The 121,896-nt window shown below is 42.9% G+C and overlaps 11 protein-coding genes and 1 long non-coding RNA gene across 17 annotated transcripts in view; 4 read left to right on the top strand and 8 right to left on the bottom strand.

Moving 5' to 3' along the window:
• Positions 1-1,530: 1,530 nt before the first annotated feature.
• On the bottom strand, positions 1,531-19,984 carry draxin (dorsal inhibitory axon guidance protein). The gene is made up of 7 exons (XM_035380917.1): positions 19,806-19,984; positions 8,219-8,730; positions 7,618-7,865; positions 4,328-4,454; positions 3,734-3,826; positions 2,636-2,725; positions 1,531-2,347 (listed from the first exon to the last, which is right to left on the bottom strand). Exons 2-7 carry the CDS (start codon positions 8,709-8,711, stop codon positions 2,235-2,237), a joined length of 1,164 nt encoding a protein of 387 aa, XP_035236808.1. The 5' UTR covers positions 8,712-8,730; positions 19,806-19,984; the 3' UTR covers positions 1,531-2,234.
• Positions 19,985-27,726: 7,742 nt separating this feature from the next.
• On the bottom strand, positions 27,727-47,780 carry pank4 (pantothenate kinase 4 (inactive)). 3 transcript variants are annotated; one of them, XM_035382562.1, is made up of 20 exons: positions 47,627-47,780; positions 46,074-46,156; positions 43,863-44,071; positions 43,262-43,445; positions 43,048-43,140; positions 41,638-41,791; positions 40,660-40,841; positions 39,290-39,371; positions 39,079-39,179; positions 37,934-37,939; positions 36,537-36,692; positions 35,787-35,899; positions 35,477-35,564; positions 34,654-34,805; positions 34,266-34,321; positions 33,591-33,640; positions 31,596-31,700; positions 30,962-31,062; positions 30,710-30,778; positions 27,727-30,273 (listed from the first exon to the last, which is right to left on the bottom strand). In XM_035382562.1, the coding sequence occupies exons 1-20, from the start codon at positions 47,736-47,738 to the stop codon at positions 30,042-30,044; spliced, it is 2,328 nt and encodes a 775-aa protein (XP_035238453.1). In that variant the 5' UTR covers positions 47,739-47,780; the 3' UTR covers positions 27,727-30,041. The 3 variants fall into 3 exon arrangements, with proteins under 3 accessions (XP_035238453.1, XP_035238455.1, XP_035238454.1); XM_035382564.1 differs by having other exon boundaries at positions 47,644-47,730; XM_035382563.1 differs by lacking the exon at positions 37,934-37,939.
• Positions 47,781-48,638: 858 nt separating this feature from the next.
• Positions 48,639-54,935, bottom strand: LOC118207342 (transcription factor HES-5-like). 2 transcript variants are annotated; one of them, XM_035380820.1, is made up of 3 exons: positions 54,842-54,935; positions 54,223-54,699; positions 48,639-49,465 (listed from the first exon to the last, which is right to left on the bottom strand). In XM_035380820.1, exons 1-2 carry the CDS (start codon positions 54,902-54,904, stop codon positions 54,268-54,270), a joined length of 495 nt encoding a protein of 164 aa, XP_035236711.1. In that variant the 5' UTR covers positions 54,905-54,935; the 3' UTR covers positions 48,639-49,465; positions 54,223-54,267. The 2 variants fall into 2 exon arrangements, with proteins under 2 accessions (XP_035236711.1, XP_035236710.1); XM_035380819.1 differs by lacking the exon at positions 48,639-49,465 and having other exon boundaries at positions 53,454-54,699.
• Positions 49,472-50,151, bottom strand: LOC118207343 (transcription factor HES-5-like). The gene is made up of 2 exons (XM_035380821.1): positions 50,075-50,151; positions 49,472-49,942 (listed from the first exon to the last, which is right to left on the bottom strand). The coding sequence occupies exons 1-2, from the start codon at positions 50,135-50,137 to the stop codon at positions 49,511-49,513; spliced, it is 495 nt and encodes a 164-aa protein (XP_035236712.1). The 5' UTR covers positions 50,138-50,151; the 3' UTR covers positions 49,472-49,510.
• A 3,353-nt stretch (positions 54,936-58,288) lies between the features above and the next one.
• On the bottom strand, positions 58,289-59,732 carry LOC118207344 (transcription factor HES-5-like). The gene is made up of 2 exons (XM_035380822.1): positions 59,659-59,732; positions 58,289-59,534 (listed from the first exon to the last, which is right to left on the bottom strand). Exons 1-2 carry the CDS (start codon positions 59,719-59,721, stop codon positions 59,103-59,105), a joined length of 495 nt encoding a protein of 164 aa, XP_035236713.1. The 5' UTR covers positions 59,722-59,732; the 3' UTR covers positions 58,289-59,102.
• A 538-nt stretch (positions 59,733-60,270) lies between these two features.
• LOC118207345 lies at positions 60,271-61,074 on the bottom strand. The gene is made up of 2 exons (XR_004761359.1): positions 60,849-61,074; positions 60,271-60,755 (listed from the first exon to the last, which is right to left on the bottom strand). It is a non-coding gene; the product is annotated as an uncharacterized LOC118207345 (long non-coding RNA).
• Positions 61,075-66,059: 4,985 nt separating this feature from the next.
• Positions 66,060-67,643, top strand: LOC118207544 (transcription factor HES-5-like). Its single transcript, XM_035381217.1, has 2 exons — positions 66,060-66,135; positions 66,263-67,643. Exons 1-2 carry the CDS (start codon positions 66,073-66,075, stop codon positions 66,692-66,694), a joined length of 495 nt encoding a protein of 164 aa, XP_035237108.1. The 5' UTR covers positions 66,060-66,072; the 3' UTR covers positions 66,695-67,643.
• A 2,961-nt stretch (positions 67,644-70,604) lies between these two features.
• Positions 70,605-72,045, top strand: LOC118207583 (transcription factor HES-5-like). Its single transcript, XM_035381322.1, has 2 exons — positions 70,605-70,682; positions 70,810-72,045. The coding sequence occupies exons 1-2, from the start codon at positions 70,620-70,622 to the stop codon at positions 71,245-71,247; spliced, it is 501 nt and encodes a 166-aa protein (XP_035237213.1). The 5' UTR covers positions 70,605-70,619; the 3' UTR covers positions 71,248-72,045.
• A 3,009-nt stretch (positions 72,046-75,054) lies between these two features.
• On the top strand, positions 75,055-76,186 carry LOC118207542 (transcription factor HES-5-like). Its single transcript, XM_035381215.1, has 2 exons — positions 75,055-75,139; positions 75,267-76,186. The coding sequence occupies exons 1-2, from the start codon at positions 75,077-75,079 to the stop codon at positions 75,696-75,698; spliced, it is 495 nt and encodes a 164-aa protein (XP_035237106.1). The 5' UTR covers positions 75,055-75,076; the 3' UTR covers positions 75,699-76,186.
• Positions 76,187-80,150: 3,964 nt separating this feature from the next.
• On the top strand, positions 80,151-81,277 carry LOC118208526 (transcription factor HES-5-like). Its single transcript, XM_035383287.1, has 2 exons — positions 80,151-80,250; positions 80,370-81,277. The coding sequence occupies exons 1-2, from the start codon at positions 80,185-80,187 to the stop codon at positions 80,778-80,780; spliced, it is 477 nt and encodes a 158-aa protein (XP_035239178.1). The 5' UTR covers positions 80,151-80,184; the 3' UTR covers positions 80,781-81,277.
• A 3,102-nt stretch (positions 81,278-84,379) lies between these two features.
• Positions 84,380-85,627, bottom strand: LOC118208466 (transcription factor HES-5-like). The gene is made up of 2 exons (XM_035383183.1): positions 85,528-85,627; positions 84,380-85,408 (listed from the first exon to the last, which is right to left on the bottom strand). Exons 1-2 carry the CDS (start codon positions 85,591-85,593, stop codon positions 84,998-85,000), a joined length of 477 nt encoding a protein of 158 aa, XP_035239074.1. The 5' UTR covers positions 85,594-85,627; the 3' UTR covers positions 84,380-84,997.
• A 7,386-nt stretch (positions 85,628-93,013) lies between these two features.
• The window catches only part of iffo2a (intermediate filament family orphan 2a), a 40,917-nt gene continuing 12,034 nt past the window's right edge, over positions 93,014-121,896 (bottom strand). Inside the window, exons 2-9 of one of the 3 annotated variants that reach the window (XM_035382555.1) lie at positions 106,853-106,913; positions 105,192-105,287; positions 102,808-102,978; positions 101,294-101,439; positions 99,862-100,051; positions 99,499-99,597; positions 99,069-99,205; positions 93,014-98,786 (exon numbers count right to left, since the gene is read on the bottom strand). In XM_035382555.1, coding sequence (XP_035238446.1) covers positions 98,681-98,786; positions 99,069-99,205; positions 99,499-99,597; positions 99,862-100,051; positions 101,294-101,439; positions 102,808-102,978; positions 105,192-105,287; positions 106,853-106,913 — 1,006 coding nt within the window. In that variant the 3' untranslated portion in view covers positions 93,014-98,680. The remainder of the gene's footprint in view (positions 98,787-99,068; positions 99,206-99,498; positions 99,598-99,861; positions 100,052-101,293; positions 101,440-102,807; positions 102,979-105,191; positions 105,288-106,852; positions 106,914-121,896) is intronic. The other 2 variants (XM_035382556.1, XM_035382557.1) reach the window with 2 other exon arrangements.

Genomic DNA, 121,896 nt, shown 5'->3' with positions numbered 1-121,896 from the left:
TTACATGGAAACAAAAGGACATATTTGCAATATGGTGACTTCAGTTGCCTGAAATTGCACGAATTGCACTTTCTTATGTCGGGGACATTTTGAATAGATCGATAAAGACACCGACGGCCTTTTCCCAAGCGAACGTTTGACAGGCAGAGCGTGTGATGGGAGGGGTGAAGCGTTCAAGCTTACAGAGGGCCCCGCAGACAAGTCAAACATCCTCACTTCCAAAGCTAATGATGCTGAAAACACTGGCAAATTGATTCCGCGCGCTGAATCGATGCCTCCCTGTCCTGCTGATGCTGCGTGAGCCACGGAGCGTGTACACACGTCTGCTGACACGCTGACACTGACACCCGCGTTCGACCGGAGGCCCGGCTCACACCTCAATCCCCTCCTGGAAGAGATCCAGCTCGGCGCTGGGAAAACACATCAAACACCAGCAGACATTGTGGCTCTGGAATCTTGACATTCGCTGGCTTGGAAGATGTCCTTATTAATCAAGTACCCCACATAATTAATTAAGTGCATTAACTTAGACCCTTCAAACTACAGCATATTAGTGCTTTTAAATGAAGGAGAGTGGCTTATTGCAACTACCCATGAGGGAATTGTGCTGTGGTTATTTCGGACTAGAACTCCCATAGACCAGCAGTTTGAGAAGGGAGGATTTATTTAGCAAGGTAAACTGGGCCATGGTTAGATTGTAGGCAGAGTGAAATTTTCCCAGGACACTTGGGAACCAAAAGCTCTTAGCTACAAGTGTCATGGGTTTTTTTTTTTAAAGGGCACAGTAAATCAAGACCATGGCCATGTCTGAAACAGCCTCTTAACTACTGTGTCCTCAAAAATATGTACTGTCTAGTAAACATACTGCCTACTGTTTAGTGCATATTTTAGCACACAATCAGCAGTATGCAAAAGTATGAAAAAAGTATCTTCCATACTATTTTCAAAGTATTTTCTAATGTCTTGCAGTAAAAAAGGCTGCACTTCTTCCTCTCTGGTTTATGGGACCTCCTAGAAAGTATAGTTTACTTCATGAAAAGTGTGCTCCCAAATAAAACCCCAGAAATAAGTGCATAATCCAGGGATTTTAATTAAACATTTAGAGAAAATTTTGCCTACTTTGCAACTTTTTCATTCAGTACACTCAACTTACATACTCAGGCAAGTAGGTAAGTGTGCTGAGTCAGACAAGGACTTGGTTTAATGGCTTAATGGCTTGAAAGACAGCCTCATCTGCATCAGTGTCTAAGTCTACTGCCCCCTATTGGCCAACCAACAGTTTCAACAGCAGCCTGCTTTTCACGATCTTTGCACTCACCAGCACCACATAGGTTCAGCAGTGCCCCAACAGGGACCTAGAACCTGCAACCTTTCAGTTACAACAAATGTTGCCTAAGTGTTATGCCACACAGCTGCATTTAGGAATAGCATTTTGTGAGAAGATGTACTTCCTTTTGCGTGACCAGCACTTTAATGCTTTAGTGCTTCTCCGCGAAAAGGAAACATCAAATAAATGTCTTGAGCCAAGAAGAGTGTTGAGCTGGGTTTAATGATGAAATCAAAGCTGAAAACAAAGCATTCCTCTTTTTTTCTGGCAGATGAAATGTTTGCAGTGAGGACTCTGAGGCTCAGACTCTGCAGGAGGACCGATGATCACAGTATGATCACAGTGACTAAGATGTCACCTCAAACAGCTGTCATGCGCACAGATGACAGTACACTGACAGAGATGGGAGCCCGCGGAGGGATTCCATTAGGCTCTGCGTCCGCATGTTCACATGACACGTTTTTTACATTTCGTTTCTTTCCCCTTTCAGTCCTGTTAGGCCTTTAAAGTCCCGTTTTTGCATTGCACAAATAAAACATACACAATAAAGCAACATCTTTTTTCCCTTTTTACATAAAATGATTTAAAACCTGTATGCAGCACTGGTATTTTAAATATCAACACATTATTAAAATGTAAAAAAAGAGAAACAAAAACAAATATGAAATAGATCCTTGTTAAGGTATTTATGTACACACGTCAGGTTTTGCTGCCAGGTCACAAAGGAAAAAAAAAAATGAACACAAAGATATCCATGGCATTCGTCTTGACGCGATATTATTCCCAAAACACGAAGGGAAGGTCAGTGGATACAGACAGCAGTCCGGGGGGGGGGCGGGTGGGGTTGGGGTTTAACTGGGCTGAACCTCTCAGCGCCGGGTTTTGGGAGGGGGTACGCCGCACACCCTCAGATGGTGATGAACGCGCCCTGCTCGCTGTTGGCAGACTCGGGCTCCACGCAGCGCCCCTTCCGGCGGGTCACCCGCCGGTTCCGGTGAAATTTGGCGTAGCAGCGGAACCCTGGGACGAGCGAGAGCACCGTCAGGCCTCCGAATTAATCATTAATAAATATCATTCCATAAACATTATTATATCACCACTGTTTCTCCTGCTTTACTTGAAAAAATATGCATGAGCGCAGAAGAAAAGACAGCACATTTGGGGAAGCATAGCGTATATTATTGGAGGTACATGGTACATTTATGGAGGTATTTATGGAGGTACATTTGCGGAAGCATAGGGTACATTTTAGGGTACGCTATCTCGGGGCACACTTTAAGACTGGCAGACTCTAAGGCTAGCCCTCACCTTCTTCGCACATGCAGTCGTCGTAGCACTTGTTATTGAGCCCGCGATTGTGCGGCTTGCACTCGTGTTGCCTCAAGTCGCAGCAGGACCCTGGAGGGGGGGGGAGGGGGAGGGGAACACAGCTCAGCTCGACAAAACGGTTTGAGCGCTCTTCATAAGTCCCTCCCCCGCCACCAGCTGCAGTGAGCATTCCGCCTGCGCATCAGGCAGGAGAGCGCTACACATTGGGGTGGGCTGAGGTGGGCTTCCCCATTCGCTGAGAGGCGATTCGAGATTGTGAAATAGCGCTTTATAAATGAATCATTTTAGTATTATTATCCAATACTGGCATTAATCACTCCATATCCCAGCAGACACAACTCCTATAACTACGGCAAGATCAAATATATTATCTGTTAATTGTGCAGATGCATTTGACCAAAGCAGCTTACAGAATCATAATAGCAAACGATGGTGAGGGCTGGGGACTCAGCCAAGTACAGAAAGGAATGAACATGCATAAATGTTCGGGTGCCAGAATCCAGTCCCCGAGGGTCGCAGTATCTGCTGGTCTTCAGCGTGTCACACTAATTAGGTAGTCACTGATTGGCTGGAAAATCCACACTCTTTTTCTCACTTATTAATTGGCTGCTGATTGAAAGGGAAACCACAGAAACCTCCAGACAATGTGGCCCTCCAGGACATGACTTTGACACCCCTACTCCAGCACAATATTACAACAAAACGGAGGGGCCTTAACCCTCCTGTTATGTTGCGGGTCAAATTGACCCTTTTTAAAGTTTGAAAATCTAGGAAAAATACTTAAAATTATTTTTTCAGTATGAAACTTCTTCTACTGGCCTTAATTAGTGTAATCAACATTTTAAATGAAAATGGTTCATTTCATTTATTTGCAAACCCCCCCTGTATGGGGATTGACCCGGGAACATTTTTGCTGTACCTAAAAAATGAACAGAACAGGAGGGTTAAATATAAATTCTGGTAGGAGTATAATTTGAACATTGCACTGTCTGAGAGAGGTGGCTATGCTGCCCTTGCCCATGCTTTGCGCTTTCTGTGGAGCTCAGGAAAGAGCAAGGGACGGGGACGTGGACCAACCAGGGAGGCAGTCCAGATGGTGGTCACATGGCTCCAGCGTCTCCGCCCCCACAGTCACGTTCCCGCTGCTCATGTTCTTACTGCGCCGTTTGTCTGTAGCACACGCACACACGTGAACACACACACAAACGCACGAGCGCACACACACACAAAGACACACACACATGCGTGCGCATGCACACACATACATACACACACACACACACAAACACACTATCTCAGTCCCATAACAAATTATACCAGTGATGCAGACATTAACTGCCTGAGTCATGTTGTTATCAGTGGGAATGCTGTCACTGCTCTGCCAGGCGTACGGGCCCTGCATCTTTAACTATGTTACTTAATCAGTTAAGTCACATGGAAAATATATTCAAGGAACCCTGCTGCAGTGATACCCAGTTTACATTTTAAGCAGACAGTTAAAGCTCTTTCCTAAAAAGGCGTACTGGCAGTTCTCCGTCTGGTTTTCAACCTGAATGCTCTTACAAACCAGTTCCCTCGCTGCTAGCTTCTGTTAGCTAGACCACCCTGCCACCCCGTCTGGCTGTGTGTTGGGAGACAGACAGCGCTCACAGCCTGAAATGGAAGGCTCACCTTTCTTGCGGGAAGACGGCCAGGTGTCCGCTGGTTTCATGTCCTCGTAGTCGGTCCAGTCGAAGAGCGTCATGTCCAGCGTGGGCATCACCTCTCCCTGCGCCTTCCCCCGCCCGTGATGCGGACGCTGAAACCACAAGCACACGCCGCAAAACAATTGACTCACCAACAGCGTCGCCCATTACTCAACCGGAGGCCACCAGAGGTGGCAGACCACCACCCCACTGCTGCCATCTGGTGGTGAATCCCCATACCACCTGGGATGCGGATGTTCAGGGGCTGCAACTACTGTGGCAAGTCCCCATTCCTGTTCAGAACCATCTGGGGGTTCATTCAATTGAGTATTGTTACTTTGACGGAACAAAATGAGAGAGGGAGGGAGAAGGATATTTCTGAGTGCTGGGTAGGGTTCTAAGTAGCACCATAAAAGCATTCCAAAAGATTCTTCTGTCCAAAAACAAACACTTTGGTCCCATAAAAATACAGGTTCCATGTCAGGCCATATTCAAAATTGTAAATATTATTATTTATTTACTATATTCCATATTGATATATATTCTATCTAATTTATTATTTAGATTTGAAGGAATATTTAAGAATATAAATATTGACATTGTGGTAAAATATTGATAGGTAGTGAGCTCTACACTCTCTCCACAAGAAAATCGTTAGCTCAGGATGCAGAATGCACAGCCGCACCTGGAAATGGGCGCCTCCCCCACACAGCGCTACTGGAACAATGCAGAGATAGCGGAGCCCGCTAATTAGCCCACCAGCTGGACCGTTTATAGCCAGCCTCTGCAGCCGGGCATCTGTTCGCATGTCTGAGTCAAAGGTGCCGCTGTTCCCGGGCGAGGAGCGCGTCCCGTTAATTTGTAAATCAGACCTGTGAGTGTGACTGTCGCACGTGGGGGGGGGGGGGGGAGGGAGGGGGAGGGGAGGGGGGGGACAGAAGCTGATAATTAAATAGTCTTCCAATTAAAGATGTTGTAAACAAGCAGGAGGCAAGTCGCTGGTGGAAAGCACGCCAGAAGGTTACGTCAACTGTTTGAAAAGTGACAGTTTAACAAAAAGGCAGTCAAGGACCGCGCCTGGCTACTTCCGATCTGAATTTCGCCTAAAATGGAAATCCACAATCCCACAAGGGGCACAAGACCGCATTCAAAGCCATCCATAAACAGCCGTCGTACTCTACTTGTCTCGGGGTAATACAAGCATTGTAACAATGTCAATAGATAATAAATCCAGCCATTATAGTTGACCCAAAGGGAGTCATAAATGAGCCTGGAAGCATAGACCATCTCCTCCCAGAGTGACTTTCTCAATGTTTGTAAGGACACTTCTTCCACAGCAGCGAGTGCATGCAATTTGCAGTTAGCATGGCTATAAAAGCAGACTGTTGAAGAACAGTCCTGTTAGCATTGTATTGCTATGTAAGCAGCAGCACTGAAGAGCAGTGGCAGCTGTAGCATCAACCTCATCCACACAAAGACTCGGGCAGGCGAGGAGAAGTCAATCCGCAGGACTCCACCAAGGGAGAACCCACCAAGCCTCATATAAGGCATCTTCAGTACTGCAACTGGGGAATTCAATAATTCATCTTGGATTTACTTCAAGAGTATTATACTGTGCTGAAATGGGTTTAAATGGATGTTAGCAGTACAGTATGACAATGTAATTTTGTTTAATGGCTCTAGGTTGGCATAAGTTAACTCACATTCAGTGATCTACTGATACTGCCTTTATACTCACTGGTCAGGGAATGTTGTTATTGAAGATGGCACTGTTGCTAACATAACTCAGGGCCATTATGGTCGCTTTCCTTGTTAAGTCACTCTTGAAGAGAAAGTCTGCCAAATTAAGGCAATATAATGGGCACAGTCAATGGGGTTCCAGCACTAATTTAATGTTCAACACATTTTAAATTGTTTCAGCTACCCTTGGTTTCTCTGACCCCCTCCATCATTTTAGAGTTACTTCTGTTAGTTTTTACTGTTCTTTTTCTTTTTGTTGTTGTAGGGACTATCTTGGTGAATCTCAGGAGAAAGGAAAGTTGAACATGTTGCTGCCACAGTTTTTACAATGTTATTACCTCTTTCTATCAACTTTAAATGAATCAATTTTGTCTTAGCATGCTATTACCCAAACAAGTGAACTCAAACAAAATACATTTCCAGCCCAATGTATTTGTGTGGTGTGACTTTCCTGCACCCGGATACACAAAGCTCATCTTATTCTGCTAGGTGTCATACAGGTGTGCAAACACATGTATTAACCAGCGTGTGTGTGTGTGTGTGTGACTTACACAGAGGCCATATAGGAAAAGCTGTGAAAAATCAGGCATCGCCAGCTGAGCACGCACTTAGGAACAGGAGCTCAGAGGAATATGTGTGAAGCCCGGCCAGTCAGCACAATCAGGTGCGTGCGGGTTTGACTTGATGAAACACTCTGTCTGTTTCACACACACACTTCCACACACACAGACACACACGCACACATGCACACATGCACACACACACACACACACACAGACATACACAGACATGTTCACACTCAAACAAACACACATCTGGGCACACACACATGCACATACACATCATAATGCAAAAATAAACACATGCATATACACATATGCACACATGTGAGGGCTGACAGACATGAACACACACATGCGCAAACGTGCATTAATACAAGCATACTCACAAATGCATACACACACTGACGCACAAACACACACGCACACACAAACATCTACACACACGCGCATACACTGACATAGAAACAAACGCACACACACTCACACACACACGCACGCAGGCCCTCCTCCCCAACAATGCCTCCACAGAAAGAAGGAGCATTTTGCGCAGTGGGGGGTGAGAGCAGAGAGAAAGTAGAGCTGGTCCACAGAGAAGGGGAGGGAGGAAGGAGAGAGAATAGACGACAGGAGGCAGTCACACAGGAAGCCTCAGAAATGCAGGGGGATGAGAGCCGGTCTGTTGCCTGGGATATCCTCAGCAGCACAGCACAATTCAGGTCAGTTTAGGTCAGTAAACACAAAAGACCTCAGGGATAAAACACTCAAGCACAATCAGACATGCGTCAGGACTGTTCACAGTGGGCCGGGTAAGGCTCAGAGATAAAACAGTTAATATCTATTGTACCAGGTGGCTTGGGTTTGGCATCGTAGGCTGTTCTAAATCTGTGGTAGATGGTGGTAAGGGGTTCGGGTCCACTGTCCAGATGCACACTCACACGATCAGTGCAGGAGCCCTGGGGAGTCTATGGGTTACCTGGGGTTTGGTGGAAGCCGAGGGAAGTGCCGGAGGATCCTTGCTTGTCACCGTGGTTACCGTTGATATGCTGGTGCTGACGATGGCAACAGTGGGCGTGGGCGTGGGTGTGACCGTGGGCGTGGCTGTGGCTGTGGCTGTGGAAACAGCTGGGGCTGTTTCTTCTAAAGGGGGCTTGCTGGAGGGATGGTCCTCAATTAGCTCCACCTCCTTCAGGAAGGAGTCCAGCTCCGGCTGCAGGAGCCGCCCTGCGGGAAAGAGAGGAAGAGAAAAAAGAGAAAAGGAGAAAGGAAACAAGAGAGCAGCGTAGAGACATTGGAAGAGAGAGACAGGAGAGAGAGAGGAAAAAATTGAGCGAAAGAGGAATAAAGAGAGATGTGATAGAGTAAGAGAGCATGAGAGAAAGGGAGATGAGAAAGAGGAAGGAAAAGATAATGGAGACAGGGAAAGAGAGAAATAGAGAGGGGGCTCATGAAGAGAGAGAGAGAGAGAGAGAGAGAGAGAAAGAGAGAAGAATATATTGATAAACAGGTACTGTATAATGAAAGAGAAGAAGTCTCAGAGCCACTGCTTTGGCAGCCTGGAGAAGCAGAGCCCTCACCTTTAACATGCCGAGCCTTGTCCCTGCGGCCGCCATGCTTCCTGTGTTCTGATTGGTGCCCGTGTCGCCTGCCCTTCGGAGAGACCTCACTCCCGGGGGCGTGGTTGTCCTGCTCGTGGAACGGAACCCCGAACCCCAGGAAGCCGCCGTCCCTCCCGACCGCCGCTCCCCCGCCTCTCCTCTCCCCCGGCCCCATCTCCAGCCTCACCGGGCTCAGGCCCTCCAGACCTATCCCATCATCCTCGGAGTGCCCCACTGGCTGCAGGGGTCTCCGGGACGGCACCCCGGCTCCGGCTTTATCCTTGCGGCCGCCGTGCCTCTTGTGGTGTGGGCCCCGCTGCGCCCACGGCTCCGCCCCCTGCAGGGCATTGGCCACGTCTGACGAATGGCGCAACACGCTGTTTCGAGACCCGGACTCAGCGCTGTGCGAAACCGACGCCAGCGTGATGAGGAGGAGGAGCGCTGGGCACAGGCACCAGGAGAAAGCTGACATTTTTTAAGTGCAGTGCCACCTGCAGGAGAGGAGGGGACAGGTGTCAGTTTGGCTGTTCTCTGTGTAGAACTGTTCTGTGGGTAGACTAGACCAGGACGCTTCCAGACGGAGGTGTCAGAATGATGCACAAAAAGTAGACCCTTCTTCACACAGTAGTAGCAAGATCTGAGGCAGACCTGACACTACACTCACATTTTTATGCCTTCTTTAGTTCCAAAAGGTCACTGCCACACACCGAGAGAAATTCTCTAATAAAATGTTTCAGAAAAAATGAAAAACACAGAGGACACGACCTTGGTGTCCTCAGTGGCGGTTATGCCCATGCCCAAGGCCTCCCTCTCCATGGGTGATTTTAAGTTGTGCATTCCCTTCAAAAAGTCCAAAATCTGACACCCTCCTTCCGCTGCCCCAGCCGCCTAAGACAGCACTGTCTGACACCAAAAGGCCCATGCAGCCCATCATGACACATCTTTTTACATTTTGCTCTGCCGAGTCTACAGAGCGGTGTAAAAGCTGGTAATGTACCTTAGTTAAATAAATATATAACTGTAATACCTAATAAGAGAGTAACGGCTCTTGAAAGCCCTCAGATTCTCATTAGAGGGGATTGCCTGCTTTTAAAGGCCCTGCACATTCAGCCAGAGAGCACTCAGACTGGCAGAGCAACACTGTCCTGCCACCCACCATCACTCTGTCATTATTGAATTTTAATTGAGTAAAAACAAAAACCTTCTGGTCTATAGCCTCCCAACCTTACTGTAAATGACCAGTATCATTCTGACTGCCCCTGCAGTCTGTGGGTGGAGTTTTGAGTGGTTCAGGCAATGTGAAAAAGGTGTTTTTTTGTCACAAAAACATCCGTTCAAACATTCATATGGCCCACTAGCTATATGAATCCATGGTCTAAATGAGCACCTTTGGGTCACTCTGGGTTTGGGCACCCATTAAACAGCCATAAATATTTATATATGTTAGTTATATATGATATTAATGTAACCTTCACTGCAATACCTCTGATTATTATAATCATAATGAAGGAACATTCCACTGTAGAGGAAAAGAGCAACTTTGAGAACACTGGCTTGAGGACACGCCCTCTTTTGTTACATTCTACACAAGCTGTTGAGCACAGTAGGGGTGCACTGCCGCCTATCACAGTCATTACTCACAGTGCACAGCACACTGGAACAATACTGCCCTTCCACTGCAAATACATCATCCTGACCTGGTTTTGTGTGTGCACGTGTGTGTGTGTGTGTATGTTTGTGTTCTGGTATATATGTATATGCATATTCTGGTATATAAAGGGATAAATGCCTTGAATATATACCAGTGTTATCATGACGCCGTATAAGGACCCTGCCAGCCTGTCAGTGTTCACAAAATGTGTTTTCTGACCTGTGCAAACCCATCACTGCTTTAAAAGAAAAATAAAATAAGTACAGACATAAGGTATTGACCTGACTCTGTGTATGGGTGTGTGTGTGTGTGTGTGTGTGTGTGGGTGGGCAGAAAGAGGGAGGGTAAGGATGTGCAGGTCAATAAATTAATAACCTGACCACTTCCAGACCTCTAGCACACAGCCCTGGGAGAGGTAAATGCAGGGCCATGATTACTGCCTTTATCAGGAGGGTTATTAAAGTGTCCGTTTGCACCAGACCAGGAGTAAAGGGCCATAAAGCACGGCTAAGTAAAAGGAAATCGGTCCGGCTCTCTCAAGCCGCAGAGCCGTTCCGTTTCGCCGGGTCTCAATTATTCATCGGGGCGAGAGAGGGACTGATCTGAGAGGAGGATTCTGAGGAGCCCGGCGCAGCGAGGCCCAGCTGCCGGGGAGCGTGCTCTGATGGGCCGCCCTTCCTCCCGCTGCACGCACGGGGTCGGCAGCAGGGCTCGTTTTGGGGTCACGTGACCCTCTTAAGACGGCCCGACAGCCAAAAGCCTAAACCGCACGGCCGTTTCCACGGACGAGACCACCGTCACACGACGAACTGAGCGAGGACTGCGCAAATGAGCCGCACTTTTTCTCCTGACAGGGGAAAAAGAGACTGACCTACGAGGAGGGGAAATGGAAAATGTCTCCAAATGGGTTGCTGAAGTGCGCAGTCTCACTCTCTCACAATGCTAAGAGACAAGCTTTATTTTGATCTGGAGCTGGAACGACACCCTCTTTGTGATGTTTTATTTGAGCTGGCGCCGCTCGCGCTGGCGAAGTGGTTAGGTCCTGTTCCCGCGCGCGGACGGCCCCTCTTTCATGCCGCGGGAGGTCCTTTGAAGAGCTGGGGGATGACGGCGGTAATGAAGCAGGCTGTGTAGCCGCAGTATCCGCCTCTGATAAGACACCCCCCCGCTGGGCCCCGTGCGATACTCCGCCTCGCGCGCCAAAGGAACTCCGCAGCGGGGGAGCCGGGGACCCGGAAAGGCGGCATCTGGCGCAGGTGCCGCTCGGAGGGGGCGGCTCGCGGACGGGAAGGACGCGCGGCCCGGAGAGGGCCGAGGGGGAGGCGAACGCTTCAGAAGCCGCCCGACCCAGCATGTGGCCCCGGACCCCTTTGAACAGAGGAGAGCGGGGAACAGGGCCACAGGCGGACACCTGCCTAACGAGAACTAAACGAACCAGCCCTCGTCTTAATTAACACAAGCCAGGCGCGTGGATGGCATACGCGATGATGGCAGCCTTGTGATGGAGAAGTCTAATGCTGGAGCGTACAAAGTAACCAAGCTCTTTTCCACAGCTCAGTGACCCAGTTGAGCAGCAGTCTATCAGCCTGTGTGCACTGAATTCTGAAGGTATAGAAACTCTAGGAGGAACTGGGAGGCATCGCCTCCTAGCACCACATGGGAACCACTCAGGCAGCACAGGTAGCTATCGTGTGAGCTGACCATGGCAGTGCGGCCACACAGCTGTCTCCAGTGTCACATGATCAAGGCAGAAAACACAAAGCAGTCAAACAGCAACAAAAAAGAAAAAAAAGAATCAGAGGTTCTAGCATGGTGCTACTGTTTATTTGATTCATTGGAGTGTGCGGGAACCCCTCTGAGGCGGGGAGGGGAAGAGAGGAAAGGAGGAGGGGGTGAGAAATAATGGAATTTTTCACAAGAGCGAGCAGGGGATGTGAACTCTGAGCAGAGAGGATCTCCTGTGACAGGGACCCAGGGGCCATTGTCTTGGGCAGCCAGTGAAGAGCAGCACCGATCAATGATCAGCCAGCGGAGGGCTCAGGATCTCTGAGGACAGGGTGTGGGGGGTGGGGGGTGCGGGGTGGGGGAGCGCAGGGTGTGAATGGGGTCTGAGGGGTGGTGGTGCTGACGGTGTGCATTGGGGCTCTGAGCTGGGCTGGGGGAGGCCGTTGGGTATTGTGCACGATAATGATTTTGCCGTTCCACCTGCTGGGCGTGGAGCACAGCTCCCAGGAACCATCTGGTCCCTCTGTCACTAATAGCAACCAGAGCCATAGCTCCAGGCGCAACGTACACACACCCTGGCCAGAACGAGAAACCAAGGGGCCAAAGCATTAAAAAAACCTCAACAAAGAAACCACAACGACTCTCCACACCTTCACCGACACTTTGTCCCACAGAAAGATTTATTACAGCTGCAGGTTAGCCATGCCTAACAAATACACTGAGCTGGGCTGACCGTATGTTGGCCAACCACAGCAGTCAGGGAAGAGAGGGTGCAAGTAGATGTGCTCACTCCGTGTATACCACAGCCTGTAAGTGCACTCTACAATGTTTTGTCCCACATAGGTGCCTCAGTGATTTCTGCATATATCATTCATGATTAATGGTAGCCTGAGATGTTTTTCCTCTTGTTGGTCATAAGGTTACTATATCAAATAAAATGATGAACATATAATGAGCATCATGTATAGGTTTAGATCACACTTATTGAATATAAATAAAAAAGACCTCTGCCTTCTTAGGGACAAACATTTTTGTATTCAGATGTTCTTCATGACTGGATAAGAGGATCTGCTAAGTGATTTTAATGTCTGCATGTCCTCTTTAAATTGGGATAAAGAACACGAATCAGGATTTTCTCCTCCATATGAAAACGGTCAACAAACCGTTTGCCAAGAGACCTCATTTGTTTGCTTGCTGACAAGCACGTTGCAGATGGATGAACAGATTACCAGAAAAAGGTCAACTATAAAGATTTTTTTTTGGATCAATTGAACTTGAGCAGCAGGATGAAACCCAATTGGTTGAAATTCAAAATGCTACTCTGGGTCACATTTCATACCCCAGCATTCTATTAGACTCTGTATACTCTATTTTGAAAATACAGTCTTCCAAAGATATAAGATTGGATCTTTTTCCTTTCTTGAATTTTTCTTACAGATTTTTTTATCTCTACATGTGATTTGATTCACATCAGAACAGCACCTATAGCAGCAGTTACGTGAAAAACAAAGTTATAGCTTTGGCACTGAACTGCTAGTACATGGCTCACTTTACACATCCATTCTCATAAAGCTATAGGTAATAGAACACACAAGTTTCTTTTTTCATTAATATGATTCAGCCAGTCATTTACCACACCTATTTCAGGTACGTCACAGAGTTAAAGAATTTTTTAATTATCCATGTTTGACAAGAAATAAGAAAATTAGTTTACAGACATTTAGCAGATACTCTTTATATAGTGGGACCTTACATACCTTTTGCATTTTTACATGAATTTTAGTAATTCTGGTTATAAACCTTGCTCAGGGGTACAGCAGCAATGTCCTATCAGGAAATCTGAAGCTGTAACCTCTAGGTGACAAGCCCAGTTCTCAAACCATTATACCACACGGGTGCCCCAGGCTATTGCTATTTCCTGTCAACTAGCGGCTAACAGGAAACAGAAGGCCCAACTCCCAGGGTCCAGGCTGACATGATGCAATGGGGTTTCAGTGAGAGAAGAGCAGAGGGAGATTTCACACTCTATGGATGCGACACGCAGGAGGGGGGGCGAACGTGACTAATCCACAGAGCCTGCTTTGCTCCTTTTCGTTTTTTTTAGTTTTTTTTTTTTTTTTTTTTAGAAAGCAGACAGGGGGTAAGATGGAACTTCAAAAACATGCTCACACAAAAGATCAGATGGAAAATCCAGCTTGACTACAGCAGGGATCCACTGAAACATGAGACGCCCTCCGCAGATGAAAGTGAGACACACGTCTTAGAGCATAAAGAATGAATAAAGTACTTGCATGCTCGTCTTGCGCATGAAGAGGCGGATTAAGACATCACATTTTGTCCAGTGTTTCATGATATGGATTAGGAAGCATTCGTATTCTCAGCCGCAAATCCATCACAAAATAATGTGTGGTATACAAGGGATTAACATGTTATCTGCCATATAAAAGCACAAATACGCAAAAATGCAAATGAAATAATGCTTACGGACATCATCAGATGAAGGATATTGTCTGTGTCAAAGTAGCGAGAACTAATTTCCCATTCCATCTTATAAGATCAAGGGGCTTTTTCATGAGCTCGTCAAAACATGCATGTAAACCAACTATTAAAATGGATGATGCAGGCAATTCCAGATTATTTTTTAATTTAATAAAGGATCAAGGACTGTGCTGAAATCTCGGCTGAGATTCACAGCATACTTCAAAAGTAAATAATAAATCTGGTCAATTTCAGGTCAGACTTTTCTCTATTTTCACGAAAATCCATTCAAATGAATGTCCTGGAATTGGTTTGGCACACAAGGTGCAGCAAACATGTCACAGTCTGATTTTAATGTATAGGAACTCCCTGCGTTTGTAAAAAGTAATGGATGGGGAATTAGAATAAAAGCACATGCAAATACCAAATGTCTTTTCATTTTACTGTCAAGAACGTCCTGGAACCAGACTGTTATTTTGCCCTATCAATTTGACTTTTGTTTATAACCACACTTTCAGATGAAAAACGAAATGGTTTAAGCAATGGGTAAATTGTCTTATCGCAGTCATTAGAAGGAGAAAAAATCAGAGTTCTCAAGGAGTATCATCGTTGCAGTGAAACACACACACACACACACACAACACAGTGAAGCACGGAAGCACCAGAGCTGCATCACTGCAGCTCAACATGACCACCAGCTCTGGTCCTGTGGAATATCTATGTAAGACGACCTCACGGTGCAGACATTAAACATATCAGTGCACCAAAGATAGTTCAGTTAAGCGGTGAAAGGGCCTTTGTAACTTCATGAAAGTGGCAAAGGGAATTACCCAAGGGGGGGTTCGTCTATGAAATCCGTTCCCGGTGCTAATGGCTGTGATTACTGTGGCAACAAATAGCAATCTACAGGGCTCGACAGTGCTCCCATTTTAGGACCATTTGCTTCTGAAAATTGATGTGTGCAAACTGGAAAAAAATTATTTATACGCATATCCACTAATTGCGATCCATTATTGTGCTCTAAAATAGAAAATGTTTCAACTTAGGAGCACATGTGCAAAAAATCCTCTGTGGGTTTGCTGATTGGTGAACTCCTAAGGCAGTAGTCATGTAGCAGTAACTCCTCATGATTGGGTCAGCATGACAGCAAATCCCTGTATCCAGGGGCACCACCAGTGATTTTGGGCCCCATGAAAAGATCTCACATTGGGCCCCTCCACCAATGAATGAAGTCATACATGATCACAAGCTCCCCCCAGCATTGGGCCCCTAGAATTATTACCACCTTTCTCCCCACTTACGATGGTACTGCCTGTATCCTGCACTAACTCTGGTAACCAGAGTTACCACTTGCAACTTCTCTTTCAGAGTCTCTTTCAAGAGTCTGGTTCAAGGAGGCCACAAAGAATTAATGGGCCAAAACACTTTAATAATTGTATTTGTTTTTCTTGTGAAAAGTTGCATATTGACAATAGTCCTTTTGTAATTGCAGATCGTCTCAGATGTTCAAAATCTCAGACATTCAACTATATTTAATTGCCTGTAGTTTGCAAGCACTACAAACAGTGCTTTATTCAGGATAAAAGTAAAAATGCTCATATCTGACAGTCTTTAAAGGCCGTTATTAGGGAACCACCATTTTCTGTGCAAATGCCCACACTCACTGGTCTCTTTATTAGGTACACCTATCTAGTAATGAGTAGGACCCTCTTTTGCTTCCAGAGCACCATGAATTCTTGATGGCATGGATTAAACAAGGTGCTGGAAACATTCCTTAGGGATTTGGGCCCACGCTGACTCGATACCATGGAATTCCTGCAGATTTTTCAGCCATACATTCATCCTGCGAACCTCCCGTTCCACCTCATCCCAAAGGTTCTCTTTTGGATTGAGATCTGGGGACTGTACAGTTCTTGGAACTAGCTTCAGGTGATGTGTGCCTTAGTGACATGGCACACAATCCTGCTGGAAGTATCCATTTGAAAAAAGGTGGACTGTGGCCATAAAGGGATGTACGTGGTCGGCAACGATGCTTAGGTATGACGTGGCATTCAGATGATGCTCAGCTGGTATTAAGGGGCCTAATGTGTGCCAAAGAAACATTGCCCACGCCATCACACCACCATCATCAGCCTGAACCATTTAAACAAGGTAGGATGGATCCATGGACTAATGCCAAATTCTGATTTCTGCGTGTCACCACAGAAAACAAGATTTGTCAGCCCAGCAACGTTTTTCCAATCTTCAATCGTCCAGTTTCGATGATCACATGCCGACTGCACTGTTGCGTCCTCTTACTGTTCTTAGCTGATATGAGTGGAGCCCTGCATTCTCTTCTGCTATTGTAACCTGTCCACTTCAAGGTTCGACGTTGTGTATTTAGAGATGCCCTTCTGCACACACTGTTGTAAACAGCTCATATTCGAGCATTTGTGGCCGTTCTGTTAGCTTGAACAAGACTCTCCATTCTACTGTGACCTCTTTCATTAACAAGGTTTTCCACAGAACAGCTGCTCACTGTGCGTTTTTTATTTATTTATTTATTTTTTTACCACACCATTCTCTGTAAACTCTAGAGATGTAGTGCATGAAAACACCCAGAAGGGCAGCTGTTTCTTCCATGCTGACACACCATGTCTGGCACCAACAATCATACACCGTCAAATTCACTTAGAAGCAAACATTTGCCCATTACAAAAAAAAATAAAAAATCTTCCCCATGTCTCCACACTTTATATATTGAGTTGCAGCCACATGAATCGTAGTTTGGAGGAGCAGGCAATTTGCGTTAACGAGCAGGTGTACCTAATAAAGTTCCCGGTGAGTGTAATTCAAAATGTGGCTCCGGTAGTAAGCTGCCACTTTTTTGGTCATGGATTTTCTTTTACTGCAAGACATTCACAATGTGGATGTCGATAACGCGCCTGTTTGTGACAGGTCAAACGAGCTGTGAGAGAGAGGTAATAAAACGAATGGCTGGTTTTCATTTCGCTACGTGAAGAAAAATCTGTGGCCATGGCTCTCGCTGTTTGGCTGGCACAGGAGAGGGATAATGCGAGGTGCAGTAGCCCCAGGCGGCTTGTAGGAGCAAGGTGCAACACTGGGGATAATGACACAAACAAGATAAATGGCAAGTGTGCCGCGTCATTCAAAAACTGTAGAGTAGTTCTGCTGTGCTTCGTATGCACGTTGCTGGGCTGGATTAACGCTATCATGTGAGTTTAATGGCACGGTTTACATCCCTGCAACCTTGCCCTCAAACAAAGCATGCCTTGATGTTGATCTCTGACAGAGAGGGGACGGTACTAAACGATGTTAATGCAGGTTGTTCAGTGGTTTAAAATTACATTGGCGGGCTACTGCTGATTTTTTGTTGTAGTGTTTTAGCCTACTTGGAAATTAACATCCTGGTGATGATTTTAAAATCGCACTTTAGTTTTTCGTTTCTGTTCGAAAAGCGCGGAATGACTCATTTTTACTTTACATCACATCGCCTAGGGACGTCCTTCCCTTAGCGCTGGTTCGTGGACATTTCTCCAGGGATTGCGGCTCGTGTGCCCTGCTCGCATTTGTTTAATATTCAATTAAGATCCCATTGGTAATGACTACCACACACATTAATGGCTGCTTTATATTCGCTTTTAATTGCACGACGTCGTGCGGAGCATCCCCACAAACTAGTTATTGCGCGCGCGCGTTATATACAGTAGAATGGCAAAAGGCATTTAAAAGAAAGCTGCAAAATTTAAACGTCTGTATAATTTATTGTGAAAAAATGGTCACATTTGCCTTGATCTTTTTGTTATTTAATTTATGCATATTTCATAATCGTAATTATACTTTTTAAAATCAAGAGGCTTGTGACCGAAAAAGAGCTATATAAATGTTTTCAGTGTTCTAAGACAATTTACATACGTGAAGGTTTAATGATGTGCAGATAAAGCTGGAACCCGACTATGCAAGAAATTCGTTGCTTCTCTTACAGATCGTAATGATCCAGAATTTAACAAAATACATTTTACATGTAGGGTAGGCCTTCTTATGTAGCCTACAGTATTTATCTCATTTCTGTGATGAAAAACAATGCAGTTGTTGTTTTGAAAAGTGGACCATATAAATATTGACAGCTGTGCATGGTTTACACTGTTGGGCATATACAGATTTGGGAAAAATATCAAATTCATGACTGACAAAGGGATCTTAGAATGACCAGCAGCTGCTAATAGCGTAAATTATTGTCTTATTCAGAGAAAATAAATTAAACCTTTTATTCATTTATAAAGTGTTGCGCCTTGCTAGAAATATGTCCCACATGAATAAGAGAAACGAATCACTATTTGTCCTATATTGTCAGGCACTGCATCATTGTCGACATTGAAGGCTTAAATATACTGTCAAGGCAACCCGGTCTAGTGAATATATGGCTAGACTACTACAGGTTCCCGTTAATATAGCGGACGACCGTATAAAAAAGTATAAAAAGAGTCCAGTGTGTTGCATAGGCTAAGCGGTTTGTAGGGTCGGTGGCATTATCTAGCATATGTCGTAACAGGCAGAATTCACCACCGAGACGTTCATGCCATTGTCCATTTAAAAAGTATCTAAATGCTTCAGTTTATTCTGCCAATCACTAAACGTACCATATTTGTACACACTAATTGTAAGGAGAGGTAAGTTTCGTGAAACCTGGGGCCACTGTCAAACGTGCACATTTTTAAATGGGAAAGTATGCTCTTGCTCAGTCCTGATGCATGATCGAACCGGGGTTTTGTTTTCGAGGAAACACTAACTTATTTCAGTCACTTATTTAAGGTAATGACAGAAGTAGGCTAATTTTGTGTTTTAAAAAGCCGGTCTGAGTTGGTCTTCTACACGGGAGTAACCTATCGGTATCGCAAACTGACAACACGCCCGATGATTTACGTGGAAGGTAAATAGGGAAAATACAAAATCACGTAATGTGTGCATGGACTTAAATATACACTCAAACAGATAAACTATTTTTAAAGATGAGCAACAACGCTTGGTATATCTTAAAGTTAAACATATTTAAAATAAATGAATCCTGGAATCCACGGTTTTTACAGTTATTGGTCAGCTTGGGCTGGCATGGATGATAAAATAAGATGGGACATACGCTCCCATACGCTTCGTCTGTAGTACACCATCAGCATCATTTTATGCTAACAGTTAGGTACTGCCATCCGTGAACAGTAGTTTAATTATAGTCGAAACTGACCAGCTTCGATGCCTATTAAGATAGTCAAAGCGCTTCACAGTGGTCATTTCGAAATTTGCATTCACATAAATCTTGATTGCCACCAGCAAAATGTATCTGCTAAGGTTTAAACTAACCTATGGGATTTCTCGTGTTCACAGTACCAAAAAGAACATCTGATAATGAGTAGACATGCATGCTACAACGGTGCTGCTTCAGATAACGTAATTACCTTGTTAATCCGTATTGCATCGCTTCTTGATTGTAACCACTGTGTGTTTGCGCGTGTGTGTGTTTTCAAGTATCTAGAAATAGTAAGTGTGCACCTTTGCTAAAGAAACATGATACAACAGTCAACGTAAGGATGAAAAACTACTTGAACACTAAAGGGTTTCTATAATGATAGTCGATGGCCATCGTGCAGCAGCTATAGTCAATGATAGCGACTGAATAATCACAACGACAGGCAGTTAAAATAGCGACTGTTTCCTTACCCTTGTTCTTTAATCCGTTATCGCCGGTGTTAATTGTCAGGTGGGACTGGGTTTGTTTAAATGCCAGATCCAGAGTTTGACAGAGCGGAGAGAGTCGTGATGATGCGAGTGAATGTGAGCGCTCGGAGTGTTAACTGGTTTATTAAAGGGGCCAATCTCCGCGCGAGCTACAGCGATGCGCGTGTTTGATGGGGACTGATGTCAGCGTGAGTCCCCGTGGAGCCGGAGGAGGGGGGGTGGGGGTTGCGTGGTGGTGGGGGTGGTTGTGGAACTGCTTGGGACAGCGAACAAAAGAAACCAGTTGTACACACGCGTGGACAAAGAGGACTATTACTGGGCAGTAATTCAGGCGACAGATACATTAATGAAGACTGTCATCTATGTTTTGTAAAATAAAAAAATAATTAGCAAAACGTGGAATTATGACACATACACCATTCCTAAACAACATAATTATATAGACTATGTTTAATTAAAATGTAATTGGTGACTGTGGCCTTCCATGCGAATGAGCCCCAAATTCCTGCTTTACGTGGCACAAATTGAATCACATTTTCAAATGTATATGACTTGTAGCCTACCTCTAAGGGAAATAGCTTAATGAAACGAGTATGACGACACACGAGTACATTTCTCTTTTACCAAACACAAGAAGGTGTATATCTTCCGCGTAGGTTGCACTCTCTCCAGTTCTGTCCAGAGTCAGATTTGACGATACAAGACCGCAATATAGCCCTAAACTAATCTATGAAGTGGATTCGAGGCAAAAGGTGCACAGGGAAGCACATTTGAATTTCGGTGGTAAAGTAGGAATATATTACATTACAAAGTTCGTAGGCCTATTATGTGTGCATTCAGTATATGAACATGGTCCAACTAATTGCAGATATCGTCAGCACAAAATGACGGTTAAAACTGAATGTGAGATCTTGGTAGCCTAAGTAATAGCCCATTGCTGCGGACACCTTTGGTAATTGGACGAAATGATATTGGGAAAACGGTGAAATATTGGGAAAACGGTGAAAATATTAACCATTAACCATTAATATTAATATTAACTTATGTAACATTAGACACGGTTTCACGATAAGAAGAAAGAACAATCGGAGAATCAAACACTGCAGTAGAAATTTGTTGTAGCCTAGTCTGACCTGAAGTACGAAGCGGCCTGGCCCTACTACTGCCGCACGTTCCCACTCCTCTTTCTCCGCATGCACAAATGACAAGTAATGCTATTTCCATAACTTTGCTTGACTTAGTACTTCCAACCCCTCCACTGCCTCAGTTGCGAGGATGTGGAGCGACCAACTCCACCCTTTCGTCTCCAGGGGAGCCAGCGCGAGCAGCCGCTGTGCGCGAGGTAATAAATCAACCCGTCTGTAGTGCAAGTACAGGCGGGGAGCGCGCGCCGCTCCGCTCCTTAATTGCATTTACCGATTTTACTGTCCTTACTGCTCAGAACAAAAGGAATTACAATCCTTTGTTCAGATTTTGGCTGTATTCCTAAATGCATTGTAAGACAGCATCCGAAACAACGAAATAAAAGGACGTTCACATGCAACACACGCTACCCGTCTCGCATTTTCTCCACAAATAAAAGAAAAAAAATGTTAGAGGCAGTGTCAGAAAGGGATGAGAGAAAATTCTCTCCATATTTTTTTAAACTTTCATTCTCTATTTCTGCAGAATGAATGCCTGTGGGTTGAGATATAAGACCAGCCAGAACCCTGACTTATTTCACATTAAGGAGCGAATTAAACCGATCACCTCATATTTAGAAATGTATAAGAGGTATTGTTCCACGTGGCACATGATTGCAAAAAGTAACCATTGCCTCCAGCCTGGGTCAGGGAAATTAGTGTTTGATGAACTAGAATTAACTTGGTTTTGATTTTAATGCTCACAGGTTGACATTTTCAAAACATGACTCTCAATATACTTTATAATTTATGTTGTGTTATTTGACCTTGAAATAGTAGGAACAAGCAGTAATGCAGAATAGTGCGAGAATCTAAATGTGTGACTAAGCAAATTATACTGAACGTATTCTGAACGCAAGCCCCTTTCATTACGATTCTTCTGAGGAAATTAGCCGTTTTATTTAGTCTTCCATGTAGTTCTCAGCCATAGGCACACTGATTACTCCCCTCTCTGTGACACAGTGGTTCCCTGACTTATCCTCTGTGAACTGGAACCCAGTAAAGGCACACTGAGCACTCTCACTTCTAAAGAGGGGAGAATTTTTGTCTGTCAGGAGGACTGAACAGAGGACCATCGCAGCTACCAAGGGTTCGAATTACGGGTGGGTGGGGGGGGGGGGATTGGGGGGGTCTGATCTAATTAAGAATTGGACCCCCCCCTCCCAAAAGAGGTAAAAACAACAGGTTGGGGGTGTCAAAGCATTTATACATCTTTCTTACCTGTAATGTAAATATTGCAATATATTTCCCATCAGTGGCATCACTAGGGTTGGTGTAACCAGCAAGTGAGGTTAAAAAAAAAACACAAAATTCACAGTCAGGATACTAGGCTAGCTGCTCTTGAGCTAGATTTCCACTGGAATGATCTATATAAAGTCATTGCTGAACAATGCCAAGTCATTGTCCCCCCCCCCCCCCCCCCCGCATCCAGCTCACTCCAAAAAACAGGTGAGGCAACTGTATGATCAGCCTGTTTACTTGACCAACTAAGTGCTGAGCAGCAGTGAAATCAAACTTGGTGACTGTCCAGCACCAGGGTGTGAGACCCCTATACTCTCACTGCTGCTGATGGGAGATTGAGGCATTTGGATAGATCTATCCTGTGCAACTTAAATCAATTGGACTCAATAGCCGCGTTTCCACCAAAATTACCCGGAACTTTCAGTCCCAGGAACTACTTTACCAGGAACTAAAAGGTTCCTTCAGCCAATGGTTGTCTGCGTTTCCACCGGGGTCTAAAGTACCGCGAAGATTAGGCAATTAGCCCACTGACGTTGTCGTCGGTCCATCTGTCATATGATTTCTTCTGTAACCCCATACTACCACCGAAGTAGCCTACATTATTTTCTAATAACCGGGACAGCCCGGAGGGGTTTATTCCACTTATATACAATGGGTTACCAACAATGACTATATATGGTTACTTTTGTATTTATTGATTTTCATATATCCTCTCAAACACATTCATTAACAGCAGAAAACATGCACACGTTGTAAACAATTTGCTGTTTTATTACTTTCTCGTCGTCAATTCCATATAGGCTAATCGCAAAATGACAAGAATAGAACGAAAACTCGGACTTGCGTGAAAATGTAAATTAGTAGTGGTACAGCCACCGTTTGCTTTCCTTCGAAGTTACTGCTAGCCGAACAGCGAAGTGTGCCCTCCAGATGCGAACCATGCACCATAAATTAGTCCATAGTCTTCCTGGTATTTTCGTGGAATTGAAAAATGGCAGTAAAATTGAGTAAAATTACGGCAGTCTGAAAAAGCTAAAGGGAAGATTACTAGAATTAACCTGTTATTTTACCCGGATAAAAAGTGCGGAAGGTGATTTCCAGTTTGCTTGTACTGTATCACCAATGTTAATTATGCAGAACTGCCGCATACCTCACATAACTGTATCAAACGTTTTGAGTCAATTACAACGGGCTAACAAAGAAAATCCGGAAGAAAATATTCAGCAACCGAATTAATCCGTTTGAATGTTTTGGTAGCCTACGTAATATGCTGTCCCAGCACGAATGCTTAGCATTTTATAAAACGAATACTAAAGCAAGAAAAGAACAGAAGAGCACACGTTATAATTCCAAGACGTTGACAGGCTATAACCAAAAGTAGGCTACTGCGCCGCATAACATACATGTTTGATTTGAAGTTATTATGAAAATAAATTGGTTTGCCGCTGCATATTTTCAAACATGGCGGGTAATGGCGGAAAATAAATACAACACAAATGCTACGAGTACTCGACCAATCAGAAATGTTCAGCGCTGCAAGCTCCACCCAAAAGGTTCCTGTACTTTCGGAAAGTACTACCCCCCGAGCAGGAACGTTTTGGGGGGTAAAACAAAGCCCCCAGAACTAAATTTAGACCCTAGTTCCTGCGGTGGAAACGCACTGAGTTCCTCAAAAGGTTCCTAGTTCCGGGGTATAGTTCCTGCGGTGGAAACGCGGCTAATGTAAGAGGATAACAGATAATGTTGCAAACAAACCCTTCAGCCCATCTAGGTTTTCCATTTAGCTATAAACCAGTAGTACTGCTGGTTTTCATTCTTCCCCTCTAATCAGGACCGATTTAAACCAGGGACACCAGGTGAATGGAATCTGTTATCATTGGCATTCATCAATCAGTTAACTATAGCCGCGTTTCCACCGCAGGAACTATACCCCGGAACTAGGAACCTTTTGAGGAACTCAGTGCGTTTCCACCGCAGGAACTAGGGTCTAAATTTAGTTCTGGGGGCTTTGTTTTACCCCCCAAAACGTTCCTGCTCGGGGGGTAGTACTTTCCGAAAGTACAGGAACCTTTTGGGTGGAGCTTGCAGCGCTGAACATTTCTGATTGGTCGAGTATTCGTAGCATTTGTGTTGTATTTATTTTCCGCCATTACCCGCCATGTTTGAAAATATGCAGCGGCAAACCAATTTATTTTCATAATAACTTCAAATCAAACTTGTATGTTATGCGGCGCAGTAGCCTACTTTTGGTTATAGCCTGTCAACGTCTTGGAATTATAACGTGTGCTATTCTGTTATTTTCTTGCTTTAGTATTCGTTTTATAAAATGCTAAGCATTCGTGCTGGGACAGCATATTACGTAGGCTACCAAAACATTCAAACGGATTAATTCGGTTGCTGAATATTTTCTTCCGGATTTTCTTTGTTAGCCCGTTGTAATTGACTCAAAACGTTTGATACAGTTATGTGAGGTATGCGGTAGTTCTGCATAATTAACATTGGTGATACAGTACAAGCAAACTGGAAATCACCTTCCGCACTTTTTATCCGGGTAAAATAACAGGTTAATTCTAGTAATCTTCCCTTTAGCTTTTTCAGACTGCCGTAATTTTACTCAATTTTACTGCCATTTTTCAATTCCACGAAAAGACCAGGAAGACTATGGACTCATTTATGGTGCATGGTTCGCATCTGGAGGGAACACTTCGCTGCTCGGCTAGCAGTAACTTCGAAGGAAAGCAAACGGTGGCTGTACCACTACTCATTTACATTTTCACGCAAGTCCGAGTTTTCGTTCTATTCTTGTCATTTTGCGATTAGCCTATATGGAATTGACGACGAGAAAGTAATAAAACAGCAAATTGTTTACAACGTGTGCATGTTTTCTGCTGTTAATGAATGGGTTTGAGAGGATATATGAAAATCAATAAATACAAAAGTAACCATATATATTCATTGTTGGTAACCCGTTGTATATAAGTGGAATAAACCCCTCCGGGCTGTCCCGGTTATTAGAAAATAATGTAGGCTACTTCAGTGGTAGTATGGGGTTACAGAAAAAATCATATGACAGATGGACCGACGACAACGTCAGTGGGCTAATTTGCCTAATCTTCGCGGTACTTTAGACCCCGGTGGAAACGCAGACATATCAGGTAGAAAAGAACACCAGCAGTACTACTGACCTCCAGGGCCAGATTTGAGTATCCCTGCCCTAGGGTCTCTACATGCTGTGGGACAGTGGTCTGTTTGGTTCATACAATTCCGTCATCGATAAAACAATAGCTCCAGCAAACACATGACTCAAGAGGCTTTCCGAATGACAGATATTGAGAACTACCGTTCAGAAGAAAGGTGTCTGCTAAGCAAAATAATTTCACCTGGGGTTTGATGGCATCCATCACAACAGTCACAGTATCCACGACTACCCGAATGGGATCTCATTAACTGACATGCAGTAGCATCTCAACTTGCAGAGCACACTCCTCCTGATTTGGTTGGCGGGCACACACACACACCGATCAGGTAAGGACGAGGGCTTTAAAGGGACCAGACTGTGTGCAAGACACTGCGGCCCTGGAATTTTAATAAGGATGCACGCAGGATGCACTCGATAGAGCGCTCAAACCTGAGCACGCTCGCGCTCACGCACAAGCACGCGCAAACCTTTTTAGAATTAGTTTCACTGCATTTGCCTTCCAGCCGCAAATGGGAATTGTAACAATGTGCCAAACTTCATAAAAGTGCCTTTTTTCATGTTTAAAAAATTCCCATTACACCAGAAGCCTTGCCCAGATTCCATGGATTAGGGCCTCACAAAAACAAAGGAATGGCTGAGGAAAAATAGTTCCCTTTTGAAAAATGAAAACCATTAAAATGCATCTGGCCCACTGATAAAATAACCATGACGAGGCCACACTCAAAGTGCTTATTTATAGAAGGCAGGGAAAAGGATCTCTTTAATATATACATCCACTGGGCCTAAATAACACCTCCGACTAAATAAATAGTCAGACTGCTGGCTTCACATGCCACATTTCCCACTCATCGCAGGTGTTCAGCCATTAGCAAAGCAGTCTGGGAAAGCAGTGGTACACAAGTCCATTGCGGCTCGTGGGATGACCTACTCAAAACAGTCATTTGGCATTTTGTCATTGTGCATCCAAGAATACCAGCAATAAGCACGTTTCACAGCTACATGCATTACATTCTCCATCACTGATACACCAACACTGGGAGCAGTGCTGCGTGAATAATGCGAACATAAAGAGTATGCTGTGCACTGGACTTGACAAACACCGTTAAAAAAATTATTATTTCTTGGTTGTTGCTTATACCAAATTCCCTATAAGGATCTTTTATCCATCTGTCAATAATTAATTTCGTATTATTACATTTCAGCATGTACAGTGCACAGGGTTTATGGCCAGAATTCACTACAGAGCGCACTGCGGAAACCCTCTGAAATGCCTCAGGGCAGAGAACTCACCAAGCGAGCATTAACCATGCTCAACAGTATCAGCAGATCATGTGTCGCATCCCCATCCCAGCATGTGGTCCAAGTTTGCCCTTTACAGAGACGGCTCTAAAGCAATCAGTAGCACTTTCTGGGCAGACGGAGCGGCCACTTTCAAAAACGCCACACACACACGACACGTTTTAAGAGGCACATTTCATAACGTCTGTGTGCAGTGTCGGGCTGACCCAGCTCCGCTGGGTTAGAAACTTCAGTGAGAACAGTAACTTGGTGGGGGGGGGGGTGGGGGGGGGGGCGGAGGGGGGTGCCGAAAAGCGCAGTTCAGACGGACCCCCCGCCTGTCCCGGCGCACTATCAGCGCGGGGCACAGCCGTGCAGCTCAGACACGCTTTCCCGCTCATTACTCCCCAGACCGCCCCGGGCGCCCGCCAGCTTTGATGGCGGTATGAGGCCTGCCATCGCAGATATCCCACAGGCCCCGCTAACGCTAGCCTCGCCATCCGGGCCCCGCTGGCCCCTGGGAGCCCTTACCCCACGCGGGTGCGTGCCTGCGCCCGCCCGCACGCACGCGAGCGCACACACACGCGCACTGAAATGTACACATACACAAACTGAAACGCGCGCACACAGCCACTTCCCATGCTACCAGCCTCCTGCAGCTTGCGCTCGCTCTGTAGCGGTGACAGCTAATCCCAGCAGAGAAGGGGAAAGGAGCACTAGAACGTAAATCTGTTGCAAGCAGGAGAAAAGGTATCAGCACAGTGCTACACTGGCCCTGGCTCCCACCTCCCTCAAGACAACACACAATCCAAACCAACACCAGAAAATAAGCATCGATAAAATCATTTATCCGTCCGGTCCGGAAGATTCCAAGTATATTGTTCTCTGAAGGGCACAGCTGCAATGGTGGCAGAATTAAAAGTGTTTTCTTTTTTTGGGGGGGCGGGGGGGGTGGGGAATCAGGTGTGGCATAGATAAAGGAAGAGCACTTTGTTTGAGTGAAGGCATTTCAAAATATATTTGACATTTAATTACAAGTGATTGTCAAGAGAACACAATCATGTTTTATTCACACAACACTGGATTTTCTCTTTTAAAATAAACATTTTTCAGATTATGCAAATGAATCACATATATTTACATTGTATATACATACATACATACGCAAGTGGTTATACAAATTCATACCGTGTGAGCCCGCAGAAAACACAAAGCCACCACAAATGAAAAATAAACGGACACTAGCACCAGCTTTGTTCAGGCTCGAGTTCGGCTGAACCTGCGTTCTGATTGGTGGACGTGAGCATCCGCGCGAACGCACGTTGGCGTTCGCATGTACAGCCGCACTGCTCGGCTCACACACACACACAGCTGGTGAATGCGCAGGTTGTTCAGGCATTGCTCAAAGGCTGAGAAATGCCCAGCTCAAAGCAGAGCAAGTTTTCACTGAATCACAATCATCTGCAACACTGCTCACCCAAGAGCAACTGATGCACAAAGAAACTGCACTGAACAGTCCTTAACATCAGCACACTGCGCTGCAGAGGTCGTTGTTCTTACAATAATTTAAAAACAAAGTAAATCAAAGAACTTGCAGAAGCATTAATTCTCCAAAGAAAAAGCACCAATAAGCTTTAGATAGACAATCACGGTGTTCGGTTCAATGTACTGAATGTACTTGCATCAATTTAACAGACGTCAAACTCTGCGACAAAAAAAGAAAGAGACGACATTTGTTTAGCCTTGATTACTGTGGAATCACACAGAGAACACATTTCATTACAAGAAATGAACGCATTGTGAGCCAGAAGAACATTTTATCTACAGATCAACACGAGGCCCTTTATAGTACAACACTGACACCTAGTGGCCACAAGAGCTCACACAACTTTCTTGTCAATTAGTTGTATGCTTCCACTTGAGACAACTAGGCATATCCACTGCATCAAATCTCTCTCTTCAGCTACAAATACTATGAAAGAACTACAGTCAGCCCCTTATAATAATCAACTCTCAAAAAGGAAGAGAAGGGGAAAAACAGGCAGTTTGAACAGATATTAAACACTGACAGGTTAAAATACTATAGCAGTGATCAGAACTGAATAAATAATGCCTTGTCTTGCATTGAACCTTGCCATTATTTTCATTCCCTGATTCTTCAATGGAAACTGAACTTAAACTGAAATGGCTTCAGAAAACTAACTATACTACTACAACAAGGCACATTGACAAGTTAACAGTAAAAGTGCTATAATTTGTTTTGATGGAAAGCTAATCACAATTTCATATTGATTTTACAAGCAGTTTTAGTTTACTCAACATAAACTACCAACAGCTTCCCTGAAGTCCATTAGTTATGGATGGCATGCTCATGATAAATTATCACAAAGTTTGCATTGATCAGCTTGAGAATAATTATGTGACACCAAACACGGACGAGTGCTTTCGTTAAAATTCTAGAGGAGTTATTTAATACTTCATTATGTAATTAAAACTACACGGGTGTGCTTCAGAAACGGTTGCGTGATTGACCTTACAAGAGAGGTCCAGCGAATAGAGTCACACACAGGTTAAACGGATGAAATCTCAAAGACCTCGTGACATTCATAAATCCCAGGAAACAAAGCTTTTAAACCCAGAACAAGCGCGACCGAGTCGACCTCACACACGAGCAGCTGAGAAAAGGTCAATGAGGTTTCCCTGTGAAAATCTTGAGGTTGCGGTTGGAATGACACCGCCCTCACCCTGGGAATGAGCGCCGCTGTCCCGATGCAATTATGTAGCGCGACCGACAGCGCGGCTAACGCGCCTGTTGGCATGGCAGCCAGCATCGGCATTAACGTCAAAGTTTTGAAAGTGAGCAGAGAAGACAGACTTCCCAGCCACAGAGATGTGTACGACCAATAATGTCAATAAATGTTCCATCCAATCAGTCCAAAACTCTTTGCCCGCTCCTAAATATAGTTCGACAATCTCAGCGCAAAATTAAATCATTTTGAAAGCTGTCATGGACGCAAGAATAAAACCCCACAATATTTAGTTGTTGCCTTTTTTTTTGAGGACCAATCAATTCAAATTCACATTCATTAAAACGGTGCAGGCCAGCACCCTCATAAATCAAACCCAGCGAAGCATCGACCCTAACCCACCATTCCCGTTCACCCCCCTCCCCACTCCTCCAATGTGCGATTCACCAGTTAAAAAAAAAACCCCACACACAACACCCAAATTAAAGGGGTGTTTCTCCACACACGCACGCGGATCCTCCCCCTCTCTCCCCAGCGCCCCCGGGGCAGCGGCAGAGGGGGGCGGGGGGGCTCACTGGTGCCCGTCCAGGCTCGGGGGCGGCTGCTCGTACTTGAAGACCACGCTGAAGATCTTGCCCCCGAGCCGCTCGGCCAGCCAGGAGTTCTTGATGACGGCCAGCTTGAGGCTCTCGCAGGACAGCGTGGCGTAGTAGTTGGTGTGGATGGCGCGGCCCATGCCCTCGATGATCACCAGGTCCGTGTGCCGCTCCCGCACCACCGTGGCCAGGACCTTGTCCAGGCGGCTGGGGGGGGGGGGGGGGGGGAAGGGACACACCCTTAATCTTGTGCAGGAGTACACACACTGCATAAGAGGGGCTGCTGTCAGTGAGCCAATAGGGGGCAGCCATCTGGACAAGAATGACTGGGGCAGCCATAAACTGATACTCAAAATCAGGGCAGCCCAACCTTGTTCCTGGAGATCTACCATCCTGTACGTTTTCACTCCAACCTGACCAAAGTACACCTCACTCAACAGCTAGAGATCTCTCTGAGCTGCCAATTAGTAGAATCAAGAGTAGGGTTGAAATGAAGACCTACCGGTAGATCTTCAGGAACAGGCTTGGGCAGCCCTGCTCAAGAGCAGCGATGGGGACACGGTACCCAAATTCATTCAACACTTATGATGATGGGGTAATTTAAATTCATTCAACATGACGATTCCACACAGAAGAAACCCACCTCAAATCTAAACATGGAGAACTGGATCCACTCTGGACCAGGATCAGCCTGTCGTCCCGGATGCCAGTCCTGCAGAGGAAAGAACCTCTTAATTTAATGCTTTTCCCCCCCTTTTCTCCCAAATCTGCCATGTCCAATCTCATTCACCAGCACTCAGTACCAGAGCATAGTGCTTCTGTCTCATTCTGCCCTTCCACACGCTGGCTTAGAGAAACAAGACAAAAAGAAAGAAAGAAAGAAAGGGACGCTTACTGAATGACAGTATCCATAGCAGCTATTCTTTCCGTCAGTATCTGCAGTTCATTGTTGGTGACATCATTCAACGCTGGGCCAGAATTGCTGGCCAGCACAACCTGAAAGATAAGAGAGAGGCTGAAAATTCCTAATCTAATCCACAGACAAACAAGCTGTTCATTCAGTTTTTACTCAATTTAAGTGATGAGAATTTTAAGTGGTTTCTAAGGAAAAGTCCTTTCTGAAGTACCTCAGTGCACGTTGTGCAAATGAAATGCATCCTTGCATATAACTACCGTTTATTCATTAGATGTTAAACAATGCTATTTTATCAAATAACAAAGCCACCCCATTCTCATTATGCTTCAACCAAACCAGAGTAAGCCTAGACACTGTTCTAAAATTAACTTTGTTTATCATGTATGTAGACAAAAATAAAGAACTTTAATCCTGAAATCGATTTCCCAGGAGCTAGTGCACATAAAATGGATCCAAATCGTAAGCCTGTCGTCATGGCGAAAGCCTCTTTACACTAGGAGCTGTGGTAAAGCCTCCCCATCATGAAGGTGTTCTGTAGAGGCACAGCATGGTGGTGCTGGGGAGGCCGTGGAGAATCGAGCAACAACCCAAAAAAAAAAACCCAAACTCTTACCTCCGTGCCCCTGCAGAGAAGCTCTCTAACAAATGGGAAGACTCCCAGAATGATGTCTATCCCACTATTATCTACGAAAAACAAGGCACATGTGTGAGGGGGGCCCTGCAAGAGAAAGCCAGTAAGCACAATATTCAATCACATGGTCATCACAGTCAGATACACACACAGCAACAGCACAACTGCAATATGCTACAACACATTTCTCAACAATGCAATGCACAGGGTAGGTTTTTAATTTCCTTGAGAACATCTAAAAACCTGAAAAATACATAAAGAGAGCCCACTGGGAGAGGGGAAAGGGATCATTTTTCTCTGATCGAAGAGTCCTCCGAAACTAGGAGTTCAAAAAGTCACACTACTAGCACATAGAATGCTTTTATCTTGTTAATGAATGAAGTTCTTCCATAAATAGCTCAAAGAAACTAAATAATAATTCACAGAACCACGGGCCAGATTTACTCAGCCTTCTGTCACGAGTTTTCAGGCGCGGATATGAAGCGTTTTGCCCCAGAAGCGTGCGTTTTATGCATCAAACAGTCGCACAGGGCTGGAAGCGCAGCGCGTGTGTCATCTTTGAGAGTCACCGCCAGGTGCGCTTCTCCCCTCAATGCATACGCATTTAAGAGGGCTCCGTGCAAATAAAGGGCGGAGAAATAAAAGTGTGACTGATTATGTATTCTGTTGAATTTACTAAGGTTCACGCAATTAACGAGGGCTGATTCGTGCGTGAAACGTCTCCGCCTCTGAAGAGCAGGCACGAATTAAGGCGCAGGCATGACAGAGACACGGGTATAAGCCTCCAAGATGCACTGACAGAATCTCAGCAACAGGAATCGCACTGTGTCAACTCCCGGAGCAAGAAATCAAGCAGTAATTAAGGCAATAATTAAGGCTTAGTGTTTGTAACTGAAATTATTGACTGAAGTCACGGAGCAGTCACGGCCAAGTTGTTAAAAATCACAAAAAAAAACAAAAAAAGGCAGAAATCACGAAGTGTTTAATTCGTTAAATTAACCAAGAGATTTCATGCTCAGCAGTGGGAAATGATTGAAATAACATGCAGAACTGCAGCCACAGTAACAAGTGCTTGAAGTTTAAAAACAATCAGTGAGCACTTGCTTGTAAAAAAATTTAATTAAAAATGAGTAAATTCATTGACAAGCCAGTGCATTTAATTAAAGAAAAAGCATATTTTTTGCCTTTAAGATAACACTGTTAGAAACGGAGCATGCTCAAATCGCATTACTAAAATAATTTTAAAAAATCAAGGTTTACTTTTATTTCTTTAAATTTGGTACAAGTTGTATCCTACATTGCAAGGTTTGAGTATTCCATGGAGCACCTGTGGTCACTGACAACAATACTGCACAGGACAAGTAGTGCTGTAGTGCTCTGCCAAAAATTCAAGGGAATTGCCAACAAAAAAAAATAAAGAGAGACAAAAATGGTGGAAGCAATGACACCAGTGACTTCTGTGACAAACACCCAGCCATATAAATAATTATTGCACTGGGAGAAATTAAAAATTACCTAGAACCTCCCATACAAGGTTCAAATTCCATCCAGCCAATAGTCAAGCTCCTTGCCACAATACACTCTCACATCTGGATCATTTCAATCGACAACTGCTGCCACCACAGCTGGAATATCACATTCCGCATTTCGCCCTGCGCTGTCTGTAGTGCTGGATACGCTGTTGCACCAGAACATACATCCATTTCCCCACATCCAATGAACATATTCAACGCACTCAACAGGAGTTTGTTGAACTGTGCATTTTAAGCTCTGCTCTAATTTGCAAAATGTGATTAGTAGGCAGTCCCATTCGCTGATTGCATAATTACCTGTAGCCTTAGTAAATAAGGTGTTCATTTCACGCAGACTGCTTACGCACCAACTTGCCTCAGGCTGCAAGTCTTTTATGTACGTACATCTGGCCCTATGTGTCAATCATATGTCACATGCATAAAACACTGAAATACAAGCGCTTGCCTTTAATCTTTCGATCCATTGGTCAAAGCAGTCCACTAGCCACGGGCGCTCTAGACAGAGAAAACATAAGATCAGATGTCTGCCCTCAAAATGAAATGTAATGGTATGCCATGGTAACTTCACGTCCATTTAACTCTTATTTATGTATTCATATAATCATGAGAACAGGCCATTCGGCCCATCTATGCCTATGACCTACCTACCAACAAGAACAGGGGTGGTTCCATCTCACCCGGAACAGGCCAATGTGGGTTCTTAAGCTTTTGCTTTAGCCTAGTACTACAACACCTGATTGTACTTATCTTGATCTTGATTAAAGACCACAATTAGTTACTTTGTTGAATCAGGAGTATTAGTGCTGGGCTGAAACAAAAAACCTGCACTCACATTGGCCCATTTCCGATAAGATAGGATATCCCAGGACTACAGTGCTCAGTACTGAGGGTACACAGCACTGAAACAGAATAGCTAAAGCTGTTCTACAGTACTTAGCTGGGATATCTCTCATATCCATCAAAAACGTGGGTATTTTCACAATTAAAAACTTATAAGCCAAATATAAACCACTAAAACTTTGTCTCCATGCTTGCTCACATTGCAACTGAAAAGAACATAATTAAACACCATAAAAAAAACTTAAATATTGTTATACAAAACAAAGGCCTCCTTTCATACCCTGTAGTTGTCGTTTAGCTTCTTCAAACCCAAATTCTGGGTCAGACTCCAGCACACTGAAACATGAATAGGGACACTTTAAGTACTATACACACAGATGCACGACACCCTAACAAACATCATTCCAAGAAATCACACAAATCTGCACCTGGAGGGATGTACAGTTCTATTTCATTAACTGCGGTTATCTATAGTTTGTGCACAGAACCAAAGGACTGAGAGATGAATTTACGTCCCCTTTTGTAAGTGCGGGATCAGTGTATTTACTGCAGGCCACATTCTGAGAGGCCGGCACACCTGAGCCCGCTTTTGGGAGTAGCTTTAAGGGCTCTGAACACAAGGGCTGTTTGGGGAGCGGTCGCTGACCGCACAGGGGGTGCACACTCACTCAGACACGGCTTTGGCCCCCCAGTCGAACACGTTCCCGGCCAGGAGCCCCTTGATCAGGGCAAACTGCCTCTGCTCCCAGCTCAGCTTCTCCAGGGACTTCACCACCTTCTGGAAGTACTTGAGGGCCAGGTCGTTCTCCCTCTGTTTGATCTGCGGCGGGACGGGCACAGGAGAGCTCCTGAGGCACGGGGCCGGACGCTCGCAGCCCAAACGCTGACGCAGCATCAGCGAGAACTGGAGGCCTCCCGCCAAAGTGAGACTGGGGCTGGGATTCAGCCAAAGTGTGTCCTTAACGTTGACTTACGGCTAAGTGCAAGTGAGTGAAAGCGAAGGACAAATGTTGATTGAATCCAGGCTGCATAATGATGGATGGAGGTCTGGATTCAGTCAATACCTGTCCTCAGCTTTGACTTTGGCGGGTAATTAAACGTATGGCTGCCAACTTCAATTATGAAGAAAAACAGATTGGCAACTTCAGCTATTACCAAAACGAAGCTGCCAGAATGTATACACAAAGGGAAAGAAGTAAACACTTGCAGGTATTTCTCAAAGTCAAAGTTAAATAAATCCAGACCCCCGTCCTGGTGAACCAGTGTCTGCAGGGTTTTGGTTTTCACCCCAAAATTCAGCAGTCCACTTAAACCCAAAAGCTGAAGTTAGTTAATTGTGTATTTAACTGTTTTAATTGATAAAGCGACAAGTGACATGATGAAATGTGGAGTTTATCAGCACAACGGTTTGCACAAATCATCTCAAGCTTTTACAAACAGCAAATAGAGACAAAGAGAGGAGACATGGAGGAGGACTGAATCATTTCAAACCTTAGAGTAGGGGTCAGGAAAGTTGAACTCATTTAGACAGTGTTCCCTCGTGTCTAACAAACTTCTGACAGTGAGGGACCCATAGGCACTAAGAGAGAAGGAAAGCTACATCAGCAAAGACAAAAAACAAGGGAAAGACAGGAGAGTCCTCCATGTTTCCTAATATGCTAACAGTCAGCCTCTGAGGAGGAAGGTCAGGGCTTCCAACATACAGTGCTACAAGGCCGCTGTAATAGACACAACGACAGCAGCCAATCAGAGGAGCGTGTGGGGGGGGGTCACATGGACGGGCGCGGCAGAGCTCACTCACAAAGGCTGCTGTCGCAGGGTCTGCAGCTTGTGCCGGTATTTCTGCCGGAACTTCTCGGCCCGCTCCACGGCCTGGGGAAGGTCCGGCTGGCTGGCCACTGCCCGCTTCACCACCTGAGAACACGGCACATGATCATGACATCACAAAGGCGGGTCAGCCACTGCCAATTATAGTGTTACAGTTTGTAGTCCTAAATCTCAGAAGTAAGTTCGCATTTTTTGAGCCATGTGTTCCCTCGTCAGATTTCCAATGCATTTTTCCCCCCAAACGAATTTCATTTAACAGCTACAATGCATGGCCAAGAGACACCCCTTCTAATTAGTGGCTTTGGCTACTTCAACCACAGCCATTGTTTTCATAAAATCAATGCCTCAAATCAATCTCCATAGACAAACGCTGGCAGTAGAATGGGTCATACTGAAGTACTCAGTGAGTTTCAACGTGGCATTGTCATATGATTCCACCTTTTCAGCAAGTCAGTTGAGCTGTCCCGGTCAACTGTATTTGTGAAGTGGAACCGCCATGTAGTGACAACAAGAGAAGAGCAGCTCAGCCTGTGCGGCAGGTGACCAGTCGGGCCACACCATGTGCGGTAGGGGACCAGTCGGGCCACAGCCTGTGCGATAGGTGACCAGTCGGGCCACAGCCTGTGCGGCAGGTGACCAGTCGGGCCACAGCCTGTGTGGTAGGGGACCAGTCGGGCCACAGCCTGTGCGGTAAACACAGCCGTTTGGAGCAGCGTCTGCTCACCCCGTCCAGCGCGTCCTCGAAGCAGAAGAGCCAGTACTCGCGGGCGAGGGCGTCCTCCGTCAGGTCCACCGTGTCGGGGATATAGGACGAGGGGTCCTGCAGGAGGGGCAGGTTCACCAGCTTCCTCTCCAGACGGTCCATCTCCAGCATGTCAAACTGTAACATCACAACCGCAACAATAATCTCACAACTGTAACCACAATCTCACAACCGCAACCGTAATTATAATGTTGCAACCGCAACTACAATCTTGCAACCGCAACCATAATCTCACAACCGTAACAATAATCTCACAAACGCAACCATAATTATAATATTGCAACCGCAACTACAATCTTGCAACCGCAACCATAATCTCACAACCGTAACAATAATCTCACAAACGCAACCGTAATTATAATATTGCAACCGCAACTACAATCTTGCAACCGCAACCATAATCTCACAACCGCAACCATAATCAGAATCTCGCAACTGCAACCACAATCTTATAAGCAAAACCATAGTCTCACAACTGCAACCGTAGTCTCACAACTACAACCTCACAACCACAAACTGTAGGGCTGAGTGAGGATATTACACTGACCCAAATAATATAGGAATTTAAAATGTGCAAAACATGGTTATACGTGTAGCAATTTACTTCATCAACACACACATGAACACTGCACATCTAGCACTGCAACAGCAAGTACAGAAGTGCACATGCTTTCAAAATTAAGGGGGTGGGATTCATGTGCATGAGTTAGGAAAATTAAATGGCGGAATGCAAAAAAAAACTAACCCTCCTCTCCCTCTATTTCCCAGGTTATTTAAACGCTGCATATTCCACATTTCCTGCACAGCACAGTCATTTCCTCATTTGCACATTCAATCCCCATTAAGAGTGCAAATGTTCTGAATTTCAAAAACTTTTGGAGATACAGTATGAAAGATGGAGGACATCACACCTATATTAAGGAACGCGCTGAAATGAGGTCACACACAGTTTAAGATGAGGCAGGTCGGTGCTGCTGTCAATCAAACTGCCGCAGATGACCAAAGCTGAAGCAGGTAGCAGGAAAGCCATCAAGAGAGGACACAACAGCAGCCCCTGTGCACGCTACGCGCTAGCAACTAAAACCATCGGCTAAAATACCAGCGCGCGTGTGAGCGACTACCTGTAAAAAGCAGACAAAAACACTGTGCACACACAAGCAACTGCTTGTAGAACTATCAGTTAAAATACCGTACGTGGGAGTGAACATCTGCGAAGCTGCCGCTTTAAATTTGGTACAGACAAGCGATTGACTACTTGTGAAACCGGCGGTTCGAACACGGTGCGCACACACAAACAGAGCTTGACTTCTGGGGTTAGCCGCCAGACTACAGCACACACTGCATGGGGATGTACTTACGGGAAACTGACACAAAGAGAGAGGTGAGATGACGCATATGAAAAAGAAGTGAAAACAAGGAGCGTTAGATGAAATCTGAGGATGTAGGCAGAAATGGATAATGGAGTTAGGCATCTGAGATCAACTTATGTTTTCAAAAGTAAAAAAAAACAAAAAAACATAAACTGCCACTTCTTCACAAACCACATTCACATTTCAGAAATAAGATCTTACTGTGCTAGTTTCATCATTAAACTTTTTCAGTTTGCTCCATGGCAAAGGACAAGGAGGGCTCTTACGCAAAGAAAATGTATTCTGAACTATTAAAACAACCCCTATTATTATTAAAACTATTGGGATTCCCTCATATAATTAATACTATTAGAAACAAGCACCTAATGCCCTGGATTGACACGTGACATTTCATTTTAAAATAGTGCAGTTCCTTTTACATATCTATGTGAGAGGCGTGAGTACAACATTACACAATCAACAAACATTCCAACTGCCTCCTTTCTCAGCCAATCGCATTTTGTCCTAAGCACTGTCCCTACAATGACTGGGGATGGTCCGGAGTCAGACACCCGCAAAGAGGCTCAAAATGCAACGAGCCTGTAGCAAGGCGTTGAACTTTCCCCAGACCTGGACAGTGTCCACAAGACAGAAGCAATGAACGTTGCTCAGTCAACGTTGCTGTCAAACTCCAAAGATTGTGAAACAGGTCCCATCAGCGGAATTTCATAAGCGATAGGAATCCCAAACATGGGGGGGGGGGGGTTTTCTCTGGTCCTGAGGGGGCACTGTGCCAGCAGAGAGATTGTGGAGGACACTGCCTTATGTTAACTAGTATAAAATACAGTTAACTGTGTATGAAGAGGGCTGCAGGTCAGCCAAAATAGGCCAACACAACAGAGAGGGGTACTGCTTCTGAGAGCCTAGTTAAGGCTGAACTGTAAAATATACAACTGGAAAAATCTGCATCACAGAATGTCACCCAGGCAAGGGAGTCAAGCAAGAATAATGAAGCATCGAAATTATAATGAAAGAGATAACGTGCTAAATAACACGAATAAATGCATGGAATGAAAAGGAGATGGTGTTTTTCGGGCAGAGGGAAAAGCCCGCTCCTGTTATGACAGCGTTGCCGTGGTGACGGGGGCGCTCACCGTTCCACTGCGTGCGCGCTGCATGGGGTTCAGGTCTGGAGAGACGCTCATAAGCCCAGAGCTTCCAGCGTAGTTCTCCCCCCAGCTGTACTGGTTAGGGTCTGTGCAGAGGAAGAGCATCACCATCAACCTCAGCTCAGAGTAAAGCATCTTTCCCTGCAGAAGAGTGTAAAGCCCTTGTGTTGGATGGAAACGGGGAGCTGTGACCTACTGTCTTCCTCCGCCCCCTTCAGGAAAGCCCCGATGGCGCCCAGATAGCCTTCATGCCTGAGGAAGAGGGCCTGCACTTCACCCTGAAAAACAGACCACACCTTGGAGCGCTGCAGGCTGGAGCTCTCATCAACCTCAACAGAAAAACCAACAGGCATGTCCCAGGCCAGGGGAGTCAGCAGGAGGACCTTTAATGGCACAACACTGCTGGACTCAATGCCTCATCAGTGTCCTGCTGTTCTGCTGCTACTGTCAGTCACAGTTTGTGCAGCACTGTGGCATAATGGAAACTGGGCTTGTAACAGCGAGAATTTAGGTTTGTTTCCCAGGTGGGGCACTGGTCGTTAGACCCTTGAGAAAGCCACAGAGATTCTTGAGTAAATATCCAGCTGTATAAATGTGAAAGTTGGCTTGGTAAAGCGTGTTTGCTAAATGTGAAATGGCCTGCACTGGCCTGTAGAGGGCAGTGTCCCTGAGCTGTTGACGTGCAGTGGAATAGCACGCGGGCCGCTGTGCAGGGAGAGACCTGATCCTCATAGGCATCCCGCGTCCCTGAGCTTGTGGGTCAGGACGACCTCGGGAATCCTGCTTAAAGGTCACCCTGACCTTAACTCTGCCGTGCAGTACGAGAAGGCAGAGACGTGTCTGTACAGCCTTTTCATCCTTTCAGATGACACTGAAATGCACTTAGACTATGCTCTGGGCTATGTTGAAATGCACTTCGCCTATGCTTTACAGTAGACTATACTGAAATGCACTTCAACTATGCTTGAGACTATACTGAATTGCACTTAGACTATGCTTTTAGACAATACTGAAATCTATGATTGAAAAGTAACCATTTTATGCTTTTTATGTCACAATCGGGACAAACAATGCTTTTTTTTTTTTTTTTAACTACCTACTGTCAGTACCATGTTTTCACTTTCTTTTTTTAACACCCATACACTACTGATGCTGGTCTGCACTTCTTCCCATATCATAAAGCATGCCAAGCTGCAGACACCAGACCCGGGCACACCTCCTCCCTGTGAGAGTCCACAGCCAGGAAGCACGAAAACAACCATTACTAAAACAATCCAGCAGGGGCGCTGCTGAGCTATTTTCATTCTTTAAAGCCCATGCTAATCTATGCGTATCCATCCCACTTAATGAAATGAATTCATCCCTCATTATGGAGTACCATAAAATAATACAAGCAGCATCTGAACGTTACAATCAATTACAACCAGCCAAATTAGAAGGTTATGACCCCACAATGAGTACAACTATAACATCCTCAATCAATTGCAAGTGTTGTAAATCTGCCAAGATAAGGTCAATTGCTGCATAACAGCTATGTAGTTGTGAAAAGGGATGGAAATGCGTTACCTTGGTGAAGAAGTTGATGCTGTAGGTGATGGTGTGCATGGTAACGGGGTGTCCGCGGATGAAGAAGCCGCCGAAGTAGACCCGGCTGAGGTTGTGCAGCCGCGCGTACAGGCAGGCCAGCTGGCCGATGTCGTTGCTGATCATGTGCAGGAGGCTCTTGGCCATGTCCTCTTTGGAGAACTCTTAATCGAAAGGGAACGAGACCGGGTTACAACAACAGCTCTCCACCTCTATGGAACGCAACAGACATTTCGACACAGCCCACATTTTAGGCCACATCCAAACATTCATCTTAAAAAAGAAATAAATGAAGAAAAAAATAGAAATGATATCTATGGTGGTACGCCTGAAAGACAGTGATTTAAAGTGTGCCACAAGTACAGCAGTGTAGCATGATGGCTAGGGAAGTGGGCTTGTGATCAAAGGACTCCAGCTCCATGAAAACCTGTTTTGTGGGGTTAACAAGATAAGAGTCGAATTTGTGAAACTCCAACTATGCCTGTCATCACAGGCTCAAATATTTTTGGTGAGCTGTGACTACTGCCAGACTCTCACAACAAAGCATTGCTGCACTTTGCTGTAGCACTTTTGTTTTTCTCCTTTCAAGGAGAGAAAATGTTCCATTTTATCATTTTGTTTTGCAGCCACCTAACCCAAGGCTGACCGTCTCTAGCCTCTCTCAAAAGCCTGTCCTCCATCACCGCAAATTACTTTGTTATTGTCCTCTTTTGCGTCACCATTAAATGCAATTGAACGCACTAATGGTTTGCATCATCACATAAGTTACCTTTTCCTGACAATGTGATTGTTTTTCTACATAAGTATTTATCACAGTTAAAAGTGCAGATTGCCCCATTGGCAGCATCCTCCATCACTCGATGAGGATTCTCTTGTATTTTCTCTTTGGTTCCCCAGGGAAGGAGAGAGGAAAGGGTTAAAAATTAAGCCTCAAATCGGGCCGGTCTGTCCCCCCTTTACCTTTGTCTGCGGTGGCTGACTTCCCAAAACTGCTGGCAATGAGGTCCCCGGTCAAGCCCAGGGAGGCATAAGATCCCCCATATATGTCTTTGACCAGCATGTCAACACTAGTATGCTGCCCCCTGGAGGCCAGCTGAAGGAGTTCATCAAACCTCTGTGTAGTAGAAGAAAGTGTGGGTCACGATTCAATAAGCAGTAGATCAACGAGTAAATCAGGCACTACCTATTATAGACAGAGATTACACTGTTACTAACAACTTCTGAAGTAGCCAGGAATCTAGTAATAGTAGTCATAGTAGTTTGCAATTGAACTAGTACAAGACAGCAGTTCATTCAGAATATAATGCAGTGTATGTACAATTACTGACTGAAGGTGGAAACATATTATGAATACCATGGTAGTCAAAAAGTAGTAATATTTGCCAAACCTGTCAAATATCAAATACATCAAATATAAAAATGATCAAATAGACAGGCATTAGCAGTTTACAACAGGACACACAAACAGTTGCACTCATGAACACAGTCAGTATTTTTAGATGCTTTCCTGAACATATAGCATGACATCCTTAAATCCATACAGTGCTTACAAAGAAACTGCCATGACAGGAATAAAACATCAACCACACCCATTGCACTGTAATGGAGGTTAGCTTAGGCTCATTAAATATTAATTATAAAAAGGCAGCAGCCTATCAATGCTTGAACTCAGAACTCAAAAGATCCACAGCTTCTCCTCATATTAAAATGTTCATGAAAATGGCACCACAGTCATGCAGCCCAGGTTATAAAAGCAGACCCTGTCATTTCCCAGACAGGACATATTTTCATGAACTTCTATCATGAAGAATCAAAGCTTGTGGAAAATATTTTTAAACATCATTAAGGATTTGGTTGAAACAAAAATTATTGTGCGGCTCAAAATAATAATTACAAAGAAATATAATAATCTATTGTGTGTGTAAGCAAACCATCCTTGGAGTTAACCCAGTGGTGCAAAAGGCAAAGCCTGTTCTAGGCAAATTATATAGCCGATTACCTACCAAATTTCCTGAGGAAATCATCTACAAAAAGACAGGACCATTTAACGACTTTGAACTTTGACCAGCTTCATGTTCCTGTTTTCAAGCTGGCTGAGTCTCACTTGCACAAAGAAAATCAACCAAAGAACAGAAAAACAGTGCTATGCCAGCTTAGCAGGGTGAAAAAGGGGAACTGCAGTTCAGGTACTTAAATAACAGCTCAAATTATTATCACAGTTCCCAGTTTATGGTCCCTCCTTATAACTTATTGTTTTTCCAATCTCATTTTCACTGACCACCAAACCTGACACAATGCATAAGATTCAGAAAAGTGTGACTTCCTCAAACGTGTTACTTTCGTGATGACTGAACAGACGGATAAACTCACTTTGGTTTTGGTCAGCAGAGCTCCCAGGCCCCAAAACGTTCCACCTCCTATCGAACTTCCACCGATGCGTTCAAATTTGTCTTCAGACTCAACCTATGTTAAGAAAAGAAAGAAAAAAAAAGACAACATTAAGCATCAAACCATTTATACCACACCTTAAGCACAGCCCCAGGAACACCCAGTTCTGCCACAGGGACCCGTGAGGTGTTGTCACCTTGACGATGGACACCCCGGAGCCGATGTTGACCAGCAGGTAAGGGAAGATGTCGGGGTTCGTGTTCTGGAAGCGGAACTCGGAGTCGGCGTGTCTGACGTAGACGAACGCCTCGTGGGGGATGTTCCTCAGCACGAAGTTGCAGCCTTTAATCAGACAGGTCATCTCGTCCTCCTTGTCCACTCTGCCATGGCAGGTATGAAACAGGAAAGGTTTGTCAATCATTATGCAGGTCTGTGTCCCCCAGGTATATCTGTATATCACCACCTCATTAAAAAAACCTTGCATCCCCATTTTTTATCTTTTTTTTTAACACACTTAGTCATCCACCTTTTTGTACTTAATGTTTCATAACTCTATAACAAATAAAGTTGGTTCAAATCTACATAATGGCTTGAAATGGAAAACAGAAGCAGCATCTGTCTAGAGAATGATTCTTCAGAAAAAAAGAAAAATAATGACTATGTATGACACAAACGATATATACCCTGGGCAATCATACGTAGGCACATGTGCATGCACGTGTGCATTTGTGCGTATGCATGGAGGGGCCTCCCTGCTGAAACGCTTCGGTGTGATGGAACAGGTGTCCAGGACTCACTTCAGTTTCAGCTTCTTCTCGATCAGGTCCTTGAACTTATGTGCACCCCCTCCAGTGGCTTTAATGACTTTGGTTTCTGTGTTGACCAGGTGGTCCTTGATGAAGTCCAGGCAGGTCTCGATGTAGGTGTTCTCAAACTTGATGAAGTGGAGACGGGCGGTGATCTCCTCCTGGACCGAGATCTCGTACAGGGGGTCATCCTCCGTTTCCTGGCGAGAGAGAACGAGAGGCGACGCAGGCTCAGGCATGGCGGGGCGTGTACAGAAGGTGGCGCTGTACTGCACTCAGTTGCATGCCACAGCAGCCTGGTTCATTGTTATAAATTACCCAAATCACAAAATATGAGTTCTCTTGCACCTTCAGCTTGTGCAAACCAGATACAGTCAAATGGCTAGTTGAAAATTTTCACATTAACAAGTTCAGCCACAGAAAAAAACTAATTGCCAGTGAAGCTAGGTCATGGCCAATAAATGGGGGGTGGGTGGGCCTATCACAGGAGCAAGCAGCCAGTCACATGACTATGCTGTGGGGAAAAATGGTTATCCCAGGAAGGAGATAATCCTAGGAGGATCAGTCCTGAAATAACAGTGTAGAGTACACTGGCTGTCCTAGCTAAGCCTATCCTCTTTGCCAGCCAGTGTCCTCACAGCCTGCCACTTAGGGGTAAATTCAGCAGTGCTAAAGGGTTTAGTAAACAAGACAGGGATATCGGGGGGGGGGGGGGGGGGGCGCATTTTTATGATCCACCAAACGCGGTCAATGAGAGCAATTTTTACACCAAATATGCCTTGCAGGCAGATGGCATCGATTTGTCCCCTTCGTTGCAAATTCCAATATCTCAGGGACCAGGTGCTACTGAAAGCTGAGCAAGAAACCTAAAGAGTTATTCTGTTGCATCTTCCAGTATTGTTCCTAGGTTCGTGAAATAAGGATAGGGCAAACATCCTAGACACCACAGCAGAGCTCAACAAATCACTGAGTACTTTGGCAATAAGAAACAAACAATGCTGATGGCGACTGGTAGAAATATTCTGGCTATACCTCCCAGATATTCATGGAGTACACCCAGAAGGCATCCACCAATTATCACTGACATGCTACCAACGTACCCTGTGATTGGTGGAGCTGCTCTCTGGTTTCTGTAAGATGACACAGCAGTCCTAACTATTCTATTATCCCAGGATTGTTTTTGTTATCTGAGCATTTGGCAGGCAGCCAAACTCGTGAGTTAGTACCCACAAAGAGATAAGTGGCACACATGACGAGCCAAGCTGCATGAAATGCACTAAAATTACTATTCAGCAATGAGCCTCATCCACAAAAACCTGAATGTATACCCAAAGAACCTCAGGAAATGCAGGCCCACTTCTAATGTTCTCTTCCTCCCTCTTATAAACAATTAAGAAAGTGGTGGAACATTGATTACTGAATTATCTGAGGTTTCAGGGTATCTGTGGAAAACTGCAAGCTTTCTACCAGGTCATAGTACAGAAAGCACTCTTGTGAAAGAAGTCAATTACATACACAGGTGACCTCTGACCCAGGCTATTTCTACATCAGACAAAACTTGGCCCTAAGCATCACATTATTACAAGTTCAGCTGGTTTCCTGGAAGGAGTGCTTTCTTTGTGTGGAATTCACTTATAGGGCAGACTAGCATACCACATTAAATTGCTTTCCTCCGACTTCTAAACCGTTAAATACAGGCCCGCAAGGCTTTCCCTACTATCCGCACTAAAGCATGCAGAGTTTAGCTGGAAAAACTTTTTGCAAGTTTCCACAGCTAAGCAGATGAAAAGCAAGTGTACCTCTCAATTGATCTACCAAATAGGTGAGCAGTGCTGCCATGATAAGATGTGTCTGTAAACCTAACTGGCCATTCCAGATTAGAACGAATGTATTCAAAATGTGAAGTAAGCACAAGTGAATTTAGGCCTATACGCTTCCCAAAGCTCAAAGCAGCATGTTGTGGGCTAGAAAAGTAATGTTGGTTTACTAAATTTAGTATTATGAAACATAAAACATTAAAATATAAATGTTTTACAATTGTTTATGTTCCTGTTGTCTAACAATTTTACTTGCTGTGCATCTGTGACTTATAGCTTACACTTAAAACATCAGTGTTTAATCACTCATCAATCACTAGATTCAACAGTTTATGTTATGGCAAGCAATTTGATCACACTCAAATCAAGGTCCAGAATGTCCTACCTTTACGGAGTGGTCAAATGACCGGACTTTGGCTACTTTGTGCTGAACGGTAGAATAATAGGCAAGTTTTGTTAAAGAACCCCCTGTCAAAAAAGTAGAGATGAAAAATGTTAGAATAAATCATAAGTAACTTCAATGTTGCACAATCACAACCTGGCAAGTGAAAGGGCTGATTCATTTCAAACTTTCAGTTAGCATTGTCCCAGTACACTGCTATGCGTTTCATTAAAAACTATTTAAAACAAACACAGGTTTGTTCACAGATATTATGCTAAAGCGTGCCTACGTTTTATTTATTCTCTCCTTCCACATCTTTCAACACAAGCCTCTTTTAACAATATATCACAAAAAATAGAATTGCCCATGAACGATTATACTCCGCGTGTGTGTACGTCACATGCAATGTACTATATAGTGTACAGACAAATAATAATAATAATAATAATAATAATAATAATAACTATTACTAGTATAGCATGGAACCATAAAGATCTGTTGTGGTAAGCTACCGAGCTAATTCAGCCGTTTTAAAATAGACACGGGTTAAAATCTTTGCGTGGGTTGTCAGCTGCTGTAACTTAATCATGAAGTTATCGCTCCTGTCAGGAATTGTAGCAAATCCAATGACAATGACTGACGTGCGTGTAACCTTCTGTGTCATTCTGCAACATGGTAAAACGCAGTTAAGGTTGCTTGGCCGCTAGGTTTCTAACGACAGCCAAGGATGTACCAAATTCCAACGTTACACGTTATTGAACATAACGTTAGCAGTTCATTTTCAAGATTTTGTAACGTTATGTCGCCTGGACCGTTTCATCACACGAATTACACGCTTGAACGTCGCGAGTCCGTTTGCAAAGGACTTTCCTAAGCTAAGGACAGTGACATACAAAATAATCGCCATGTTAACCACGTTACCTAGATAGAAAGGCTGTTAGCTAGCACACTTGAAAACAACTAACAATTGAGTCTAGGTATGAAAAGGATCCTGAAAAATGTTATCGTGACACCTGCCAAAGTAGATACCAACAAATAGCCAAAAGCTATACTACAAATGCACACCTGTGCAACACAGCTAAGACATTGCTGGGTAGCTAAAAATAACAGTGATGACTGCTTTGCCAGTTCAGCTTTCTATCAACCTAGTAGAATAACGTACACATGTTTAAGTTCTGCTGTGTCGTGCAGAGCCAAATCTATCTTGCCACTTGATTTATCCAACTTTGCTTACTAGCTAGCTGTGACGTGCAGCTGCATGTGGGGAAAAAACGTGCAAAGTATTTTATAATACTGCAGAGCTAACACAACATGGTTGGAATCTGCAGGGCTAAACCAACACAAGAACCTACACAAAGTACCCGTTACCTTGCAATCTCTTAGCAGCGTTAGCTAACTTAGTTCTCTCGTCTACGTCTGATTAGCTAGCAAACACATTAGCTAGCTAACATATCTTTTCATCTGCATGGCCCAACAATTACAATACAATTATAAAAACACAGACCTCACAAAAACATTAAATTAACAAAGAAATACTGGTACTGGTGTTTAGGTACCTATATCTATTGCGAACCTCTTGGCATTCTCCAAGTTCCGAAATATCTCATCAGGTGGGAGGGTAATGCTTTTATCCATACTGTCCCTACCAATTCGCTCACAACTCGCCATCTTGAATAAATAGCCTGTTAGCGTTGCGTTGAAAAATTCGTACGTTGAAATAGTAGTCACACGTAACGTATTGGCGTACATTGAACGTAATGACGTTGCAGCTGTAGTAGGAAGGTAAACCTGTACGTGCCTGTCCAACTCATGGCCCAACCCGAGAGACTCAAAACCCAACTACGTTTACGTTTTGTCTGATTGGAAATCCTAATTTGTAGAGGTAGTGAAGGTAGAGGGAAGGGTGATGAGAGTTAATCACAGAGCACTGTGTGAATCTGGCTAAGTGGTTACTCTGTAAAAATAAGTTTAAGTTAAAATTCTGTTTTTGTTTCACAAAGGCATTGTCATCTAAGAATGTATTAAAAACTGTTATATTATTGTGTACACAAGTGGGAGTGACATTATGTGGGAATTTAAGTAATTTTAAATTAAGTATTTAAGCCAAAAAAAGGCTTTTCTTTGCATGGATTTTATTATTATTTTTAATTCATTGAGCAGAATACTGAACAAAGCAATACATTTTCAAGCTGATTATAAATGTTCCAACAGTATAATACATTAGACTGCAATTATGTGGATATAAACTAATGCATAGGAAGGTGTAATGATTATTGCTTGTTTAAAACAAATGCTAATTATTTCCTCATTTTTTTTTTATGTCGATAATGCATTTATGGCAAAATATTGCATGAATTGTCACTTATAACTTATAAATCTAGTGCTTCCATAATGTGTATATAAACTTCATCCTTTTGACTGTTTTGCAATGCGAATAATGGCAGCATTAAGAGAACCTCTCAAAGCTTCTTCAAAGGTAACTTTGTACAAGAAAACAATCTGGCAATATAAATCTCAGTAATTAATATAAATCAAACAATACAAATAAATGAACAGGACAAAACAGGATTTATAACTATGATGTTTTTTATTTCATTAAAGCAGTCAACCTGCTCAGAACAATAGTGGCACAAATATTGTGGCAAGAATATTTCATTTATAAAATCATTACTCATGGAGCATCATAACTGTACACATCAAACTCAAATGTGCTTGCAAAAGAAAACCAAAGTGTGTGGAAGGTTGAATAAATGGTAAATGCTAAGCAGGTACAATTTTCAAAATGGTTCAAATCCATACCTTAGACAAAAGGAAAACATACACATTTTACCTTCATTTATAATTTTCATTGAAAAAATTCTGCACATAGCAAGTATTCATAAATAATACCATAAGCTATAAACCTGATTTCTCTGAAAGGAGATCAGAACAAGCACAAGTCCATATACAAATAGGAATGACTTAAAACTGCCTTCACAGAAAGCTTTTAATGGGAAATTATCCATTATTACTTCAATATTGTTTCATTTTAATACAAATTAAATGTATTTCTTGTACAACAAGATATTTTGCTTACTTTTCCATCAACTGAACAACATTCAAAAGACTATGCTGTCAAAAAAATTGGCAAATTTCACTGGTTTCATAGAAACAGAAAGATCGGCTTCATGTTTATATTTATACAAGCACTTTGATTGCAAGAAATAAAAATTCAATAACTTCACTGAAGAAAATAGAAAGGTTATTATAACCAACTAATTTAAATAGAAGTAATCTATTTTAACTGATTAACTTTCAGTAAATATGCTTTCTAACAATGAAAACAATCATTTAAAGAAGAACACTTCCTACATAGTGAGAATTGCAGGCAATGCCAATCTCATGTAGAGTGGCATGTTCAATTCTGTTGGTCTGACAATTGTGACACATTCTGCAGGACTCTACCAGGGCCTCCAGAGGGCACTGCTGGCTGGAGTCTTCTCTTTGCCGCTGGTGTTGTGTGCTGGAGAGCTCAGCTGAGGCACTACAAACTGACTCTTGCTCTTGTCAGAGGATGGCTGTGGGTTCTGGAAATGGTTCAACAGTCTTCTCTGGGATGGGGTCTTCACTTCATAGCGAGACAGGAAGCTGACAATCTCTTGCGCACACCTGGAGTAGCCCTTACTGATAGCTGAAGAGCAGGATGTGCTGTTCGCTGACTGGTGCTGATGCTGGCGTCTCAGGAAGCAAACTGTCATCTCCAGGATGTCGGCTTTCTCCTGCTTGGAGTTGGAATTCTGGCCACGGAACTCTGGGCCCAGGAGAGACTTGAGCTGCTCGATGCTGCTGTTGATTCGATCTCTGCGCATCTTTTCAACCACTGGCTTTCTCAGCTGCAAGAGAAAAACAGGAATAATGTTAACAATCTAAATCTTGAATAAGACATACTACCTGCATATTGTTTCTAACTGCATATTAAACAATTAAAAGTGATTTTATGAATTATAATGTCCTTGTTTATTTACCTTGTTAGCCAGAGTCAGGTATTCCTTGGAATAGTTCATTGCTGCAGTGACTGTAGGTGCCATGGTTGTATCTCTGTGTAGAGGCGGTCTGAGATGTTCTGGTCCACTATCTCCTATTTATAGTCTGTAATCTCCATATGAATGTGTGGGTCTGGGTGTTTTTGGACTTTCTCACAGTGTGTAGCCAATGGTAGAGCTGGGGAGGACAATGAGGAATGCGGAGCTGCCACATGCTGAATGAAGTGCTTACTGCAGGGGGACAATGAGCACGTCTCAGGGGAACAGGTGGAGGGGAGGGTGATGGAGAGTGACTCACAGAGCGCTGTGTGAACCTGGGAAAGTGCTGACCCTGTAAAGAGAGCAGATCTGCTGCCTGATGTTGGGATCAATGACAGTGACAGAGACACGCTCATCATTATAAAATGCACGTGTGGGGCTGACAAATATATAAACTCTCAACCTTACAGCAGGATTCAACCACACAAGCTGACTGATTGAGTTACATGATATTGTGATGCAGTTCTAATAGCAGTATATATTAATGATAAAAACATCATGGTACGTTCATTATTATATTATGACTCGTAAGTCTGCCAGTTTAACACATTGTTATGAATAATAAATAACATTAATAATGGGTTTATTTGTACATCCATGTTGGTCAACATGGGCAAGGGGCATGTGAAAATAAGCAGATGTGTGAATGTCATTAAGACCTGATCTTGGTCTTAGACATTTCTACAGCAGATTAAAAATATGTACACCATGATGTATGGTTTTGTCAATTAATATATTGTGAATGCTCTCTGAAGTGTAAGAACATTGCACGGAAGAAGTAAAGTATGAAAATTGGTTGAGCATTGCACAATCAGTCTCATAAAAATATAATTCACCAGTCTGTTACTGTGAGTGATAGCCTGGGTTCCTTCATTGATACAAATATTTTTATACTTGTGTATGAAATAGCTAGCATGGTGATGTGGAGTGACCAGAAACACTAAACATTGTACTAATGTCTCCTGGTTTCTGGAAGTGGTCAGTGAGCAGACCGACTGCTGGCTGTCCAGATGTCACAGATCTTTAGGCTGCTAGTCAGTGTGAGTAGAGAGCTCCTCAGAGTTTCCCACACTGAGTCCTGTGTGCTGTGGTCAGTGCAGTACAAAGACAGTCCAGTATGAATGAGCCATTAGTGATGGTGATTGGCTCAGTGCTGCAGTACAGAGAGAGGTAAATAAAGGCCATCTGGAGGGGAAAACTATCAGTGGATGATCCTCCTTCAGCTTTAAATTACCTGAATGTGAAACTTCAAATCAGATATATGGGTAAATGGGAAAGATGAAAGACTTTCCATGGGTCACTATTTTTTGAATGAAAAATATATATTTTTTCTGAATATATAGCCATTTCATCAGAAAATATTCCAATATAGAAATGTAAAATTGCTCAAATTATTTATTTGAGCATACACTTCTAATGTCCATCACAACTCTGTTCAGAGTGAGATTTAAACTTTTCCCACAATAAATAGTGACTTTCCATTCATCCTCTGTGACTGAGGCTGTTAGTGATGCTGGAAGTGTGACTCTGCTCTCCTCAGCTTTCCCACACTCTGTCCATTGAGAAAAGTCTCACTGAACAATAGAAGTGTGCCCACTTAAATGCTAATTCCTTTTCATGACCCGCAGAGTGTCCAACAAGCCCCCTGGGGTAAGGCTTGTTAGAGAAATATTCCTTAATAAAGAGGCAGATAAACACAAACATTTAGAGAGAATGCAACCCCATCTGTAAGTGTTGATTAGCACAGGTTCTTAATGAGAAAACAAACTGCCAGATTTTCATTAAAGTTCTTAAGAACCATTTCATACAGTCAGAACTACAGGATAATGATGTGAAAGAAAGACAATCTCAATCTCCACCCCTCTTTAATCTGTACACTATGGTAGATGAATTTGGTTATCTAGATTTCTGTTTTTAGTTTCCTTCATTAATTGTTCTTTCTGGCCTTCAAAAACCTTCATTTTCATGTTAATTTATGACACATATTTTTGTTTGTGATGTCTGTGACTTTACTCTTTACGTCATCCAAATATCAATTTGACAAAGATCTGAAAACTAAAATATTTTTTGGAATTTCATGAACTTGTGCTGTAGTTGCTGGCTGAATCCACACCAAACCATATTGCGCACTCAGTAATCTTTGTTCCCTGGGTGTAAGTCTGTGGCCTCAGCAGCTTTTGTCCCTGTTGGGCTCTGAGAGTGAGTTTTCCTCTGTTTCCCACACTCCGTCCATTCACTGCACTCAATGGAGACACAAAAGACGTGTGTCTTATTACACATCACATTAGCTGTGGGGTTGGATCCCACATTGTGTGGGCAGAAGGTCTTACGACTGGCCGACCACAAAAGCACCAACTGGCCACTGAGCCATTTCAGCCAAACAGCTGCAGTATTACAGGTGAGATAGACACACTGCTGCAGGATGTTATACACATTGAATGTGAATGTTACTTGACAAAACAATGGGCTTCAGTTTAAATTTCATCAGATACAGTACAATTTGTCCATGCAGAGAAGGCAATGAGGTTCAAGCTATCAAACAGAAATAAAAGAAAATTAATGAAATATTATATATATATATATATATATATAGATAGATAGATAGATAGATAGATAGATAGATAGATAGATAGATAGATAAACATGTGCGTAGTATTTTATTTTGAGTCTTACTGCCATACTCCTTTTAGGTCTTTTAAATTTCTTGAAAAATTAATGTTTGAAGCCTGAACTTATTTAAATAATTTGCATCCTTGTGTATTCATAGATCTGCATAAAAGATAATTGAATTGTGTGTGATGTGAACATTCTTGCAAGATGATGAATTCAAAATTAGCATGTGAAATTTATTTTAAAAGTAATAACAATATGGCTACATGACCATTTAACGTGTGGAATGTGCTTTAATGTGATTGTTTATCTATCTATCTATATCTGTCTGTCGGTCTATCAATATATGTATCTTTCTGTCTGTCTGTCTGTCTGTCTATCTGAGAATGTAAACAATATGGTGACAACACATGCAGCAATTGCATTATATTGTGAGTAGATAGTCATTTTTTGGCCATTGTGCTGGATTATGCAGGTGCACAGTAGTAACATTACAGTCAGACTGACTCTGGAGGTGATGCAGCAGAATAAATTTAAGAAGCATAATAACAGATTATATAATGGAATAAACCATTATTATTAATGAGTCAGTATACCGTCATTCATGCTGAACCAATTAATGAAAACATTTAACATTTGTTATGCTGACTGACACCAGAATTCCTATTTGGTTGGATTTGTATTATAATAAATGATGCAAAGAACTAATAGATACATTATCTCTTCATTTATTCATTTATAGAAATGACTCTTAGAGTGAAACATATCACTGCCAGTTTGCAGACCATCAAGACACAAGACAGCTCACAGTGAAGCTGTACATTTTATAAGCATCTTTGTAAAAGACAGGAGTGGGTGTAAAGTTTCAACACTTTAACAATTCTCATTCAGTAATGAATATTCATTTTTAGCACAATTTTTAAATTCTAAAAAAAAGAAACAGAAAACTTCCTTAACAGAATCTTAACAGGCATTTATGCCAGTATTCAAGCTCCAAATATGGAATTATTATTTTGCATAGATATTTTTTATGCGACAATATCAAAGTTTTCCTTCACTGAAGTTCTTTTGTCACATACAGTAAAATGCATACCTAAAGTTTATAAACCGAATAGCCTAAATAATTACTTTCACAGAAGCAGTTTTTCCTAGATGCAATCAACATCAATACATAATTAAACCCAATTTGGGTAAAGGGTTCATCTCCTTCATGTATGGAGTCTCAACAGAAGACAAAACATTGTTCAGTCATTATTAAATAACTATAGAAACATGGAAATTTTCCATTAAATTAACATTTCTTATTTCTCAAGAAATAGTTAAGATATTTAATATTCCCTAAATATTGGAAAAGAGTCATTCAGTCTTTCTTGGGCTTTCTCTTAATGAAAGCAGAGCATTAAACTTCCTGCAAATGCAGAAGAGGAAGAACACTTCCTACATCCGGAGAATCGCTGTCCATGCCCATCTACGACAGACATGTTCAATTCTGTTGGTCTGACAATTGTGACACAGTCTGCAGGACTCTACCAGGGCCTCCAGAGGGCACTGTTAGCTGGAATCTCCTCTTTGCTGCTGGTGTTGTGTGCTGGAGAGCTCAGCTGAGGCACTGCAAACTGAATCTTGCTCTTGTCAGAGGATGGCTGAGGGTTCTGGAAATGGCTCAGCAGTCTTCTCTGGGATGGTGTCTTCACTTCACAGCGAGACAGGAAGCTGACAATCTCTTGCGCACACCTGGAGTAGCCCTCACTGACAGCTGAAGAGCAGGATGTGCTGTTCGCTGACTGGTGCTGGTGCTGCCGTCTCAGGAAGCAAACTGTCATCTCCAGGATGTCGGCTTTCTCCTGCTTGGAGTTGGAATTCTGGCCACGGAACTCTGGGCCCAGGAGAGACTTGAGCTGCTCGATGCTGCTGTTGATTCGATCTCTGCGCATCTTTTCAACCATTGGCTTTCTCAGCTGCAAGAGAAAAACAGGAATAATGTTAACAATCTAGCTCTTTATGCCTGCATATTTGCTCTTTAAAACATTTATGACTGCATATTTGTGCAGAATTTAGGCAATTTAAAGTGATCGATGAATTATAATGTCCTATATTTACCTTGTTAGCCAGAGTCAGGTGCTCATTGGAATAGTTCATTGCTGCAGTGACTGTAGGTGCCATGGTTGTATCTCTGTGTAGAGGTGGTCTGAGATGCACTGGTCCACTCTCTCCTATTTATAGTCTGTAATCTCCATATGAATGTGTGGGTCTGGGTGTTTTTGGAGTTTCTCACAGTGTGTAGCCAATGGCAGAGCTGGGGAGGACAATGAGGAATGCGGAGCTGCCACATGCTGAATGAAGTGCTTACTGCAGGGGGACAATGAGCACGTCTCAGGGGAACAGGTGGAGGGGAGGGTGATGGAGAGTGACTCACAGAGCGCTGTGTGAATCTGGGAAAGTGCTGACCCTGTAAAGAGAGCAGATCTGCTGCCTGATGTTGGGATCAATGACAGTGACAGAGACACGCTCATCATTATAAAGTGCACATGTGGAACTGACAAATATATAAACTCTACCTTACAGCAGTTTCAACCACACTAGCTTATGGGATGAATTATTTGGTAAAAAATGACTAGAATAGCATTGTTTTATCATTTTCTAAAAAATGAGTGTATATTGTCTGTCATACATAATATTGTACAATGTAAATTTGTAACTCTGTGTATGTTTACCTGGGAACATCTGACATCTGATCATAAAGAGATGAATAAATGAATGTCATTCATTTAGTTATGAACAAATGATACTGCAAGCATTTTAAAAAGGTTTTAATAATTTGGTCAAACGAAATACACACATTTGTATTCAAAAATTTGACATGTCTGCATGAGATTAAAACACTTGTGTGATGTGCAAAACACAATTCTGTAATGAATATTTTCGTGCAAACACATAATTGCACCCATTGGATGCATTGAATAAAATTTATTTGGATATTTGCTCAGCAACTCTCATTAAAATGTTTTATGAAAACATATTACACCTAAGATATTATCTTGTTTTATTTATCATATAATACCTTTGCTGAAAGATGAACATAAATAAATTGTTGAAAATCTATTTCATCCAATAATCACATTCTGGTGTGAAATAGCAAGCATGCTGATGTGGAGTGACCAGATACACAGTGTTCTATTGCCTCCTGGTTTCTGGAAGTGGTCAGTGAGCAGCCTGACTGCTGGCAGTCCAGATGTCACAGGTCTTTGGGCTGCTAGTCAGTGTGAGTAGAGAGCTGCTCAGAGTTTCCCACACTGAGTCCTGTGTGCTGTGGTCAGTGCAGGACAAAGACAGGCCAGTTTGAATGGGCCGTTAGTGATCGTGATTGGCTCTGTGCTGCAGTACAGAGAGAGGCAAATAACAAAGGCCATCTGGAGGGAAAAACTACCAGTGGATGATCCTGCTTCAGCCCTACGTCACCTGAATATGAAACTTTCAAACAGACACATGTATAAATGGGAAAGATGAAGGACTTTCCATGAGGCAGTATTCTTTTGAATATATAGCCATTTCATCTGAAAATATTTCAATATAAAAATGTAAAATTGTTTAAATTATTTATTTAATATTCATTAGAACATTTTACAGTTCTAATGAATGTCCATTTCATACCTGTTCAGAGTGAGATTTAGACCTGATTTGCTCACATTAGAGAGTAGCTTCCCAATTCATCCTCTGTGTACAGCCAAAGATCAGCTGCTGGTGGGACTGAGGCTGTTAGTGATGCTGGAAGTGTGACTCTGCTCTCCTGAGCTTTCCCACACTCTGTCCATTGAGAAAAGTCTCACTGAACAATAGAAGTGTGCCCACTTAAATGCTAATTCCTTTTCATGACCCGCAGAGTGTCCAACAAGCCCCCTGGGGTAAGACTTGTTAGAGAAATATTCCTTTATAAAGAGGCAGATAAACACAAACATTTAGAGAGAATGCACCCCCATATGTAAGTGTTGATTAGAACAGGTCCTAAAGGAGAAAACAAACTTCCAGAGTTTCATTATAGTTCTTAAGAACTATTTAATACAGTCAGAACTACAAAATAATGATGCGTAAGAAAGACAAATAATCTCAATCTCCACCCTCTTTAATCTGAGCTGCATTGTAAATGGATTTGGTTATCTAGATTTCTGATCAATGTTTCCTCATGAAATGATCTCTGACATTAGATTACCTTGTTTTTTATGTACATTTTTAAAAACATGTTATTGTTTGTGGTATCTGTAACAATGCTCTTGCAAGCATCAAAATGTCAATTTGATCTAAATACTTTACCTTTTCATCAATGTAAGCTAGCTGTACTGCAGTATCTGGCTCACCCCACACTGAACCCAACAGTCTTTTATTTATCAAAAGCTATAGGATTCAAGGTGAGTTTCCCTTCAAAATTTTACACATACAGCAACAAAATGACTTTATATAAAATATAGATGGTGTAAAAAATTTAATTGTATCGTATTGCACACTCAATAATCTTTATTCCCTGGGTGTAAGTCTGTGGCCTCAGCAGCTTTTGTCCCTGTTGGGCTCTGAGAGTGAGTTTTCCTCTGTTTCCCACACTCCGTCCATTCACTGCACTCAATGGAGACACAATAGACGTGTGTCTTATTACACATCACATTAGCTGTGGGGTTGGATCCCACATTGTGTGGGCAGAAGGTCTTACGGCTGGCCGACCACAAAAGCACCAACTGGCCACTGAGCCGTTTCAGCCAAACAGCTGCAGTATTACAGGTGAGATAGATACACTGCAGTGGGATTTTATGGAAAAAAATGTTTGCAAAAAAAAAAAAAAATGGACTACAACTGTCTACACTTAATCAGATACATGACCCATATCCAAAGAAGGCAGTGGAGTTCATTCTATCAAGCAGGAATTTAAAAAATGACTGTTTAGGTAAAATATATGTGTCACTACTTGCCAAATAAATATTATATGCTGTGACCAAATGCCATGCACTTTTCAGGTCTCTTAACTTCCATGAAATATTGATGTTTGAAGTCTGCACTGATACATGATTTACGTGCATGTCTATTCATAGATGTGTATAATAGATTATTGAATTGTAACGGCATGATATAAAAAATAACTCTATTATTAAAACAAGATTAGCATGTGAAATTGATATGAAATATTATAACAATAGAACTAAATTACCTGTTAATATGTGGAATGTGCTTGGAATGCAAATAGGTTAATGTCATGATGATTAACACATGCAATAATTACATTATATTGTGATTAGAATGCAATGTACTTGGCCGCTGTACTTGATTTTGCAGGTGCGTAGTTGTACCACTACAGTCAGACTGACTCTGGAGGTGATGCAACTGAACATATTTTATCAAAATAAATACATATCGTAGTACATATAATTGTTGATTAATATGATGTGTGACATTATGTGTCATTGATGCTCAACCTATTAATGAAAGCATTGTCATGGTGATCAACACCTACATTCCTCTTTGGTTGGATTTGTGTAATAATAAATGATGCAAAAAACCAATAGATAGATTTTCTCTTAATTTATTCATTTATGGAAATCACTCTTAGAGTGAAACATATCATTGTTTGAAGACCTCTTCAAAACACAAGACAGCTCACAGTGGAGCTTTACATTTTATAAGAATCTTTGTAAAAGACAAAAGTGGGTGTAAAGTTTCAACACTTTAACAAGTCTCACTCAGTAATGAGTATTCATTTTAAGCACAATTTTTAAATCCTAAAAAAAAAAAAAAAGCAGAAAACTTCCTTAATGGGAATCTTAACAGGCATTTATGCCAGTACTCCAGTTCCAAATGTGGAATTATTTTGCATAAAAATTTCTTATGCGAAAACATCAAATCTTGCCTTCACTGAAGTTCTTTTTTCACATACAACAAAATGTAAACATATAGGTTACATACAAAATGGCCTATATAATTGCCTTCACAGAAGCATTTTTTCCAGATACAATCAACATTAACACTTTAAGATGATATCCAGTTTGGATAAGCGTTCATTTCATTCACATATGGAGTCTCAACAGAAGACAAAACATTGTTCGGTCATTTTTCAATAACAATAAAAATATGGAAGTCTTCCATTAAACTAACATTTCTTATTTAACAAGAAATAGTTAAGATTTTCCAATATTTGGCGAATATTAAATGAGTCATTCAGTCTTTCCTGGGCTTTCTCTTAATGAAAGCAGAGTAATAAACCTCCTGCAAATGCAGAAGAGGAAGAACACTTCCTACATCCTGAGAATCGCTGTCCATGCCCATCTACGACAGACATGTTCAATTCTGTTGGTCTGACAATTGTGACACAGTCTGCAGGACTCTACCAGGGCCTCCAGAGGGCGCTGCTGGCTGGAATCTCCTCTTTGCTGCTGGTGTTGTGTGCTGGAGAGCTCAGCTGAGGCACTGCAAACTGAATCTTGCTCTTGTCATTGGATGGCTGAGGGTTCTGGAAATGGCTCAGCAGACTTCTCTGGGACGGTGTCTTCACTTCACAGCGAGACAGGAAGCTGACAATCTCTTGCGCACACCTGGAGTAGCCCTCACTGACAGCTGAAGAGCAGGATGTGCTGTTCGCTGACTGGTGCTGGTGCTGCCGTCTCAGGAAGCAAACGGTCATCTCCAGGATGTCGGCTTTCTCCTGCTTGGAGTTGGAATTCTGGCCACGGAACTCTGAGCCCAGGAGAGACTTAAGCTGCTCGATGCTGCTGTTGATTCGATCTCTGCGCATCTTTTCAACCATTGGCTTTCTCAGCTGAAAGATAAAAACAAGAACAATGTTAACAATCTAGCTCTTGATTAAGACATTATTCATGCCTGCATATTGATATGAACATTAGGCATAAAGTCATTCATGAATTATAATATCCTATATTTACCTTGTTAGCCAGAGTAAGGTGCTCGTTGGAATAGTTCATTGCTGCAGTGACTGTAGGTGCCATGGTTGTGTCTCTGTTTAGAGGTGGTCTGAGATGTGCTGGTCTACTCTCTCCTATTTATAGTCTGTAATCTCCATATGAATGTGTGGGTCTGGGTGTTTTTGGAGTTTCTCACAGTGTGTAGCCAATGGCAGAGCTGGGGAGGACAATGAGGAATGCGGAGCTGCCACATGCTGAATGAAGTGCTTACTGCAGGGGGACAATGAGCACGTCTCAGGGGAACAGGTGGAGGGGAGGGTGATGGAGAGTGACTCACAGAGCGCTGTGTGAATCTGGGAAAGTGCTGACCCTGTAAAGAGAGCAGATCTGCTGCCTGATGTTGGGATCAATGACAGTGACAGAGACACGCTCATCATTATAAAGTGCACGTGTGGGACTGACAAATATATAAACTCTCAACCTTACAGCAGCTTTTCAGTCAGTTAGCACATACCCTGATTTCATCCAAACATTAAGAAAAAGATAATTGTTTTTAATATCATCTATCCTCAAAGCTTATGCATGTATCACATTGTATTCATGTCATATTCTGTTAATCCAACCTTGCTTTAAAAAAAATCTACATAATAAAAAATGTATTTCTGTCTGTCAGACAATAATTTCTTCATAAAAATAAGTTGGCTCACATAAAAACTGAAAATTGAACCCTATTGCAGGACATTTACTTGTGTTCTAAGACTTTGAGAATTTACTTTTCATGGAGATTATGTAATCCTTAAAAACATATGGTGGGTTAGTTAAAGAAGTTCAGAGAACTAAAGGGTGAACACACTCATGGGCCGCAGATACAAATCCAGCACGTCCTTTTTTTAAAAATCATGAGCAGCCTTTCTGGAAATCCAGATGCCACAGATGTGTCCAGTCTTCAGGCTGGTAGTCTCTGTGAGTAGAGATGCGCTCTGTTTCCCACACTGAGTCCTGTGCATGCTGCATTCTGTCCATGACAAAAGACGCTCTTTGTATTCAGTGAGTCTTTTGTACTGGCAGTTGGTCTTGCAATGAGACTGACATCAAAGACCATCTGGAGGGAAACTTTCCTGGAGGGAAAGAAAATGCTTTCCTCTACGCTCTTTACTGTATTTAACATTTTCATTATTTTATCTTAGAGACATTCATTCAATTATACTTACATAATTGCACTGCCCTGAGTGCAGTATTTGATTATTAGTGATTTTAAGTGTCACAAAGCTGGCCGGTTCCTTGAACAACCTTCTTTTTTTAAATGACCAGAGTTCAAAAATATATAAAACTGTTCATTTACACACAAGCCAGAAATGCAGGCACTGAGACTTTACACAACTGTTGTACATTTACATCTAAATTATTTAGACCCTTTAGAAAACAATTGGGAAAAGCTTTTTTTTTTTTAGCATACTCCCAAAATTTAGTTGCAAAAAGATCACCCCATATCAATTCACAAAGCTGAACTTAAATAGGCCCACATTAGACACACCTGGAAACATTCCAATCAATCAAGTTACCTGCAAGACACTAGGCACACTTAATCCAACAGTCAGTTCATGACTGGCAATTAAAGCTTATCATACATATATTTTACAATTAGAATATCTAGAGAAAACAAGAACATATGTCCCATCTCTGCAGGAAAGGTTACGCCTTCACATTAAGGCACATTGCTCTAGAATTTTTTTAAAGTTATCTTTTCAATCCCTTTTAAGTCCACAATTATCCCATTTTTATTGAGGGGGACTATTTTGATGTCTCCCCCTGTTCCTCTCCCACCTCCTGCATCCCTGCATTTAATGACAAAGACAAAGTGTACAGTTTATCCATTAACGCATCTCTCCAAACTGATGCTGAAACTGAAACTGAAACTGGGGGGGGGGGGGGTTTGCAGCTAGTTGTGATGCTGGATGCTGGAAGTGTGACTCTGCTCTCCTGAGCTTTCCCACACTCCGTCCATTGAGAAAAGTCTTGCTTAACAATAGACGTGTGCCCACTTAAATGCTAATGAAGTATTGGGACATCCCACCCCCTACCCCAGTCTCAACTAATTTGTCTTAATATGTACTATTGGGTCTGTGCTGTGCTGTGCTTCTGAAAGTGTGGTTTTATGTTAAATTGAGAACAGAGTATTTCTGTTTCCATAGCAACATGTAGATTTTACAGAAATATTTAATTAACTTCATATGCCAGTACATGCATAATAGTTACAGCTCTATGTTCAATTTTGCCATTGGCTGAAAGAAAAATGTGATATTTTGTAATTTCCTGGTTTTGTTAAGGATTACATTTTCATGGTCACTGTTTATAGGTAGGTACAGATACAATACGAATCATTTCTGCTTGTAATGATTATAGATATCACTGTCTGAAAAAAAACTAAAAAAATGTAGTTAGGTTACACACTTTGTGCTTTTGAATTCTATGTTGTAGAGAAGCCTCTCTCTGAGCACGTAACCTTCTGCTTCAACCCAATTAAACCCATTAAACCCCTGTCCTGAGAAAAAGTCTCTGATCCGAAGATAGGCCTCTGACATTTCAGTCTCCACTAAAGGGCAGCAAGACAATTAGAGACTGTTACAAGTGAAAAGTGAAAGTGAAGTGAAAGATAACACTCCCCTGAGAATTTACACAGGTTGGTCTCATGACCAAAACAAAGTCTGCAATTGGGTTTATTTCTCAAAATGTGAATAGAAACCAAGTAGCCAACGATCTCACAAAAATAAAGAAATGGTGTGTCTGTTATAATAAAGGCAAGACAAAGAGTAGATGATAAATGTTCACAGGGAAAAGCAATCAATAGAATTGTCAGTAATTTGTTTAAAGCTGCATTATTATATTTTTTCTGTTATCAGCAGCCTTATATCCTTTGGAAATAGTCTATTTTGAGGCATAATCCTACAAAACTATAACTAACTTGTGCTACAATTGTTTCCTCATTCTTAGTGGAATATGTGGACATAACAATCTCTTTCCACTAGGCTCTGTCATTAGCAACATATTATATATCACTTCCTGTCAAATATGAGCAGAGTTCTTAATCACCACCAGTCTGCACAGTGGTTATACACTGCACTGCACTTTCCCAAATGACGTCAAAACAGTGAACTTGTAGATTTTAAGGAATGTGTATTTTAAATGTTAGACTAGAGCTTTTCCTGAATGATATACAATTTTACATTTGACCTTCACTCTAAGAGAGGTTTTAAATATTAGATTAATATTTTCTATTAACAGTTAGTAACACATGATTTATAACTTACTCTACAGCTCAAAGTTCTCTCAAGTAAGTTAAAGGAATAGTCCATCATATCTACAAGCTAATGTAGTGGCCTCATACAGTTATGTTAATTAGACTCAAATTTTTATAGGTGAGAGCTGTTGTGTGCAAGATATGGCAGGCCTCGAAAGAGAAATTGATGTAGCACAGAAGGACAGAAAACTGATTAACTTTTATGAAAGATTTATTGTGATATAATTCATTAATTTAATCACAGTACTGTCTCAGTTGATATTAAAACACACAGTTACATTCATTTGAAATTAAAAAAACATAAAATATATGGTTCAAAGACTCTCATAATGACTGTAATACATGCATTGGCATACAAGCATTAGAGACATAGCATTGTTCCTTTGTACAAAGGAAGATAGGGTTTAGCAGCAGCACTGCACTCTGGCATAATTTATCATGCAACACCTGCATGATTTTTATGCTTTTACGTAATTCTCTGCAAAGGCCTACTTTTTATAAAATGTACTTATATGTACATCAATCACATTCATAATTAATATCAAAATAGCCGTAATAACGGTACTTTTAACTCAAACAAATCTGTCTTTACAAAAGACTCTTGTAGTTAACATATGTGTGCAGAACAAACATATTTTTGCATCAAAGCAAAAAAAAAAAAAAAGTTTCATGAAAATTTAGAAAAACATAACTTAAAAGCATATACAGTATCTCTTTCACTTTGTTACTGTATTTTGGGTTTTTTCATGTAGTCCTTGTTGAAACCTGCCTAGAGCTTTCAGCACAGGTTAGATCATTTAGGTCAGTCAGAGGCAACCTTTGACCCTTGACCTTGACCTCTGGAGCTCACTGCTGACAGCACAAGGGCAGCAGGTCTTCCTCAGCCGAAGGAAACAGGCGTAGGACATCGCGGGCGCCCCTGGAATAGCCGTTGTGAGACAGGATGGCCTTTCTTGGTGTGAAGAAGGACAGAGTCTTTTCCCAAAGGTCCAAGCTCGGCACTCCACTCTGTAGGTGTCCCTCAAGGGCAGCTCTCAGTCTTTCCACACCACTGCAGCATTTTCTCTCAAAGCTCATGATTTTACACCTGCAACAAAAGGTGACATGACACGATAAGTATGGTTTCGCTGTGAAGCCTATTTCATTGCAAGTTGCAAAATTCTTATGCTCTGTTACCAACAAGAAAACCAAACATTTGCTCTGTACTTACAGGCTTTGCTGGTCCTTCATGGTGCCGTGAAGACTGAAGCAGGCGTAGTTGGCCAGTTTTGCGGTTTGGAAGTCCGTTTGCAGGTTTGGGGATTGCAAATTCTCTGACTTTGCGGTTCCTCAACGGCCAGCATTTATAGCCAGACTTGACACGTGACACTGGTTCTCACACATTGGAGCCAATCAGAGAGCTCCAATCATGTGACAATACTCAGAGCTTGAATGGCCTCTTTTAATCGTGAGTATAATGGAGCAAAGCCCAGTGAACAGGTGGAAGGGTGTCATTTTAATGCCTTCTGTCAAATTACATATTAATGGCAGTGTGTGAAAGTGTGTGAACATGTCTTCCCTCCAGATTACAGCTATCCTCCATGGACAGATATTGGTGGGAAAGTGTGACCAAACATCTGCCAGAGGGTTACATGTAATGCACACAGTTCTCATCTGATTTCACTGAAATAAATACATTAATAATAATAATAATAATAATAATACCAGCTAGCAACCAACTCATTTGTGCTATTATACACTGTGCAGTAATCCCTCAAATATTTGATATTCACCAACAAAATGTTTAAAAAAGTGTAAAGATTATTTTGTTTTATTCTTAATAGGATCAATTACATGAAGTCGGACAGGCAACAGTTAATATCAATTTTCATCCATCCTAAAAGAGGAAGAAAGTAACACAAAAAAAGCACTACTCTACTATTTCTGCTGCTACTAAATGAATTTAAGGCATTAAAAATTGAATTATATTAAAACAGATGAGTGAACAGTGATGTGAGTTGTGAGTGGTGGTTCTCTATAATCCAGATGGCCTACCAGCATGCACTCAAGCACTCTCCCTTAATCTGTGGGGGTGGGGGGGGGGGGGGGGGGGGGGGGGGGGGGGGGGGGGGGGGGGGGGGGGGGTAGGGGGTGTGGCAGGGGGGTGATGGGGGAGTTTCACTGGGCACGCTTCTTTTGTGTGCCTGCATCAGGGTCATTAATACCCAAGTGTGGGAAGCGGTGTGTCTGAGCGGCTCCACGTTCTGAGGGGGCGGGGCTGTGAGGCTGGGAAGTGGCACGCTCTCGTATGGCAGCCAGCTGCCGGCGTCTCCATGGACGCGGCCGACGCTCTGCAACCTGAGTCACGGCCAAAGCCTCAGCTCGAGCGTCTCGCACCAGGAGCGATGCTCTACGCTACAGGTGTTACCATGGAGACAGTCTCGCAGAGCTGGGATCTGAGATCTGAGATTTCAGATATTTACCATGACTATTTCAGATATTTACCATGACTATTTCAGATATTTAGCATGATATTTAGCATGACTTTGTATCCAAACCCTGAAAGCTCAGGGTTTGGATACAAAGTAATTGAAATAGATTTCTTGAATGTGAGCTGGATATTTGTTCATGCAATGAATTACTAATTAGATTAATTATAACTACCCAAATTATATTCTTACAAACACAAATACAAAATGAGGACAACTTAATAGATCTTCTCGTAAGATCTAAATGTATATAAGAGGAAATAACTAGATTCATTTCATCACTCTTTCATAATTGTTAAATCTCCAACACATAAAAAACCTGCATCCAGTATTCTGCTCTGTCTCTGTCCCAACATCAGGCAGCAGATCTGCTCTCTTTACAGGGTCAGCACTTTCCCAGATTCACACAGCGCTCTGTGGGTCACTCTCCATCACCCTCCCCTCCACCTGTTCCCCTGAGACATGCTCATTGTCCCCCTGCAGTAAGCACTTCATTCAGCATGTGGCAGCTCCGCATTCCTCATTGTCCTCCCCAGCTCTGCCATTGGCTGCACACTGTGAGAAACTCCAAAAACACCCAGACCCACACATTCATATGGAGATTACAGACTATAAATAGGAGAGAGTGGACCAGAACATCTCAGACTGCCTCTACACAGAGATACAACCATGGCACCTACAGTCACTGCAGCAATGAACTATTCCAACGAGCACCTGACTCTGGCTAACAAGGTAAATAAACAAGGACATTGTAATTCATCGATCACTTTAAATTGCCTAAATTCTGTACAAATATGCAGGCATTAATGTTTTAATCAAGAGTTAGATTGTTAACATTATTCCTGTTTTTCTCTTGCAGCTGAGAAAGCCAGTGGTTGAAAAGATGCGCAGAGATCGAATCAACAGCAGCATCGAGCAGCTCAAGTCTCTCCTGGGCCCAGAGTTCTGCGGCCAGAATTCCAACTCCAAGCAGGAGAAAGCCGACATCCTGGAGATGACAGTTTGCTTCCTGAGACGGCAGCACCAGCACCAGTCAGCGAACAGCACATCCTGCTCTTCAGCTGTCAGTGAGGGCTACTCCAGGTGTGCGCAAGAGATTGTCAGCTTCCTGTCTCGCTGTGAAGTGAAGACACCATCCCAGAGAAGACTGCTGAACCATTTCCAGAACCCTCAGCCATCCTCTGACAAGAGCAAGATTCAGTTTGCAGTGCCTCAGCTGAGCTCTCCAGCACACAACACCAGCGGCAAAGAGAAGACTCCAGCCAGCAGCCCCCTCTGGAGGCCCTGGTAGAGTCCTGCAGACTGTGTCACAATTGTCAGACCAACAGAATTGAACATGCCACTCTACATGAGATTGGCATTGCCTGCAATTCTCACTATGTAGGAAGAGTTCTTCTTTAAATTATTGTTTTCATTGTAAGAAAGCATCTTTACTGGAAGTTAATCAGTTAAAATAGATTACTTCTATTTTCATTAGTTGGTTATAATAACCTTTTTATTTTTTTCAGTGAAGTTATTGAATTTTTATTTCTTATAACTTGTAGGAGGTTTAATGCTATGCTTTCTTAAAGAGAAAGGCCAAAAAGACTGAATGACTATTGCCAATAATTGGTGAATATTTAATATCTTAACTATTTCTTGTTAAATAAGAAATGTTCGTTAAATGGAAAACTTCCATATTTTTATTGTTACTGAAAAATATGCAACCGATGTTTTGTCTTCTGTTGAGACTCAATATGTGAATGAGATGAACCCTTATCCCAACAGGATATCATCTTAAAGTGTTGATGTTGATTGTATCTGTGGAAAAATGCTTCTGTGAATGCAATTATATAGGCCATTCTGTATGTAACCTATATGTACTCATTTTGTTGTATGTGAAAAAAGAACTTCAGTGAAGGCAAAATTTGATGTTGTCGCATAAGAAATGTTTATGCAAAATAATAATTCCATATTTGGAGCTTGAGTACTGGCATAAATGCCTGTTAAGATTCCCGTTAAGGAAGTTTTCTGGGTTTTTTTTTAGGATTTAAAAATTGTGCTTTAAAAATGAATACTCATTACTGAGTGAGAATTGTTAAAGTGTTGAAACTTTACACCCTCTTTTGTCTTTTACAAAGATTCTTATAAAATGTACAGCTTCACTGTGAGCTGTCTTGTGTTTTGAAGAGGTCTTCAAACAATGATATGTTTCACTCTAAGAGTGATTTCCATGAATGAATAAATTAAGAGAAAATGTATCTCTTGTTTCTTTGCATCATTTGTTATTACACAGATCCAACCAAATAGGAATTCAGGTGTCGGTCAGCATGACAAATCTTAAATACATTCATTAATAGGTTGAGCATCAATGGCAACATAATGTGACACATTATATTAATCAATAATAATGATATTTACTGTGGTTTGTATATATTCTGCTAAAATATGTTCAGTTGCATCACCTCCAGAGTCAGTCTGACTGTAGTGGTACAACTACGCGCCTGCAAAATCAAGTACAGCGACCAAGTACATTGCATTCTAATCACAATATAATGTAATTGTTGCATGTGATAATTATTATGACACCAAATGATTTGCATTCTCAGCACATTCCACATGTTGACAGGTAATTTAGCCGCATTGTTATACCATTTGATATCAATTTTACATGGTAATCTTGTTTTAATAATATTGTAATTTTTTATACCATGCACTTAGAATTAAGTATTATATTGTACACATCTGTGAATAGACATGCATGCAAATCATTTATCAGTGCAGACGCCAAACATTAATATTTAAGGAAAGTTACGAGACCTGAAAAGTGCATGGCAGTTGGCCACAGTATAAAGTTTTTTGGCAAGTAGTGACACATATATTTTACTTAAACAGTCATTTTTTAAATTTCTGCTTGATAAATTGAACTCCACTGCCTTCTTTGCATATGGGTCATGTATCTGATTAAGTGTAGACAGTTGTAGTCCATTATTTTTTTAAATTTGTTGCAAAAAAACATTTACATAAAATCCCACTGCAGTGTATCTATCTCACCTGTAATACTGCAGCTGTTTGGCTGAAATGGCTCAGTGGCCAGTTGGTGCTTTTGTGGTCGGCCAGCTGTAAGACCTTCTGCCCACACAATGTGGGATCAAACCTCACAGCTAATGTGATGTGTAATAAGACACACGTCTTTTGTGTCTCCATTGAGTGCAGTGAATGGACGGAGTGTGGGAAACAGAGGAAAACTCACTCTCAGAGCCCAACAGGGACAAAAGCTGCTGAGACCACAGACTTACACCCAGGGAATAAAGATTACTGAGTGTGCAATATGGTACAATTAAATTTTTTACACCAACTATATATTTTATATAAAGTCATCTTGCTGCTGTATGTGTAAAATCTTGAAGGGAACCTCGCCTTGAATCCTATAGCTTTTGATAAATAAAAGACTGTTGGGTTCAGTGTGGGGTGAGCCAGATACTCCAGTACAGCTAGCTTACATTGATAAAAAGGTGAAGTATTTAGATCAAATTGACATTTTGAGCATAGTCATAGATATCACAAATAATATGTTTAAAAAATTCACATACAAAAATAAGGTAATCTAAAGGCAGAGATCATTTCATGAGGAAAACACTGAACAGAAATCTAGATTGCCAAATAAATTTACAATACAGCTCAGATTAAAGAGGGTGGTGATTGAGATTATTTGTCTTTCTTCCACTTCATTATCCTGTTGTTCCGACTGTATGAAATGTTTCTTAAGAACTGTAATTAAACTCTGGGAGTTTGTTTTCTCCTTTAGGACCTGTTCTAATCAACAGTTACACATGGGGTGCATTCTCTTTAAATGTTTGTGTTTATCTGCCTCTTTATAAAGGAATATTTCTCTAACAAGTCTTACCCCAGGGGGCTTGTTGGACACTCTGCGGGTCATGAAAAGGAATTAGCATTTAAGTGGGCACACTTCTATTGTTCAGTGAGACTTTTCTCAATGGACAGAGTGTGGGAAAGCTCAGGAGAGCAGAGTCACACTTCCAGCATCACTAACAGCCTCAGTCCCACCAGCAGCTGATGTTTGGCTGTACACAGAGGATGAATTGGGAAGCTACTCTCAAATGTGAGCAAATCAGGTTTAAATCTCACTCTGAACAGGGATGTGATGGACATCCATTAGAACTGTAAAAGGTTCTAATGAATGTCAAATAAATAATCTGTACAATTTTACATTTCTGTATTGGAATATTTTCAGATGAAATGGCTGTATATTCAAAAGAATACTGCCTCATGGAAAGTCCTTCATCTTTCCCATTTACACATATGTCTGATTGAAAGTTTCACATTCAGGTGATGTAGAGCTGAAGCAGGATCATCCACTGATAGTTTTTCAGACTATCACCCACAGTACCAGCCTGATAAATCATATTTTTATGAAACTGACTGTGCAATGATCAACCAATTTTGATTCTTTACTTCTTCCATCCAATGTGAGCACACATAATATATGAATCATTACAGAGCCATATATCACGGTGTGCACATTTTTAGTCTACTGCTGAAATGTCTGAGACCAAGATCAGGTTTTAATGACATTCACACATCTGCTTATTATCATATTCCCCTTCCCCATGCTGGCCTACAAGGATGTACAAATATACCCATTATTAATGTTTTTCATTATTATTATATAACAATGTTGGAAAAAAATGGCAACCTGACAGAGCATAAAATAATAATTAAAGCATGTTTTGTGTCATTAGGGTACACTGCCATTCCCACTGAATCACAATATCATGTAACTCAGTCAGTCAGCTTGTTTGGTTGAACCTGCTGTAAGGTTGAGAGTTTATATATTTGTCAGTCCCACACGTGCACTTTATAATGATGAGCGTGTCTCTGTCACTGTCATTGATCCCAACATCAGGCAGCAGATCTGCCCTCTTTACAGGGTCAGCACGTTCCCAGATTCACACTGCGCTCTGTGAGTCACTCTCCATCACCCTCCCCTCCACCTGTTCCCCTGAGACGTGCTCATTGTCCCCCTGCAGTAAGCACTTCATTCAGCATGTGGCAGCTCCGCATTCCTCATTGTCCTCTCCAGCTCTGCCATTGGCTACACACTGTGAGAAACTCCAAAAACACCCAGACCCACACATTCATATGGAGATTACAGACTATAAATAGGAGAGAGTAGACCAGCACATCTCAGACCACCTCTACACAGAGATACAACCATGGCACCTACAGTCACTGCAGCAATGAACTATTCCAATGAGCACCTGACTCTGGCTAACAAGGTAAATAAACAAGGACATTGTAATTCATCGATCACTTTAAATTGCCTAAATTCTGCACAAATATGCAGGCTTGAATGTTTTAATCAAGAGCTAGATTGTTAAAATTATTCCTGTTTTTCTCTTGCAGCTGAGAAAGCCACTGGTTGAAAAGATGCGCAGAGATCGAATCAACAGCAGCATCGAGCAGCTCAAGTCTCTCCTGGGCCCAGAGTTCCGTGGCCAGAATTCCAACTCCAAGCAGGAGAAAGCCGACATCCTGGAGATGACCGTTTGCTTCCTGAGACGGCAGCATCAGCACCAGCACCAGTCAGCGAACAGCACATCCTGCTCTTCAGCTGTCAGTGAGGGCTACTCCAGGTGTGCGCAAGAGATTGTCAGCTTCCTGTCTCGCTGTGAAGTGAAGACACCGTCCCAGAGAAGACTGCTGAGCCATTTCCAGAGCCCACAGCCATCCTCTGACAAGAGCAAGATTCAGTTTGCAGTGCCTCAGCTGAGCTCTCCAGCACACAACACCAGCAGCAAAGAGGACACTCCAGCCAGCAGCGCCCTCTGGAGGCCCTGGTAGAGTTCTGCAGATTGTGTCACAATTGCCAAACCAACAGAATTGAACATGCCTGTCGTAGATGGGCATGGGCAGCGATTCTCAGGATGTAGGAAGTATTCTTCCTCTTCTGCATTTGCAGGAGGTTTACTACTCTGCTTTCATTAAGTGAAAGCCCAAAAAGACTGAATGGCTCTTTCCAATATTTGGTGGATACTTAATATCTTAACTATTTCTTTTCAAATTAGAAATGTTTGGTTGATGTAAAATTTTCAGGTTTTTATTGTTACTTGATGATTGAACAATGTTTTGTCGGCTGTTAAGCCTGCATTTGTAAATGGGATGATCCCTTTACCCAAACTGGGTGTCATCTAAAAGTATTGATGCTGATTGCATCTGGGAAAAAATGCTTCTGCGAAGGCAATTATACAGGTTATTCTGTATATGAGCTCTAGCTATGAATTTTATTGCATATGAAAAAAAGAAACTTCTGTGAAGGCAAAATTTGATGTTGGCACAAAAGAAATGCTTTTAGCAAAGTAATAATTCCGTATCTGGAGTTTGAATACTGGCGCCTGTTAAGATTCCCGTGAAGGAAGTTTTCTGTTATTTTTTTAGGATTTAAAAATTGTCCTTTAAAAATGAATACTCATTACTATATGATAATTGTTAAAGTGTTTAAACTTTAAACTCTCTGTTGTCTTTTGAAAAGATGCTTATAAAATGTACAGCTTCCCTGTGAGCTGTCTTGTGTCTTGAAGAGGTCTTCAAACTGGCAGTGATGTGTTTCACTCTAAGAGTGATTTCAATGTATGAATAAATTAAGAGAAAATGTATCTATTGGTCCTTTGCATTATTTATTATTACACAAATCCAATCAAACAGGAATACAGGTGTCAGTCAGCATTACAAATGTCAAATACTTTCATTGATATGTTGAGCATCATTGACACTATAATGTGACATAAATAACAATGGTATATACTGTTAAATTCAATTTGTTCAGTTGTATCACCTCTAGAGTCAGTCTGACTGTAATGTTACAACTCCATACCTGCATAATCCAGCACAATGGCCAAGAAATTACACTCTACTCACAATTTAATGCAATTGCTGCATGCAATCATTATGTCACCATATTGTTTAAAGAACATTCCACGTGCTAAAAGGCCATTTAGCCATATTATTACCACTTTCAAGATTAATTTCAGTTGCTAATCTTTAGCTAATGCTTTTGAAAATAAAAGACCTTAAACAAGTCTGTTAGTTAGCAACAGTTTTAAATATTAATTTGGCACATAATTGCACCCTTACTTAACAATATTTTTAAGTGCATTCATTTTATTTAGGCTAGTTCTCATTTGATAACGAACCAGGCTTCTCTGCTTAGGGAACTTGGATCTCATGAAATTTAAATTGAAGCCAGTGGTTTCCAAAAGTAACATTCAAATACAATGGGTATAAAATCCAGTGGCTATATATCTGTCTCACCTGTAATACTGCAGCTGTTTGGCTGAAACGGCTCAGTGGCCAGTTGGTGCTTTTGTGGTCGGCCAGCCGTAAGACCTTCTGCCCACACAATGTGGGATCCAACCCCACAGCTAATGTGATGTGTAATAAGACACACGTCTTTTGTGTCTCCATTGAGTGCAGTGAATGGACGGAGTGTGGGAAACAGAGGAAAACTCACTCTCAGAGCCCAACAGGGACAAAAGCTGCTGAGGCCACAGACTAACACCCAGGGAATAAAGATTACTGAGTGTGCAATACGGTTCAGTGTGGTGTGGGTTGAGCCAGCACCTATAGTACTACTTTTTTATATTTATTAAACATTTTTAATTTTTAAATATTTGTCAAATTGTTATTTTGATTATTTTAAGAGCACATTCACAGACATCACAAACAAAAATATGTGTCATAAATTAACATGAAAATTAAGGTCATCGAAGGCCAGAGAGAACATTTAATGAAGGAAACTTTTAACAGAAATCTAGATAGCCAAATCCATGTACCTTCCAGCTCAGGTTAAAGAGGGGTGGAGATTGAGATTGTTTGTCTTTCTTTCACATCATTATCCTGTAGTTCTGACTGTATGAAATGGTTCTTAAGAACTTTAATGAAACTCTGGCAGTTTGTTTTCTCCTTTAGGACCTGTGCTAATCAACACTTACAGATGGGGGTGCATTCTCTCTAAATGTTTGTGTTTATCTGCCTCTTTATAAAGGAATATTTCTCTAACAAGCCTTACCCCAGGGGGCTTGTTGGACACTCTGCGGGTCATGAAAAGGAATTAGCATTTAAGTGGGCACACTTCTATTGTTCAGTGAGACTTTTCTCAATGGACAGAGTGTGGGAAAGCTCAGGAGAGCAGAGTCACACTTCCAGCATCACTAACAGCCTCAGTCCCACCAGAGGCTGATGTTTGGCTGTACACAGAGGATGAAAGGGGAAGCTACTCTCTAATGTGAGCAAATCAAGTTTTAGTCTCACTCTGAACAGGTATGTGATGGACATATTTATTAGAAGTGCATGCTCAAATAAATAATTTAAAAAAAAAATAGCATTTCTATATTGGAATATTTTCAGATGAAATGGCTATATTCAAAAGAATACTGATCCATGGAAAGTCCTTCATCTTTCCCATTTACACATATGTCTGTTTGAAAGTTTCACATTCAGGTGATGTAGGGCTGAAGCAGGATCATCCACTGATAGTTTTCCCCTCCAGATGGCCTTTGTTATTTGCCTCTCTCTGTACTGCAGCACAGAGCCAATCACCATCACTAATGGCCCATTCAAACTGGACTGTCTTTGTCCTGCACTGACCACAGCACACAGGACTCAGTGTGGGAAACTCTGAGCAGCTCTCTACTCACACTGACTAGCAGCCCAAAGACCTGTGACATCTGGACTGCCAGCAGTCAGGCTGCTCACTGACCACTTCCAGAAACCAGGAGGCAATAGAACACTGTGTTTCTAGTCACTCCACATCAGCATGCTCGCTATTTCATACAAGTATAAAAAATGCAGACTATCACCCACAGTACCAGCCTGATAAATTATATTTTTATGAAACTGACTGTGCAATGATCAACCAATTTTAATTGGCTAAAAAATATTTTGTGAGCACACATAACATATGAATCATTACAGAACCATATATCCCGGTGTGCAAATGTCTGAGACCAAGATCAGGTTTTAATGACGTTCACACATCTGCTTATTTTCATATGCCTCTTCCTTATGCTGGCCTACAAGGATGTACTAATATATACCCATTATTAATGTTTTTCATCATTATTGTATAACAATGTTGAAAAACATGGCAACCTGACAGAGCATAAAATAATAATTAAAGCATGTTTTGTGTCATTAGGGTACACTGCCATTCCCACTGAATCACAATATCATGTAACTCAGTCAGTCAGCTTGTCTGGTTGAACCTGCTGTAAGGTTGAGAGTTTATATATTTGTCAGTTCCACACGTGCACTTTATAATGATGAGCGTGTCTCTGTCACTGTCATTGATCCCAACATCAGGCAGCAGATCTGCCCTCTTTACAGGGTCAGCACTTTCCCAGATTCACACAGCGCTCTGTGGGTCACTCTCCATCACCCTCCCCTCCACCTGTTCCCCTGAGACGTGCTCATTGTCCCCCTGCAGTAAGCACTTCATTCAGCATGTGGCAGCTCCGCATTCCTCATTGTCCTCTCCAGCTCTGCCATTGGCTGAACACTGTGAGAAACTCCAAAAAGACCCAGACCCACACATTCATATGGAGATTACAGACTATAAATAGGAGAGAGTGGACCAGTGCATCTCAGACTGCCTCTACACAGAGACACAGCAACCATGGCACCTACAGTCACTGCAGCAATGAACTATTCCAATGAGCACCTGACTCTGGCTAACAAGGTAAATAAACAAGGACATTGTAATTCATCGATCACTTTAAATTGCCTAAATTCTGTACAAATATGCAGGCATTAATGTTTTAATCAAGAGTTAGATTGTTAAAATTATTCCTGTTTTTCTCTTGCAGCTGAGAAAGCCACTGGTTGAAAAGATGCGCAGAGATCGAATCAACAGCAGCATCGAGCAGCTCAAGTCTCTCCTGGGCCCAGAGTTCCGTGGCCAGAATTCCAACTCCAAGCAGGAGAAAGCCGACATCCTGGAGATGACAGTTTGCTTCCTGAGACGGCAGCATCAGCACCAGTCAGCGAACAGCACATCCTGCTCTTCAGCTGTCAGTGAGGGCTACTCCAGGTGTGCGCAAGAGATTGTCAGCTTCCTGTCTCGCTGTGAAGTGAAGACACCGTCCCAGAGAAGACTGCTGAGCCATTTCCAGAACCCTCAGCCATCCTCTGACAAGAGCAAGATTCAGTTTGCAGCGCCTCAGCTGAGCTCTCCAGCACACAACACCAGCAGCAAAGAGGACACTCCAGCCAGCAGCGCCCTCTGGAGGCCCTGGTAGAGTCCTGCAGACTGTGTCACAATTGTCAGACCAACAGAATTGAACATGCCTGTCGTAGATGGGCATGGACAGCGATTCTCCGGATGTAGGAAGTGTTCTTCCTCTCCTGCACTTGCAGGAGGTTTAATACTCTGCTTTCATTAAGAGAAAGCCCAAGAAAGACTGAATGGCTCTTTCCAATATTTCAGGAACATTAAATATCTTATTTCTTGAGAAATAAGACATGTTCATTTCATGGAAAATTTCCATGTTTCTATAGTTATTTAATAATGACTGAACAATGTTTTGTCTTTTGTTGAGACTCCATACATGAATGCGATGAACCCTTTATCCAAACTGGGTATCATCTTAAAGTGTTGATGTTGATTGTATCTGGGGAAAAAATGCTTCTGTGAAGGCAATTATGTAGGCTCTTCTGTATATAATCTCCAGGCATGCATTTTATTGCATGTGAAAAAAAAAACTTCTGAGAAGGAATAATTTGATTTTGTAGCAAAAGAAATGTTTATGCAAAATAATAATTCCACATCTGGAGCTTGAGTACTGGCATAAATTCCTATTAAGATTCCCGTTAAAGACGTTTTCTGTTTTTGTTCTGGGTTTAAAAATTGTGCTCTAAATATGAATACTCATTACTGAGTGAGAATTGTTAAAGTGTTGAAACTTTACACCGTCTCTTGTCTTTTACAAAGATGCTTGTAAAATGTAAAGCTCTGCTGTGAGCTGTTTTGTGTCTTGAAGAGGTCTTCAAACCATGATATGTTTCACTCTAAGAGTGATCTCCATGAATGAATAAATTAAGAGAAAATGTACCTATTGGTTCTTTGCATCATTTATTACACAAATCCAACCAAAGTTCAATGCATTCATTAATAGGTTGTTCATCAATGACATGATAATGAGACAAAAATAACCACATTTACCGCTATATAATCTGTTACTATTTTGCTTAAATTTAATTTTTTCACTTGCATCACCTCCACCGTATATCTTACTGTAACACCATAAATGTGCACCTTTATCAGCAAGTACAATGGCTAAGAAATTACATTCTAATCACAATATAATATAATTGCAGCATGTAATTATTATATAACTGTATACTAGTCCTTTCAACCAACAATAAACACCAGATTCAAGTGTCTGACAATGAGCACTTAAAAGATTCCACAGAACCAAGAGGAAGGAAAAAGTAAAAGAAATAATCTAAAATAAAAAAAATAATCCAACCGTTCATTGTGCAACTCTTCCCCTGTTAGTGAACACACAACACCCCCAAGACCCAACGCAATTTCAAACATGAAATACAGTACATTCTTTTAAAATTGATTGAAAGAAATTGCTTCTCTAACACCTTACATTTTAAATAAAAACTGAAAATGTTACTGTTGGGCATTCACATCACTTATAAGGAAAAGTCCTGCTGACCTCAGACAAGCCTTCACTCATCGTAGGTGGACAAAACCATACCTCAATGTCTTATGACAGTTTGTTCTCTTTCACTTGGAAGAGGTTATATGTACTGCTATCGCTGAATGAAAGCACATGCGGGTGTAATATGCTTTTTGTTAAAACAATGAGAATTTCAATTGTATTGATTATTTTTTCTTCTAAAATTGAATGTAATGACATGTTATGATCTGCCTCTGTGAAGACAAGATTTCATCTCGGTACACAAAAAATGAAAAATTTAGTGAATAATGTTTAACCATACAGTAATTTAATTCCTGCCACTAAGAAAGCCAGACACAACTGAAATAGGCTGTCTGTCTTAAGGTTCCCTTTTCACACCTTTTTTAAGGCACTGGAAAATCATTTCAAATAATTTATCTTTTCCGAAATGAATAAGTAGTTTCACATGGGCCTATTATTATCATCATTCTTATTATGTTTACATTCGCTTTAAATGACAAATGACTTCGTATGTGCTATAAACGTATCCGGATTACCAAGGACCCATTCTGTCCTCCCACGTGGTATGTAAATAAAGCACGCGAGCCAGTTTGTAAAACGTCAGGATTTTGACACTTGTACTCACATATTTCACACCCCGATTTTAAGGGTAGCCACCATCAAGGAAGTGGCTTGGTGTTAGGTAAAACACAGCACTCATTTCCAACTAGTAAGCACGTGGATATGAAAGCATGGCGCGCACCTGATAAAATGTAAATGTTAATTGGCTGATGTAGGTGTAATCGCGGTTACACGTTGCTAGTTAATGTAGTTATTGTGTGCAAATATATTGTGCCAAAACGCAGTCTAATCGTCCACGCGTGGCTAATTAGCATCACCACGGAACGCACACACAGAAGATATAAAATCGTCCATCCAAATAGTTAATAATTTCCATTTTCACATTTGGCAGCTTGGTACTACGGCGAGTAGGCCTATGCTACAGAGAAAACGCATTATCTATCTGAATAAAGCATGTCAATTTGAAACTTGACACAACATTTTCCATCTCAAGAAGGAAATGCAATTCGTATATCGAATAAAAAAAATTATTTTGCATTATGACAGGTTTGCATAAAGCGATTAAGGAAACGAATTATTGAATTAAATTAAATATTGCATTTTTATTTACATTTAGGCGAAGTGTAAGATAAAAGTTTCATTTCTTTTTTATATTTACAATTTAGCAGGGTTACGCGTCCCAAAAAACTGGGAGAATGTGGAACGAAAACGTCCCTAAACAATAAAAGGATTTCTTGACGCCCATTTCAGCGCGTGGAGATCAAGCTCTTGAGACTTTCCCACACTTGCATAGACGCCTGTGACAACAGAGATAACATCAATTTGCGATTCTGCTACAGACCTGTGGCGCAACGGTGGTCGTTTGGTCGTGGAGGGGAAAAAGGGAGTGGTGTTTGCGCGCGGAGTGGCGGGCGCTGGACCTGAAGCCTACACCTCCCCTCAAACGCTGACCTGCTGCTGGGCGGTGTGATCAAACGCTTCCCACTGCGCGTAGCTGTAATTAGCGTGCAATCTATTGAGACACGCTTCCTTTTTTTCCCTCCCGTGAGTGTGGGAAAGCCCACAGGGATTAGCACTCACGCACGTGACAGTCACTTGCTCGCTGTTAGCACTTACCGTGGCAGCCATGAGGCGGCCCCCTTCATCCTTTGACGCGACACCACTCATGCAATAAAAGCGGCGTATATGTATCCTGAGACCTCTTCACGCGACTTTTGCAAGGTGTGCTGTATAAATATGTCAGTTACTGGGTATTTTCGAAGAGCGACAGGTTCTCCACTAAAAACCACATTTGCTTTGTTACACTGAAAAAAGAGCAAATGTTAAAATCACAGCAGCTTTACCAGTGTTTTGCAACCGAAACATAGAATTAAAAATCAATTTGAGCTTTATGTCTTAGAAGATAGCATATCTTGAAATACTTTCTGGGGGGGATTGGGGGGGGGGGGGGGGGGGGGGCGGGGTCAGGTCTATTGACTGGGGAACGTGTGAGTCGGCTCCACCACTGGGTTTCCCACACTAGCCTCCCATTCACTGCTCAATATTCTCAGCAAAGGACAATGGAAGTGTGCCGTCAGAGAGGGGGCTGGATAATTGCATTTAATGGACATTCCCACAGGAACATCTGTGGGTCGTCTATGTAGGTGTGTGTGTGTCTTCATATTGAATATTGAGATATGGGGTTGGCTACAGACATCTTCAGGTCTACACATATATATATATATATATATATATGATACAAAATATCAGATACAAATATACAGTAGATACAAATATATACAGAAATCCAAATATACCAGAGGACACCTTCAGGTGTCCGAGGTGGAGTCCATGCCTCGACAGGTCAGAGCTGTTTTGGCGGCACGAGGAGGACATACACAATATTAGGTGGTTGGTTTTTATGTTGTGGCTGATCGGTGTGTGTATATATATATATATATATATGCATAGTAGACATATAGACATATACATTTCCTGGATTCTAGGATGATTAATGTTTGATAACAGAGGGCTATGGCTGATAATGTGTAGAATCTATAAAAGTTTACACACACATATGAATACATACAAAAACATACACAAACATACATTTGTGTGTAGAATCTTATCATAAGCCGCCCCCCCCCCCCCCCCCCCCCCCCCCCGCCATGTGAAATGGCTACTGTCTTGCCCCTCTTCATCTGCAGAAACCCTGTCTGATTGCGACTGGGACGTTCCCAGGTAATAAAAGTCTATGGCCGGTTTGTGTTGTTTATCACACAGTGTTGCTGATACATGGTGGACCAAACCCCCTGTGGAACAGCATGCAGCCAGTTAACCATGAAATTATTGATGTTTCTCCCATTGTTTGCAGGATGCGCCCACTGGCCTCTGAGTGTGGGAAACCTAATCTAGCTCGGGGCCCATGGCTTTGTAATGCAAATCACCGGCTATAAATAGGAGGAAGGAATCCTTCAGCCAGATCACACTCAACCTGCTTCCACAGAGACACCAGGTCTTCACTCAAACCAGAATGGCACCTTGCTCCTACAGCACAGACTACATCAGCCTCAAGATGTCCGAAAAGGAAAGACATAAAGTGAGTATCAGGATCAGTGCGTTGATGAAAATCTGCCTGTGGGATTCAACCAGTTTGATTCATTGTTGTGTATATTTATAATGCTCAACTAACCTGTTTTCCCTTTTGTTCATTAACAGTTGAGAAAGCCAGTGGTGGAGAAGATGCGCAGGGATCGCATCAACAGCAGCATTGAGCAGCTCAAGGCCCTGCTGGAGACAGAGTTCCGCAAGAGCGACCCCAGCGCCAAGCTGGAGAAAGCCGACGTCCTGGAGATGACCGTCAGCTTCCTGAAGCAGCAGCTTCAGCCTCGGGCAGCGGCCAATCAGATGGGCTACAGCCACGGCTACTCTCAGTGCTGGGGAGAGGCTCTGCGCTACCTGTCCTTCAGCTCCAAGGGGAACGTCTCGGTCAAGCAGCGATATGGTTCACATGGCACCCAGGTGTCCACCAAGAAGCTGTGTCCTGAGTCCCCAGCCAGCTCCAAGCAGAGCCCTTTCACTGCAGGGCAGAGTGCTGGAGCTGGGCTGCCTCTCTGGAGGCCCTGGTAGAGACGCTGCACAGACTCTCACATGGATCCTTGAGGGGAGTTTGACTTCCTCTCAACTCGTAGGAAATACGCCTTTCCCTTATTTTCATATGTATTATGTTGTCTTCATATTGAAGGATGAATTCTATTCGGCTGAATTCAATATATGCTCGATAAATGTATTCAGTTTTGTGAGATTTGTTTTGCTTTAAAACCATATTACGTTAATGTACAATTACTGTACCTTTATTTTTAATCCTTGATATTTCGATTTTTTCAGAAATGTGTAGAAGAGATGTTCTAATCTCATCTTCTGACTCCTGTGGAGTTCATTCCTATGTCTGTTTAATAAATGGAAATGGATGTTAGCGATGAAAAATTGTTCATGGCAGCTATTTTTTAGAGAATATTTCTCCTGTGTTTAGAAACATTTGCTTGGGTTTGTTTCAAAGTAAAAACATGTGTTACCTTTGATAAAGGAAATAATTTTATATGCATGCTAGATCCATGCTCTCAGAGTTCTGTATATTGCCTTGTATTTAAGATATTGATGATCCATAATTTTAATGATTGTTGTTTCATAATAAAAACCATTTAAATGTACATATGATTCAATTGCATATTTCATCACATTCCACACATTTCATATGGTGCTTTAATGATCATATCTGCTGTAAAATTGTTTTAAAACATTTGCCAAAGTGCAAAATGATAATTATTAACAACGAGGCACTTGTCAAGTGTGATTTTTAGACAAACTATTTAAAGCATGTATAATATTATCATCGTTATTTTCCGGTCAGACACCCTGTCAGATCACTGATCCTTGATAAATATGGGAAACTGCATGAACACACACATGTGTATAAGTGAGATTGTGAGCATGTGTGCACACACGCTAGTGCTCCTGTATAAAACGGTAAACCACAGAATTATGATGATGTTCTACCAGGCTGAGTTTTGTCAGACAGCTGGCAGGCAGCGCAGTCATAGAGCCTGGTGACGGGCACGTGTGTGAGCACCGCTTCTGGTGGGCTTTTCCACACTCTCTCCCCCCATTGTTCCCTTTCACTCTTGGACAAAGGACGTGTGCCACACTAAATCGCCTATCAATGCCAGAGTTCGCTTTTTCTCAAACAGCTGATTGGACAGGCGCTTGAGCGTTGAACTGGAGATATGACAGTTAGCACGGGACACGTAGATCATTAACAGTCTAAATAAATCAAGTGGATCTTTGCAATATCTTCCAAGATGTTTGAATTTGCTCTTGTTTTTCATCAGAATGAGAAACAATGAAATGGTATGTTCTGGTTTCATTGCATGGATTTGGCAAATAACCTCAAGATAATGTGTATGATTTTAAAGTTAAGAAAGCTATTAATCACAAGTGATAGGCATATTACATAAATGTGCACTTCTGGGGACAGGCAGAGCTACCTGCTTTACTTCCCCACCTTGTCAGTGCTGACTGAGGCCAGCAGCTCGACAGGGTGATGCTAACGCAAACAAAGGTAAGGTTTCAATTGGCTGGGATTACAGAATCTATTCGAGCACCAACGACCTCCACTGGCTGCTTGAGCACCCGTAGTTCGCTAACTGAACCGCGCGTGAAGCATCTTCTTGTGACTCACGTTGGCTCAAGCCCAACTGGTAAACTGCTGTGTGAAAATAAGCATCGGTTGACAAGCACATGTTTGTTTGCGGGCTTCCAAATCAACAGCAGAGGTTGCAGTAGTGAACGCGGTAAGTATGGCTGAGCATTCCAAACAACAAAGGGTGAAAAAGCAATAAAACGGAGAACAGAGTCGAGTATCTGGCGCATGTATACTGTCTGTGGCATGGCACAGCCCAGCTTCACTGCTGTAAGTTTTATTGAACACAGAATGTTATTACAATGCAACTGGAATGCTTTGTCAATGCTATAACATTGTCACTACATGGCAGCAACATTAAGAGATGTTTTCTATTTGCTGGAAAATGTTTGATCTTTGCACTAAACTTTGATTTGAAGGAGAGTGTTAGTGTCTGTGATATAAAGAACACAACACATCTAATATAGAGAGCAGTGATTAAGTACTTGTGCTACAATTGTTTTGGCTCTGTACTCCAGCACATTGGATAAAAAAAATATAACAGTTGAACATTAGATTAAAGTGATGACTGACAGCTTTAATTTGAGGGTAATTACATACATATTGGGTGATCTAAGTAGGAATTTCAGCCCTTTTATATATGACCCCCCTCTCCCCCCCTCCCCTCACGTCTGTCCTTTGAAGACTGTTCCCGCCACCAGCCCTGTAATCTCGGCAACAGAGCCCCCAGGGCCACACCCAGGGTAATTGAGGTTGTCTATTGATTGCAATCTGCATCCGAAGTGTGAGAAACTTCAAGAAGTGTGTGATCCACACGTTCAGACATGGATCCTGTGGCTTTAAATCCAGAGCCTTAGGCCCTGACACTGCCAAGCCTGTATTTGAGTTTAGAGTCAACCAGTAATGTCACCTTTACAGACGCATTGAATACATTGTTGGGAATAATTTATTTAATTGATCTTTTTAAATGAATGTTGAATATTTTCTTTTTTGTTAAGTGTTGGTCTCATATGATCAATGCTATAGTGCCATATGTACACCTGTACAATTTTCCATCAAATGCTATGCAAATGTACCTAATCAACTACGGCAAATCATTAAACCAAACACTGTGATAGTGTTTGTTTATTAACAATTATAAGTATAAATATCAGTTTTTCTATCCTACCACCACCTTGAAAGCAGCAGTCTTGGCTTACAGGTGCCAAAAAAAATATTTCCAGCCAAATATTTTTTGGAGAATAGTCAGGTAATATCAACCTATGCAAGTACAAATTCTAGAGGCATGACACTACTGTGCAAGATGCTTTGCAATTATCCAAAGCATATCTTTTTTACTCATAAAAACTGTTTGAGCCAATTGAAAACATAAACTAAAAATAAAAAACCCCTTAAAGTGATATTGCATCACTTTAAGCAAAGAAATTTTGCTTTTCAACAATAGCTAGTTCTTTTTCTTTATCAATGTTTTACTAATTTAAGTAGGCTCCACGGTCCATGGGTTACAATGAACCTCAAATGTATAACATATAAAATTTAAAATATGTGACAAGTGTTTGCAATTATCACTTTGAGTCAAAGCCTGCTCTAATTGATGGTTAACATATTTCCAGACATATCACACTATTAAATGTTATCTATAAAACTGCATATACCAACTGAGAAGTTAAAACTAATTGAACAAATTTAACTGACATTCAAGATTCATAGTACATGCCAGAACCTTGCTTTGTAAATAAAACAACCCAAAAATATTTTTTTTTCTTAATGAAAATTTCTACCTGAAAGGTACCTGGCAGGGTATATGTGTATGGAAGAGAACTATTGTTGAGAGCTGTCTTCAAGTTTTTGACATTTCTTCAAGAAAAAACATTATAGAATATGAACAGAGAGCAAAATTGCAAATACAAAAAAGTTTGTGGGTATTTTAGGAATGGCTTTGGTTACTAAAATACTTTCATATTCTCCCCGACAAAATGAGATTAGGCGAGGAACTGAGAGCGAAGGCATAAATATCCACACCATGATGTACATATCAAGAATTTATTAAATGAGCAATTGAGAAGTGTCACAAACACCATACAAACATCATTACTCAATTTCCTTCACAAAAGGAACACTGAAATGTCACCACAGGGGTAGGCTTTAGACAGAAAGAAAAAGATTTTCTCCTCAATGGCTCTGACATTCAAAAATATTTCAACCTTTTCTTTTTTCATGTGATGCAAGTGCTATAATTTGCAATGCAAAATATTTAAAAAGGTAAGTACAAAGTTTAAAACACTCTTACATGATATCTTCACTGAAGGCAGAAGGGTTTTAACTGCACACATTGCAGACATCTGCTGCTTGTCAATGGTGACATAAGAGATTCAACCTCACATGCATACCATACAATTACACAGATCATATACAATATATTCACAAATTCAATGTTCCTTCAATATGAAGCCATTGAATTAATAAGCCATGGAGGGCCACTATATCTTCCTCTATGAGAGATCCAACACTGCAAAACAGTAATACTCATAAAAAAAATATGAATAGTACATAAAACATATGAAAATAAAGGAAAGGCGTATTTCCTACGAGTTGAGAGGAAGTCAAACTCCCCTCAAGGATCCATGTGAGAGTCTGTGCAGCGTCTCTACCAGGGCCTCCAGAGAGGCAGCCCAGCTCCAGCACTCTGCCCTGCAGTGACAGGGCTCTGCTTGGAGCTGGCTGGGGACTCAGGACACAGCTTCTTGGTGGACACCTGGGTGCCATGTGAACCATATCGCTGCTTGACCGAGACGTTCCCCTTGGAGCTGAAGGACAGGTAGCGCAGAGCCTCTCCCCAACACTGAGAGTAGCCGTGGCTGTAGCCCATCTGATTGGCCGCTGCCCGAGGCTGAAGCTGCTGCTTCAGGAAGCTGACGGTCATCTCCAGGACGTCGGCTTTCTCCAGCTTGGCGCTGGGGTCGCTCTTGCGGAACTCTGTCTCCAGCAGGGCCTTGAGCTGCTCAATGCTGCTGTTGATGCGATCCCTGCGCATCTTCTCCACCACTGGCTTTCTCAACTGTTAATGAACAAAAGAGAAAACAGGTTAGTTGAGCATTATAAATATACACAACAATGAATCAAACTGGTTGAATCCCACAGGCAGATTTTCATCAACGCACTGATCCTGATACTCACTTTATGTCTTTCCTTTTCGGACATCTTGAGGCTGATGTAGTCTGTGCTGTAGGAGCAAGGTGCCATTCTGGTTTGAGTGAAGACCTGGTGTCTCTGTGGAAGCAGGTTGAGTGTGATCTGGCTGAAGGATTCCTTCCTCCTATTTATAGCCGGTGATTTGCATTACAAAGCCATGGGCCCCGAGCTGGATTAGGTTTCCCACACTCAGAGGCCAGTGGGCGCGTCCTGCCAAACAATGGGAGAAACATCAATAATTTCATGGTTAACTGGCTGCATGCTGTTCCACAGGGGGTTTGGTCCACCATGTATCAGCAACACTGTGTGATAAACAACACAAACCGGCCATAGACTTTTATTACCTGGGAACGTCCCAGTCGCAATCAGACAGGGTTTCTGCAGATGAAGAGGGGATGAGACAGTAGCCATTTCACATGGGGGGGGGGGGTGCACTAAAGTTATATACTGTAGATAAGATACTTCAAATAAATTTGTGTGTGTGTGTTTGTGTGTGCACACAATTATATAGATAGGATTCTACATATTATCGGGCATAGCCCTCTGTTATCAAACATTAAAGAAGAATCTTAGAAATGTCACTAGTTACAAATATATATATATATATATATATATATATATATGTATATAATGCATGCAATCTATTCATATACAGTATATATGTGTATGTATATATACATATATATATGCGTGAAAATATCTATGGCCTCACTCATTTCTCAAAATTCAATATAAACGCGCACACACACACACAGACACACACACACACACACCTACATAGACGACCCACAGATGTTCCTGTGGGAATGTCCATTAAATGCAATTATCCAGCCCCCTCTCTGACGGCACACTTCCATTGTCCTTTGCTGAGAATATTGAGCAGTGAATGGGAGGCTAGTGTGGGAAACCCAGTGGTGGAGCCGACTCACACGTTCCCCAGTCAATAGGCCTGACCTCCCCCCTAGAATTGTGGTCTCTTTCTTGCTGCTGAGATAAGAGATGGCAGTGTGCCTCTGGATGTGTGTGTGCGTCTGTGCATGTGCATATATGGGCATGTGGGCACATTTTATTTAACTCACCTGTTTCCTCATTGTTATTGTTGTATTAACACAGTCTCTCAGCTTTTTATGGACGCAGGTGTCTTCCAAAACCTGGCTGTTGTTATTCCCACTGTAAAGCAGGAGACAATTGTTATTGTGTAATGTATGATTATGATTATTTGAGGGATATATATTTTTTAAAGTATACCACCCATTATTTATACCCGTTTATTATTTATTAGAGAATAATGTTTGGGCATTCGGAATTTAAATATTTGAAACATTTTGACTCTCTCTTTTCATGTTTTTCTTTGGGAAAATTTATACAGATTTCTTTGGTATCATAAGTATTACTTACTAACTTTTAGACGTTAGTGATGTGGGAGGCAACAGGTATTTTTTGCACTCAATTGGCCACGCACACATGCACATGTCTGCGCAATTCTGCTCTCAGTGCAAATGGATGGTTTCCCAGAAGCGGTCCGTGACTCTCAGCGCAAATAAATAAGCCATTCTGTGGCCATAAAGGCATCGCAGTGTTGGCATTCTCTCCATTCTCAGAGGGAAGACCCAAATCCAGGGGGGTATTTCTGACAATGAACCCTCCTCAGGCGCTGGCTGAGCCAGCTGCGCTGCGGTCACACAGGAGCCCCTCTTCAGAGAGGAATGCGGGAGAGCCCCGGCCCTGCTCTTACTTCCCACACTTCTTCCCTTTTCACCAGCCTATAATCCCAGCATGCCCTGCTCCTCAGGCACCATCTGGGCGTCCGCTTCTGTAAACCAAAACCATTCATCTGCTGCACACCTAAGAAAAGAATAAGAAAGCTATAAGAATGTAGATGTCTAGAGGGGAGGAAATATAGGTGGAGAGATGTTTTTAGATTCATGGACTAGGTACTTCAGGTTTTACCTGCATATAACCAGGCTATGTTCTAGTCGGCTAGTAAACTTTCATTTTTCAACAAAATGTTTTCACATGAATGTATAGACAGGGTTTCACCACAGATGTTCACTGGCCTGTGAAGATGGAAGAAAATATCTCTGCTTTCTTCATCATCATCATCATCATCAAAATGTAATCAGTTTAATAAATAAGTAAACAAATAAATAAAACAGTGTATAACCAAGCCATATATTTTGAGAATGTCTGATTTCCCCAACTAAAAACTTTACCAAGTTTTGAAAAGTTTAAAAACTGTTATTGTACAGGCAAGTTTTAGTTACAGATGTACACGTTGAAAACAAGGAGAAAAATGTAAGTTCAGTTCTCACTGACATAATATCTATATGAAAAATTAATGTTTGGAATTATTTAATTTGAACTGACTTTTGAAAGCAGACATTTCGTTTTCCTTATCATTCTTAATCATTAATTAGTTTGTGCTTTTTAAAATAAAATGGATCAATGTTTCTCATATTTTAGTCAATTTCTCTTTTCAGGCTCAGTTTGTGGAAACTCATAACCTCAAATACAACTGACTACCGAGAAGCTCACCATAAAAGGTCAGTGCGCTCAGTTCCAAAGGAGGCATCCGCGGTTTCCCGCCCAAACTGTCTTTTCATCGCCCCTGCTGTGAATGTGTGACCACATGACACTGGAATGCCATTCAGCACCCAAGTGCAGCGAGGGATTTAAGCATACAAAAGGAGGTCAGTGGATTCCCAGGTTCTTAATGAAGGGAGGCACAGGAGACCGCCATATTGCACCTGCCTCTCCACATGAGATCCACGCTGTCACAGAGCTCAGTGACTCAGAGTCTGTTTAGCTGAATGGCCAGCGTTGCATTGGCATCTTTCAAGTTCCCAAAACTCAGAGAGGGACTGAAGAATCTCAACTGACATCCAGGCTCCTATCTCAGGAGATTAAAGCACAGCAGGTGCTTTTTCCCCATCACAGCAAGGCTATGAGTGCCACATTACATGTATGTTCAGCATTATTACCTTGTATGTTTATTTCATTCATTTTAATCTGCACATTTCAAATGAACTTTTAAATACGGTGCGTTCTAAACAAAGTAAAATAAACATACAAAGAGTTCAAAATTTTGTGAGTGCTGTGAGTGCTCATCCTGTACTGATTTAAGTGGAGAAATCATGTGGATTGATACAGCTGTTGTAGACACTGTGGTCAATGAGAGATGCAACAGGTACCACAATATCAGCAGTATTTATCATTATTATTATTATTATTATTATTATTTGGGGAGGGGTGGTAAACGTTCAGTAATAAGTAGAGAGATTTCAGTACCATTGTAAAAATATGAAGTCTACCTACATAGTGTAAGTGCTAATAATAATTGCATTCTATTATGGTAATATTCTATTCAATCATATTCACAAAGTGAAAATTTCTTATGCACTCTATCATTTTAATCTGATAAAGTGCACACAAACCCTATTGAACTCATAGATAAATGGTATTCCTTTAATTAATGCAGAACAGTTTACAGAACATTTAAAAAGTATAGAAGCTTTTTTAAATAATCACTAACTTTAAGTAACAGTAGATACCTGTGTGTTTAAAGAGATCCCATGCACAGGAGCCAGGTGTTCTTTTGTCTGAGAGATATGATCTTTGAACAAGCTTTCTGAAGCTTTTGATTTGTGACATTTCCCACGTTTCAAATTCAGTGGCAGGACAATGGAAGTGTGTTGTGCTCAATGACATGCTCACAATAAACTGCTATTGAGTATCCAGTCCCCAAAGGGCCATCCAGAAAAGCAACAAGCCCGTTGCCCTTACTGTAATCAAGTCAAAAACAGCATTACCCTGGGTTCAAAAGCCCAGTTAGATGAGGTGAACAAGTTGAGATTTTTATGGCAATTGTTTTTAAATGAATTCCTGGTTGAGAAAAACCTGGAAAGCACTTGTTTTCAAAATGCACAGTTCAATGATACACGTTTAATATATATTATATAACAGAATAACAGCGTAACTAGAGAATGTGAGCATGGTCAGTTGTATGCCAACGGTCTGTATACATTTGTTAGATTTTTGATTAACCCTGTGTATATATGTTTCCAAAGATGTAACATATCTCACACAACCATATAATAAAACAAGAAAAATATTACAGTAAAATATGACTGCTTTGGCACCTTCAGAACACCCATGCAGGCAGAATCTAAAAGCATCAGCTTCATTGTTTTTTCTCTTGCACACTTCTGTCATTTTATTTGGGGGGGGTGGGGGGGGGGGGGGGGGGGGTAGGGGGGGGGGGCGTAAAAGGGATTCAAGTGATTACGGAATGCAGTTGCAATGGCACAAGCCTTTTAGAAAAGAAGAAGAAAACGTTCTTTGGGAGGCCAGCTATTTCCCAGCATCCTCTGGCATTCTTTGATGCACGCTTCACCTGCTCATTTGGAAGATGCCCATTATCCTCCAGGCAGAAATGCAGTAAATTTAGCATGAGGTAATTAATGCTCCCTTCTGTGTCCTGTGACAGCTCCTGATTGGCCACAGAGTGTGGGAAGCTTCTGTCAGCTTAGGTTCACGCCAAGATACATTGGCCACAGTGTTGAATGGAAGACATTCCATACTAATCAGACAGCTATATAGTGAGCACGAATGAATATTCCCTCCCTGTTTGACACTATAATTCCAGCATGTTTGGAAAATTGTTCTACTATGAAAGGAAAATCAAGTCAATAATAATTATAGTAACAATAATATTTAGGACTTTTAGTATCAATGTAAGCAGTGTAAGTTGCTCAGGACAAGAGCATTTGCAAAATTCTAAAAATGTAACATTTGTGTAATTGAATGAATTATAAGTGTTTAAGGAGTTGAACCAATGGCATACTTGTACCTGCGCAACTGCATTGCAAGTGTCCCAAAGGCTGCCCCTCCCCACTGTATCACGAGCGCTAAGCTCCTGCCCGGCATTCCCACAGCGTCTGTCCATTCATGGCTGAGAACAGCCTGACCACTGTGCCATATCTCACACCGCATCTTCCTCTCACCGCGGCTACTCTGCGCCGCTGTGCTGGTGCTGGCGGGCCCGCTGTCGTAACAGGACGTGTTCGGATCGGGGTCGGGGTGTCGCTGGGGCCGGGGGGGCTCTCATTTGAGGCTCATGCCGCAGACAGCAGGACGCTGTGTGGAGGGTAGCAGTACAGGAGGATGTTTCACACATCGTCTCGCTTCTCTCCCAAGACCCTGCCGTAAAACAACAAAGGGCACTGTGCTGTGGCAGAGTGTCGAGAGGAAGCAATCGGGGGATGAGTCTATAACCTTAAAACCCCATAAAGCCTGGGAAAGTCCGCAAGGACTCGGGGCTCCCTCACAACGAGGCGCAAACTGCAGCCCTGTGCGCTAACGCTGCACACACCCCTCACACTCCGGTGTGAGCCACACTTTCGCATTCCCACTGCAGAGAGGTGCCTGGGAAGTGTGTGTGTGTGAGTGTGTGTGTGTGTGAGAGAGAGAGAGGAGCATTGCTGATAAGTGTGCTCATCTGCATGTGTGTATGTTCTTTTGAAAAGGGTGTTACCAGTTTTAGCAGGTAATCAGGCAGTGGTAAACAGGAGAAAAGGAGAAAAGTAAATATGCTTATCAAATATGAAAATATTTTTTAATTTTAAATGTAATTTTTACATATTTTCCATTAGTGGATATTATATAAATGATATCAAAAGGAAAATTAAATTTAACATCCAAAGTAAAATATACCCATTACTGTGTTGATTGACACCACTAGATGTGTCTCATCTGTTGCCATCGAGGGTGTGGGGGTGTGTTATTGGGCACCTTTTCCACACAATAACCACCAGCAAAACACAAAGCGGATTGTGGGACATCTGTGAGAGATTATGGAGGACTAGGGTGTAAATCAGCTGCCCTATTCAGCCCACAGACACACTCCACATGGCCACACCCGGGCACTGGTCCCCAGAGACAGATGCCACAGGCGGGCGGCTGTGCCAACAGAGGGCCTGGCACCGGTGTCCTGTCTGCCCACTGCAGATTTTGCATTCCCTCTCTGAATAAGAAAGTACAGCTTACACATAAACCACACATATGTGCGCATTCACAAACATGCACACACACGCACCCTTTCAGGCACACACACGCCCATTCGAGCACACACAAAAACACAGATAAATCAGTTTCTAATAAAGTTTTAATTAGTTTTAATGTGTTTATCCTCTTTTGCTAGAGGTAGAAGGACTGGAGGAGCAGGCAGGCCGTGTCACAACGGGCCGGGAAGAACGCCACCCATCATTGGAGAGGCGGTGGAGAACGACACATTACTGATAAGGCTTATCTCTCCCAGGGCCTGATCATTTTGGTGTGCATTCACCTCCAGTACTGTCCTTTTCTTCTGCTCGAGTGGACAGGCCAGACAAGTGCAAATTTACTTTTCTTCAGAAGTGTTTTTTTTTATTTTTATAAAGCAACCCTCTTCTCAGGAAGTGGCTGACAGCATTTGACTGCCCATGCAAAGAGCTACCCGATAAAAAGCGGAGGTGATGACACTGGATAATGAAATGAAAATGTCACAGGTGAAGATGTGCAGATCACTCATGACAACTACTCTTTCAGAGAATCGATTTGGACTGAAAGCAAGTTATGGCACAATATGCTAGATGAACAGTATTTGTTTGACATAGAATGTACAACATACTCAGTGTATCCTAAAGACAACAGGCATCTGGGGCCAAGTGTAGAGTAAAATATTAAAATGTTACAGTATTGTTTTTGGAGTTCTGCAAAATATTGGAAAATTTTCTTTTGTAAAGATATGAACTTTCGCTATTTTAGCAGCAACACACCACAGGTCCCAAACTTCAACAAGGCGAAGGTAGACTCCATGCAAAGTACTCACGTCCATCCACGGCACATGACTTATTTACATAACAAATGTGTGGTCCCCAGAGGGAGCTCCAAACGGATGGAATTCATTTTGTTTGAGGTGATTCAGGAGACACTTCAGCTTGCATGGGGGCTGCCATGGCTCCTGGCTTGGACATAATTATTTAATCAGGTGAACAGTTAAAAGGCAAAAATAAATTATGTGGTTTAAATATATATATATATACACACACACACACAAGGTAATGAGTATGTTTATAGATGGGGGTGGCTGCTGCATTATGACATGCTGTCATCCCAGCTGAGTGAAAATTTTAGCAGCAGTCACAGAAGAGAAGACAGAAGTTATTTTATGTTTAAAATCAACGTTTTGGCAAAAGCCTTCATAGGGGTGTTCCCCTCTACTTTAAGTGTGTCTGGAATTTTTTCCTTGTCTCACACAGTACTCACCCATGCCTACTTTTCTCTCAAAGAACTGTTTCTATAACACAAAATGCAAACACACCTGAAAAAGCACATACTGTATCTGTAGTCATATAAAACACTAGCTAGTTACTATACCTTAACAAAGAGACCATCACAAACAGTTGTTTAGCAGGAAATTCAAAGGTCGAGGCACAATTAATCATATTTTTTATTTTTTTTCTTCCCAATACCATTTACATCCCTCATATTGAAACGATGATGCAGCAGAAATGAATGCATTTTAATACCCAACTCCCATACAGTTGCTTCTGAGTTTACTCCTGCCCTACAGTGTACCAGGAAGGTCTGGAGACAAGTCTGTGATGCTCAATTAAATATGGCGATGCTATGCTTCCTTAAACCATTTGACAGTTGGACTCATTTGTGGCTAACTTTACTACAAAACAAATGTACTTTTATGGGGGGTTGGGGGGGGGGTTGGTCTTTATATAATTAGGAAGTGAGGGCACCAAGATTATGAACCACCCTCCCTTAAATATCATTGGCTTTTTCAACAACAATTTCAGCTTTCATGGGTTTGTACAGCCAACTTTTGTTTCTTCTAATGCCAATTTGAATTTCTTGAAGTATCCTAGTTATTTTTTCTTGTGCCAAACCTTCTGTTAAATGGAACAAAGGGTGTGAATAAATCAAAACAACTGCATGTGAATTAAGTAGATAGACTGTTTACAACAATGATATGCATACAAAAAAACAAATAACAAAAAAAAAGGATTAAACATAAACATAAAAATATAAACCAAAGCTCAGAAATAAACAGTTGCTCATCTGTAAAGTAGAAAAAATTGAGAAAAATATATATGGATGTTGCAAGCTAATGAAGATCATACAAAGTGACTGAGCTTCCAAAAATAACATCCAGCTCACATCTGCCCAGCTTGGTCAACACTGCCCCCATCTGGCCAAGGCAACCCGGTTCCGAAAAGGGTCACATGATCAGACGCGTCATAATCTGTCCTCACAACCTTATAGAAAGCATGGAGAGGTATGTGTATGCATACACACGCTTGGTGATACCACAGGTACGACGGCTGATCAGCCGGATGGTCGACTCCACATTCTCGAAATTAAAGCTGAAACTATGCTGTGTTCTGATTCTAAACAGTAGCGGAATCGCCCGTTACTAACCAAAGCCCCCTTGCATTGCATTTCCTTAAGGAAAATGGAAGACGGAAGGAATGTGAGAGTCAGCCATCCGGTCAGTCATCCGTCAAGGGTTTTGGTGATAAACAGTCATGGGGGCGGTGACGGAGGCCTAACCGAACCATCACATCGTTAACAGTGAGAGGTAGAGCATCAATAGCCGGGTCACACCTCATATCTTGGGCGGGGTCACCAACATACCAAATAAATCCAGAATTTGGCGGTCTGTGCAGACAGTGAGTGGATACAATTTAACTAATTTACACGCTACTCTCTGCACTCCTCATTTTACACCAATGACAACATCAGTGTCGCTCATGTTTACTTGTGAGTAGAGCTGGGTGAGCTCTGGGCAGACGCAGCAGTGATGCATTCCGAATACTAAACAGGAACTGCAGCAGCCTGAAACGGTAGAGAGAGTAGGATTCACTCTCTAAAAAACACCAGTTACAGAATAATACACATCGGGATTAATCACACGCACAAACAGTTTAAGGTAAGGCCTGGTTTGGTATGTACGGAGAACATTCTGGCGAAAATGCATTTGCCCCACAAAGACTTTTTTTTTTCTCTTTGTTAAAGAGGGAAACCATTTCATTGACTGTATATCTAACAGTCTGTATTACAACACAGCAAAAATAATGACAGCCTGCAGAACGAAAATAAAAAAATAGATGTCGAGTTAGAGTACTTCATTATGAAGTAAAACGTTGTACAAAGGGTAGTATTTCTTTATGGGTTCCCAGTCTGAGAACACATGGCTTTTTCTTGCATTGTTTAGACAGGTAGTAATGAGGACATTGATGGGGACTTTTGTAGATAAAACTGTTACATTCAGCACACGGCAACAGGAAGTGGAACATTCCGGCCACGTCAACCCAGTTCCACAGACATGAGCAATCGATCTACGCTTCGCCGCTGCACCAACAGTATGACTCAATCCGTACGATTATGACAACAGCGGAAGTGCTCAGACTGAGGGACAAATCCGTCTTGTTCGCACTGGAACAAGGTGTTACCGCTGCCTGTCTAAAATACCTTCTTTTTGACATCTCATTGTGGCCATTTTATCTGTTGTACACAGATGATTTTCAATGAAAGCCTGCAAAGTTTTATAGCTGAAAGACAGCTTTTGCAAGCCTGACCAAAAGACATCATTCATCATTGTTACAGTGCCCTCTAGTGGTGTAGGATACGAAATAAAACTCACTCAGGTCTCCCCTAGGTACCCGTGTCATCCAAGCAAACTGAATAACAGGACTACACATTTCTGAGGAAAATGTAGATGCACAGAAGTTGTGGGGGAAAAACACCTGACAACATGCATCAAACTTCCTCCAGTGTCAGTCATACTATTTTATACAGACAACAAAAAAAGAAATACCACACTAAAAAAAAGGAGATGCTGTGCAGAAATCACAACAGGCCATCATCCCTCACAGGCGTATTAGAATAACAAAGCTCATTATAATCGCGATGAAGAGAGACAGACGATGCTACAGGCGTTTAAATAATCAGCCATAACTGACTGGAGTGGCCTACCTCTGTTTCTACTGACTGACTGGCTGATGGACGAGTCAGGCAGTCAAAGACTCCACAGCGCCCAGCGTTGAAGACTGCTGTGCACTTACTGATATTAGCTCACGCAGGCTGCATTAACAGTAACAGAGTTCCAAAGCCTGCAGAGAGGCACAGCTTTTTTTCCGTCGGAAAGCCACACTACGCTCTGTCACATTTGTCACCGTTTTCTTTTCGTTTTTTTTGCTGAGAAGCAGCAGCCACACTACCCGAAAGAAAAAAATATATTAAAGTAACATCAAAATATTAATACGTAATAAAAATACAACAAATTACAGCCATTATTGAGAAGCTGTCCTGATAAGCCTGAAAATGGAGAAGTACACGAGAAGACTGGGCAAGAAAAAGACACCTCAAGCTGAACTTTGAGGAAAGCCAGCAGTCAACTCTTCAGTACTTTTATCCATATATGTACTGTGTTCTAGTAGCTCCTGGAGTAGAACCTCCAACCCGTATGTGAAGCGCTATTGAATCATCTAACCACCACTCTCCAAGCTCTCGCTCTGAGAGACAGTTCATTCTGTTATCTTTATCATTACATTTTGAGTTCTTTGTGTTGCACTTTATTTTGTCAAACAACAGCTCAAAAGTATAGTCACGATTGTTACATATTCAAGTCTACAAAATCAAACAGCCAAGCGTCAATATGACACTTGGTTAGAGATAATTAAAAACTACAACGATGGATGGGCATGTAAGAGGAGAGACTGAGGAGAGAGAGGACCCAGAGCGCCCTCTTTAGAACGTCTCACGTTTTTTTCCAGTGAAACAATATTTTAATTAACATGATTGTGAAATAACGACTGTGGCAAATAACATTCAAAGGAGGCAGACTCAATGTCATGCTACAGCCTGCTGTCAAATGTAAGAAATGGCTAAAATCAACTAAAAAGCATAAAAAGGCTTCCACCACAGAAGTTCCGTTGAAGGGGGTGAGGGGCGGTCTGTACTGTAAGCAGGATGTAATGATAACACAGCCCTTATTTGCTTGTATCGCATGAGTGTATTTTTTTTTGTTTTTACCGGAAAATGCAGCATTTTCGCTAGCGACCAGATCCATCCGCATTCAGCTAATGGATAAACATAGCAAACGCACTGCCAGCCCACGTCACCATCGCCCTCAGCCCTTTCCCCCCCGTTTGGTTAATTAGACTACCCACAATGCTTTGGAACAACCAGGAAAAAATGAATTGTACACATACAATACATGAAGGTAAATCCAAAACAACCCAACATATATAGAGCAAAAGGCCACTACGGTATGACCAAAATGCCATATGACCTCTATATACAGATGATGGCTTTGAGGATACAAACGAATGATGATTCCATAATAATACAATGCAGGATACAGAATCACATTTCTAGAAGGAACAGGGTACCCTTTTAATCAGATTGTGTTAAAAAATAACCCTCTACAGTAGAGGAGAGCAGAACATTCTGACCAGGCCTTGTGTCTCAGAGAGAGAGAACTGATTTAAGAGCCAATTTCTATTCTTTTCTTTTTCTAAAAAAAAAGAGTATGACATATGAACCATTAGAATATTTTAGTCTTGATTTAAGGTAACAAATTTGAGATGCTGGGATTAAGTGAAGGCCAGATCACTGAAAAACAGGAAGTGAATACTGATACAAAGGTGTTCTAAAATATTCATATGGCCTGTGTGTACAAACAGCGCTCAAAACGCAGAACCACACCTGCTAGGTACAGTGACGTATGACATAAGGCATTCCTGTTCAGAATCTGGACCTGGTGCGATTCATTTCCCTTTAAATTACTGTTATTCCAGGATCAATGAAGGAATGACTGAATTCAGACTTGTAACACTGAACTTAATATCTTTAAAGCGCAGTAAAGCTTTAGAAACTGTACAATTAAGTTGAATGCAAAAATTTAATAAGGCCATCAAAATATGCACAGACCACACTAAACATATGGCCCTGTGCTTTCAAATGAGTACATGCTAATCTATTTCTTTCAACATTCACAGCACAGAATGTTAGGGGAATCTGTTCTTTTTTTCTTTTACAGTAAGGTACAGTAAACATTGTGCAACCTCCCACACCTTCAGAGCTTATACAAAGCACACTGAAGCGAAAACACATTTCACCTGCTCAGCAAAAGAAAGGTAAATAACAAAAATAAAACAATATAAAATTTGTTCCAGAAATAAGGCTAGCTTATTGCATAGTACTAAAACACAGTGTTACTTTCATTAAGCGGAGCTGAGCTGAGTTCAGAGGTCACTGCCAGCCTGGACTGCCATACCCAGACCCACAGGCCAGAATCAACACCTCCGGGCTCTTATGGAGTTGGCTGAAAAGGAGAGCTTGCTATCGTATACACCAGAGCTTTGCAATCTTGGTGCAGGAGAGCCGCAGGGCCTACTGGTATTTTGTTTTCACCTTAAACTCAGCAAGTTGCTGCTGAGAAGCCACGCGTAGTGACTTAACTCTGTAGTCAGCAGCTTTAAGTGCTCCAAGTTTATAACAGCTTATATAACCAGCAGTCACTACGGTTGCCCAGGACCATGGCTGCAGAACTCTGTGATACTAAATGTTTGACTTCTACAAAACATGAAATGTCTGAATGAATGAACTGGACCCCTGCGATGCTGTTTTGATACTCTCAGATGGTGTCTCATATGAAAGACTAAAAATGTCCAATTCCAGGTCCCTCTTTTGGCTCAAAGTCAGCCAGTGAGTGAGGGGTTTGGATATAAAAGGAAGTTAGATTTGGGGGGGAGGTGTGTGTTTTCCGTTCTCGCCAGCAGGGGGCGGCAGTCAGCGCCTATGACCGCAGCACAGCCGTAACACCGCGCATCGTCTTTGTCTGTGTAACGCTTGTGAAGCAGGAGTATTAACCTCCTCCAGTGGGAAAAGGGTCCTTAAGCACCAATACTCGCGCCGTGTGAGGAGTGAAACAGAAAGAGTCCCCGGAGAGGAGCGCAGCTTTTTCGGAAGGCTTCCCCCCCCACCCCCCCGCTTGCTCCCTCCCCCTCGGTCTGGGACGGGAGACGGGAGAGCGAGGATTCAGAGGAGAAGGGCAAAACGCGGGGCGAGACGGGTGCTGTCATCAGCTAACGGGACCCTCCGCCTCTCCGTCCCGCTCCAGCTCATCCTGGATTTCATCCGTGTTCCCTGAGTCACTACTCGCCACTGAGCTGAAAGAGGGAGAGTTTCTGTGTGTGAGGGGGGTGGGGTGGGGGCGGGGGTGGGCAGAGATCACAACCATAAAACAGTCAGACATGTGACACATGCATACGGGAAACAAACACCACTTCCATTCAGCGATTTATGGCAGTTAATGTGTTGACAAGATTGTTTACCTGATAGGGCATGTGAATATCTAACAGGAGAGTGACTACATATCTATGTGACTACATTTAAAAAAAAACAGAACAACACAGGGGTTCCTTCAGGCGTGCAACGGGGCCTCCGGGGGGAGGAGTCTCGCGACTCACCTGCCCGTGCCCCCGGACCTCTTGATGAGTCTCCTGCACGTCTCCATCTGCACGTCCAGACCCCTCTTCATGGAGCAGATCTCCATGTACTCATGCAGGTGTCTGTTCATGTCACTCTTGGCTGTGGCCAGCTCCATCTGCCAGGGTGACAGAGAAAGAGACAGATGTGTACTGTAAATATGATGATTGTTTTTGTCTCTATCACATACTGTATTTCATAATTGTATACGGTTATTAATCAGTCAGTGTTAATGCTCAAAAGCAGTTCTGATGATATTTACTTGGATGCTTTCTGATTTTCTATTCAAAGAGCTCTGCACTGATCTCTCACTCACTCACTCACTCACTCACTCACACACTCATGCACTCACTCACTCACTCACACACACACACACACACACACACACACACACAGAGCTCTCTGGCTCACCTCGATTTGTCCAATAGTCTCCTGGTATTCCTGCTCTCTGGTCTTGAAGAGTGTTTCTGTCTCATCAATCAGACTTCCTAAACTCCCATCCTGGGACCCCTTGAAGGAAACAGTATGTAAACAGCCTTTAGTTTAGATTCATCATCACATCTTTCCAATATGTACATATACACTCTAATATGTTTGTGTGTGTGTGTGTGTGTGTCTGTCAGTGTGTGTATCATTGTATGAAGTAGGTTATCAAGCACTAAATAACTGAATAGTATTGCTGATGATGATATATGCATAATGGCTGTATGTGTATGCGCAGAGGCCGGTGCAGCCTGTGCAGCCAGTGCAGCCAGTGCAGGTAGGGGCACTCACAGGCTCTAGCGCCTCCCCCTGGCAGTCCGACGCACAGGCGCTGGAGCCCATGGCTGCAGGCGTGTTGTAGTTGGTGAAGTCCTCCCACAGCAGCAGAGTCTCGTCGTTCTCCTCCCACGCCAGGCTGTCGCAGTCATCGTCAAACTCAAACGTCTCCCGCCTAGCAACAAAGGAATTATCTAAGCAAGGTCTGCGTGCGAGAGAGAGAGGGAGAGGAGAGGGAGGGAGAGGAGAAGGATGGTGAGAGGGAGAGAGAGAGGGAGGAGAGAGAAGGAGATGAGAGAGGGAGAGGGAGGGTGAGAGGGAGAGAGACAGAGAGGGAGGAGATAGAGAAGGAGAGGAGAGAGAGAGAGGAGAGGGAGGGAGAGAAAGGGAACGATAGAGACAGAAAGAGGGAGAGGGAGAGGGAGAAGCGGAGGAGAGAGAAAGGGAGAGGGACATGCAGAGGAGAATGAGAGGAAGAGAGGAAGAAAGGAGAGAGAGAGGGAGAAAGGAGGAGAGAGAGAAAAAGATTAGAAAGAAGACAAAGGTATCAGCCACCATTCAGCAGGCATAAACACAGGTGCGCATACACACACACACACACACACACACACACACGCTCGCTTGCTTGCTCACACACAAACACACAGATGGAGAGAGATAAAGTGGAAAACAGGGAGAGGGAAGAGAGAAAAAACAGAACAGACAGATCAAGTACAGAAAAAACAGCTGCACAGAGTTGCACTAAAGAGTGATGGATGATTCACAGACTTTTCCATTGAGTCATAAACCGCAAAGATACGATCTGCACCTGAAAACCCCACTGACATATTTAGACATGTTTTATTTACCTGACCCTCCTGCACAACGCCTTATAAAAACATTACAAAAAGGCTTGTGCGTACATTTTTCCAGGTTCATTCACAACAAGTCAAAATATACACAATGAGAAGCTTCAGACCGGCGGCGAGACTTTCAAAGGATCAAAAGTGTGGCACCAGTGTGTACAGATATGCAATCTGATTTTTGTTTGAAGTCTTGTAGAAATTTCACAAGAGGGGAATTTGCAGAGTTTTGCTAAGCAACAATGAAAACCAACAACCAACCTACAGTGATCCACGGTCACAGTTGTCCAGTACTGTACAAACTGTACATATTGTTCACATATGCTGTTTCTATTTTGGTCACATTATGTTTGCCCATTTTACTCTTGGCTCAGGATAATAAAACACTATTTTCTTGTTGCTAGTGAAATCACAATAAAATCGCTGCAATTCAACATTTGGCCACTCGATGGCACTACCAGATCGATCCATAACTTGGACCACATGTTAATGAAAACAGCTGGTGTAACTGCCCATGCCATTAGGCAGATTATTGTATCAGAAGGCGCGTGCAGAGCAGATATGCATCTCATACGCACTGCCCCTGACACGGTTGCGTGACTCACAGTTGGTTGAGCATCCGCTTCATCTCATCGGTGATGTTGAGAGATCCCGGAACTTCCTCCTCCGAGGTGCTGGGGTCGGCGTCCATCTCGGAGCTCTCCTCGTCCGACGTGGGCTTCTGCTCTTTCCTCCTGCACGCCGTGGCTCCCTGCAGGGAACGAACAGGAACTCAAAACCCACCTCACAAACTGCACCTTCTAAAGGAGTTTTTTTGTGACATGTATGACCTACACACTGTCCTGCTTTTGTTCTCTTAACATTTGACATCGTAAATTCAAATTATCTGTATCGTGCGATGCGCTCTCATACTGGGTAGGTCAGGCCAGCTTCCGAACGAATTAAATATTAAAGGTATAGTGTGTGTCTTTGTGCGTGTGTGTATGTGCGTGCATGCATATGCTTGAGTTTGTGCGTGTGTTTGTATGCATGAGCATATGCATGTGAGTTTGTACATATGTGTACGTGTGTGTATGTGTGCGTGTGTGTCTGTGTGTTTGTATGCATGAGCACACGCATGAGTGTTAGTAAATATGTGTACACGTGTGTGTGTGTGTTTGTATGCATGAGCATATTTGTTTATACATTTGTGTACGTGTGTGTGTGTGTGTGTGTGTGTTCACAAACTACCCTCTAAAGAGAAGATAGAGGACACTGGAGAGATGGGTGTGGTTGCAGGGTTCCATCTCTCCTTTCAAATGCAGCCAGGGTGTTTGCTGTGTAAATTACTGCAACCAAAAGGCTTCATAGCTCCGTATTTCCAACAAGAAAATGGGAAAATCATGCATTTTTAATTTTAATTTTCCTCATTGACAGGAAGAATGTAACACACGCGTGATCAAAATCCCTGACTGTGCACCTGCCCCAGTTTACCACTGCATCGGCTCCTACGGCAGTGCAGTGAGTGACAGCTCTCTATCTGTGCAGGAGATTTAGCCCCCTCACACTCTGAACGCCGTTCCATAATGCAGTGAGTCCTAAACTCAGTCCTGAGGATCCACAGTGTCTGCTGGTTTCTGTTGCGCTCAATTCATTTGAAAAAAAGGTTCAAAACGCGCTTAATTTCTACTATGATTGTTAAAATTCAGGTTTAGCTTGTTGCTATTTGCTTTGTCATCGAACTCTTTGTTCTCCATGATGCTTTTGTTTCCATGACCAGGTGTCCATTCTGTCAGCAATTAGTACCCAAGTGATTTCACCTGGGAGCATGATTAATTCAATTAAAAATATGCTCTCTCATGTTGCACCTTATAGAGAACAAATGTATTACTTGATCTGACTGAATAAATGTCCTGGGATGGGAATATGGAGCACTTATTCTTCACAATGTCCATAGCCATTTCTAACATACAATGGCCTTGGGTTATGGTAAATCTTTGCGTTTAATTCATAACAATTAGCAGCTCGATACAATTCGGAGATAAAGGTTGAAATTAAAACCAGGACACACAGTTTGCCCCTCCTGATGGGAGTTTGGGAACCCCGGCCCTGGAGGACTGAGCTCGGTCGCGGTACTGACCCGGTTCTGCTCCGGCGGCGCTCGGGACGGGCTGAACATCTTGGACATGTCCTCGGAGTTGCGCTGCTGCGCCACGTCGCAGAGCTTAGCCGTGATGTCGATGCGCCGGCAGATGTCCATGTCCACCTTCCTGGCTTTCTCCTGGATCTTGGTGTCCAGTTCTGACATTTGCTGCAGAGGAGGGGAGAGAGGTGAGCAGGTGAGCACAATCGCGGATGTCCGCACACATCCAAGCCACACGGTTCTGGGCCAAAAAACACCAGGAGGCAACACAAACGACTTGCACGCTTGAGCTCAATAGTAGAAATGTAATGTATACAAAAGACATTTCAACCCGACCCTATCAGGACCAGTGAATAACACGTCCCCAGACTAAAACTTGGGTTTTACTAAATCTTTCCATCCTTCAAGGGCTGACTAGAAGGAGCGACTGGGTCCAGGAGGTACCGAAATGTGCGGAAGGCCGGACACATCATGCGCTGTGTCCATTCTGGGGTCCCTGCGGACCCCCCTACTGATGTTTGCTGGCGGGTGCGTTCCTCGCCTCTAGCATATAAACGGGGAGCAGAAGCTTTCACAAGACACCAACAACACGGCACACAGACGAGCTCGCTCTACGGAAGCGCTGTTTCAAAACCCGGGTTCGAGAGCGCCACCGTCACCACTGCCGGAACCCGCGCGGTCGGAACCGGGCGCTCCGGCCATTTTGAAACAGCGTCGTTCGGCCCGCGGCCAGGGAGCCTAGCAGCGGCCTAAGGTGGAGTTATGCTGGATGGGTAGCAGAATGCGTGGATAGCGTTGCCACGGGCAACAAGATGGCCTACTGTGGAACAGACACGTCCAGCACTGAAAGGATTCACGTTTCAGAAAAAAAAACGGGCTGTGGCAGGTCGAGCACGGGCAGGACAGGTACACAGGGCACTCCCCAATTTTTCCCCCGTCGAGCAGTTTGGACGGCTACCCACCCTTCCACTGGTGCAGGAACACCTTGGTTCTGGGATATTTTAGCCAGTCAGTGTGTTTTCAGAGGTAGCCTCCCGCTGTTCCACACTAGTCTTGATTTTGGTTTGGATGGGGTGGGGGGAGGTAGCATTGACAAAGGCAGGGTGGTGGGGGGTTGGGTTTGGGTTCTTACTTTCAGGTTCCGATTCTTCCTGATGGCCTCTTCCGGGCTTAAACGGCGGCCGCAATCCTTCATCATCAACAAGGACAGAGCAGACTGCACATGAGGAAATATCCCAAAGCACAAGGGTGTTCGCTGTACCATGGGAAGCCAACGAGGCGTCGGACCCACATTATATACGCGAGCCAGGACCGCGGGAATTCAGGAGCAACGGCTTACAGCCACGCTCACATGCGGCGTAGACCATCGGCATCACGCCAGCGCGGACTGGAACACGCACACGGAAAGTCCCATCCAAATCGCGGAACAGGAGCACAGAATCGTCCCAACAGAAGTCTGAGCCGGGGGAAGGGGGAAATTCCACTGTAAATTCAGTCAGTTCACAAATGAGCTGAAGTTGAATTCTTGAACTGAAAATCGTTTTTATATCTAAGGTTCTGTGAGGATATTTAAGTTCACAAAGTGAATTAATTTTGCGAACTGCCTGAAGTGGAACAGGAGTTTACCCCCACCCTGGTCCGGACAGCCTTGTGGGGGATCAGCTGTCCCTCTCAGAACACCACACAAAAGTGGGAGTGTGGGCCAGCTGCAGTTTATTACCGGAGGGTATTGAGAGAGCAATAAGGAGTTCTGCAGAGTAGCAGCCCTTTGGATACACCCTTCATTTGTCTGCACAGCTTGCTTTATCCTTCTCAGCTCCTAGGTTTTTTTTCTTTTATTTCCCCTCAAAGACCCGCAATGTGGGGAAGTTTTTTTTTTTTTGGCTGCTGGAAATAAACCCAAATATGGAGGCCACCGCAGCCGCAGCAGCAGCGGGCTGCCCCGCCCAAGTCTGGCATTGAGACGGAATGAGTTAGGCAGCCGTCCAGGCAGACGGCTAGCACAGTCGCACACACGTCACCCCAACTTCCGTTAGCATCCATCATTTTTTTTCCATATCAGAGAGAGACATCGAGAGAGGGAGAGGGAGAGATAGGGAGGGAGAGAGAGAGAGGGAGAGGGAGACAGACAGAGAGAGAGAGGGAGAGAGATAGAGAGAGGGTAAACCAGGAGACAGATTAGACAGATTGAGGTGAGCCAGGGAGCAGGGTGTGTGTGTGTGTGCGTGTGTGTGTGTGTGCATGTGTTTGTGCATGTTTGTGTGTGTATTTTCAGGGCCTTAAACGGAGGGCCTCCATTCAGTTAAAAAGAGAGGATTTGCAAATTCTGAATCTGAATGTGAATGTCAGGACAGAGATGAGCCCTGAGGGGGTCCACTTACGTCACTCATCAAGCTCTTGAAGACCACCAGCTCGGCCTTCAGTCGTTCCACCTTTTCGTTCAACTCATCATGAATGAGCTCAGACTCCTGGGCATTCTGAGGGGAGCAACACAGTTAGTCATGGCTTCAGCTCCACATTCTACTGACACACAGCTTCAGTTCTGTATTCTACTGACACACAGCTTCAGCTCCACATTCTACTGACACACAGCTTCAGTTCTGTATTCCACTGACACACAGCTTCAGTTCCACATTCTACTGACATACAGCTTCAGCTCCACATTCTACTGACACACAGCTTCAGTTCCACATTCTACTGACATACAGCTTCAGCTCCACATTCTACTGACAAACAGCTTCAGCTATACATTCCAGTCACACAGCTTCAGTTCCACATTCTACTGACACACAGCTTCAGCTCCACATTCTACTGACATACAGTTTCAGTTCTGTATTCTACTGACACACAGCTTCAGTTCCACATTCTATTGACATACAGGAAAAACAACAGGATTTCCAGATTGTACTGACAAACAACTGTATTTCTGCATACTTCTGAAAGCATCGCTGGTAATAGTAAAAGTCACGTGACATCTGTCAGGCGATGCAGCACAATGCTTAATGAACTTAATGTTTTTTAAAAACCCAGTTCCAATTCCCAGTTGGCCTGTTAATACTGAATGGGGTACTTAGGCCGAATTGCTTCAGTAAATATCCAGCAGGATTTGAATGAGTTAAATTTGAAATGGAAAAGTGACACACATGCTGGGTTGAGGGTGATTCGCTGAAGCACTTTGCGCAGCGGTCATAACCTGCCGTCTTTGCCACTGCACTGACATTCATTTCCTGGCATAAACAAGGTCAAGGGTCACAGGGCAGATAAATCCAGGTCTGCCTGGAACACAGACTTAATGCACAGCATATGTGTCTGGTGGGGGTATGGGGGGGGTGGGGTGGGGGGTGCACATAATCTCCGCAGTTCTGCTGACCCGCAGTCTAAGCGAGACACAGATGTTGTTTATTGATTTCCTGCAGCCTCAGCCAAGAGATAGAGACACAGCTTGCTGTTGTAGGTCACAGCAGAGGGAGGGGTGTTTTACCGACTGTTGACACCAGGCACAGAACCTGTCCACCCACTAACACCTGAGATGATGACGACGATGACGACAACCATGACGACGATGATGACACAACAGCCCCCCTTCATGAACCACAAAATGTTCAAAGCTTGTCATATATTAACCAACCAAATGAGTTTTCACAATACCGCGTAACATTTTATTGATCCAAATAAAATCAAGAGATAGATAATAACATCCCTCAGGCCTGGGGTTCATGAAACCCTACCCAACCATCTGCAATAATAAAAGCCACACTAATGACGGTAATGACTGTTACTGAAATACAGTGACGGTAATAATGATGATTATTATCTAGCTGTTGGATAACCTTATCTAGTGACCTGCAGAGCACACATCCAGTGCTGAACATTCACCACAAGCAAGCAAGCATAACCAATTCAGCGAGTAAAATACAGCACTACCTAAAAATGGAACACACAACCCCCCCCCCCCCCTTTCTATCAAAATCAACACAGAGAGCTTTGCAGGACAGAAGGCTCTGTATGATGATGTGTGGGTAGAAGCGGGGCATGTACTCACTTCCTGTAGGGTCTCCACCATGGACTCCAGCTGCTGTCGTCTGGCTAGCTCCTCCTCCCATCTGCAGAACAACAGACACGCATGTGGTCAGACCCCTGCTCCAGTCAGCAGGCCGTGACCCCCCCACGCCCCAAAGATGCCATTCACAATATACAGACTTTCTAGAGTATGCAATCCTTAGTTATTTTGGTATTTTCATTATTGCACAGGTCTGGAAATATACTGTAACAGTCAAAAATAACTGCAGCCTGCTTTCTGCCTGGGGCTGCACGGAACTGCAGTTCTTTCTGTGCAAATAAATGCAGTCATTCACACATTTAAACAATAAAAAAAGTATTCAGGAAATCTTATTTTAAACAGGGTCCTTAGGCACTTGTTCCATGAATACTTTTTGAAAAAATCTTTTGAATCTAACAAAATTTTCCTGATTTATTTTTGTTAATCAAGAAGCATTCAAATACTAATCTAAGAAATTGATTAGCGATCACCTGGCTGAGCATTTGAATACTCGACTATTCTGCCTAATCCCTTATTTATACACGATTGTGTTACAATCTGTTGAGGTCGGGGGGGGGGGGGGGGTGGCTTTAGAGTGGAAGAACACTGACATTGCAAATCCAATATGTCATTCAAAAATAAACCTCAGTGTTTACCCTGGAGAGGTGCAGTAATTTCTCCCTACAGGCCATAGCATTTGAGCTTTGACAGTAACACCAGTATACAGGTAGGCTGTGGCTTGTATAAACTAAAGGAAAATTCTTTCCATTTCGGTTGTAGCTCAAAGCTCAACAACCAACCATGGAGGTTCAAGTGGAAAAGTCCGGCAAGAGGACAGATAGCCTAGTTCAAAATGTGGGTAAAGCACATACTGCATCGATTCAGGCAGAGACTGAAAAACCATGGCAGCACTTTTCAAAAAGCTAGAAAAAAAACACATTGCAACATTATTTTTACTCTCCTTCTGGCACCTACTATGGCACATAACTTCATATTGTAGGTTTATGTTTTTACAACTACTAACCTAGTTATGCATTAACGGCTACTATCAGTTGTAACCTTAAGGACTTGCTACTTCTTTATTGCCTACACATTTTTATATGTACTTATGTAACTACAGATAAGAATGGTAAATTGTAAATGGACTGCATTTATATATCGCTTTTATCCAAAGCACTTTACAATTGGTGCCTCTCATTCGCCAGAGCAGTTGGGGGTTAGGTGTCTTGCTCAAGGACACTTCGACACGCCCAGGGCGAGGTTTGAACCGGCAACCCTCCGACTGCCAGACAATCGGTCTTACCTCCTGAGCTATGTCGCCCCAAGAAAGCCTGCCAAATGCTGAAATATAATGTAATGTCACTCAGGAAAACATAAAATGATTTGGTACATAAAAAAAACTTAATTTAAATTGATGTAGCCTAGTATTTATTATAAGTACTAGCTGCTATTTAGGAGATGAGGGGTAGTTTGAGAGCTGTGAAGGTTAACTTATTGGGTGTCATGTCTTTGCTGGGGTCCTCATTGTTAATCACAGTTGGAAGTCACCGGAGCACCTCTCTTCCTGAGAATAGATGTAAGCGATATTGTTCTGGGGAGGGGGGAGGGGCACTTTCCCCAGTTACTATGGCAACACTGAAGTGAGCTCTCCCAGCACGCTACCAAACAGAGCCCCACCCCATGCGCAGGCCCATTCACGGCTTTGATGGACAGCCTGCCTGTCCCCAGAGGTTAGAACTGAGAGTGGTCATTAGAGGGGGCTTATGCTTAGTTAGTTCGTCTTATGCTTTACGATGTTGTGTTCCTGTATTCCAGAACCTGTCAGTCCAATTTATATTTTAGCCTCCGTGTCTCGCAGGAGTAATTGCATGCCATGTCACAAACAGAAATGGTTGCTAAAAACACTGAGGGACCCAGGACTAGGTGTACGCCCACCCCATACCCCATCTCCCATGGAGAACTACTCAGCTGACACAAACTGCAGAACAGGGTGATTGCACCCACCCTTTTGCCATGGCAGCGCTAACGGTCCACAAACCATGCCCATGACGTCACTAAACAGGGGTGGAGGGTTAGCACTACTGCCCTCTTCCTGGCTTCTTCCCTTTGTTCGCTAGTCCCTGCAGCAAAACGGCTCAGCAGGCGCACAGGGAACCACACTGGGCAGGCCAACTGGTTTGTATCTTAGTTACCACTTACTAGGTCCCATAGTGATTAAAAATGGCTTTCCACCGTCGAAAAAAACTCAGGCCACATTGTCCCTGTGAACTGAGTGAGACAGCGGTCATTTGGCAGTGCCCTGCTTCATTCACACAGAATGTGCCAGTCATGGCTGGTGTCACACCACTGCCTCTTCCATGTGAAACATCGAGAGACCGGCACAATCAGGGCGTGGTGGGACAGGAACACCTGGATCGACGGTGACACACTGCACTGCAGCGTGCTAGTCTCAGGTGGGGTCTTGGCACCGGCAGACGCAGACTGTTAGGGCCGCCCAATCACTGCCGGGACTGGCCAGGGAGTGCTGCTCAGCTTAAACCACACAGCACCGCTGCTGCATGGAATTTCAGCACATTCTGCTCAACCGAAACGCCGGTCCTCAGAGAGCCACAGTCTCAAGCTCCGAAAGATGTCTGGCTATTTCTGTGCACCTTCATGCCTTTCCGTGATGTTTTTTTTTTCACGCATCCGTGCCTCTCCAGCGCTCGTGATTTGCCCACACTGCTATTATCCGTGTTAGCTTGTCCATTACAGCACGGGCAGTCAGCATGAGGTAAACAAACAGGGCTCGAAAACGACAGACCTTTTTTCTGGGATTTTAAATTTGCATTTAAAAAAAAAAAATAGAAAGCTAAATTCAAACCCTTGCAAAACAGAAAGCCCCTTCAGCTCTAAAAGCACTTTATTTGGCTTTATATTTAATTCCTAGGACAAAAAAAAACAGGTACGAACTCAAGAGTGGGGAGACGGAGCCGCTCGTGACCCGCATCAGGAGCCCGCGGCCGCGTTGTCTGGGCAGTCAGTGGCATTTAAAGCCCTCAGACCAACACAGAGACGCACTGAGCTCGCCCCAGACACCGCGCTTTTCACTTCTGCCATGCTCCAGCGATTTACAGAGACGCTCCTGTTTGTTCAGGACCGCTGAATGGGGCTCGTCGCACGGCTGTCAAAACTGGCCCGCAGGACGCCGCGAACAAGCGCTGACCAAGAGAAGCCTTCAGTTCTGAATCACGCTCCAGAACAGCGCACCAAAATTTGAGCAGTCGGGGAGAGAAACACAATCGCCATCACAATCATTTTAAATCCAGCCCAGTGCACGTACTGAGTTGGTGCAAAGAATCATGATAGCTAGATCAATATTAATGCAATTAAACCTCTCTCAGTCAGTAGTCCCACTAAAAGAAACCCAGTTAGGGTTAAAAAAAAAATTCTAATTAAAAGGCAACATTGTGAAGCAGGATTCAGATTTTTATTGAACAGTGAGAACATTTCTGTGTTCCATTTCAATTTCAAAGTCCACACTCAAGTGATTGAGTTAAGAGATTGGAAATTGGAAAGAAAAAACCTTGGAGCTTTGGGGGCCTTGCCCTTTGACAGTATGACCTGAAAATCATTAAATTATTGGAAACAGTGGGAATGACACAACTCAAGTTTCATCTACACTCTTCCACAATTGACCGCATTAGAGGTGGAAAACAAGAACCAATCAGAAGCTTTTTTCGCCCTTTGACCTTGTGACAAGTAAACTGAAAGGAAACATAAACGGATGTGCGTGCATATGTATGCTCATGCGTGTGTGTACAGAGAGGGAGGGAGAGAGAAAAAAGATAGAGAGCATGACAAATGGCTGTTATTAGTTGCCCTGTAATAGGCATATTTGACAAGACAAAATAAGCAAGTAACTCTACCATAGTTAACCTACTTCTGCTTTAAACATTAAATGTAGAAGTTCTGCTGGATTGCTAAAATCATTACACCTCAGTGGCTGAGGGATTAGCTAACAAGCTAATCAGGCTAAGCCCAATGAAGCCAGACCACACAAAAGGCTAACATAAGATGAGCAGCTTTCAGAAACAGCTGCAGTTCGGGCTCGGAGCAGGTGAAGAGGGGTAGAGGAGTTTAGAGATGGGTTAAGGGCTGTGTGCAGCTCAGGGCCAGATGGGGCGGTCTGTGTGTACAGAGAGATTTACGCACGGATGCCTGAGGAATCCACCTCTCCGGCCGCCATTGTTCTCATTATGAACCAGTGAGTGTGAAATCCACATGCCCTCTCCCAGTATCCTATTTTGATTTTTCAAAATTTACAACGCAGCTGTAACACTGGGGTGAACAAAACCATATTTAAAACCTTTCTTTTTTGCCATCCCCTACTCACCGATGACATATTTCCGTAACAACAGCATTATTTTAAGGAAATGTTGTGTTCTCACGATTCTTTCACAAGAATTTCTCAAGATGTTTTTCTGTGGAAAACCCTATTTAGACTACTCCAGGAACCAGGCACTACACCAGGCACCAGGGCTGCCTAACCCTGAGTCTGGAGACCTATCATCCTGCAGGTCCTCACTCCAACCCTAGCAAAGCACACTTATTCAACAGCCAGCTCTCATTGAGCTGGTAATTAGTAGAATCAGGTGTGCCAAATTAGGCTTCAAATGAAACCCTACAGGGTAGCAGATTTCCAGAAACCAGTTTGAGCAGCCCTGGATTACACTATAGGTAGAAAGTGGTTTGGGGTGGTAAAAAAAAGAAAGCAAAAAGGAAAATAACAGCGGCTAAATGAAGCCTGTGCCCATCCTGTTTTCTCTGCATTCTTTGTACTCACAGTGGATGTTTTTTAATACCGGTTTAATATATGCATTCCATAATTAGGGCCAAACCTCAATGGAAATGGCCTGTTGTTTACCTGAGGCAAGTTCCACAAGCAGCTTATCTCTTACTCATTAAGGCAGAGGAATGCATTTAACGGCAATCGGTTCACATTTAACAGGTTTTACGATGTTCACGTGCACTGCTGCTGCACACCAGCTTTAACGAAACTAACGAGTCCTTGACATGACTGCGGCGCTGTTGACATGAATAATATCTTCATGGTCATGAGTTTTTCACAAGGTTTTTAGTACAGAAATGACCCTGTATTTTTGCAAGTAGGACTACCTTGTATCAATTAGGCTATATCTAGTGTTCAGCCTAAAAGGTGAATCTATGTTGTTTCAAGGACTGATATACAATGGGAAAATTCTAATTCAGAATTGTAGGAAAATTACCATTTTTTACAAAGTGCTGCAGAAAATTTGATCAACAGGGGCAAAATTTTTACCCGTTAAAAAAAAAATTCCTACACTGTCTGTGACCACATTTCTATGTTCCCACTTTACCTCTGTATGATCACTTACATCCATACAGCAGTACTTCTCAAAGGGAGAAGATCTGTATTTTGTATTGCAGGTTTGATATAGGCTAGAAGGGGATATAAAAAAATGTGCAGATTTAAATAAACACAAATTTTAAAAAAACTTCAGATAGCTAACCACAAAATCAATTTCCCTATCATGGCCAAAATTCCTAACATCATTTAAAATTTGTGAATCTAATTTAAGATAAGATACATTTCCCTTTAAAAAACTAAAATACCAAGAGAGTTTTCAAAAGAGTTTAAAAGAGAAACAGTAATTTTTATTACTTGAATTATCACTGGGTATAACATCTCTGCACATTCTCCCTCTGTTTGACCCTTGGTTTCACCACATTCCTAAATACTTTCGGAGAGATTCCGAGCTTCCAGACTGGCCTTCTCCAGAAACTGGCCAATGACAGTGATGTTTACTCTTGACCATTATATGCACAGAATTTCATATCAGTCGAAAACCTAGATCTACAGCAAAGACACAAGGGGCTTGTGTGTAAGTGTCAATGCCCTTTGAGTTTGTGGTAGAACAGAATTCAGTTTTTCATGCTGGCAAAGCACTCAGTTCAGTTCAGAGACTGTAAGCAGAAGTTCTACGAGTCCCTGAATTTTATACCTGTCCTTCGGCTGCTCAGAATTTCAGGACAGGGCGATCCATTCTGAATGACTTATTATTTGAATGTATTATTGAATAGTACACTGTGAAACTCAGTAATTTCTGAAAAAGCATTATTCTGTGTGTGCAGTGATCTTTGGTCACATTCCAAGTAATTCATTAGTGGCCTTGTGTTGGCCTATCCAGTTAATTTGATATTTGGTCTCATCCCTTTGTCATGCCACTGTTTCTGCGACAACGGATTCAGATTCTACCCTCCTGTGACATCTCTAACGACATTGCCGCGGGCTGCCAGAGTCCACAGTCTAACCCCAATCGTAATGGTCAACAAACACACGTCAAAGACAGTTAGAAAGAGTGCCAGTCTGCGGGGGAACCAGGGAACAAAAGGCACCATAGACAGAGAAGAGAAAGTCAGACACAAATTTCTGTTTCGCTCGTCCTCCCCCTGACATGTCTCTCTCTCCCCCAGGTGTTAAGAAATGCTGCATGCTCTCAAGCATTGTTGCAGCAAAAGAAAGAGGGGGGAGGAGGAGAAAAGAGGAGAGGAGAGGAGAGGGAGGGAGGGGTGAGCCCCCCCCATCTCATCACAATGGCAGTACTGTGCAGTCCCTTTCTCTCCAGCTCATTCACCGCAGCACCAAGCAGCAGCCCTGGAGGCCACTATCGAACACAGAAAACCACAGCTCAGAATTCACACTAGCTCTCACTTACCCACGGCACATTCATAACCCCATTTTAATATCGTAAAACCAGGGGAATGCACGGCGAAGCCAAACAACAAATACACAGCGGCACTCCCCGAATAATCTTTCATACCCTGAGGCGCAAAAACAAACAGTAACAATCCGTGTGTTGGATATCCTGTGATTCTGTGTAATTATGCATCTCAGAAAGGATTGGATTGTCAAGCACTTTGAGCCTGACAAGGTAGCTGGTGCTATGTAAAAAAAAAATATTATTAAATTATTATTATGCGGCATGGCTTATTATCGCCACATTATTTTCCATAACAACTACTAATTTAATTAATCAAAGCCATAGCAGGGAGACTGTATGTCCACTGGAATCTGCTGCTATTCTGAGGACAAACAGACAATACCTGAGTGAAAAGGAAGTCAGTAGGTTCATCATTGTAGCAGAAGAAATCTGAGAAGGGGGTTATTGATTTAGGGGCGGACATTATGGCGTGCTCGCGTGATCTACCATGGCCGCAGGGGGGCCTGCATGCGTGTGGGGTGCTAATAATGAGCCAGCAGGAACAGCTGAGTCTCCCTGAGTGATGCTGGGGCCTGCTAGTGCTGAGCAGACAACAGCTCAAGGTCAGAAGCATTATTTGATTTCTCTCTCATTCTCATCCTCTCTCTCGATCCCCACTTTGTCCTGTGAAACCCCTGCCTATCACTCTCTTTCTCTCCACCCCCCCCCCCCCCCCCGCCACCCCCCGTCCTCCCCTCCTCTTCTTTTCTCTTACTAGATTCCCAGTTCTCCCAGTACCCACCCATTCTTGGCACAGGTGGTGATAAAATTCCAGCCCTGCTTTGTCATCACCGTATCCAGTGTCATCCTCCCTCCTAACCTGTCACTCACGTCCACACCCTCCAATTAAACAGGGCACGCCCTGGCTTCCCGCATAGCACTTGAACCACAGGAAGTCCCTGGTTGCTAGGCGAGCCAAAGGACTTCTGCTAGCAAGCAAATCATTGGTAATTTGGGAACAATGGAATGCTGGCCTGACTAGTCAGTACAAAATATCAAATCCCTCCACCTCTGCCCCACCTCCTCACAAGGGGGTGATTCAAAAAATGATTCAAGAAATGATTTAAGCATGAAACGTGTCCAAACTCAGCCAGAGAAGAAAAGCAGAACAAACACCAGTGATCTATGATAGGTGGCAGAAGAGACACAGAAACATGAAAAACTCTGGCGCTAAATTCTGAGCCCTCTTGTGAAAAGCGTCTTTGATCCCCGTCTGAACGTGATCTCGGCTGCCCGCCACCCTTCCCTTATTCTCCCAAACTCTCTTTTTTTGTATGAGGTATGGTCATGGGTAGGTGTGGGTAGGCTGAGTCAGATACCTGCTTGCAGAGGGAGGGGTGCATGCCCCACCCGTTCCAGATGCGTTCTGACTGCACCCGAACAGGGAGGCGTCAGGAGACTCCCGCAGAGACGATGCAGCAAGAGCACCTTCTCACGCAAAGAATCCGTCAACCAATGTGACGCTCCATAGCCCCAATTACATTAAACTACATTAAATTGCATTACATTGCATTGATTTTGTAGATGCTCTTATCCAGTTCGACTTACAATGCATGACAGCGGTAACCAATCCTGCTCCTGGAGATCTACCATCCTGTAGGTTTTCATTTCAACCCTAATTTGGCACACATGATTCTACTAGGCCTAATTAGGAGCTCATTGACATCTCTAACTGTTGAATGAGGTGTACTTTGTTAGGGTTGGATTGAAAACCTACAGGACAGTAGATCTCCAGGAACAGAGTTGGTAGCCACTAATGTAGGAGAATGAAAATACATTCAACTGCTTTATATTGCATGGGCAATGGTGGCCAGACCTGGCTAACAACATTCACAGAACAATGAGTAGGCTACATATTTAACATTACTAAAGCACTATTGTAACTTATTATGCTTTAACTATCATATCCTAGGCAAGAATCAAAATACACATCCTGAATAAATACAGACTATATCCATAACAAGGCCTGAGTAAAAAACAAAACAAACAAAACCATTAAAAATACCCAAACTAATAAAAATAGGATGGGCGGGCAGAGGTGGAAATTCCTGGGGTCAGAAAGTAAAAGTCCTGCCATGTGTTTCTTCCACCCATGAACTCAGTCAGCTGATTTCGCTAATCAGTTCTTGTTCCTGGCTGAAGAGCTGTGGTAATTGGCAAAACCAGGCGATTGGAACAAAATAGTGGGGAGGACTTTTACTTTCTGAAGCTGGATTTCCCACCTCAGTGGGAGGGAAACCAAGATACAGACTGAAGACTTACAGGCAGTGTCAGTTCCCTCTTTCTGATCACAGCAGGGGGTTAAAACACGAGCCTGGGACAGACAGGTAAATTACCCACAGCCTGTAATCAGCATGTCACTGAATATCTGAAACAAGTGCGACTGGGTCAGCAACCATTAGCTTCTCAGCCTTTATTGGGTCGCACGTCAAATTTAATCTGCTGGAATCTACAGCTTGCCATGTGCTTGCAAAGCACTTTTAGTTGTGATGAAGACAAATAATGAATAAAAGCAAGCTGTACGAACAGCACTATATCAAGGCACGCAATATGAAATATTGAAGACTTCAGCAACAGGCACATTGGAGGTAGGCTATATGAAAGAACAGGGTTGCCAGATGAACAGGACCAGGAAGGACCAGTTGACCGTGTAAATCATTTCAGTGAACATTTCAGTGAATGTTTTTTTCAGGGATGTATCACTTATCAACCAACCATGTGACAAGCCTGATAGCACATTTGGTGACAACTTTCCCCTGAAGCTGGGGTGATGTCACAAAGACTGGCCACCCACGAGCGGCACATGATTATTTCAGGCCAAGGTGATTCGCCCAGTCAGTGTGCTATGAGTGTATCTGAATAACATTTCTAAAGAAAGACTCTTGACAGGGTCTCCATATCCGACATGATAAGCTGGTTCTGAGATCACAGGAGGGACAGTGGCTATGACTCAGAGACTTCCTTTGGAGGTGGACCGCAGCCAGAAACACAGCAGCTCTGATAAATCCTTCTGACACAGCAAAATTTACACCATTAAATCAACTCCAGCTGCGCATTTCATCCCTTTTAATAGGTTTAAAATACTGATGAAGGCCAAACATTACATTAAACAGCACCTATGAGTGGGTTGTGTGGGTAAAGACAACCCAGGAAACATCCATGGTTGGACACCCCTTCACCAGGACCGTTTTCATATACTCAGTGACCTTCTCCCTAAAAATATCAACAGTAAATCAGCGAGAGGTTAGAGCTCGTACATGTGTGGCAAACCACAAGTAATTCTTCCGAGTCGTTTAAGAGGACCAGCAGCTGGGAGGACGCAGGGCGCCGCTGATCTGAAGCTCTGAGCAGAACACGGATGACTGATCCGACAGAGCAGCGAGCCCAGGGGCAGGACACAGGAACACCGCGTTTAACTACAATCTCTGAAAACCATTACATCACGCATCCACTCGTGTCACCAGCCAAGGCCGGAACATCTATTATTCAGGATTATGATTACAGAAAGAAAACAACTTCGCCTACACGACCCGGTCTATTCATTGTGGTCTTTGGAATAGAGCTGGGTGATTGACAACTAAACTAGTGGGCGAGTAATTATGTCTCAATGTGAAGGATCGGATAAAAAAGGCTGTTTATGTTTGATGACGGAGCAGGTAATCCCAAAGGGCCCCTCAATTGTAGATCACCTGGATGAGCTTTAGAAAGCTCTGTTTTTTGGGTCTCTCTCTAGTCACGTCTTGCCGACTACAGACCGTGAGGCGCTCTGCTCAGGAAACTCACCAGGCGTATCGTGCCAGTTCAATAGAGATTAGGCATAGTCTAGCACCCATTTCTACACAGAAGCTAGGTCAGTGACACAGGTCACCGAAGACAATTTAACAACTCAGCAGAAGTATCCAACTTGAAGATCATTTGAGCTCCTGTGTGTAGTGCTCTGCATATAAAAACATGTTTTAAATAAGACTTTAAATAAGTGAAATTTAAACTGACACTGTTAAACTACTTACTGCTATATTTGAAAAGCGCTAGCCCCACTTTGCCTTCCCCACTATCAGCATTACATCTTTTTGTTCGTAAAAAGAGTGAATTACGGACTGGTCAAACCCTTTTTGTTCCCCTGGACTGTGAAGATCAGGGAAGCGCAGCCGCTTCGCCGCCTGCCAAAGTGTTTATTTTGTTGTCCCAGCAGAGACTGATAGAGAATGCAGGAGAGGACCATCAGTCTATTGTGACTGGGCTCCTGTGCACTGGAGGGAATGCTAATCAATCCCAGAGAATGGCCTGCGCTGGCTGGGCTGGCACCATTGGCCTGACGTGCGGAGGATTTAAGACGCGAGATGGCGGACATGTAGACAAACATATGTCTGTGAAACATAAATCTGCCCGTCCGGCGAACCAAATAACATGTTCAAATTGTTTTCCTAGTTTTCTTGTAGAAAAGTAAGGCTCAAAGTAAAAAAACTTAAATCAAATAAATTCAATGCTATTTGTACAGCACTTTTTACAGAAAGCCATCACAAAGAAAAAGAAAAATCTAAGCGTGAAACCCCAAAAGAGCAAGCAAATTAGGTAAAAAAAAGAAGAAAAAAGTCCCCAGAGGGGAGAAAAAACACTTGATGGTGGTGGGAAGAAAAAATCTGGCTATAGATGGAGAGCCCATCCTCCACTGGCTGGCCAGGTGTAAAGTAGTGGTAGAATGGATGACGATGACAGAAATGTAATAAGGGAATTATGAAAGCAAATAAAATGGGTTGAGCAGGTTGCCTGAATGTGTTTGTAAAGATGTGATTTTCTGGTGGAATAAACAGAAGCAATGTAAAAATGTTGGTACAATTCTGTTGCTTCCCAGAACCTTGCTGCAGCATTTTTTTTTTTTAAAGTTACGGTAACATTTCGTGGTTGCCTGTGGGCAAACTGCTGCTGTTGTGTTATGCTAATTCGGTTTCGGTTAGCCTAGATTGGATCAGAAGGATTCGACAAAAGAGGGCAAATAGGCGGGAGGGCCTGTTCACATCATTTGATTGATGCGGTGCTTGCAAGGGAAAAATGCTTTTCAAACCATTGTTTGAGAAGACAGGACCGTTGAGAAGACATATTTCCATTATGGGCGTGTGAATACCAACCCATTCCATGAGGGGAGAAGGTGTGTACAGGTATGCAATGAGGGGCTACATGCTGAGGTTTATGCCACCATATCTGGGAGTACTGATTCCCCTGTCCAAAACATCGGGGTGTGGCTTGCCCCAGTTCCAGGTACACAGGCCCCTCCCCTATCAGAGCAGGGAGGGGCGGCAAGGCCCGGGCAGCCCCAGGTACAGGTGACAGCCACAGGGGAGGGGAGGGGAGGGGGAGGAGTGCAATCCCATGGGACGCATGGACAGTCCGCCTCCCTGCCTGGCCCCACGTCCCTGCACAGCCTGACCTTTTGAACAACAGGCCTTGTTTGCGTTTGTCTAAGAAAAGCTATATTCTCACTCCCCCATTCTCACAACAGTTGCAACACGAGCGAGGGAACGCCTTAAGAGCAAACTTTGATCTGCCTCGAATGTCTGTCAAATCGGCAGCGCGGAGCTCCAGGGACAGGTGCAGCCAGGTGTTTTCACAGAGCATTGCGTGACAGGTGCTACAGTGAAAACAGACGGCTGTCTTTTAATAGAGTACAGGTTCATGTTTAGTAAGTCGGCAGCAGTACGCATATTTAGGAAAGTGACGTGCTGTCATTCATGTCTTAGCCTTTGCAGTCCATTACTGTTCAAGGCATGGATTCAGTCAGACACAGGAGTGGGTCAGAATCTGTCCTGCTGAATCAGAACAATAAGGGCAAACATCTTCCACTGTCCAACAGTACGACTTGGTTGGTGTCCAAAAAAATAATCCAAAAATAATTCTGAAGAACTGCAACAACAATAAGAAATTCTGAGAGCATTGACAAATGAAAATTTTCATTATATGTAATAAAAATTTAATAGATATGTACACAAAGATATTTTTGGCACAACACCAATGATACGCAGACATAAATCATTACCTGTTTGTAATAACTGTTTTACCCCAAGCTCAACCAAATGGAAATCAGTCAGTGAGAGAATCAAATCAAGTAAAAACAAGAACCTCCTGCGTGTTACTGCTGACAGTGACTCTGCTCCCATGATTTAGACAGGAACCGCGTCGCAGGCCTGAGGCGTCATGGCGGCGTATTTATGCAGGTTGTTTATCAGAGAAGGAGGCAGCGGGGAACCGGGAGCCGTTGGCTCAGCTGCCGCTCTTCAGCACGCCCCGAACCTCGAGTGAAAGCCGCATTCTGGCGCCCAGTCAGAACCGTGGGAGAACTGCGCCGTGCGGATTTGCCGCAGTCGAGTGCGTCTCGGTGACCTCACGCAGTCGACCGCGTCGCCGGAATCGGGCGGCCGCAGCGCGGGCTGGGGAAACACAAATGGGGGGGGGGGGGATGACGGGGACCCCCTTCTGTCACAGCGAGGCTCCACAGCTCCAATGCGCCAGAGCTTAACCTTTCAACAATGCAGCTTCCCTGCCTCTCCAGAACAGCTTTTTCAACAACAAAAAAAGCCTCTTTAAGGGCAGACAGGGCTGTGGAAAAAAAAAAAGTTAAGATGAAAAAACACATCCAAGCCCCTTTGGAAATATCAGCTCTTTTGATCTATGAAAAGGCTTCGGGCACTGCGACAGGATCTTAGCTCCACCGAAGAGCATCCGCACAGTCCTCTGCCCCCTCTCCAGCAGTGGCGTGCTGCTGGCTCATTTTCGCTCACAGACAGGCCACATTAGAAGATGGCGTAATTCACAGAGCACTACGGGCTATTGCTTGACACAGGAATTAAAGAGACGGGGAAGAACTAGATGACAGAAAACGGTTGAGACCAAAAAAAGGCTAATTTTCCAGGTGGCACACACAAAGCACTCGTCTGTCTTTTTTTCCGCCAAAGGGGATGTTTCAGTAAACACTTTATATCTCTTACCCGGTCTCAATCTTACATCTGCAGGCCCAGACAAGGCTGGGATTAGGGGTCAGAAAGGGCTCAGAATAGGTGTGGCATGGAAAAGGGAAGATGACATATCAGAACAGGCTACCAGTAATCTACTAAAGTCCCTCTAAGTTACTCAAGCTTTCCATCTGTCAAGTTACGTTGTGTCTGCAGTGCATTACAGAGAGGAACGTGCCACTAAATTAGAGGGAGTGACATTTTAATCCTTTCACCCTAGTTGACCACAGTGGGTTTCTCCCTTAAAGTCTTTTTTTTTTTTTTTTGTTACTCAGCCATGACAAGTTAACGAAGATGTCATCTGCATTAGCTACAGTACATCCCTCCCTTGAAAGTGAATCAGCAGGCTTGCAAGCAGAAATGTGGAAAGGCAGTTTTAATCACTGCTTAGGCCATTACCGAGACAGACGCGCCACCGCCGGTGCCAAGACCCACGTTTTGTTTTTTTTGCGCTCGCGTTCTGCACTGCCCACAGTAACTCAGACAGGACAGTGTCAGAGATGCCAAAGTGTCTGGGTGGCTGTATCGGGGCCATATCCACAAATGTTGTAAGCAGGCAACAATGTGAGACTATTACAGTTCCCTTGTTAGGAAACCTCTGGCAGGCAAGACCACATCTGGAAGAATTAGGTTTATTCAATCATATGCACTGTGGCCTCCAGCAACATTAACCAGTAGCATGAACAATCACTCAGGCTTAATGAAAAACAGCCACCATAATAAAATGATGAATGCAACCTTCGGTTAATAGTATTACATGTTGTCTAAGCTGGTGCTGTACTGCCACCACAGCCACCATGTCTAATACACAGCGACTGGCAGGATTCCAAGTCTTAACCTGGGCACTAAAATGTCAGGTGTTGCTCCCTGAACAACAGAAAAAGTACACTGCTGACCCTTTTTCCACTCTCTCCACCATTACGGCTCTATGAAAAAGACACTGGCCACTCTGTTTCAAAAGTGAATGAAGCCTCCTCATTTTGTCCTGTGCTCAAAAAGCCTTTCATTGCTAATTAGTGAGAACATCTGGCTCAAGGCGCCTCTTCTCCTCGGGCAAGTTGTAAATTGTCTATCGAGGTTCAGTGGTCAGAGTGACAGGCTGGTTACCAAGGTGATACATGATTATCTGCCTCAATGTGAGGCTGTAAAATCACATGTTCTAACCAAATGTTCCAGAACAGTTATCTGCTATGGGGTTATCTGACATGTATTTGACTATGTCATTGATATGCAACACACTTTCAGGGCAATGCATGCCAGA

This window comes from Anguilla anguilla, chromosome 11 (genome assembly GCF_013347855.1).
Source record: "Anguilla anguilla isolate fAngAng1 chromosome 11, fAngAng1.pri, whole genome shotgun sequence".
NCBI lineage: Eukaryota > Metazoa > Chordata > Actinopteri > Anguilliformes > Anguillidae > Anguilla > Anguilla anguilla.
The sequence above is the reverse complement of the archived record's forward strand: the minus strand, read 5'-3'. Positions and strand labels throughout refer to the sequence as shown.

Coding starts and splice junctions, on each gene's coding strand:
- draxin (XM_035380917.1), bottom strand. CDS start 8,711: ATGTCAGCTTTCTCCTGGTGCCTGTGCCCAGCGCTCCTCCTCCTCATC. Junction 7,866..8,218: donor CAAGGCTCGGCATGTTAAAG/GTGAGGGCTCTG, acceptor TCTTTCCCGCAG/GGCGGCTCCTGCAGCCGGAG. Junction 2,348..2,635: donor CGACTGCATGTGCGAAGAAG/GTGAGGGCTAGC, acceptor CGCTCGTCCCAG/GGTTCCGCTGCTACGCCAAA.
- pank4 (XM_035382562.1), bottom strand. CDS start 47,738: ATGGCGAGTTGTGAGCGAATTGGTAGGGACAGTATGGATAAAAGCATT. Junction 39,372..40,659: donor GCATCAACTTCTTCACCAAG/GTAACGCATTTC, acceptor TCTGTTTTTCAG/GGTGAAGTGCAGGCCCTCTT. Junction 33,641..34,265: donor AGCTAAACGACAACTACAGG/GTATGAAAGGAG, acceptor TTCTCTGTCTAG/AGCGCCCGTGGCTAGTGGAC.
- LOC118207343 (XM_035380821.1), bottom strand. CDS start 50,137: ATGGCACCTACAGTCACTGCAGCAATGAACTATTCCAAGGAATACCTG. Junction 49,943..50,074: donor ACCTGACTCTGGCTAACAAG/GTAAATAAACAA, acceptor TTTCTCTTGCAG/CTGAGAAAGCCAGTGGTTGA.
- LOC118207342 (XM_035380820.1), bottom strand. CDS start 54,904: ATGGCACCTACAGTCACTGCAGCAATGAACTATTCCAATGAGCACCTG. Junction 54,700..54,841: donor ACCTGACTCTGGCTAACAAG/GTAAATATAGGA, acceptor TTTCTCTTGCAG/CTGAGAAAGCCAATGGTTGA.
- LOC118207344 (XM_035380822.1), bottom strand. CDS start 59,721: ATGGCACCTACAGTCACTGCAGCAATGAACTATTCCAACGAGCACCTT. Junction 59,535..59,658: donor ACCTTACTCTGGCTAACAAG/GTAAATATAGGA, acceptor TTTATCTTTCAG/CTGAGAAAGCCAATGGTTGA.
- LOC118207544 (XM_035381217.1), top strand. CDS start 66,073: ATGGCACCTACAGTCACTGCAGCAATGAACTATTCCAACGAGCACCTG. Junction 66,136..66,262: donor ACCTGACTCTGGCTAACAAG/GTAAATAAACAA, acceptor TTTCTCTTGCAG/CTGAGAAAGCCAGTGGTTGA.
- LOC118207583 (XM_035381322.1), top strand. CDS start 70,620: ATGGCACCTACAGTCACTGCAGCAATGAACTATTCCAATGAGCACCTG. Junction 70,683..70,809: donor ACCTGACTCTGGCTAACAAG/GTAAATAAACAA, acceptor TTTCTCTTGCAG/CTGAGAAAGCCACTGGTTGA.
- LOC118207542 (XM_035381215.1), top strand. CDS start 75,077: ATGGCACCTACAGTCACTGCAGCAATGAACTATTCCAATGAGCACCTG. Junction 75,140..75,266: donor ACCTGACTCTGGCTAACAAG/GTAAATAAACAA, acceptor TTTCTCTTGCAG/CTGAGAAAGCCACTGGTTGA.
- LOC118208526 (XM_035383287.1), top strand. CDS start 80,185: ATGGCACCTTGCTCCTACAGCACAGACTACATCAGCCTCAAGATGTCC. Junction 80,251..80,369: donor CCGAAAAGGAAAGACATAAA/GTGAGTATCAGG, acceptor GTTCATTAACAG/TTGAGAAAGCCAGTGGTGGA.
- LOC118208466 (XM_035383183.1), bottom strand. CDS start 85,593: ATGGCACCTTGCTCCTACAGCACAGACTACATCAGCCTCAAGATGTCC. Junction 85,409..85,527: donor CCGAAAAGGAAAGACATAAA/GTGAGTATCAGG, acceptor GTTCATTAACAG/TTGAGAAAGCCAGTGGTGGA.